A 132,013-nucleotide genomic window follows, 5' to 3' on the forward strand; every position below is an offset into this window, starting at 1 on the left:
AGAACAGTGAGACATGAGACACGCAGCTCAAAAAGCTCCCCTATGGATCTTGTTTAGGGACAATACAAAATGATCCTACAACAAACACCACAATGAATAATTGCATTGTTTTCAAGTAACCACAACATTCAACTTTTGATATTGAGATGCGCTGTCTGTCGTCATTGATGGAAACACAAATCCGATAGGAAAATGTACATATTGTTTTTATACAGATTTTAGTATATTCACATGGAAATCTGTCGCCAATTGGATGGAAACTTATTTATAGATACCCTAAAGACTCTGGCTAGTGCAATAGTTCAGTGTCACTTTTATTATGCCTTTATTATGCCTCATGGTTCATCATCAGTCCCAAACAGAATCCACATAACTCAGCCACTAGGTACCTATCCAACTATACTTCATTTGTTAGAGATGTACACCAGCATAATACCAGAGACTCGAATGAAAAAATGCTAGCTAATGAGCGAACAGTACCCCCAATTCCTCCATTCTGCTGGCAAACGTGCAATTTATAGACAAAAAAATAGATGACCTATGCGGAAGATTAAACTACCAATGAGACATTCAAAACTGTAATATCTTATGCTTCACGGAGTAGTGGCTGAACGACAACACTATCAACATACAGCTGGCTGGTTATACGCCTCACCGGCATGATAGAACAGCGGCGTCTAGTAAGACAAGGGTGGTGTTGGAGTCGTGCCTGGCCATGCAGTCATGAGTGAACAGGGAGTACAAGGGGGGACTATGTATTTTTGTAAATAACAGCTGGTGCACGATATCTAAGGAAGTCTCGAGCTATTGCTCGCCTGAAGTAGAGTATCTAATGATAAGCTGTAGACCGCACTATCTGCCTAGAAAGTTTTCATCTGTATTTTTCGTAGCTGTTTATATACCACCACTGTCAGAGGCTGGCACACAGACAGCATTGAATGAGCTCTATTCCAGCATAAGCAAACAAGAAAACGCTCAACCAGATGCGGCGCTCCTAGTGGCCGGGGACTTTAATGCAGGGAAATTTAAATCAGTTTTCCCAAATTTCTATCAGCATGTTTAATGTGAAACCAGAGGAAAACAACTCTGGACCACCTTTACTCCACACACAGAGACGCATACAAAGGTCTCCCTGGCCCCCCATTTGGCAAATCTGACCATAATTCTATCCTCCTGATTCATGCTTACAAGCTAAAATTAAAGGAGGAAGCAGCAGTGACTAGATCAATACAAAAGTGGTCAGATGAAGCAGATGCTAGGCTACAGGACTGTTTTGCTAGCACAGACTGGAATATGTTCCGGGATTCTTCCAATGGCATTGAGAGGTGCACCACATCAGTCACTGACTTCATCATTAAGTGCATCGATGACATTATCCCCACAGTGACCATACGTACATACCCCAACCAGAAGCCATGGACTACAGGCAACATTCACACTGAGCTAAAGGGTAGAGCTGCCGCTTTCAAGGAGCGGGACTCTAACCCGGAAGCTTATAAGAAATCCCGCTATGCCCTCCTACGAACCATCAAACAGGCAAAGCATCAATACAGGACAAAGATCAAATCGTATCGACACTCGTCAGATGTGGCAGGGCTTGCAAATCACTACAGACAACTAAGGGCAGCACAGCCGAGAGTTGCCCAATGACACAAGCCTACCAGACGGGCTAAACTACTTCCATGCTCGCTTCGAGGCAAATAACACTGAAACACGCATGAGAGCACCAGCTGTTCCAGAAGAGTGTGTGATCACGCTCTCCACAGACGATGTGAGTAAGACCTTTAAACAGGTCAACTTTGACAAGGCCGCAAAGCCAGACGGATTACCAGGATGTGTACTGCGAGCATGCGCTGACCAACTGAAAAGTACCTTCATTGACATTTTCAACCTCCCCTGTCCGAGTCTGCAATACCAACATGTTTAAAGGAGACCACCATAGTGCCTGTGCCCAGTAACACTAAGGTAACCTGCCGAAATGACTACTGACCCGTAGCACTCATGTCTGTAGCCATTAAATGCTTTTAAAGGCTGGTTATGGCTCAAATCAACACCATTATCCCAGAAACCCTATACCCACTCCAATTTGGGTACCGAATGGGATAGAGGTCCTGGATGGCAGGAAGCTTGGAACCAGTGATGTACTGGGCCGTACGCACTACCCTCTATAGTGCCTTGCAGTCGGGGGCCGAGCAGTTGCCATACCAGGCAGTTATGCAACCATGCTCTCGATGGTGCAGCTGTAGAACCTTTTGAGGATCTGAGGACCTATGCCAAATCTTTTCATTCTCCTGAGGGGGAATAGGTTTTGTTCTGCCCTCTTCGTGACTGTTTTGGTGTGCTTGGACCATGTTAATTTGTTGGTGATGTGGATGCCAAGGAACTTGAAGCTCTCAACCTGCTCCACTACATCCCCGTCAATGAGAATGGGGCTGTGTTTGTTGTCCTTGCACCACACGGTCAGGTCTCTGACCTCCTCCCTATAGGCTGTCTCATCATTGTCTGGGATCAGGCTTTCCACTGTTGTGTCATCAGCAAACTTAATGATGGTGTTGGAGTCGTGCCTGGCCATGCAGTCATGAGTGAACAGGGAGTACAAGGGGGGACTAAGAAAACACCCCTGATGGACCCCCGTGTTGAGGATCAGCGTGGTGGATGTGTTGTTGCCTACCCTTACCACCTGGGTGGGCGGCCCATCAGGAAGTCCAGGATCCAGTTGCAGAGGGAGGTGTTTAGTCCCAGGGTCCTTAGCTTAGTGATGAGCTTTGAGGGCACTATGTTGTTGAACACTGAGCTGTAGTCATTGAATAGCATTCTCACGTAGGTGTTCCTTTTGTCCAGGTGGGAAAGGGCAGTGTGGAGTGCAATAGAGATTGCATCATCTGTGGATCTGTTGGTGTGGTATGCAAATTGGAGTGGGTATAGGGTTTCTGGGATAATGGTGTTGATGTGAGCCATGACCAGCCTTTCAAAGCATATCATGGCTACAGACGTTATGGGTCGGTAGTCATTTTGGCAGGTTACGTTAGTGTTCTTGGGCACAGGGACTATGGTGGTCTGCTTGAAACATGTTGGTATTACAGACTCAGACATGGAGAGGTTGAAAATGTCAGTGAAGACACTTTCCAGTTGGTCAGCGCATGCTCGGATGACACGTCGTCCGGAACAGCTGATGCTCTCATGCATGTTTCAGTGTTACTTGCGTCGAAGCGAGCATAGAAGTTATTTAGCTTGTTTGGTAGGCTCGTGTCATTGGGCAACTCTCGGCTGTGCTTCCCTTTGTAGTCGGTAATAGTTTGCAAGCCCTGCCACATCCGACGAGCGTTGGAGCCTGTGTAGTACAATTCGATTTTAGTCCTGTATTGATGCTTTGCCTGTGTGATGGTTCATCGGAGGGCATAGCAGGATTTCTTATAAGCTTCCGGGTTACAGTCCCGCTCCTTGAAAGCGGCAGCTTTACCCTTTAACTAAGTGCGAATGTTGCCTGTACTCCATGGCTTCTGGTTGGGGTATGTACGTACGTTCACTGTGGGGATGACGTCCTTGATGCACCTATTGATAAAGCCAGTGACTGATGTGGTTAACTTCTCAATGCCATTGGAAGAATCCCGGAACATATACCAGTCTGTGCTAGCAAAACAGTCGTAGTAGTTTAGCATCTGCTTCATCTGACCACTTTTTTATAGACTGAGTCACTGGTGCTTCCTGCTTTAATTTTAGCTTGTAAACATGAATCAGGAGGATAGAATTATGCTCACATTTTCCAAATGGAGGGCGAGGGAGAGCTTTGTATGCGTGCGTCTCTGTGTGTGGAGTAAAGATGGTCTACAATTTTTTCCCCCTGTGGTCGCACATTAAACATGCTGATAGAAACTTGTTAAAACTGATTTAAGTTTCCCTGCATTGAAGTCCCTGGCCACTAGGACCGCCGCCTCTGGATGAACGTTTTCCTTTTTGCTTATGGCGGCATACAGCTCATTGAGTGCGGTTTTAGTGCCAGCATCGGTCTGTGGTGGTATGTAGACAGATGAAAACTCTCTTGGAAGATAGTGTGGTCTACAGCTTATCATGAGATACTCTACCTCAGGCGATCAAAACCTCGAGACTTCCTTAGATATCGTGCACCAGCTGTCTTACCGAAGGCTGCTGTTCTATCCTGCCGATAGAGTGTATAACCCGCCAGCTGTATGTTCTTAACATCGTCGTTCAGTGAAACATAAGATATTACCGTTTTTAACATTGGTAGGATATACGTGCTTTCAGTTCGTCCCATTTATTTTCCAACAATTGAACGTTAACTAGCAGGACCGAAGGCAAAGGCAGATTAGCCACTCGTCACCTGACCCTCACAAGGCACCCTGATCTCTTTCAGCGAAATCTCAGTTTCCTTCTCCAGCGAATGATGGGGATCTGGGCCTGGTCGGGTGTCTGTAGTATATCCCTCCCAACCGACTCATTGAAGACAAACTCTTCTGTTACTGCCGATGCTGGAAGAAGACCAAGGTGCAGCGTGGTGAGCGTACATTTTCCTTTTTATTTAAAATGTGGCCAACAAAACAACAAACGAAAGAACCAACCGTGAAGCTTACAGGGCATTAGTGCCACAAACAAAGTTAACTACCCACACTGAAAGGAGGGAAAAAGGGCTACCTAAGTATGGTTCCCAATCAGAGACAATGATAGACAGCTGTCCCTGATTGAGAACCATACCCGGCCAAAACATAGAAATAAAATAAACATAGAAAACAAAACATAGAATGCCCACCCCAAATCACAACCTGACCTAACCAAATAGAGAACTAAAACGTCTCTCTAAGGTCAGGGCGTGAGATCTTCATCTAATCTGAGGTGAATAATCACAGTTCTGATGTCCATAAGCTCTTTTTAGTCATAAGAGATGGTAGCAGAAACATTATGTACAAAACAAGTTACGAACAACTCGAAAAAACTAACAAAATGGCATAGTTGGTTAAGAGCCAATAAGACGGCAGCCAACCCCTCTGGCGCCATCATAGTAACAAGCAGGGAGAACGAGCTCAACCATCTGGCTCATATCCCTGCATACTGTAAACAGGGATGCTGTTACCCCCCCAGTAAATGTCTAACTCTCCCTAATGAAGTTTCACCTCCAACATCACCAAAACAACCTCTATGCAGATGTCAGCTAAAGCGGATCTGATTGAATAGAACCCTGTGTGTTTTTTTCGCACAGAAGTAGAAGCACGAATAGGTAAAATAATTTAGGCGAAAACTCTGCATTAGCATAATGCGTCTTTACTGTGTGTGATGAGACCACCGTTCCGCGGCTTTTCATTCCTCTGGGAAGTCACTGATACCCTTTTCACACTATTTTGCTGAACCGGACTGTGCTGACTCCTATCTAGCAGGACTGAACATTATCCTATCTAGCAGCTATAGTGGATTCTTTACCGGTACATCTCAGTGGTGTGAGAAGGGTACATAAAAGGTCTCTCTGTCATGTTGTGACAAAGAGCAGAAGTATCAGAGTGGATCCACTTCACACAACCTCTTCTTCAGAAGCACCGCACAGGGGCTTCTGTAATCACTCAAGGGCAAACCTAAGGCACGATCAGCATGTATTAAGCAGCCCTGGGAACTCCTCCTGTCAGAGACACAGAGCGCGGGAGGGCGACGTTATCCACCTGTCTGGTGAACAGGGAGGGAAACTGTTTTAGAGGGAGAAAGATGTGTGTCTGTGTGTATCAGGAGAGTGTGTCCGTGTATCCGGAATGTGTGTATCAGGAGTATGTGCGTGTGTGTGTGTGTGCATGTGTGTGTGTGTGCGTGTGTGTGTGCGTGCGTGTGTGTGTGTGTGCGTGCGTGCGTGTGTGCGTGCGTGTGTGTGTGTGCGTGTGTGCATTCGTGCGTGTGTGTGCGTGTGTGTGCGTCTGTGTGTGTGTGTGTGCGTGTGTTTGTGCGTGTGTGCGTGCGTGTGTGCGTGTGTGTGTGTGTGTGTGCACGCATCACTGTAAGTCGGTTAGGATAAAAGCGTCTGCTAAACTGCATATATTATTATTATGTAATTATTATATTATTGTGTCAGGAGTGTGAGTCAGGAGTGTGTGTGTCGGGAGTGTGTGTGTTGGGAGTGTGTGTGACTGTGTCAGGAATGTGTGTGTGTCTATAGCTTACCGTATGCTTCCCAGTTTTCAGCTGTTCATGCACTTGCATTTTTTCTAAGTCAGTGTTTGGTCAACAGTAGGGATTCTTCAATGAAGTGTTTGTTGTCATTCAAAGACAGAAGTATAGTTTTCATGCACATTTTTTCACTTGAGAAATACTGCACCAAACATATTATTTAGATGTAAAATTGTACTGCAAAAACATCCAAATGAATTACAGATTTCTTTATTATTTTGCGGAAGTGTACTTTTTCTATGGCATCTCAAGAAGGGACAAACCGTAATTTTGCCACAATTTTCTCGTTTTCCAAGCAAAGGTATTTTAAGGGCGAGCACAGATGCAAGCACAGACGTTCACTTCGTCCCTAGCCGAGTTCTGCTAGAAGCAAACTGAATCAATTATGTGGACGCCTTTATCCCCACCCCCCCCCCCACCCCAAAAAATACATTTTCTACCAGAACTGACTTTGCTGATAACTTCTTTATTGAGGTAAAATGTACTTTGACTGTGATATGTGGTTGTCTCACCTAGATATTGTAATATGAATCCACTAACTGTAAGTCACTCTGGATAAGAGCATCTGCTAAATGACTCAAATGTAAATGTGTGTGTCAGGAGTGTGTGATTGTGTCAAGGGTGTGTGGGATAGTGTGTTGTGTGTGTGTAAGCTAAGGGCTGAGAGATACCCTGGAGCTGAGGGATACCCTTGAAGTCACAGTCACACCCCACCAAGTAGAGAAGGCCAGTTGTATTGCGGCCAGGGGGCTATCTCATCCAAAATATGCATGTTTCAGCAGTAGTGGGACACCCTTCTGGTTACACATCAGTAAGCAAAGAAAATAGGCAGACAGTTCTGGGTTGTTCTATTCCAAAATTACAACGAGAGCTTGGATCATAGAACTGTGATGTTGCTGACAGGGCATAGCCGAATAGGAGAGCTCAGTCATGCATAGTTGTATGAAAGGAGAATAGTGAATGCATGTACAGTATAATCTTCTAGACTCTTGCCCTGGATCCACACGTTAACAACACTGTCAAATCTTAATGTGACAGGTCAAATGAGGGTTAGATGGACCTTATTTGAACAGACTTTTTAAGACATTTAAAATGACAAAGATTGATCACGGGCAGGTTTGTGTTTTAGTCTAAGTTTCTGGAAAGTTTTGACAGCAGAGCCTCACAATAATTTAAATTCACCCTCCCCCTTGCAAACTTCCAGGAAGAAAAACAACATTCGTCTTATTCCCAAGCCTCAAGCCCCTCTAGTCTCAAAGAGAGAGAGAGAGAGAGCAGAGAGAGAGAAAGGGGGAGAGAGAGAGAAAGGGGGCGAGAGAGGGAAAGAGAGAAGGGAGAGAAAGAGAGAGAGAACCCCACTAGGTCATCTGGCAGATGTCCACAATTACATGGCACCTTCATGGTATCCATATCACAATGCACAGGAGACATGGGAGGTTAAAGTTCAGCCTGCCTGCTGCCATTATTGTACCTTTCAAGTGTAGTGTTGCTAATGCTTTGTGTGAGGCGCAACTCCCAGTCGCTGCACGATAGCCCAATGTGATTATGCAGAGTCTGGGTAGGGGAAGGTTAAAAGAGCTGCTACATCGGAATATTCAAGATTTGGAAAGGAAATAGGCCTTCGGAGCCATGTGGGGGAGTTCAAAATGACTCAGGTGGGACGATGGTTTGGTGTGCCAGTGACTAACAGGAGACTATAATTCCCTTAGTGTGCAGTGAGCTAATGTGCCAACAAGCAAAGTGAATTTATACCCATTGTAACCGCCACATGACCAAAATCAAATGGAATTTGCTCTCCTGTTATATAAAATATGCTTGTGAAAGCATTCAGATGTTGTTCATTGGAAATTCAATCCCCTTAAAAAAAAACTTAACATGGAATATGCTGATCATACTGGGAAAAAAAACCTTACTGTAATTCCCCTTTGTCATACCTGATATCATGTGATGCTGTCACGCCCTGACCATAGTAAGCTGTTTATTCTCTCTGTTGGTTGGGGCGTGATAGTGACTTGGGTGGGTCATCTAGGTGAATTGTATTTCTATGGTGGCCTAATATGGTTCCCAATCAGAGGCAGCTGTTTATCGTTGTCTCTGATTGGGGATCATATTTAGGTAGCCATTTCTCCATTGTTATTTGTGGGATCTTGTCTACAGTTCGATGCTTTTGTGCGCAACAGTAGCGTCACGTTTCGTTTGTGCTTTTTTGTTTTTTGTTTGAGTTTCGATTTATTAAAAATATGTGGAACTCTACGCACGCTGCGCCTTGGTCTACTCATTACGACGAGCGTGACAGATGCCTTGGGGGTAATTCTGAGGCAGACAGATTCTCCTAGCTACCCTCTCATTCACCCATGGCAAGCGCTGCTCCTCTCTGGCAGCCTCTGTATCTTTGGCCCTAGTTATGATGCCATTCTGGCTCTTCTCCCAGTGTCTGGGAGGCACAGCCCTCGTAGACTCACCTTCCTCGGTGGAGTATTACTCCTGTCAATACCATTTCAATTCTTGTCAATTCAGGAAGCGTACTGAAGCATACGTTCAATTCTCTTTTATGCAATTCAAAGATGAACATTTGGAATTTGGTTTACTTTCTGAATTGACTGGAACTGAAATGGAATTGACCCCCAACCCTGACTTATCTGCCCCAACCCCGTAGAAACATAGTATTGTTATGGAAGTTGTTTAGGGCATAGGTAGACGTCCACTCTACACTTCCACTACACGCATCCCAACCCTAGAAGGTAGCAGCAACTGGGCCAGGTACTGAGAGTGATAAGCAAGTGATTGCTCACAGGTAATCATAGTGGAGAAGTGGATTAAGTAGCCTTCCCGAGGTTGTTTGCAATTTCTTTCCAATACTATGCATTTTTCATGTCTTTCCATTGTTAGTTTCTGTCATTAGCCTCAACATTAATGATCTGCTTGGGTTGGCTGACGACCGAGTCAAGACAGAGCTCGCCCTGGATCCTGGTAAGAATGCTGTCACCTCGTTCACGTGTATCTAACAGAATGAGTGACAGTGAGAGAGGAACACTGTGTGCTAATGTGTGTATTAATATAGAAACCAATAGATTTTTGTTTCGTTTAGTTCATTAGGTCCATTAGTCCATTAGCTATTGTACATGCAGCAGCTACTCTTTCTGGGGTCCTCATAAAACGTAGAAATACACGATAATGTACAGAACAATAATAGACTAGAACAACATAAGGTATTACATTCAATTCCAAATAAACACATTTTTACTCCAAGAGACAACAAAAATACTATTTATACACTATTCATATATACACATTCCTATTCCTATATAAAACACAGTAAAAGCAGTGATACGATGGGTATGCAAATAGATTATACAAGTGGTTAGGCATTTTCAACACAGAGCCAATTGTGCACCACTCTATGGGGCTCCCAATCATGGCCAGATGTGATGCAGTCTGGATTTGAACCGGGGCCTGCAGTGACCCTCCTCTTGCACTGAGATTTAGTGCCTCAGACCGCTGCGCCACTCAGGAGCCCAGATATCACAGACTATCTTGTTGTTGTTAGGTCTGTGTGTGTTAGTCATAATGCTCCATTGTTCTTGTCCTGATCCAATGCCACCCAGAGCCCAGGGTGGCACAGTTGGCATTCCAAGCACAAAGCCAAGACATATTTTGTCAATGGTTGGCAGTGACCAGTACCTCCAGAATGCTACAGCATTGTATGATCTGATCCCCAAAGTGCAAACACAAAGAATAACCCTGGTGATAAAATGTGTAATTCCAAATAGGCTGTGAGGCCCATGCTATTGTACCTACTATAAATCCCCTAGCATTGAAGTAAGAACTGCTGGAAAACAAAGCCACAGGAGCTGTTGCTGTTGTTTTGCTATTACCACCAGTCCCTATGCATTCTCCTGAAAGTAACCCCAATGTCACTCATTGTGTCATTGTGTCATGTGTGACTCTTCGTTGGATGACGTCATTCCAGAGTCATTTCTAGAATTCATCTCTTTTTATCACTCTTTCCGGTATTTCCTCATTCTGTCGCCAAAATGTAGCATGTAGGTCTGTTCCGTGGACTGAATGGAGGCATAGGTGGTTGACGTAGACCACAGGAGATTAGTGGCTCCTTAACTGGGGAGGACGTGCTCGTGGCTGATGCAGAATGGGTGGAACGGTAGAAAATACATCAAACACATGGTTTCCATGAGTTTTAACGTCATTCCATTTCCTCTGTTCCACCCGTTGTTATGAGCCGTCCTCCCCTCAGCAGCCTCCACTGACATGGATCTAAATGTTTGTGGACATCAAAGCACTTAGAGTAGGAATAACGGAGTAAAACCATTTGTCACATGGCATTTAGAATTAGTTTTCTGCATTCCTTGCTTAGCAACACGTCATACTGCACCACACGTTCACATTAAAGCCATACATGTAGGCCTGTCCACACAATGTGAGTTGTATTATCTCTTCAATATGAGTGATTGAATGAGCTTTCCATTTGTTCCCTTCAAATCAAACACATGTAAGTGCACACGTTCTCCCCAGTCCACATACTGTCTGTCATGTATGTCTACTTCTCTCTCTCCTCCACTCCTTGTTTTGTTACCAGTGTTTTTCCATATCAGTTGATCTCTGTTGTGTGGTACCAGGAACCCAGACATCCAGTTGTAGGCGTTGGGATTCATTTCCGTCCTGGCAGCCGCCCCGTGTTTCTGTTCTGTTACATGGAGATGTTAATAATCAAGCACAACAATGGGCTGAGTTCATTTCCAGCAAGTCAGTCAGTCAGCAAGTCAGTCAGTCAACCAGCCAGCCAGCCAGCCAGCCAGCCAGTCAACCAGCCAGCCAGCCAGCCAGTCAACCAGCCAGCCAGTCAGCCAGCCAGCCAGCCAGTCAGTCAACCTGCCAGCCAGCCAGTCAGTCAACCAGTCAGCCAGCCAGCCAGTCAACCAGCCAGCCAGCCAGCCAATCAGTCAGTCAGTCAGTCATTCAACCAGCCAGCCAGCCAGCCAGCCATTCAGCCAGTCAGCCTGTCAGTCAGTCAGTCAACCAGCCAGCCAGCATCAAAGGCAGGCAGCACTGAGAGTGTTTCCCCTTCCACTCACCTGAAGACACCCACCATAGTTGGGGTAATGGTGTGAGGAGGGACTCCTTGCCTTGAGTTTTACAGCCAACTTGACTCAGTAAAGTGAAGTAGACCAGGAACTCGGCCACCCAGTTGTAGCCGTTGGGATTCATTTTCATCCTGGCAGTGTTTCTGTTCTGTTACATGGAGATGTTAATAATCAAGCACAACAATGGGCCGAGTTCATTTCCAGCAAGTCAGTCAGTCAGTCAGTCAGTCAGTCAGTCAGTTCTTTAGCCAGTCAGTCAATCAACCATCCAGCCAGTCTTTCAGTCAGTCAACTAGCGAGCCAGCGTCAAATTCAGTCAGTCAATTAGCCAGCCAGCCAGCCAGCATCAAAGGCAGGCAGCACTGAGAGTGTTTTCCCTTCCACCCACCTGAAGACACTAATGGTGTGAGGAGGGTCTCCTTGCCTTGAGTTTTACAGCCAACTTTACTCAGTAAAGTGAAGTAGACCCCTTCCGTGTTATTAAACCGCCACAAGGGTCTACAGGAAATTAGGCCGGATGTATAAAGTGGTATGATGGGCTGGGGCTCACATTGTAAAGTCCTGATGGAGATATCAGGTTAAGTAGAGAGCAGTAGACCCACATGCCATCTTTGTATTAGCAAGGCTTATATTGCTGACCCTTTTCCTTAGTTAGTAGACTACCTGCACGAGGCCTCTGTCTGGAACCTGTGTGATGTTTATTAGCACAGAGGAACGTTTTAAAATCATTATTAAATCAGAATTTAATTTAGAAAAATTGAAATACACGGTTTTGCATTTCATAGCTTTTTCATGGATTGTGTTTTCTTCACCGCCAGTCCATTGGACAGACGGTGCCAAAAGAACAGTCTTCCGTGCCAGACTTCAGCTACATTCACAAACCTGGGCTACATTCCAAATTGCACCCTATTCCCTATATAATGCACTACGTTTGAACAGGTCTCAAAGGGCTTCTGGTCAAATGTAGGGAACTATGTAGGGAAAGGGGTTCCATTTGGGAGGGTTCTCTTGTCCAGTTTGAATCTCTTCCTCTTATTAAGGGCTTCTAAAAGCACTATAAATATCCAGTATCAAATGAATTTGCACCATTATGACTGTGATATTTACACAAATGATCAGATTATGACGTGAACATAACTGAAACCTCTATCTTTAAGTGTTTTTGACATAAAACAATATTTCTCAAACACAATCATATTTACTTTGTATTATATCTCATTCAGCTTTTGATGATTTTCTTGGCATTTCTGCTGTGGACACGGGTAACAAACCATAGTTTGTTTTGGATAGGCGGCCAATAGTTCTAGTTTTGAACTGATAGATTTGAGTTTGTGTTCCTCAGTCTACCAAATGTCACTCAGTACTTTATGGAGCTACAAGTAACTGAAACAACATAGAAACAAGTCAACATTTTCAAGCACATACATGGCAACTACTGGCTTCTGAATGCAAAGGCTTTGTGAGGGCTGTGAATTTATACCCCTCCACCCTTACACCCACCCTCTCCATTGTTGTTCGCTGAGTCAAGGACACACCCCGTTCCTATAATGGGAATCCACACCCCTACACCTCCACCCCTTCACAGAGGTCATAAGTCTTCCACAATTTCAATAGCAGGAAGAGCGCATCATAGTAAATAATGGGCACAATTATGTAATATACGGTGTGAACGCTTCGATTGTGCCACAAACGCTTATCTGACAATCAGTAAGACCAAGGCAATTGACATGGTTTCCTTCCCTTGGTGGAGGATATTGATCATCCTTTTAAGAACCTTTTACGGTGGTTAAGGCGTTTGTTATTGTGAAACCGTATCCAAGGGGACAACCCAGACAACAAACTATGTTCCAAAGACATCCTGTGAAGTTAGATGTGTTCATTGGTGTTAGGATGTGGGTTGGTTAGTTGTAATGGTGGTTATCTCACATTTGAAAAGTTTTGCTTTTTTTTATATATTATAATTTTAATTTGAGACTTGTGTATTTTTCTTCAGGACCTCTGTGTGACCTACAAGGTTCTTGCAAAATATTGAAGTTGAGAATTGAAATTTAAAGCAAAACATCTGGATTGGCCAAACTTAATATTCAGCCAATTATACAAGTCATCAAATGTATTATTTTTGTCGATGCAGCCTAATTTTGCAGCTCTTCTGTGGCAAAGGTCTACTGACAAACAACGAAACTAAGAATGTTGGTTTTTCAATTATGGACTGTAAGGTTCAATGCTGTACTGCCCATTCTCGTTTGAAATTCAATGATGCGCCAAAAGATTGAATAGCACTGAAAAACAAACTGCAGGCTTAATTAGTAACTAAGAGGACTTAGAGACATACAGTGGCTTGCGAAAGTATTCACCCCCTTGACATGTTTCCTATTTTGTTGCCTTACAACCTGGAATTAAGGTGGATTTGTGGGGGGGGGGGGGGGGGTTGTATCATTTGAATTACACAACATGCCTACCACTTTGAAGAGGTTAGGAAGTACAGATGTAAGATCTTAATTAGATCACCCTTTTACAGGAGAACTTTCAGGAAATGTAAAACGTGTAGTGTATTTGAGGTTTAAATAGGCTTTTACAAAAAAAAATATCAACCCCTACCAAACAATGTCCATGAATATTACTCCACATAAATAATTCACATTTCCTGTTGCTGCAGGATCATTTTCCTGCTGTAGCAAATTACGGTCCTACATCTGTATGGAAGCTTAGACCAAGGTGTGTGTTAGGATTTAGATTAGGAATGGAAATCCGACCTATGCCTGTGGCATACACAAAGTAGTCAAAGGTAACTCAGTTAGATAGTTGGAGGCAGTTAGCTGTGCCAAGCTTGTGCCAAGCTTCTTGTCTTCCTCTCTTGAGCTGGAAGTTCAAATTCTCACACAGCCCAGCAGTATTGTTTTGGGTGTTGCAGTTTGTGGTCGTGATGAATAGAAATGCGTTTGTGTCTCCCCGTGGCGATATTGGCACGCCGAGGCCTACTCAGGCTTTCATGGTTTGCAGAAGGAGTGTGAGAATGAGATTTTACACTCTGTAGCGAATCAGTCTTCAACATAGTGGACCTCTCCACAGTTCCCAACAAAAATACATTTATGCGTCCTGCCCGTAACTTAATAGGGTGCTCATAAACCTCTTATAAGAACCTAAAATCACTATTGCTTAAGCTTACCATGAACTGTAGAAGGGGAGACATAGTAAAACTCGTGTTTTGTTTAAAAAAGCAAGTTAAAGCATTTTTCCCTTTTCAAAAACCGCATATCAACAAGTGTCTGTGACAATTAAGCACTTCTAAAACGTGAGAAAAGCCATCTTTTGGCAGAGAAACAAGAGCCTTTCCTTTCTAAGTAGTGTTCCGTGTTGGCGGCTTAAATAGGACTTACTAGGAAATGAGGCGCATGCCATTGATTCTGTTTGAATTTCTTTCTCAAGTGTAAAAAAGATCATCCTGGATGGGGTGCAGAGAGGGCCAAAAAAGGAGCGTCGGTGTTGTGGACAGATGGAAGCTATCAGATTGATGTGGAAAACGCTGGGTCATAACTCAGCTAGAGAGGACTACGATGCACCCCAACGTCTACAAGCGCTTGAGTTATGGAACGAGGAGAAAACAGGTGCCAGTGAATTTTGTATGCATGTAGTTGAAATAAAATGATTGGAGGACATGTTTATTTTGGACTTTGGGTGTCAATTACTGATAAGATCACGTGCAACTGATACTCGGAGCTAAGCCTCAATCTCTAAACTCATGTTCATACCCTCTTGCTTTAGTGAGTGACGTTACTGATATAATGGAAGACACAATAGAACCTACTACTGTGTAGGCTTACTTTTTGGATAGGATTAGGATTCATGTATTCTAATTGGTGCCTATTCTTTGGATGAATTGTTGCTTGTATCAGAGTTTTTTTTTCGCAGTCTTGTAGTATTGGTTAAAGCTGGATCCTCACTAGTTCCTCACTGTTGTCTGGCAGGCACACTGCTGGAGTTGACCTAGAGGTCAGGGGTCAGGGATCCATTGCCGAGAAGGTCACCTCAGTTAGCGTCATCAGTGTGTGGCCTATGAGAACGTAGAGCTACAAACCACCCATAAACACAACGGAGTCTGTTGGGTATAACTCCGTCTGCATGATCTATGGACCACTTGAGAATATGGTCAGATGGCTTTACACCTTGAGAGGAAGTAAGACTGAATCATAGCTGAGTGGACAGAAGATTTTGGGATTTGATGAAAGATGTGTGTTTGGGAAGAAAACAGAATATTTGCGGTTATTGTCGAGCCATGCCACAAATACACTTTTTAGTAATCTGTTTTAAGTGCTCGGTGCTGTTTTTCTCCCCTATGAAAACATTGGTTGATTAAATTCATCCCTACAATTGTTTTACACGGACACAAATGGAAACATGTTCAGTTCCAACTTTGTCTGCTTAACTTGTGTTACTTACAGTACACCGAAATTGGGCTCCAGCGACTTTAGTGCCTGTTAGAAACAGTATGAGTAATAAGGTTGGAACAGAATAACGTCTCTGTCTCTAGTCTTCTTCCAGTTAGTCTAAACGATCAGTGGGTTTCCTCAGCTGTCTCATGGAGCCATTTACAGTGATGAGCAACATCACCGCATTGTTTAAATGGACAGAAACTCTGAGAAAACGGTTAACTTGTGTGCAACCGGGGTTTTGCCCGCCTCTCAGCGGACGTCTCGTTTAAAAAGCTATCCATGGTGTAAAATACTAAACAGATGTATTGTATTGTTTCTATAGTGGAAACATAACGGTACACACAGTGAATATTGGATCAGTAATGATGCATTGCAATACTCATCCTTTTCCCCACTACTAATTGCTAGACAACTTTTTGATTCCACTTATGATTTCCAATGAAAAAGGTCTGTTTTTCAGCTTACACAGCATAGCAAGATGTCATGTATTTAAGTGATAGGGCATTCTAAGAAGATAAAGAAAGACTCATTTGAAAAATGTCCAATTGTATTATATCGTTATCATTGAAAGCTCCATGTCTATAAAGGAAAAATGTACAAGATTAAAACAACCAATTACAGCCAAATCAAACAATCCAACAGTTGGGAACAAATATGTCAAGTCAGGGCAGAAGAACTACTGTTACACAAACTCTGTTTACTTTTCTTCTACTTGTTTCAACAGTGTTCTGTTGTACCTTGTGGTGGGGTTGAATTTGGTGCTGCCTCTCTTCGCCTTGAAGTGACGAGTGCTTTTTGTTTACTCTGTAACCCGACTATTGGCTCATGCTTGGTGTGGACCACCAACCATCTCTCTCTCTGTCCGTTCCTCACACGCTGGATCTTTCCTCCTCAGCATATCAACACATCCCTGTGGGTTTGAGAGAGACTAGCATGCCTAGTCCGTTACTCAGTCAACCAGTCACCGTAACAGTGTCCCTAATCAAGGTCCTTGAATACCCCTCTGTCGGTTTTACTAGCCATCTCTGATTTGGTTTCTCTGTCGAGACTCTCTACCTATTCAACTGTTTCTGAGAGACCCACATCTGACATCAGTCACTGTCATTGGTCTATATTACCACTAAATTAACAATAATGATCAATTTTACACAGCGTATTTTCGAGATATATGGAGCAAGAAACAGAGCGCCAACTGTTGGTCAAGGGTCTAAATTGTCAGGGCGATTTGTGCAGTTTCAGTTTCTGTTGGATGCTGTCTTTTCACAGTGAAACTGTGAGTCATAATTTACTGCAGGTTTTAAATGTCATAATCACAACATGACCGAGTTACCAAAGGAAACTGTGCCTCTTTGAGGTTTTAACAACCAAGCCGCGTCGACGTGAAGATAAGGAATACGTCAAGCTCACTGAGAATTCTGCATACGACACATACCACATACAAATTCACCAGGCACATGGTGTAGGAATGGACCCCGAGCAGTAGGCTTTCTGAGGTCCAGTAATCAGAGAATGTGTGCTGGTGGGAGGGAGTGTATTGCAATTATTGACTTTTCTTTACAGGTGGAGGCATGAATGTTTTCATTGCAGAGAGAAAAACACACCCAGTCTCCCACTTGGCAATTTCCACATCCTCCCTTTCTTGCCTTTAGATCAATTTTTCATTACTACTTAATGGTTTCCCTTTCCCACAGCCTAAACAAACACCAACCATTAGAAAAACCTTATGTTCACCCTGGCTGGCCTCAACACGCACGCACGCACACACACACAGACACACACACACACACACACACACACACACACACACACACACACACACACACACACACACACACACACACACACACACACACCCTCTGATAGGGCTCAAGGTGACTCTCAGGGCGTTGGAACTCTCCCACAAGGTTCTCTCTTCATTTGATTTGACTTTTACCCGTTAGCGTTCAACATATATCTTTCTTTCAATTGATTTCAATCCAAGTTATTTTATGACTCTGTCAGATATGTGGGATTGTAAAAAGGCAGGGGATGGGGAAATATATTGTTTTTGTTATGAGGTGTGTGTGAGAAAGAATGATGGTGGTTTTAGTTCTACAGTAGAATGTCATGCGGTCATAGCTTTCTTTCGCCTGGGAACCTCTTGGTAGGCGATTGTGGCTATTACAGACTGGTACATTTCTCTTGTTGATTGTTGCGTGGGTGTAGAAGAAAAGGACGGTGGTCAGAGTACTAAGGCAGGAAGAGGGTGAGGTCCAGAGGCAGGAGTAGTCAGACCGCTGGAGAGTGGAGGAAATTTGGCCTGATCTAGGATCAGTTTAGCCTTTTAGAGCATAATAAATAAGATTATATGGAAGGGGGGGACCTCATCCTGAATCAGCACTCCTACGCTATTAGAATACAGGCCCAGGACTATTCAACAGAGACAGAAAGAGGAGAAGTGAGGGCCGGGCATTGTTCCTCATAACGTACGATTCATTTGAATTCCAAACTCTTTCTATAAGACCCCTGTGGATATTGCTGACTAATTGTGGTAGGCCTAGTTCCACATGAAATGTACCGTTTCATACAATAATAACACAAAAGTCCCATTTTGATCCAAATTCCGACAGCTATCAGCTTGAGAGAGATCAATATTACAGCAACCTTATGACTCGTTTATGTCACTCATTTTCTAAAGGAAGAACGTGAACCATACAACTATAGCAGAACTACACAGCCCGGCCAGATCCATAAACCTACAGAGAGACAGAGGATGCGTCCCAAAGGGAATTCTATTCCCTAGGTAATGCACTAAAGCTCTACGCGCCCTGGTCAAAAGTAGTGCACTATATGGGAAATAGGGTGCCGTTTGGTATGCACACATAGAGAACAATGGTATTTTCCAACACGTCACATAACATCCAAACACTGACATGATTTATAGGTTCTGAGAAGACAGAAAGACACAGAGTCTGTTTCCCATACCTGTCACTCAGTCTTTATCTGATTCCAAGTATATGTTACTGGGATACACGTTCACATCAGCGCATTGTAGTGGACGATACCAAATGGCAGGATTGTTGTTGTAACTGGAATGCAGTCAATGTGGCTAATGTGTGTGTGTGTGTTTGTGTATGCCTTTGCTTTGCTTTGTGTGTGTGTGTGTGTGTGTGTATGTATCAAATCAAATCAAATGTATTTATAAAGCCCTTCGTACATCAGCTGATATCTCAAAGTGCTGTACTGAAACCCAGCCTAAAACCCCAAACGACAATCAATGCAGGTGTAGAAGCACGGTGGCTAGGAAAAACTCCATAGAAAGGCCAAAACCTAGGAAGAAACCTAGAGAGGAACCAGGCTATGTGGGGTGGCCAGTCCTCTTCTGGCTGTGCCGGGTGGAGATTATAACAGAACATGGCCAAGATTTTCAAATGTTCATAAATGACCAGCATGGTCAAATAATAATAAGGCAGAACAGTTGAAACTGGAGCAGCAGCATGGCCAGGTGGACTGGGGACAGCAAGGAGTCATCATGTCAGGTAGTCCTGAGGCATGGTCCTAGGGCTCAGGTCCTCCGAGAGAGAGAAAGAAAGAGAGAAAGAGAGAATTAGAGAGAGGACACTTAAATTCACACAGGACACCGAATAGGACAGGAGAAGAACTCCATATATAACAAACTGACCCTAGCCCCCCGACACATAAACTACTGCAGCATAAATACTGGAGGCTGAGGCATGTATCTGTGTGTGTGTGTGTGTATCTGTGTGTGTGTGTGTGTGTATCTGTGTGTGTATCTGTGCGTGTATCTGTGCGTGTGTGTGCGCACGTGTGCGCGCGTGTGTGTGTGTGTGTGTGTGTGTGTGTGTGTGTGTGTGTGTGTGTAAGTATGCATTGGCGTGTGTGTGTGCGTGTGTGTGTGTGTGTGTGTGTGTGTATCTGTGTGTGTATCTGTGCGTGTATCTGTGCGTGTGTGTGCGCATGTGTGCGCGTGTGTGCGTGTGCGTGTGTGTGTGTGTGTGTGTGTGTGTGTGTGTAAGTATGCATTGGCGTGTGTGTGTGCGTGTGTATGTGTGTGTGTGCGTGTGCATGTGTTGTAGACAGGATAATCCTCTAGAAAAATAAAATATAAGGATAGACCACAGAGTTAACCAGACCTCTCTGGTGAGCTGAGCCGGAGGTGTGTTCCCTAATCAACTCAACAGCTGTTTTAAAGGCAAACAGTAAAGACAACAGACCCCTTAGACGCCATAATAACTCCATAACCATAATCCAGTTTGTTTTACGGTAATCTGAGAATGTTACTTAAGAAGTAAATGGATATATGTGTGGACATCAACTCTCGTACAGTATGTTACTGGCTACGGGCCGTACAGCTTTGACAGTGTTCCATTTGGCCTCAGTAATGCACCAGAGGTTAGTTATCAGTGCGTTACAAAGATGAATAATCATTTTTAGGATCATTTCTAGTTGATTGTTGAATTAAAATGAATTTTGAGGAACACATACCCTTGCGACCTAAATACTTTTTGGTTGAACTATTTGCTGGCTTAACAATGTAGCCTGAAACTATTGGCGGGCTTAACATTACAGCCTGAAACTATTGGCGGGCTAACATTACAGCCTGAAACTATTGGCGGGCTGACATTACAGCCTGAAACTATTGGCGGGCTAACATTACAGCCTGAAACTATTGGCGGGCTGACATTACAGCCTGAAACATTAGCCAGGTGGAAGATCTGCCGGTGATTGATAGAAGTTTAGGGGAACAGAAGAAGTACAAGGTGGAAGACCCATAAGGTAGACCAGACCTTAACAGACCTTGGCTAAAGCTCAGCAGTTCCTTTGGAACCATTATTCCAGTAGCCCCTCTAGTTACAACCTTTTACAACGTTCTATTGCTATATAACATACTGGCAACTTGACAGACATGATGTATGTAATATTACACCACACCTGAAAGACATGTTAAACAGTATATAGTATTAAAAACTGGGTGGTTCGAGCCCTGAATGCTGATTAGCTGACAGCCGTGGTATATCAGACCCATATACCACGGGTATGACAAAACACTTATTTTTACTGCTCTAATTACGTTGGTAACCAGTTTATAATAGCAATAATGCACCTCAAGGGTTTGTGGTATATGGTCAATATACCACAGCTAAGGGCTGTGTCCAGGCCCTCTGTGTTGCGTCGTGCAAAAGAACAGCCCTTAGCCACGGTATATTGGCCATATATCACGAACCCCGAGGTGTCTTATTGCTATTTTAAACTGGTTACCAACATAATTACAGCAGTAAAAAAAAATGCATGTTTTGTCATACCTGTGGTGTACGGTGTGATATACTACGGCTGTCAACCAATCAGCATTCAGGACTGGAACCACACCGTTTATATATAGTGGTATACACCACAGTGCACCACACCTGACAGCCATTCACCATACATTACACTGGATTAGTGAGAGTGGCTAAATAGAGCAACAATAAATAACATGACTAACACAGGCCTTGTTCACCACAGGAGTCCTGGCCCTGGGACTAACAGCAGACAGACACAGAACACATAACTCAGCCCAGATGTAGCCAGGTCACTCAGGTGTGTTATAACTACTGCACAGCCAGACAATGAGACTGGAACGGTTTCATAATGATTTTAGGCCATGAGCACTGCACTTTCACACAGACCACCCAAGAGAGACCTCGATGTAGACGGTGTCACATATCACATGCATCTATAAATGCTGTTAGTTTTTTAAGACTACCCCAATATTTTTTTATTCTGAATGTAATCACATTTTTGAATATACATGTTTTATTTTTTTTTTATAATACAATTTTATAATTTTTTACCACAGTTTTAGTCATTTTTCTACCTAAACAAATCGTGTTCAATGTCTGGAACTGTAGAACAAACCGACGAAACAAGACACTGGTTTGTTTAGACTGTTGTCTGTTCCATCCTGCAAAGTGTTTTTGTTTCCCGCTCGGCGGATCACACCAATACCAAACAAAGGCCTGATCCCGTTCCCGTGGCGACCCACATTATTACAGTGGAACGTAAACTTTAATCGTTGACCGCAAAAGTCAAAGAAGGGTTAAATCAGTGAGACAATGTTTTTTCTCTGTCAGCTTTCTTTCTTTCCTCTGTTGATGCGATGGCTGTTTCTGGTTTTCTGTCTGTTTCACGGTCCACAGTCTCCCATGTTCTGTCCGACTCCTGAGGTGAACCAATGGGAAAACCATTTGGACGGAATTCAGAGACAGAGTGTGTTCTACCATGTCATTGGAAAGCCCTGTTTCTGGAAAGGAAGGAACTTACTTTGAGCATACAGATATACTTTGAACAGACAGTAGCAGTCAAAAGTTAGGACACACCTCATTCCATGGTTCTTCTTTATTTTGACCATTTTCTACATTGTAGAATAATAGTGAAGACATCAAACCTATGAAATAACACATATGGATTCATGTATTAAACAAAAAAAACAAATCAAAATATATTTTAAATTTTAGATTCTTCAAAGTAGCTACCCTTTGCCTTGATCACAGCTTTGCACACTCTTGGAATTCTCTCAACCAGCGTCTGGATTGAGATAACGAGTCTTGATCGAGTCTGGGTTAAGATAAAGAGTCTGGATTAAGATAAATAGTCTGGATTAAGATAAAGAGTCTGGATTAAGATAAAGAGTCTGGATAAAGATAAAGAGTTTGGGTGGAAGTTAAAGAGTCTGGAAGATAAAGGGTCTGGTTGGAAGATAAAGGGTCTGGTTGGAAGATAAAGGGTCTGGGTGGAAGATAAAGAGTCTGGGTGGAAGATAAAGAGTCTGGGTGGAAGATAAAGAGTGGCTGGAAGATAAAGAGTCTGGATTAAGATAAAGAGTCTAGATTAAGATAAAGAGTCTGGATAAAGATAAAGAGTTTGGGTGGAAGTTAAAGAGTCTGGGTGGAAGATAATGAGTCTGGATAAAGATAAAGAGTCTGAGATAAAGAGTGGATGGGTGGAAGATAAAGAGTCTGGGTGGAAGATAAAGGGTCTGGGTGGAAGATAAAGAGTCTGGATTAAGATAAAGAGTATGGATAAAGATAAAGAGTCTGGGTGGAAGATAAAGAGTCTGGGTGGAAGATAAAGAGTCTAAAGAGGGCTGGAAGATAAAGAGTCTGGATTAAGATAAAGAGTCTGGATAAAGATAAAGAGTTTGGGTGGAAGTTAAAGAGTCTGGGTGGAAGATAATGAGTCTGGATAAAGATAAAGAGTCTGGATAAAGAGTATGGGTGGAAGATAAAGAGTCTGGGTGGAAGATAAAGAGTCTGGATTAAGATAAAGAGTCTGGATAAAGATAAAGAGTCTGGGTGGAAGATAAAGAGTCTGGGTGGAAGATAAAGAGTCTGGGTGGAAGATAAAGGGTCTGGGTGGAAGATAAAGAGTCTGGATTAAGATAAAGAGTCTGGATAAAGATAAAGAGTCTGGGTGGAAGATAAAGAGTCTGGGTGGAAGATAAAGAGTCTGTGTGGAAGATAAAGAGTCTGGGTGGAAGATAAAGAGTCTGGGTGGAAGATAAAGGGTCTGGGTGGAAGATAAAGGGTCTGGGTGGAAGATAAAGGGTCTGGGTGGAAGATAAAGGGTCTGGGTGGAAGATAAAGAGTCTGGGTGGAAGATAAAGAGTCTGGATAAAGATAAAGGGTATGGGTGGAAGATAAAGGGTCTGGATAAAGATAAAGGGTCTGGGTGGAAGATAAAGGGTCTGCGTGGAAAATAAAGGGTCTGGATAAAGATAAAGGGTCTGGATAAAGATAAAGAGTCTGGGTGGAAGATAGAGTATGGATGGAAGATAAAGAGTCTGGCTGGAAGATTAAGAGTCTGGCTGGAAGATAAAGAGTCTGGGTGGAAAATAAAGAGTCTGGGTGGAAGATAAAGGGTCTGGATGGAAGATAAAGGGTCTGGATGGAAGATAACGTGTCTGGATGGAAGATAAAGAGTCTGGGTGGAAGATAAAGAGTCTGGATGGAAGATAAAGAGTCTGGGTGGAAGATAAAGAGTCTGGGTGGAAGATAAAGAGTATGGGTGGAAGATAGAGTCTGGGTGGAAGATAAAGAGTCTGGATGGAAGATAACGTGTCTGGATGGAAGATAACGTGTCTGGATGGAAGATAAAGGGTATGGGTGGACGATAAAGAGTCTGGGTGGAAGATAAAGAGTCTGGGTGGAAGATAAAGAGTCTGGATGGAAGATAAAGTGTCTGGATGGAAGATAAAGAGTCTGGGTGGAAGATAAAGAGTCTGGATGAAGTGTAACAGAGAGTGAATAGGTGGAGGTACTGGAGGTAATGTGCCTCAGATGCATTTCACTGGTGAAGTGAGCAATGGTTAAGGGGTGACGGTTGTGGGTTCAGGAGGACCAGGCCCACCTGGTGTGTAAATAAGAAAGAGGTGGAGCTCTGTTTAACTGGGGAGACCAGCAATAACCCCCTTTATACCTCTCACCCCTCCCCTCTCAATGGAACTATGAATTTCCAACATTATTGGGGGGCTATGCACTTTGAAATACTTTATACCGTAATGAGCGGTCTCTCTAGTATTAGAGGCAGGCCCAAAACGGGAATGTCCTGTCCAGGAATATGGCAGACACACACACACACACACACACACACACACACACACACACACACACACACACACACACACACACACACACACACACACACACACACACACTGATGCATTGGCGTGGGACAAGAGCATCAAATGATTTACTATATTTACAGTGCTCAGACGAAAAGTGTGTGTGAATATCAAGTGGACCCAGGCCAGTTCCAAAGCTCATAAATGCACATTTATTAAGTGCCATCTTGTGGTCTTTCACATACCAACCCGGTGGCTAGCTTGCATATCCATGTCAAGATTAAAGCGTTCCAACTCTCCAGTTGAAATAAGCCAAAACCCACAGTCCATCTATCTTGCATTCTTTCATTGCCCTTCCACCCAGACGCTTTTCTGCGTCCATTTCTAGTTTCTCTGCACACAAGACAAAAGACAGGGCAAGTTAAAAGGAACTATTTGCTTCCACATAATCTGTCAACAGTCAGTTACATCAGTCCAAACACTGAACTCAGAATAGCTGTGCGTCTTGCGAAATTGGTGATTTATTTTCCAGTAGAAAAACATAGGAACAATACAAATACAGTTGACGTAGAAAATGACCATGATATACTTCAACACTAGAACAAGAACTCGACCTGCTCTTGTTTAAACCCATACGGAGTGAGCACCTTAGAAACATCTTAGTAACCAATTGTCCTTAGACCGTTGTCTCTTTCATGGTAGACTTTGAAACATCCATTCACTTGTCCAATGAGTTTTGGTCAGAGGATTGGGAGCATTCTCATACTGGTCTTCATACTGCTGTACTGTAGATTGTCCATTTGTCCATTTGGCTGATTAGGGTTTTCTATAGTAGTAGTATTCATTCATTGACAAGGCAGGATTCATGTATTAGTTCACCGTATCCCTTAATTGGAGGTTTACTACTGGTGATTTAGATTCATAGGATATCCTCATCATGTCATAAAATGGTTCAAACCTGGAAAAACTTATGGCCCTGATCCTAGAACTGAGAGTCCAATGTTAGTATGGCTGGTGAGGTGGTTTGACCAAAGATAAAAGTGATATATAGTATATTTTCAAGTATCTAACATAAATGTGTATGCTGTGGATGGCAGTTCAGAAATGACATACTATTTTGTGTTAATTCATATGGAAATTTAAATGACATTTTTGTTGTGTAAATATAGCCTGCCTTAAGATCATAATTGTAAGATAAGTGTGTACATTAGTTATTTACAATCAGTAACTACAATTCAATATGATAAACTAGATTAGAAATACGTTAACAATATTCAACTTTTATTTTAAAGAGGCATCACATGATGCAAACATATCGATCACAGTGTATTTTCTTGGAAAGATTGAAATGGCAATAAACAAAGATGTTGCAAACATTTAGTGGCAATAAATTATATCATCAATATCTGACATACGAATAACAAACAAATACAAAATAACAAAAATAAGGCTTCGCCTTCAATTTCTCCCCATCCTTCAGTCTTTTCATTAGATCCTCTCATGATATTTGGGGTTCATATCAATATGTCCATAATATTTCCCAAGTGTCACTTTATAATTCCAAAGTAGCCCACAAACTATGTGTCCTTTCAATCATTTCCCGACCTAGGTCCAGGCTAGGTACTTCTCCACACGATTGCGGCTAGCATAATAGATTCTAATCATTATAACCGGGTAGAAGGTCAGCTGCATAATGTGAACTCAAAGTTAATCCTGTCCTCTCCAGTATGTTGGTACGCACCGGCAGACCTCTTCACTGAAGTAAAAACCTGATGCACAGCGTCGACTCCTCCGCACGTCACAAGGTGGTCTGTGGCAGCTAGGGGAAGACAAAAGACCATTCATGTTAAAGGTACATTTCAAAAATGTTTAACTTGATATTCATCATCTCCAGCACCACCCCAACATCAACATATGGGAAAATGGCGCGTTTCTATGACATCATCAACTAATTAGTTGTAAGGGGTGCGTAACTGGTGGCAGTAAAGTCAGACGCAGGAGAGCAGAACTAGGCAATAGCCGGAGGGGTTTAGTTTCAAAACCAACGGCATAAAGAAATAACCAACATGGGTACAAAACCCGACGCGCACCAGTAACCATGTGCACAAGCACTTACAACAAACAATTCCAAACAAAGACATGGGGGGAACAGAGGGTTAAATACACAACACTTAATGAGGGAAATGAGAACCAGGTGTGTAGGAAAACAAGACAAAACAAATGGAAAATGAAAAGTGGATCGACGATGGCTAGAAGACCGGTACCGCCGAACGCCACCCGAACAAGGAGAGGAACCGACTTCGGTGGAAGTTGTGACATTAGTAGACAAATAGTAGGCAAATAGTAGGCAATGCTCATAGTTGGTTAAAATCCTCTGTATTTTTTACTACAAAACACAGAAACGTGCCATTTTCACATATATTGATGTTGGGTTGGGCAGAAGGTGATGAATATGAAGTAGCATTTTTTGTAAATTTCTCTTTAAATCATTTAACGTGCAGGAGTTTTAACCATATACATAACCACAGGTTTAGTAGTCCATTCTGGTATACTCTTTCTTTTAATATTTGTCCTACGAGGTACAACCTCTTACTCAGTATATGTCAATTTTATGGCATCGATATAAGGAAGTCCCTCAGGCTTCTTCAGGAAATTAGCCTTTTCTAGTAAGTTTGGTATCAAATAAAAACAGGAAGAAACGAAAGCTGATTCTATTCTATCGGCCGTGTTCCCGACATTGGATTCTTACTGTAGATGGATAGTCATAAATCATATTAACGTGGGGCTACAAGGGGTCACCGTAGTGGGTTGTGGGTTGTTCCTTCAGGCAGGGGGGACTAGCAGTTAACTGACAGCAGTAAGGCAGTGAAACCTTTTATTTGCAAGTGAAATATGTTGTACTATGACCAATGAACACCAAGCCCTTAAAGAGGGCTCATATTGACTAACTGGGTATAGTTTATCACCCTGGCACTGGTTTAAGACCACAGGAGCAGAACTGGCAACATCACCCGAAGAGTGAGATCACTGGTAAATGGGCAGCCCTTATGTCAGTGTTTTTATCGCAGTGTAATGTGCAAGACTTGCAAGTTCATTTACAACTCTGGGCGGATTTGTATTCACAGGACTTCTCTCCATGCAGACTTCTAAAAAATAAAGGAGCTGTCAGCTTTGAAATGAAAATGATTTATGTCTAATTTGTGTGTGAGGGCATCTGGAAAGTGAACATGTATGGCCTACCAGTCATGCAATGTCATGTCACAGACATGTATACACTAAATGGCCAAAAGTATGTGGACACTTGCCCGAACATGTCATTCCAAAGTCATGGGCATTAATATGGAGTTGGTCCCCCCTTTGCTGATATAACAGCCTTCACTCTTCTGGTAAGGCTTTCAACTTGATGTTGGAACATTGCTGCGTGGACTTGCTTCCGTTCAGCCACAAGAGCACTAGTGAGGTCGGGTACTGATGTTGGGCCTGGTTTGCAGTCGGCTTTCCAATTAATCCAAAAGGTCTTCGATGGGGTTGAGGTTAGGGCTATGTGCAGGCCAGTCAAGTTATTCCACACCGATCTCGACAAACCATTTCTGTACGGACCTCGCTATCTGCACGGGGGCATTGTCATGCTGAAACAGGAAAGTGCCTTCCCCAAACTGTTGCCACGAAGTTGGAAGCACAGAATCATCTAGAAAGTCATTGTATGTTGAAGCGTTAAGATTTCCCTTCACTGGAACTAAAGGGCAAACCATGAAAAACAGCCCCAGACCTCCACCAAACTTTACAGCTGGCACTATCAATTCGTGCAGGTTGCATTTCCTGGCATCCGCCAAACCCAGATTTATCCGTCGGACTGCCAGATGGTTAAATGTGATTCATCACTCCAGAGAACGCTTTTCCACTCCTCCAGAGTCCAATGGCAGCGAGTTTAACAACTCCAGCCGACGCTTGTCATTGCACATGGTGATCTTAGGCTTGTGTGTGGCTGCTCGGCCATGGAAGCACATTTCATGAAGCTCCTGATGAACAGTTGTTCTGACATTGCTTCTAGAGGCAGTTTGGAACTCGGTAGTGAGGGTTGCAACCAGGGACAGACGATTTTTACTCGGTACGCGCTTTACCAATTGGCGGTCCTGTTCTGTGAGCTTATGTGGCCTACCACTTTTCTTCTAGATGTTTCCACTTCACAATAACAGCACTTACTGTTGACCAGGGCAGAAATTTGAGGAACTGACTTGTAGGAAAGGTGGCATCCTTTGACGGTGCCACGTTGAAAGTCACTGAGCTCTTAAGTACGGCCCATTCCACTGCCAATGTTTGTCTTTGGAGATTGCATGGCTGTGTGCTCATTTTTATACACCTGTTAGCAACAGGTGTGGCTGAAATAGCTGAACCCAGAAATTTGAAGGGGTGTCCACATACATTTGGCCATGTAGGGTATATGGTACAGCAGGTCATATGAGTTTCTCTGTGTGCCAATACACATGTTTTTGAGTCCTCAATTGTACTCATCAGTTAATATAATTCATATATTCCATTGGTTCGCTGACATAATAACTCTTCACTTTCTATTTGAGCCCGTCATTCTAGCTTTGTTGGCGTTCTCAATGATAGAACACGCCACAGCTCTGGATGTGCGGCCGTATACATTCTCTCCGTTACCCAGAATCTGGACGCTGGATGTCCTGAATCAAGTACATTTAGCATGGCTCTGATAGACACCAGCTGGAGAGGGTTAGTCTTACACAGGCCATGTCATTTTAGGGTTTGGCAAACACAGCTGTGGTACAGCCTTGGGGCTTAGCGGCGTGGATCTAACAGGACTTATACCTAGGCTGTGTCCCAAATGGCACCCTATTCCCTATTTAGTGCACTACTTTGACCAAGAGCCCTATGTCCTGGTCTCGTCTCCAGCAGAGTACTGGGATCAACTGGAACTGGAATGCCGTTAATAAGTCAGGAACGCTCCAAACCACACTCTCCTCTAAGTCACTTAGTCTCTTCTTTCCACATTGATCAATGGAGAGAGGTTCTCATCCCCCCCCTTCAGTCCTTCGTCTTGACTGGCTGCCTGAATTACCAATGACTACGCTAATGTATACGGTCTGCGATGGAAATATGCGTTTGAAAAGATCTGAAAAGGTTGTCACGCTAGCAATTTGGAATGTCATCATCAGACTTATCCCTATCCTCCACTCTTTCCCTTTCTCCATGTTGTCCTCCTCCTCCTTTTCAACAATCCTTCATCATCATCATCATCATCAAGCTGTATTTACCTGCAGGTGGCCTGGTGGAACCTTTTGCCTTTCAGGAAGCACCTGTTGGGTGACTCGTTGCACTCGCAGGCACACTTGGTGCGGTTGAGCGGCTGGTGCCTGGGGCACGTCCTGGCGCAGGAGCACTGGCACGTGTCTTCATTGAAAAGCTGGTGCGGCCCACAGGACGAGGGGAGCGTCTTACACACACACTGGCACGTGTTCTTATCCAGGTAGCGGTGGGGTCCGCATGCGCCCGAGGCCCGGAGCTGTCGCCTGCAAACACACTGGCACGTCTCCTCGTCCAACTCCTTATCTGACCCGCAGACATCCGCTTCAAACGAGTCTAGAGAGATACAGGGGAGGAGATTAGATTGGAATTATACTGAACAAAAATATAAACGCAACATGCAACCATTTCAAAGATTTTACTGAGTTACTGTCCATAGGAAATTAGTCAATTGAAATAAATTCATTAGGTCCTAATCTATGGATTTCACATGACTGGGGATACAGATATGCATCTGTTGGTCACAGACGTAAAAAAAAAAGGGTAGGGGCGTGGATCAGAAAACCAGTCAGTAACTGGTGTGACCACCATTTGCCTCATGCAGCGCGACACATCTCCTTCACATAGAGTTGATCAGTCTGTTGATTGTGGCCTGTGGAATGTTGTCCCACTCCTCTTCAATGGCTGTGAGAAGTTGCTGGATATTGGCGGGAACTGGAACGCGCTCTCGTACACGTCAATCCACAGCACCCCAAACATGCTCAATGGGTGACATGTCTGGTGAGTAGGCAGGCCATGGAAGAACTGGGACACTTTCAGCTTCCAGGAATTGTGTACAGATCATGCTGAAACACGAGGTGATGGCGGTGGATGAATGGCATGACAGGATCTCATCACGGCATCTCTGTGCATTCAAATTGCGTTCATCGTCCGTAGCTTATGCCTGTCCATACCATAACCCCACTGCCACCATGGGACACTCTGTTGAGCAAACCGCTCGCCCACACGACACCATACACGTGGTCTGCGGTTGTGAGGCCCGGTTGAACGTACTGCCAAATTCTCTAAAACGACATTGGAGGTGGATAATGGTAGAGAGATTAACATTAAATTCTCTGGCAACAGCTCTGGTGGACAGAGCTGAAAAATGTAGCAACCTCTATATTTGCGATTGCTGCAGGATTATTTTCCTGCTGTGAGAAACTGATCAAATTAAGATCCTACATCTGTACATAAGAAGAATATACCAATATCCTGCAGACTCAAAAGTTAGCTAGAGTTGTTGTTTGACATCACAGCAGCAAACTATTTGAGATAGATTGAATAGATTCCTGCCCTAACAGGATGGAATGTGGAGCAAAGAGAGACAAGAGGGCGAAGAGAGAGAGAGAGAGAGAGAGAGAGAGAGAGAGAGAGAGAGAGAGAGAGAGAGAGAGAGAGAGAGAGAGTGTGAGTGAGTGAGTGAGTGAGTGAGTGAGTGAGTGAGTGAGTGAGTGAGTGAGTGAGTGAGTGAGTGAGTGAGTGAGTGAGTGAGTGAGTGAGTGAGTGAGTGAGCGAGAGAGAGAGAGAGAGAGAGAGAGAGAGAGAGAGAGAGAGAGAGAGAGAGAGAGAGAGAGAGAGAGAGAGAGAGAGAGAGAGAGAGAGAGACAGAGACAGAGACAGAGACAGAGACAGAGACAGAGACAGGGACAGGGACAGGGACAGGGACAGGGACAGAGACAGAGACAGAGACAGAGACAGAGACAGAGACAGAGACAGAGACAGAGACAGAGAGAGAGAGAGAGAGAGAGAGAGAGAGATTTGGCTGCAGTCAGGATCTAAATTCCTGTCGTTACTGTGTTTATGTGTTTGCTGATGAACAGACCCAGATTGCGATGGCAACGCATGGAGATGTTTACCACAGCGAGGTTTTCTAACCCTAACACATTAATGCACTGTTTGCTTGTATATGGGGCTGTTGTGGTGCTTCAGACAAAGAGAAAATAAATTTCCACTTTGAACAAACTATCAATTCATAATTCATGGTATGCTTGAATATGCATAATGTTGGTTTATCATGAATCAATGTCAGTTGTCAGTTATTGAGTTGAATTTACAGTAAATCATAAATCAAGTTTGGCTTGATTTGGAACGGTCCAACAACTTTGCAATCTGAAAACAATCACCGCATTTTCAGTGGCATCCAAATCAACTTTTTTTATTTTTTTTACAGTTTTACACAGAAGATTGACACTGTGCCCGCTGACGTGACCATAATTAACGATGTGTCGACGGTGTCTCTGTGATTTTGGTCATCGTCAGGGAGGTAGTGTACTGTAGTTAATGGAGCTAGAAAGATCTCTCACGGATCTCCAGCTCCTCTGTCTTGTGTAGAGATCATTATAAGCCAATGTTCTGCTTATCTGAAGAGAGAGAGAGACAGGAGAGAGTAAGGATCTAGCTGCAGAGGGAGTCACCCATAACTAACATTACTTATGTGACTTATGAGATCCCCACAAACCTTGAGACGTGGTAGAAAAAAATGCTACGTTAATTACCTCGAACACACACGCTCGCTCTCTCTTCTCTTCTCGTCTCTTTCTTTCTTTCTCTCTCGCTCACTCTCGCGCTAATGTCTCTCTCTCTCTCCCCCTCTCGCTCTTTCTCTCCCTCTCTCACGCTCTCTCTCTCTCACTTTATGCAAGAGGATGTGATCGCAGAGAAATAGGAGCGAGAGCCCTCTATTAGTCATTAGTGGCAACCCTGATGCAGTCGAACCAATGAAAAACAAAACCCAGCTCTAGATGATGGTTAAACCCAGACGGACCATAACCACGGCACAATGACGTATCGGTCTCCCTAAATCAAAGTCCTAATTCCCTAGAGGAGTAATGACCCCAACTGTATATTACACAGGCGCTATAACTGTCCAGCTCTAGGGTTTTGGTGTCTGTTCCTCTGAAGACTTCAATTGGTGTTTCATACTGACCTGGGGAGCCTCTGACTGCATAGTGGAGACATTCTATTCCATGGTTGCATCCCAAATGGCACCCTATATTCCCTTTAGTGTGCTTATTTTCAACAGGGCCCATAGGGCTCTGGTCAAAAGTAGTGCACAATCTAGGGAATAGGGTGGCCATTTGGGATACACTGTCCCTGTGAGCAGAGCACGCGTCTCTAAGCTTCTAGATCTACCTTCTGATTGGGCCTGTCAAAGCTGGTTAGTGTGATGAGGAAACCCAAATCAGCTCTGCTGCTCTCATATGGCTATTGCTATCGAGTCCTCTCGTTGAATTATTAGTCTGTAATGTGGAAGACATAGGCCTAGCTAAATGTTTCTTTGGGTTCCATCAAATTGTAGAACATGGCAATGGGGTTGAATGATAATCAATGAGAAATTCAATGAATTGTCAGCCAGTAAATGTCATTGGATGACTGGACAATAAACCTACAGATGACCAACACCTTCTTCAATCTGGTAACTGCATGAGAAAGCTATGCTTCGATCATGAAGTCAATATCAGCTGATGAAAAGGGGTGATCCCCATTAAACCAAATGTTGATGGCTCGATGTCCCCAATTCACCCAGATGCTTTTCAACATGAGTGAGTCAACTTTGAAGCCAAGTCTGTTAAGAGAGATTAACTTTCATGAGACAACAGAGTGATTGGCTTCCTGCTTTCAGTGCTTCATAAACATTGCGTGGCTGGGGTAGAGTGGAGTGAGGCATGGGCTTCGTTCCAAAGGGCACCCTATTCCCTACATAGTCCACTATGGGTCCTGGTCAAAAGTAGTGCACTATAAAGGGAATAGGGTTGCATTTGGGACGAAGGCATGGAATCCAGAGCTCTGGGATTCTTTCTGAATTTGTCTGTCTCTCGTTTGTTCACTCAGAGTTCTCTCTACTGCGTAGCCACATCTGCTGAAAAACAATTGCCATGTTGTGTTTTCATAGTGACAACTCACCGAGACATGCCCTGGAAGATTTCAACATCTGTCTTAGAAAAAAAGTGGACTCGGGTTGTAAATAGTGTATGGGGATCACGGGTACGTTCTCGCGTGGAGTGGAATGAGTTGTTCTCTTGTTGGTGAGCTGTTGAAGAGACTCAAGTGCTGGTCTGTGTTTCTGTGAGGATTTTGAGGGCTGTTGTAAAAAACCAAGAGCACATTGTCCTTCTCTGTGTCTGTTTTTAAAAATGTATTATACTCTAGCATGTTGCTTCACTCTGTCACAGTCTTGCCATCAAAATGCCATTAATCGTGCTCAACACATTCTCTTGACTCCACATTTCAATCCACACCACAACTAGGACAGCCTCAGAACAGCATAAGCCTATCTTACTAATATTGAACTCAAAGAGAAACATAATTCACCACATTAAGTGGTAATTCAGACTAATAAGCGGTAATTCAGTCTAATAAACTGTAATTCAGTCTAATCAGTGTTAATTCAGTCTAATAAGTGGTAATTCAGTCTAATAGACTGTAATTCAGTCTAATAAGGGGTAATTCAGTCTAATAAGTGGTAATTCAGTCTAATAAGATGTAATTCAGTCTAATAAACTGTAATTCAGTATAATAAGCTGTAATTCAGTCTAATAAGCGGCAATTCAGTCTAATAAGCGGCAATTCAGTCTAATAAGCGGCAATTCAGTCTAATAAGCGGTAATTCAGTCTAATAAGCGACAGCTAATTCAGTCTAATAAGCGGTAATTCAGTCTAATAAGTGGTAATTCAGTATAATAAGCGAAAGCTCATTCAGTCTAATAAACGGTAATTCAGTCTAATAAGTGGTAATTCAGTCTAATAAGATGTAATTCAGTCTAATAAGCGAAAGCTAATTCAGTCTAATAAGCGGTAATTCAGTCTAATAAGTGGTAATTCAGTCTAATAAGCTGTAATTCAGTCTAATAAGCGGTAATTCAGTCTAATAAGATGTAATTCAGTCTAATAAGCGAAAGCTAATTCAGTCTAATAAGTGGTAATTCAGTCTAATAGACTGTAATTCAGTCTAATAAGGGGTAATTCAGTCTAATAAGTGGTAATTCAGTCTAATAAGATGTAATTCAGTCTAATAAACTGTAATTCAGTATAATAAGCGGTAATTCAGTCTAATAAACTGTAATTCAGTCTAATAAGCTGTAATTCAGTATAATAAGCTGTAATTCAGTCTAATAAGCGGCAATTCAGTCTAATAAGCGGCAATTCAGTCTAATAAGCGGCAATTCAGTCTAATAAGCGGTAATTCAGTCTAATAAGCGACAGCTAATTCAGTCTAATAAGCGGTAATTCAGTCTAATAAGTGGTAATTCAGTATAATAAGCGAAAGCTCATTCAGTCTAATAAACGGTAATTCAGTCTAATAAGTGGTAATTCAGTCTAATAAGATGTAATTCAGTCTAATAAGCGAAAGCTAATTCAGTCTAATAAGCGGTAATTCAGTCTAATAAGTGGTAATTCAGTCTAATAAGCTGTAATTCAGTCTAATAAGTGGTAATTCAGTCTAATAAGATGTAATTCAGTCTAATAAGCGAAAGCTAATTCAGTCTAATAAGTGTTAATTCAGTCTAATAAGTGATAGCTAATTCAGTCTAATAAGCGGTAATTCAATCTAATAAGCGGTAATTCAGTCTAATAAGCGGTAATTCAGTCTAATAAGTTGTGCAACAGGTGCAGTATCAGCATCAGTACGAGGGCCTACTCACCCGAGTGTTGTGTCTGGGGCGGGGGAGGGGTGTCGCGTTGCACCGCCATACATTTGCACAAACGGTTGCTCCAGCTGTGGTTCTTTGGGCAGGTTTTATTGGCTACCAGACATCTGTAAGGGGAAAACAGTTATTAGCATTAGAAGAGGAGAAAACGGACAGACAGAGGCTGCTGACCAGAGCCATATGGGCCCTGGTCAAAAGTAGCGCACTGTATAGGGAATAGGGTGCCATTTGGGTGGCAGTAGCTGGAGAGGAAATTCCTCACTTCATCGACATTCATTAACCACAAAGCTATGTAGCATTTGATGTTGTTTTGGTTGTTGGATGAAATGTGACAGGGCTGGACTGGCTATTTTAAGGGATATTTTGACAACTCCCACCCAGCACATCAAAGTTGGGTTAGCAGCCCATCTAATCGCAGAGTGAGAATGAATAAGCCAACTGGCTCTGATGACATGAAACATTTCTGTCCTCTTAAAGATAAGAGGGATGCTGATTGAGTTTAGACAAACAACCATCAAAGAGAGAGGACTCTTGGGAAGACATCAATGGAGAGCAATGGAAAAAAAGTCAGAAGAATATATTTGGTAGCCTAGTAAATATTGGTTAACATTGGTAAGACCCTTCACTTTAGCTTAGAGCTGTATTCATCTCTTGCGCTTCCTTTCCGTTCCACATCACACGTCCTAGAATAGAACACTTTGATTGTGAATCACTGCATAGTTCCCAGACAGAAGTCATACTTCAGAACGTGGCACTTCTTTCGCCACTGGATCTGTCAACGGGGATGATCATTTAGGGGGAGGAAAGTGAAAAGGATAAAAACCGGAGACACTGTTTGTCGCTCTAACTCGAGGCACATGGTGAGGCTAGCACACACGTCACATGATTCTGACCCTCTTCAGCTCTCTCTCTCTCTCTCTCTCTCTCTCTCTCTCTCAAGCTCTCTCTCTCTCTCTCTCTCTCCAGCTCTCTCTCTCTCCAGCTCTCTCTCTCTCCAACTCTCTCTCTCTCCAGCCCTCTCTCTCGCTCTCCAGCCCTCCCTCTCTCTCTCTCTCTCTCTCTCTCTCTCTCTCTCCAGCTCTCTCTCTCCAGCTCTCTCTCTCTCTCCAGCTCTCTCTCTCTCTCCAGCTCTCTCTCTCTCTCTCCAGCTCTCTCTCTCTCCAGCTCTCTCTCTCTCTCTCTTCAGCTCTCTCTCTCTCTCTTCAGCTCTCTCTCTCTCTCTCTCAGAGTTCAGCGATCATCATCGTCTCTGTCTTCACAACCTCCACAATAATATCCTACTCACACACTTTCCATTGGCTTTCCATTGACAAAACACATTGGACAAATGACTGACTGTCGTGACACTTGCCAGACCAATATGGGTCTATTTAGTTTTTGACATTTCTGATATCATCCATTTCGGAGCCCAGTGCTCTGCTTTTTCTCATACTGTTACACATTAGGCTAGACCACTGCTGAGAATCCAGTTGAAATCACATGCTGCCAACCAACCCACACGGACTTTATCAGAGCCAGTGTCATGCTCCATCCATCTGTCTTTTTGCTCCGAGACAAACACGCGGCTCGTGCTACAGTGCAACCGCTAGCCAGTGAAAGCACGGCCGCATCCCGAGCTGAACTTGATTCTGGCTGCTTTAACTGCTGTGAAAGAAAAGGGATAGCTCTCAGCAGGGTGGAGTTGAAATGTGTTTAATATCAAAGATGTAGTGGAGTGCATTTAAAACACGTCAACTCTACATAAACTTCACATCGAGAAGGACTGTTGTTAAGCAACATCTGATCCACGTGAATGTAACAGCGGTAGAATTGCAAGAGATTTGACACAAAAGTAAAATGGCAATAAATCCAATTAAAATGTATTGAAGTGAATTGGTATTTACACTGAACATACTGAGGAGTATTTCTGTCTGTTTTTACAGCCCTTTTGTGGGGAAAAACTCATTCTGATTGGCTGGGCCTGGCTCCCCAGTGGGTTGGCCTATGCCCTGCCAGGCCCACCAATGGCTGCACCCCTGCCCAGTCATGTGAAATCCATAGATTAGGCCTAATGCATTCATTTCAATTGATTGATTTCCTTTTAGGAAGTGTAACTCAGTAAAATATTTCAGTATAGTCCAACTTCCAAGGTTCTTTGTAAACACACAGCAGTTTCTTCTTTCAATGAACCCCCTGAAAAAAGCAACCCTACCTCCTAAGACAATAAACTGCATTTCAGCAGAACCAGATATATTACATAACCTGTATACTCTAGTCAGTAGTTCCTGCCAGGCTGAGTTTATCACCACTAAGGAAAATGCACTGAAAAGAGAACCTCACTAGCTCCATTCTGCCTCTGAAGAGAGAGCCAACAAATAGCACTTAGCGCCTCTATGGAGGTTCGCTGTTGTCATCCTTTCAAGAGGGGGGAGAATATGAATGGAGCAGGTGGGAAGTTTATGGTAAAGAAAACAAGTGTATGAAATGAATTACTGCGTTGACATTCCGTTGTGCTACACACCAGAGTAGGTGCTGTGCTAGAGCTAAGGCTTCCGCTGTAGCTCCTGGAACTCACACTCGAAGCTTCATGTGTTTAGGTGCAAAAATGCTAACAAACTCTACTACCCCCAGCACTGAACATTCCTAAAAAGTTTGATACGGCTGTGTTCAACGCACACTTGTGTAACTAGCCACCGTACTGTGAGTGCATGCAGGTCTAAGGCTTCATTCGACATGCAGTACAACTGTGTAACTAAAGTGTCACAGTGCATTCAGCTGGTCAGTGCAGTTGAAAAGGCATCCGTAAGGGCAAACCCAGTGTTAAAAAAACGGCCTCTGGTTTAGTAATGAGGAAATGCCAACCATACACGAGCTCTGCGAGAGGCAAACTAACGGATTGACAGGGGAGCCTAAACATTTTTTCTCCATGAAAATGTAGACCATTTGTTTCCTCATGGAAGTGAAAAAGCAGGTCTTACCCTTCTCTGGTAGTGATTTATGACTCTCCACCTCCATCTCAACCTCCGTCTCCCCCCCAGTCTCTACATCCGTTTCCCCCTCTGCTCTGGTAGTGATTTATGACTCTCCCCCTCCATCTTAACCTCCGTCTCCCCCTCAGTCTCTACATCCGTTTCCCCCTCCGTCTCCCCCTCTGCACTGGTAGTGATTTATGACTCTCCACCTCCATCTCAACCTCCGTCTCCCCCTCTGCTCTGGTAGTGATTTATGACTCTCCCCCTCCATCTTAACCTCCGTCTCCCCCTCAGTCTCTACATCCGTTTCCCCCTCCGTCTCCCCCTCTGCTCTGGTAGTGATTTATGACTCTCCACCTCCATCTCAACCTCCGTCTCCCCCTCAGTCTCTACATCCGTTTCCCCCTCCGTCTCCCCGTCTGCTCTGGTAGTGATTTATGACTCTCCACCTCCATCTTAACCTCCGTCTCCCCCCCAGTCTCTACATTCGTTTCCCCCTCCGTCTCCCCCTCTGCTCTGGTAGTGATTTATGACTCTCCACCTCCATCTCAACCTCCGTCTCCCCCTCAGTCTCTACATCCGTTTCCCCCTCTGCTCTGGTAGTGATTTATGACTCTCCACCTCCATCTCAACCTCCGTCTCCCCCTCAGTCTCTACATCCGTTTCCCCCTCCGTCTCCCCGTCTGCTCTGGTAGTGATTTATGACTCTCCCCCTCCATCTCAACCTCCGTCTCCCCCTCAGTCTCTACATCCGTTTCCCCCTCCGTCTCCCCCTCTGCTCTGGTAGTGATTTATGACTCTCCACCTCCATCTCAACCTCCGTCTCCCCCTCAGTCTCTACATCCGTTTCCCCCTCCGTCTCCCCCTCTGCTCTGGTAGTGATTTATGACTCTCCACCTCCATCTCAACCTCCGTCTCCCCCCCAGTCTCTACATCCGTTTCCCCCTCCGTTTCCCCCTCTGCTCTGGTAGTGATTTATGACTCTCCACCTCCATCTCAACCTCCGTCTCCCCCTCAGTCTCTACATCCGTTTCCCCCTCCGTCTCCCCGTCTGCTCTGGTAGTGATTTATGACTCTCCCCCTCCATCTCAACCTCCGTCTCCCCCTCAGTCTCTACATCCGTTTCCCCCTCCGTCTCCCCCTCAGTCTCTACATCCGTTTCCCCCTCTGCTCTGGTAGTGATTTATGACTCTCCACCTCCATCTCAACCTCCGTCTCCCCCTCAGTCTCTACATCCGTTTCCCCCTCTGCTCTGGTAGTGATTTATGACTCTCCACCTCCATCTTAACCTCCGTCTCCCCCTCAGTCTCTACATCCGTTTCCCCCTCCGTCTCCCCCTCTGCTCTGGTAGTGATTTATGACTCTCCACCTCCATCTCTACCTCCGTCTCCCCCTCAGTCTCTACATCCGTTTCCCCTTCTGCTCTGGTAGTGATTTATGACTCTCCACCTCCATCTCAACCTCCGTCTCCCCCTCAGTCTCTACATCCGTTTCCCCCTCCGTCTCCCCGTCTGCTCTGGTAGTGATTTATGACTCTCCACCTCCATCTCAACCTCCGTCTCCCCCTCAGTCTCTACATCCGTTTCCCCCTCTGCTCTGGTAGTGATTTATGACTCTCCACCTCCATCTTAACCTCCGTCTCCCCCTCTGCTCTGGTAGTGATTTATGACTCTCCCCCTCCATCTTAACCTCCGTCTCCCCCTCAGTCTCTACATCCGTTTCCCCCTCCGTCTCCCCGTCTGCTCTGGTAGTGATTTATGACTCTCCACCTCCATCTCAACCTCCGTCTCCCCCTCAGTCTCTACATCCGTTTCCCCCTCTGCTCTGGTAGTGATTTATGACTCTCCACCTCCATCTTAACCTCCGTCTCCCCCTCTGCTCTGGTAGTGATTTATGACTCTCCCCCTCCATCTTAACCTCCGTCTCCCCCTCAGTCTCTACATCCGTTTCCCCCTCCGTCTCCCCGTCTGCTCTGGTAGTGATTTATGACTCTCCCCCTCCATCTTAACCTCCATCTCCCCCTCAGTCTCTACATCCGTTTCCCCCTCCGTCTCCCCCTCTGCTCTGGTAGTGATTTATGACTCTCCACCTCCATCTTAACCTCCGTCTCCCCCTCAGTCTCTACATCCGTTTCCCCCTCCGTCTCCCCCTCTGCTCTGGTAGTGATTTATGACTCTCCACCTCCATCTTAACCTCCGTCTCCCCCCGAGTCTCTACATCCGTTTCCCCCTCCGTCTCCCCCTCTGCTCTGGTAGTGATTTATGACTCTCCCCCTCCATCTCAACCTCCGTCTCCCCCTCAGTCTCTACATCCGTTTCCCCCTCCGTCTCCCCGTCTGCTCTGGTAGTGATTTATGACTCTCCACCTCCATCTCAACCTCCGTCTCCCCCTCAGTCTCTACATCCGTCTCCCCGTCTGCTCTGGTAGTGATTTATGACTCTCCACCTCCATCTTAACCTCCGTCTCCCCCTCAGTCTCTACATCCGTTTCCCCCTCCGTCTCCCCCTCTGCTCTGGTAGTGATTTATGACTCTCCACCTCCATCTTAACCTCCGTCTCCCCCCCAGTCTCTACATCCGTTTCCCCCTCTGTCTCCCCGTCTGCTCTGGTAGTGATTTATGACTCTCCACCTCCATCTCAACCTCCGTCTCCCCCTCAGTCTCTACATACGTTTCCCCTTCTGCTCTGGTAGTGATTTATGACTATCGACCTCCATCTCAACCTCCGTCTCCCCGTCTGCTCTGGTAGTGATTTATGACTCTCCACCTCCATCTCAACCTCCGTCTCCCCCTCAGTCTCTACATCCGTTTCCCCCTCCGTCTCCCCCTCTGTTCTGGTAGTGATTTATGACTCTCCACCTCCATCTTAACCTCCGTCTCCCCGTCTGCTCTGGTAGTGATTTATGACTCTCCACCTCCATCTCAACCTCCGTCTCCCCGTCTGCTCTGGTAGTGATTTATGACTCTCCACCTCCATCTCAACCTCCGTCTCCCCCTCAGTCTCTACATCCGTTTCCCCCTCTGCTCTGGTAGTGATTTATGACTCTCCACCTCCATCTTAACCTCCGTCTCCCCCTCAGTCTCTACATCCGTTTCCCCCTCCGTCTCCCCGTCTGCTCTGGTAGTGATTTATGACTCTCCACCTCCAACTCAACCTCCGTCTCCCCCTCAGTCTCTACATCCGTTTCCCCTTCTGCTCTGGTAGTGATTTATGACTCTCCCCCTCCATCTCAACCTCCGTCTCCCACTCAGTCTCTACATCCGTTTCCCCTTCTGCTCTGGTAGTGATTTATGACTCTCCACCTCCATCTTAACCTCCGTCTCCCCCTCAGTCTCTACATCCGTTTCCCCCTCCGTCTCCCCTTCTGCTCTGGTAGTGATTTATGACTCTCCACCTCCATCTTAACCTCCGTCTCCCCCCCAGTCTCTACATCCATTTCCCCCTCCGTCTCCCCCTCTGCTCTGGTAGTGATTTATGACTCTCCACCTCCATCTCAACCTCCGTCTCCCCGTCTGCCCTGGTAGTGATTTATGACTCTCCCCCTCCATCTCAACCTCCGTCTCCCCCTCAGTCTCTACATCCGTTTCCCCCTCCGTCTCCCCCTCTGCTCTGGTAGTGATTTATGACTCTCCCCCTCCATCTTAACCTCCGTCTCCCCCTCCATCTCAACCTCCGTCTCCCCGTCTGCTCTGGTAGTGATTTATGACTCTCCCCCTCCATCTTAACCTCCGTCTCCCCCTCAGTCTCTACATCCGTTTCCCCCTCTGTCTCCCCGTCTGCTCTGGTAGTGATTTATGACTCTCCCCCTCCATCTCAACCTCCGTCTCCCCCTCAGTCTCTACATCCGTTTCCCCCTCTGCTCTGGTAGTGATTTATGACTCTCCACCTCCATCTTAACCTCCGTCTCCCCCTCAGTCTCTACATCCGTTTCCCCCTCCGTCTCCCCCTCTGCTCTGGTAGTGATTTATGACTCTCCCCCTCCATCTTAACCTCCGTCTCCCCCCCAGTCTCTACATCCGTTTCCCCCTCTGCTCTGGTAGTGATTTATGACTCTCCCCCTCCATCTTAACCTCCGTCTCCCCCTCAGTCTCTACATCCGTTTCCCCCTCTGTCTCCCCCTCTGCTCTGGTAGTGATTTATGACTCTCCCCCTCCATCTCAACCTCCGTCTCCCCCTCAGTCTCTACATCCGTTTCCCCCTCTGTCTCCCCGTCTGCTCTGGTAGTGATTTATGACTCTCCACCTCCATCTCAACCTCCGTCTCCCCCTCAGTCTCTACATCCATTTCCCCCTATGCTCTGGTAGTGATTTATGACTCTCCACCTCCATCTTAACCTCCGTCTCCCCCTCAGTCTCTACATCCGTTTCCCCCTCCGTCTCCCCCTCTGCTCTGGTAGTTATTTATGACTCTCCACCTCCATCTCAACCTCCGTCTCCCCGTCTGCTCTGGTAGTGATTTATGACTCTCCCCCTCCATCTCAACCTCCGTCTCCCCCCCAGTCTCTACATCCGTTTCCCCCTCCGTCTCCCCCTCTGCTCTGGTAGTGATTTATGACTCTCCACCTCCATCTCAACCTCCGTCTCCCCGTCTGCTCTGGTAGTAATTTATGACTCTCCCCCTCCATCTCAACCTCCGTCTCCCCCTCAGTCTCTACATCCGTTTCCCCCTCTGCTCTGGTAGTGATTTATGACTCTCCACCTCCATCTTAACCTCCGTCTCCCCCTCAGTCTCTACATCCGTTTCCCCTTCTGCTCTGGTAGTGATTTATGACTCTCCACCTCCATCTCAACCTCCGTCTCCCCCTCAGTCTCTACATCCGTTTCCCCTTCTGCTCTGGTAGTGATTTATGACTCTCCCCCTCTCCCCGTCTCTGCGTCTGGTAGTGATTTATGACTCTCCCCCTCCATCTCAACCTCCGTCTCTCTGCCTTCTTCTCCCCAGGTCTAAGATCATCCTGTCTTCAAATGGAGGTCCTGTCTGATATATGACCCGGGTACAACATTCTGTCATTGGAGGGCGTTGGGGTGAGTAAGGGGGATGGGCAGGCACTTTTATTATGGAAATCCCGGCAACAACAAAATTAGTCAGGCCTCTTTGAGGTCAGAACCTCTGAGCCTCCGAAAACATATCTGAGACATTCCACAATTGGTGTGCTAATCACAGTAAGCATCCATATGCTTGAAAGCAGGGGTGCTACTTTTGTTTAAGAAGTGGAGGGGACATAATTAATTTAAAAAATGTATCCAGTCGGATAAACACTCCAAACAGCCTACCCGACCGCTCGGAGGTGTCCACATGGTCCTAAAGCACAGTGTTGCCTCATTTTGTATCACATTCCAATCACATTCCAATCACATCCCCACAAAACTGTGGGGGACAAAAATGCCATTTCAGAACATGTCCCCCCCCCGTCCCCAGTGAAAGTTGTGCCCCTGATTGAAAGTGAAGAGTGAGCTTAGTCGACCTGATAACAAATTACAGTTAGTGGTTAGAGCACTTCAGAAAAAAATGGACTGTTTTGAATTCACAAAGCATTCGTTTCAAAGGCTACAATGCAAACAGATGTTGGCTGAATTAACATTTTGGGTTGATTATCTATGGAAAACAAAAACATATCCTTTCGACTATTTATTTGAAATAAAAGTTGCCATGAAACGGCTCAGTGGCAGCTCTACACGTTTGAGGGACTGTCAATGTGCTTTCAATTACCATACACACAGTGGCTTAAGCAGACAACACATTCCAAAGGGCTGAAGAAAGTCACGAAAATCACCCTCCTGGCATGTTTGTGGCTTCGTAGGAAGCCACGTAATCTGATTAACAACACGTGCACTGTGCACCTTTCGTAACACACAACAGACGTGTCCGTTTAGACAGCCAAGGTGTCACCCCCCTTGATAATACATAGGCTGGGGTAATCCCAGGAACATGTTAGTTCTCCTTCAGCCGGGAAACTTTGCTGCATGTGATTTGATTAACATAGTACAACTACTGTCTATAATTCACATCGGGATGGGATTTGCATGTGGTATGTGAAGGCCTCTCTTGGTATGTGTTGTTTTGATTCATATAGCAAATCAACTACTGTCTATATTTCCTATGATGAATGGATTGGTATGTACAGGGCCTCCTCTGGAATGTGATGGATTGAAATGAATAATAACTGTGTGCATACAATAGAAGGTAGACTATGCATTAGGGGGTCATCCACCTGATTTAGTAGCTTTTCTTATGTTAAATTGATCTGGTGATATAGAGCATCACTGTACATAATGTTATATTTTATAGCTCTGCAGTCTTGGCGGTACCTGCTGTAATGTCATTTCCTGCTCCAATTTATGGCACAGGTCTACGGAGTACGCACGTCAGCATTCCATATGCCAAACGTCCTCTTCTTGAATAGGTCCCCCATTAAATGTCCATCTGTAAAACTAGCTACGTATCTGTTGCAACAAAAAAAGGTCATCTTTCGGAGTAGGAAGACTAGCCTCACTCAACATTTTACCCGCACATACTCTACAAGCTCAAGCAAAGATATGTATATTTTAAAATGGGAGAAACAAAGCTTCAGCAGCACATCTGTGTTGCGTCTCTTGACATCAAGCGTTTTACTGGCACTGAGGTTTTTTCCCCCCTGACTGACTGACTGACTGACTGGCAGCCGCACGCCAGGATCAACGTCATCTTAGGTAACGGCTGGGGTGCCCTTTGAGCTCCTCCTCGCTCCTCTCGCTCGGCTAACGGCTAACTGTTTGCCCTGCGGTATCCCAGAGAGAGATTTGATTTTCATTACGCCTGTGAGTAACTCACAAAACCTCCACCCCAAAGAACAAGCGAGCGAGCGTGAAACTCTTAGCCAACTTGTCATAGTTATTACCTGTCCTTCCACCTCACCGCGGTAGCTGCCCGAGAACAGATCAGGACAACACACTCTAATATTTGACATTTGAGGAATTACACTCTCAAGTTGAAAGCCTTTCTCTTCACTCTGAAGAGTAGCTCATCTCTCTAATGGTTTATTGTGTCCAGTATGTTTGAGGGCAGAGAGCTCCTTCTTTGGCACTTCTTAGCCCTGGGTCTTGATAAGTAACATTAGACCACATTGTGTTAACGCTGGCAGCCTACAGACTATATGATCAGGAGATGTTGCCATTTAGACAACAGCATTCTCCGTACGTGTCTATTTATATGACGACAGAACTGGCCAACATGTATTAGACGACCATTCCGTAGCATCTCCTCATGATTTTTCTACTGATATCAATAGGTGAGATCCTTACACATGTTGAGAGACCTGTGCACGTAATGGTCTGTGTGTCCTGAGCATTCACAACAGTTAAGAGTAAAGATCCATGGAAAAGAACCGCAGAGAAACAGACCAGAGAAAGATCAGAGCTCTACTACTGGACCCACGGGTCTGTATCAGTCTTTAGCAGCTAGCTGAATCCGCAGCCCAAACTGATCAATTATTATTAGCCCTCACAGCTTAATTTGGTCCTATTTCTGTAATCCGGAATCATTCTGGGGATGGATTGGTCTAGACTAGACTCCATTAGGTCACTTTTAGATGTTGTATACAGTTTTAATGCCTCTGTGTCCGCAATCAGAACATAAACTGTTGCTGCTATGTAACCATACCCCCACTGGAGCTACAGGCAGAAAGGAATGGTGGAAAGAGACACCCCTTAGTGTCAAGGCAAAGAAGAAAAACACAAGGGAGGCGTCCCAAATGGCACCCTATTCCCTATATAGTGCACTACTTTTGTTTGGAGCCAAATGGGCCCTGGTCGAAAGTAGTGCACTATTAAGGGAAAAAGGGTGCAATTTGGGATGCATGCTAGCAGAACAAAGTTCTGCTCGCCGTAGGAACACATCTGCTTTTTCTTACGCGAGGAGCTGAGCGAAGCCTGGCGATGTATGAGAGAGAGAGCAGCTCACTCGCCGAGGGATGATGCGTTTTCCTGCTATTGAAAATCACTCTGACCGAGGAGCAGGCAGAAAAAATGCTGTTGTAAAATATCACATAATAATAAACAGGTCTGCTGACTCTCTCTGGAAGGTTCTGACAACTCCAGGACCAACTCGGGGTCTTAGGGGACGAACGCTGATCATTTGTCAACTTTACTCCCTCTGAAATAAGACCTTTATTCCATCATTTGATATGTGGTGATGTCACAGCCAGATAAGTCATAACTTCATAGACATCCTGAACATGGACTCTCAGCCTCTAACATATTTATTCAATTTGACTTAATCTTTATTTTACCAGGTAAATTGACTGACAACACATTCTCATTTACGGCAACGCAATAAAGAGGACCAGGCATTTCAATCACGTCAGGTAAGATTCTATCCATTAACCACACATCGTTAAACGTTACTACTGAACTCAAGCATTATCCCATGAATAAACTTTTCCGTACCAAAAACACTCAGTCACCTACATTGTAATTCATCGTGCTTCAACCTATCCTATTGATTGGCCCCTATGACACGGCTTGTGCAAAACAGCCTTGTAGCATGGCTCATATCCTGCCATAGATCTTTGAGCCAGGTAGTCATGACCTGGACCTCTGGTCTCCATCCCAAATTGCGCCCTATTCCCTATGGGCCCTGGTCAAAAATAGAGCACTATAAAAGGAACAGGGTATCATTTGGAACGCAACCCTGGATCTGACTGTAGCAGGCCTCTCATCTGGGATCGATCTGCAGCTCTCTCTTGGCAATACTGTCCTCCCTGGTCGGTCACAACAACACCACAGCTTTAGGACATGGAGAACATTAGGGCTTACAGATCAATGGAGTTCCAATTGCCATTGCATTGCTAGGGGAGAGTTTTTCACCTTGGGGAATGAGTCATTTCTCGGCTTGCCGGCACATGTCAAGAACGGGCGAAAGGCTAATCCTTCAGTCTGTGGGGTTGACACAAGGGCAATAAACATTTACACTAGTCGCACTGAAAGAGAGCAATGCTAGGCAGAAATAGAGAGCAAGATCCCTTGTTAGTATACTAAGAGCATGTATGAGACTTACAGAGACTCATACATGCAGAGACTTACTATTGATCTAAACATTGTGTCACATTGTGTGTGTGTGTGTGTGTGTGTGTGTGTATCTAGGTAAGTAAAGAAATAAAGAAATAAGAGTAGCGAGGCTATATACAGACACCGGTTAGTCAGGCTTATTGAGGTAGTATGTACATGTAGGTATGGTTAAAGTGACTGTGCATATATGATGAGCAGAGAGTAGCAGTAGCGTAAAAGAGGGGTTGGCGGGTGGTGGGACACAATGCAGATAGCCTGGTTAGCCAATGTGCGGGAGCACTGGTTGGTCGGGCCAATTGAGGTATTATGTATATGAACGTATAGTTAAAGTGACTATGGATATATGATAAACAGAGAGTAGCAGCAGCATTAAAGAGGGGTTGGGGGACAATACAAATAGTCCAGGTAACCATTTTGTTACCTGTTCAGGAGTCTTATGGCTTGGGGGTAAAAACAGTTGAGAAGCCTTTTTGTCCTAGACTTGGCACTCCGGTACCGCTTGCCTTGCGGTAGTAGAGAGAACAGTCTATGACCGGGGTGGGTGGGGTCTTTGACAATTTTTAGGGCCTTCCTCTGGCACCGCCTAGTGTAGAGGTCCTGGATGGCAGGCAGCTTTGCTCGAGTGATGTACTGGGCCATACGCACTACACTCTGAAGTGCCTTGCGGTCGGAGGCCGAGCAATTGCCATACCAGGCAGTGATGCAACCGGTCAGGATGCTCTCGATGTTGCAGCTGTAGAACCTTTTGAGGATCTCAGGACCCATGCCAAATCTTTTTACTTTCCTGAGGGGCTATAGGCTTCATGTCTTGGTGTGTTTGGACTGTTCTAGTTTGTTGATGTGGACACCAAGCAACTTGAAGCTCTCAACCTGCTCCACTACAGCCCTGTCGATGAGAATGTGGGCGTGCTCGGTGCTCCTTTTCCTGTAGTCCACAATCATCTCCTTAGTTTTGTTTACGTTGAGGGATAGGTTGTTATTCTGGCACCACACGGCCAGGTCTCTGACCTCCTCCTTATAGGCTGTCTCGTTGTTGTCGGTGATCAGGCCTACCACCGTTGTATCATCTGCAAATGTAATGAAGGTGTTGGAGTCGTGCCTGGCCATGCAGTTGTGGGTGAACAGGGAGTACAGGAGGGGACTGAGCACGCACCCCTGGGGAGCTCCAGTGTTGAGGATCAGCGTGGCAGATGTGTTGCTACCTACCTTCACCACCTGGGGGCGGCCCGTCAGGAAGTCCAGGATCCAGTTGCAATGTTGCCTGTAATCCATGGTGTCTGGTTGGGGTATGTACATACAGTCACAGTGGGGATGACATCCTCAATGCACTTATTGATAAAGCCAGTGACTGATGTGGTGTATTCCTCAATGTCATCGGAAGAATCCCAGAACATGTGATAGCAAAACAGTCCTGAAGTTTAGCATCTGCTTCATCTGACCACTTTTTTATAGACTGAGTCACTGGTGCTTCCTGCTTTAATTTTCGCTTGTAAGCAGGAATCAGGAGGATAGAGTTGTGGTCAGATTTACCAAATGGAGGGCGAGGGACAGCTTTGTACACATCTCTGTGTGTGGAGTACAGGTGATCTAGATTTTTTCCCCCCTCTGGTTGCACATTTAACATGTTGGTAGAGATTTGGTAGAACTGATTTAAGTTTCCCTGCATTAAAGTCTCCGGCCACTAGGAGCGCCGCCTCTGGGTGAGCGGTTTCATGTTTGCTTATTTCCTTATACAGCTGACTGAGTGCGGTGTTAGTGCCCGTATCTCTTTGTGGTGGTAAATAAACAGGCACAAAAAGTATAGCTGAGAACTCTCTAGGCAAGTAGTGTGGCCTGCAATTCATCACAAAATACTCTACTTCATGCGAGCAAAATGTAGAGACTTCCTTAGATTTTGTGCACCAGCTGTTGTTTACAAATATGCACAGACCGCCCCCCCTCGTCTTACCGGAGTGTGCTGTTCTATCTTGCCGGTGGAGCGTGTATCCTGCTAGCTGAATATCCATGTCGTCATTCAGCCACAATTCAGTGAAACATAGGATATTACAGTTTTTGATGTCCCGTTGGTAGGATATTCGTGATCGTACCTCGTCTAGTTTATTGTCCAATGATTGCACGTTGGCAAGTAATATTGACGGTAACGGCAGCTTTCCTACTCGCCTTCTGCGGGTCCGGACGAGGCATCCGGCTCTTCGTCCTCTGCGTCGCTTCCTTTTGCGAATAATTGGGATGTCTGCCCTGTGGGGTGTTTGGAGAATATCGTGTAAGTCCTTCTTGTTGTTGAAAAAATCTTTGTCTAATCTGAGGTGAGTGATCGCTGTCCTGATATCCAGAAGCTCTTTTCTGCCGTAAGATACTGTGGCAGAAACATTATGTACAAAATAATTAACAAATATCGCGAAAAAAAACACATAATAGCACAAATAGTTAGGAGACCGTAAAACGGCAGCCATCTCCTCCGGCGCCATCTTAGAGACTATGAATTGACAGTACATGACATGACAAGGCCAGTGAACACGTCAGTTGGCGTAGCGTTTCTTATTTCGGTTTGAAATGAGCCATTCAATTTTGGGGCGAGGACTTTTTCCTGAACACGTGAACTGAAGCAGGTCAAACTCTGGGCCCTTGTTGATTAATCCTTAGGCTCCAGAGTTATAAATAGGGCTTGAGGTTTTAGCTATGAGCTCATTGTCTATAGTAAATTCTAAGTGTTTATGGAGTGTTGCTCCTAAGCCTGTTTGCTTGCCTTGTTCCCTGGTCTTGCTCTCCTCTCCTTGGGGTGTTGACAGGCCGTCCCCACCTTGCTGCTCCTTATATCACCACTGCTACTGCTACTGTTAGTGTTACTGCTACTACTAGTACTACTGCTACTACTACTGCTACTTCTACTACTAGTGCTACTGCTAGTGTTACTGCTACTACTACTGCTACTGCTATTACTACTGCTACTACTACAACTACTGCTACTGCTATTACTACTGATACTACTAGTGCTACTGCTAGTACTATTGCTACTACTAATGCTACTACTACAACTGCTGCTACTTCTACTGCTACTGCTTCTACTACTGCTACTGCTTCTACTACTACTACTGCTACTACTACTGCTACTGCTATTACTACTGATACTACTAGTACTACTGCTACTGTCCACTGCTACTGCTTCTACTACTGCTACTGCTAGTGCTACTACTATTGCTACTGCTACTACTGCTGCTACTGCTACTAATACTACTACTGCAATTGCTACTGCTTGGTGGTAAACCTCTAGATACATGTACCCTACTGTAGAAGAACAACTGCTCTAAGTCTGGTGGAGGCTCTGAAACAATATTGTCCCCCGACATGTTCTGGTTAGGCTAAACAGTTAACACCCCAGCTAACTCTCCTACCTCTCCCAGAAAACTACTGTATGTAAACACAGCTTAATGTACAGTACATGTGGGGGCGTGAGACTGGGGGCCGGGCTAGGTGTTCGGGTCCGGGGCCAAGTCTACACTCCTCTGCTCCTCTGACGTAAACACAGCAGACAGACAAGACGAGAGGCTGTCTGTAGATACATCTCCCGTGTAACCTCTTGCTCACGATATACTGCAGTTTTCATAAGTTGAGGCAGGTTAAGTTATGCTTCTGGACGTTTACTGCAGGAGTAGCAACAACTCATCTTTACATCACCCAAGTGGGTGCTGCACAGGTGTGTATGATGGAGGAAATGACACTAACTCTAATTATGTCAAATTGATTTCAGGTCTGGTGACAGAAACGCCATCCGTTTAACTGTCCTCACTACACGTAGTGACTATGGACTCAGTCCATAATGCTCCACAGTGCACTGCCCTGCCTAGATGGAAAGTTAATCAAGGTTCACTGCTGGGATTTCCTGTAGTAGCACCTCTTATATCAACACACTGACAGGAAGCCTTCACAGCACAGGAACAATAGGTGTCCACATTAAATTGGCCAATATGAACCTCTATATCCGTTCAAGGGAAAATACTGTTGCTGCACAACATAAGGCAACCTCCCACTGTATTCAAAACACACACAACCCTTTCACCACATATACTCCCAATAAAGAGAACCAGAATCCAGGAACTGACTGGAAAAACTGAGCGAGTTTGTTGGAACTGGGGACTTTTGGTTAGCATGCTGACAGCAGAGACTCTATCCTAAGTTTCTTGGTGCGAGAACGAGCTCTTTGCAGGCTTAAATACATCCGCAACATCTTGCAAACTGTTCTTGAAGTGTATTTCCTGTCCTGTGGTGGACAATGCTTCCTTCTCACTTTCTGGGCATTTGGAAAAGTCCCTGTGACAGATATCTGTTAGAATGCTTTTAGCAGTTAATTCAACGGATCCAATGTACTGGATCTGAAAACACAATGGGTAGACTGGATTAAGAATCCAGAAAAAGGCACTAGAATAGACCTATATAATGCAGAGAAGATACTTTACAGAACTACTCCTACTATTACTATTACCCCTAACTCCTACAGGGGTAGGAGCAGATCAACATAGCTAACTTAACTATTACTATTACCCCTAACTCCTACAGGGGTAGGAGCAGATCAACATAGCTAACTTAACTATTACTATTACCCCTAACTCCTACAGGGGTAGGAGCAGATCAACATAGCTAACTTAACTATTACTATTACCCCTAACTCCTACAGGGGTAGGAGCAGATCAACATAGCTAACTTAACTATTACTATTACCCCTAACTCCTACAGGGGTAGGAGCAGATCAACATAGCTAACTTAACTATTACTATTACCCCTAACTCCTACAGGGGTAGGAGCAGATCAACATAGCTAACTTAACTATTACTATTACCCCTAACTCCTACAGGGGTAGGAGCAGATCAACATAGCTAACTTAACTATTAATATTACCCCTAACTCCTACAGGGGTAGGAGCAGATCAACATAGCTAACTTAACTATTACTATTACCCCTAACTCCTACAGGGGTAGGAGCAGATCAACATAGCTAACTTAACTATTACTATTACCCCTAACTCCTACAGGGGTAGAAGCAGATCAACATAGCTAACTTAACTATTACTACTACCCCTAACTCCTACAGGGGTAGGAGCAGATCAACATAGCTAAGTTAGAGGACTGGATTAAGAAAAGGAACACTTACTCTGGTAGAGATCGTCGTATGATGGAGTGTACTTGTCTGTAGGCATCCAGTTTGGACAGACAATTGCACACAGTGTGGTTGGCAAAGCTGATCGTCACTAGGTTGTTATTTGTACTGCTGGAAACTGTGATTTCAAACAGCTAGGAGAAACAGAGAAAGAAAATGAGTCAAGTAACAGACAGTAGGACTTTCAGACAGTTTTATTTAGTCACCATAATGGTGAAAACTACAATGAATAGTGGTTTTCAGACAGTTATGAGAGAAAAACAACTTTTATCAAGCAACTGTCAGAGATAATAGTACTTGTAGGATCTGTATTTGTCTAGTTGATGTCACGGCACAACCAAACTTGATAATCAAGCTTTTTGCCACAGTTTCTTTGCAGCTTTCTAGTCAGGACCATTTGAGGGTAGAAGATTAAATCTAAAAACAACCAGATAAGTGGGGCTAAGAATGGGGCATGTTGTGCAACTCTAAATTCACAGACCACTGACACACAACCACACTGTGTATAAACTCTCTAACCAACTACAGACAACATTGAAGTGGACGGGATAGCAGCCATGAAAGAGGGAATGAGGCAGGAGCTTTCTGTATCACGCCTTGATCAATTACAAACTATTCATTGAGGTTACTCTGTTCTAGGGCCGCATAGGGAGGAATGGAGTAGACTCAAGCAGTGATTGAGAGTGAGTCTGTGAATGGCCATTGGCCCCCAAAGCATGAATAGCAAACAAAAGTCTCTGTGACTTGAATCCAGACTTTTCTTCCCTTCAATGAAACAGGTCAGTCCACATTCACTCAAAAAAAATAACAGACCACTCAATGAGGACTATAGTCATTTAGGATGATTAAAACTGACCTAAGCAATCACCCCGATCCTCCACCTGGCAGACATGTTACCAAGGCAGCCCAGTCTGATTAGTCTCAGCACCTTGGCATGGGCTTTGGCGGAGGCCATTCCAGCTTCCTTTTAAGAAAGCAGTAAAACCTGACAAATGCCCCGGCAATAAATACTGCAACCCTTATCCGAATACATTGATGAGATTGGGAATGGTTTATAAGTGAGGGGAATACCGGGGAATACCAAAAATACTGTAATGACGGGATGATCTGAGGAAAGGAAGTGAGCACTACCAAAGAGCTGTCTTAAAGAACACTCCCACTGTACCCACATAATAGTTAATTGAGGGCAGAGGAAAGAAATGCTTAAAAGATCCGTAAAATCAACTAGCCATGCTCAAATAAAATGTTATTGGTCACATACACATGGTTAGCAGATGTTAAAGTAATCTAACACATTTTACAGCGACTAACTTACACACACAAATGGAAAGGGATGAATAAGAATATGCACAGTTGAAGTCGGAAGTTTACACACACCTTAGCCAAATACAGTTAAACTCAGTTTCTCACATTTCCAGACATTCAATCTTCGTAAAAATTCACAGTCTTACTTAGGTCAGTTAGGATCACCACTTTATTTTAAGAATGTGAAATGTCAGAATAATAGTAGAGGGAATAATTTATTTCAGCTTTTATTTCTTTCATCACATTCTCTGTGGGTCAGAAGTTTACATACACTCAATTAGTATTTGGTAGCATTGCCTTTAAGTGGTTTAACTTTGGTCAAACGTTTCGGGTAGCTTTCCACAAGCTTCCCACAATAAGTTGCGTGAATGTTGGCCCATTCCGACAGAGCTGGTGTAACTGACTCAGGTTTGTAGGCCTCCTTGTTCGCACACGCTTTTTAAGTTTTGCCCACAAATTTTCTATAGGCTTGAGGTAAGGTTTTGTGATGGCCACTCCAATACCTTGACTTTGTTGTCCTTAAGCCATTTTGCCACAACTTTGGAAGTATGCTTGGGGTTATTGTCCATTTGGAAGACCCATTTGCGACCAAGCTTTAACTTCCTGAATGATGTCTTGAGATGTTGCTTCAACATATCCACGTAATTTTCCTCCCTCATGATGCCATCTATTTTGTGAAGTGCATATGTCCCTCATGCAGCAAAGCACCCCCAGAGCATGATGCTGCCACCCCCTTGCTTCACAGTTGTGATTGTGTTCTTCGGCTTGCAAGTCTCCCCCTTTTTCCTCCAAACATAACGATGGCCAAACAGTCATATTTTTGTTTCATTAGACCAGAGGGCATTTCTCCAAAAAGTATGATCTTTGTCTCCATGTGCAGTTGCAAACCATAGTCTGGATTTTTTCTGGCAGTTTTGGAGCAGTAGCTTCTTCTTTGCTGAGAAGCCTTTCATGTTATGTCAATATATAACTCATTTTACTGTGGATATAGATACTTCTGTACCTGTTTCCTCCAGCATCTTCACAAGGTCCATTGCTGTTGTTCTGGGATTGATTTGCACTTTTCGCACCAAAGTATGTTCATCTCTAGGAGATCTCTAGCGTCTCCTTCCTGAGCGGTATGACGGCTGCGTGGTCCCATGGTGTTTATATTTGTGTACTGTTGTTTGTACAGATGAATGTGGTACCTTCAGGCGTTTGGAAAAGGTAAAGGTAAAAAGGTCTTGGCTGATTTCTTTTAATTTACCCATGATGTCAAGCAAAGAGGCACTGAGTTTGAAGGTAGGCCTTGAATAACATCCACAGGTACACACCTCCAATTGACTCAAATTATGTCAATTAGCCTATCGGAAGCTGCTAAAGCCATGACATCATATTCTGGAATTTTCCAAGCTGTTTAAAGGCACAGTCAACTTAGTGTATGTAAACTTCGGACCCACTGGAATTGTGATACAGTGAATTATAAGTGAAATAATCTGTCTGTGAACAATTGTTGGAAAAAGGACTTGTGTCATGCACAAAGTAGATGTCCTAACCGACTTGCCAAAACTATAGTTTGTTTACAAGAAATTTATGGAGTGGCTGAAAAACTAGTTTTAATGACTCCAACCTAAGCGTATGTAACCTTCCAACTTCAACCTTACATATAAATAAATGGATGAGCGATGGCCGTACGGGATAGGCAAGATGCAGTAGATGGTATTGAATACAGAATATACATATGAGATGAGTAATGTAGGATATGTAGTGACTAGTGATACCTTTATTAAATCCATTTATTACATTGATTTAAGTGGCAAGATATTTGAGTATGTATGTTGGTAGCAGCCACTCTATGTTAGTGATGGCTGTTTAACAGTCTGATGGCCTTGAGATAGAAGCTGTTTTTCAGTCTCTTGGTCCCAGCTTTGATGCACCTGTACTGACCTCGCCTTCTGGATGATAGCGGGGTGAACAGGCAGTGGCTCAGGTGGTTGTTATCCTTGATGATCTTTTTGGCCTTCCTGTGACATCGGGTGGTGTAGGTGTCCTGGAGGGCAGGTAGTTTGCCCCCGGTGATGCGTTGTGCAAACCGCCCTGCGGTTTGAGCCCTGCGGTTGTGGGCGGAGCAGTTGCCATACCAGGTGGCGATACAGCCCGACAGGATGCTCTCGATTGAGCATTTGTAAAAGTTTGTGTTGTGTTTTCGGTGACAAACCAAATTTCTTCAGCCTCCTGAGGTTCAAAAGGCGCTGCTGCGCCTTCTTCACCACGCTGTCTGTGTGGGTGGACCATTTCAATTTGTCTGTGATGTGTACACCGAGGAACTTGAAACTTTCCACCTTCTCCACTACTGTCCTGTCGATGTGGATGGGAGGGTGCTTCCTTTGCTGTTTCCTGAAGTCCACAATCATCTCCTTTGTTTTTTTGAAGTTGAGTTAGAGGTTATTTTCCTGACACCACACTGACAGGGCCCTCACCTCCTCCCTGTAGGCCGTCTCGCCATTGTTGGTAATCAAGCCTACCACTGTAGTGTCGTCTGCAAACTTGATGATTGAGTTGGAGGCATGCATGGCCACGCAGTCATGGGTGAACAGCGAGTACAGGAGAGGGCTGAGAACACACTGTTGTGGGGCCCCAGTGTTGAGGATCAGCGGGCTGGAGATGTTGTTTCCTACCCTCACCATCTGGGGGTGGCCCGTCAGAAAGTCCAGGACCCAGTTGCACAGGGCGGGGTCGAGACCCAGGGTCTCGAGCTTAATGATGAGTTTGGAGGGTACTATGGTGTTAAATGCTGAGCTGTAGTCAATGAACAGCATTCTTACATAGGTATTCCTCTTGTCCAGATGGAATAGGGCAATGTGCAGTGTGGTGGCGATTACGTCGTCTGTGGACCTATTGAGGCGGTAAGCAAATTGGAGTGGATCTAGGGTATCAGGTAGGGTGGAGGTGATATGATCCATGACTAGTCTCTCAAAGCACTTCATGATGACAGAAGTGAGTGTTACAGGGCGATAGTCATTCAGCTCAGTTACCTTTGCTTTCTTGGGAACAGGAACAATTCTGGCCATCTTGAAGCATGTGGGCACAGCAGACTGGGATAGGGATTGATTGAATATGTCTGTAAACACACCAGCCAGCTGGTCTGCGCATGCTCTGAGGACGCGGCTAGGGATGCCATCTGGGCCGGCACCTTTGCGAGGGTTAACACATTTAAATGTTTTACTCACGTTGGCCACGGTGAAGGAGAGCCCACAGGCTTTGGTAGCAGGCTGTGTCAGTGGCACTGTATTGTCCTCAAAGCTAGCAAAGAAGTTGTTTAATTTGTCTGGGAGCAAGACGTCAATGTCCACGACGAGGCTGGTTTTCTTTTGTAGTCTGTGATTGACTGTAGACTCGGCCACATACGTCTAGTGTCTGAGCCGTTGAATTGCGACTCTACTTTGTCTCTATACTGACGCTTTGTTTGTTTGATTGCCTTGCAGAGGGAATAGCTACACTGTTTGTATTCGGTCATGTTTCCAGTTGCCTTGCCATGATTAAATTGGGTGGTTCGTGCTTTCAGCTTTGCGCGAATGATGCCATCAATTCATGGTTTCTGGTTAGGGAACGTTTTAATAGTCACAGTGGGTACAACATCACCGATGCATTTGCTAATTAACTCGCTCACTGAGTCAGCATATACATCAATTTTATTGTCTGAGGCTACCCGGAACATATCCCAGGACACGTGATCGAAGCAATCTTGAAGCATGGAATACGATATGTCAGACGAGCATTGGATAGACCTGAGCATGGGTGTTTCCTGTTTTAGTTTCTGTCTACAGGCTGGGATCAACAAAATGTAGTCATGGTCCGAATTGCCGAAGGGAGGGCGGGGAAGAGCGGGGGAGGGCTCTGTATGCATTGCGGAAGATAGAGTAGCAATGGTCGAGAATGCTACCAGCCCGTGTTGCACATTTAATATGCTGATAGAATTTAGGAAGCCTTGTTCTCATATTAGCTTTGTTAAAATCCCCAGCTACAATAAATGCAGCCTCAGGATGTATATTTTCCAGTTTACATAGAGTCCAGGGAAGTTCTTTCAGGGCCGTCGGGGTATCTGCTTGGGGGGGATATACACAGCTGTGACTATAATCGAAGATAATTCTTTAGGTAGATAATGAGGTCGGCATTTGATTGTAAGGAATTCTAGGTCAAGTGAACAAAATCACTTAAGGACCTGTATGTTGTTATGATTGCACCGTGAGTCATAAGGCATACACCCCACCCTTCTTCTTACTAGAGAGTTGTTTGTTTCTGTTACAATCTCTGATGTCTTTCTGGAAGGCAACTCGTGCCCTAATTTCGTCCACCTTGTTGTCCAGAGATTGGACATTGGCGAGTAATATGCTCGGAAGCGGTGTATGGTGTGCTCGCCTTCTAAGTCTGACCAGTAGGCCACTCTGTCTGCCTCTCCTGCAGCGACCGTGTTGTTTTGGGTCGGCCTCTGGGATAAGATCCCACGTCCAGGGTGGAGGTCTGAACAAAGGATCCGCTTCGGGAAAGTCGTATTCCTGGTCGTAATGTTGGTAAGTTGACGTCGCTTTTATATGAAATAGTTCTTCCCAGCTGTATGTAATAATGCTTGAGATTTTCTGGGCTAACAATGTAAGAAATAATACAGAAATAAAGCAAAAGTCGGGTAAACTGTTTACTAATTAAGTACATCCTAACTATTCAGCGAGTCAATCTGTCTGACTGGCAGCCCTGTCAAACACATGAGTTCGTTGAGTCATTTACAATCCACTGAGCCTGCACATTGTCTGGGATCAGGTGGGCATAAAGCCAGATAAGAGGTAACTGGAGAGACTTTTGATTGGCCATTAGTTCTGTTAGTGTAAACCAAACAGTAGGCCTACAGACCAACCTGTCTGACCACAGACCAACCTGCCTGGCCACAGACCAGCCTGCCTGGCTACAGACTGACAAGTAATCCAAAGGTTGTGGGTGAAGACATATCCAAGATGGCGTAGCAGTCAGACGTCTTTGTCCTGTCGTGTCCCTTGTATATATCGTTTTACATATCCGTCGCATATCCTTTAAAATATTTTGCTAAACCCCATCATCTAAATACTCTCCTGCAACCCGCCTCACCCAATGTGGCGTGGATCTGCTTTTTTTTCCAAAAGTATTTATATTTACTTTAAGGATCAGGAATCCCTCAACTGAAGCTAGCCAGCTACCTACCAGCTATCAGCAAACCATTGCCAGCGGTCATCAGCTAACTTTCAGCTCGGAAAGCTCTCGCCAGTTCGAACAACTGGTCTGCTAACTGCTAGCCCTTGCTAACTGCTTGCTTGCTAACCCGGTCTGCTAACTGCTAGCTTGCCCTGGTCTACTAACTGCTAGCCCATGCTAACTGCTTGCTTGCTAACCCGGCCTGCTAACTGCTAGCTTGCCCTGGTCTACTAGCTGCTAGCTTGTTTAGCCTGCTAACTGTCTGAATCGCAGTGTCCCCAGCCAGCCCAACCACTCACTGGACCCATATGTTCACTTGGCTACACATGCCTCTCTCTAATATCAATATGCCTTGTCCATTGCTGTCCTGGTTAGTGATTACTATCTTATTTCACTGTAGAGCCTCTAGCCCTGCTCAATATGCCTTAATAACCAACCATGTTGTTCCACCTCCTACATATGCGATGACATCACCTGGTTTAAACATCTCTAGAGACTATATCTCTCTCTTCATTACTCAATGCCTAGGTTTACCTCCAATGTACTCACATCCTACCTTTGTACAGTGCCTTGCGAAAGTATTCGGTCCCCTTGAACTTTGCGAACTTTTGCCACATTTCAGGCTTCAAACATAAAGATATAAAACTGTATTTTTTTGTGAAGAATCAACAACAAGTGGGACACAATCATAAAGTGGAACGACATTTATTGGATATTTCAAACTTTTTTAACAAATCAAAAACTGAAAAATTGGGCGTGCAAAATTATTCAGCCCCTTTACTTTCAGTGCAGCAAACTCTCTCCAGAAGTTCAGTGAGGATCTCTGAATGATCCAATATTGACCTAAATGACTAATGATGATAAATACAATCCACCTGTGTGTAATCAAGTCTCCGTATAAATGCACCTGCACTGTGATAGTCTCAGAGGTCCGTTAAAAGCGCAGAGAGCATCATGAAGAACAAGGAACACACCAGGCAGGTCCGAGATACTGTTGTGAAGAAGTTTAAAGCCGGATTTGGATACAAAAAGATTTCCCAAGCTTTAAACATCCCAAGGAGCACTGTGCAAGCGATAATATTGAAATTGAAGGAGTATCAGACCACTGCAACTCTACCAAGACCTGGCCATCCCTCTAAACTTTCAGCTCATACAAAAGAGAAGACTGATCAGAGATGCAGCCAAGAGGCCCATGATCACTCTGGATGAACTGCAGAGATCTACAGCTGAGGTGTGAGACTCTGTCCATAGGACAACAATCAGTCGTATATTGCACAAATCTGGCCTTTATGGAAGAGTGGCAAGAAGAAAGCCATTTCTTAAAGATATCCATAAAAAGTGTCGTTTAAAGTTTGCCACAAGCCACCTGGGAGACACACCAAACATGTGGAAGAAGGTGCTCTGGTCAGATGAAAACAAAATTGAACTTTTTGGCAACAATGCAAAACGTTATGTTTGGCGTAAAAGCAACACAGCTCATCACCCTGAACACACCATCCCCACTGTCAAACATGGTGGTGGCAGCATCATGGTTTGGGCCTGCTTTTCTTCAGCAGGGACAGGGAAGATGGTTAAAATTGATGGGAAGATGGATGGAGCCAAATACAGGACCATTCTGGAAGAAAACCTGATGGAGTCTGCAAAAGACCTGAGACTGGGACGGAGATTTGTCTTCCAACAAGACAATGATCCAAAACATAAAGCAAAATCTACAATGGAATGGTTAAAAAATAAACATATCCAGGTGTTAGAATGGCCAAGTCAAAGTCCAGACCTGAATCCAATCGAGAATCTGTGGAAAGAACTGAAAACTGCTGTTCACAAATGCTCTCCATCCAACCTCACTGAGCTCGAGCTGTTTTGCAAGGAGGAATGGGAAAAAATTTCAGTCTCTCGATGTGCAAAACTGATAGAGACATACCCCAAGCGACTTACAGCTGTAATCGCAGCAAAAGGTGGCGCTACAAAGTATTAACTTAAGGGGGCTGAATAATTTTGCACGCCCAATTTTTCAATTTTTAATTTGTTAAAAAAGTTTGAAATATCCAATAAATGTCGTTCCACTTCATGATTGTGTCCCACTTGTTGTTGATTCTTCACAAAAAATATACAGTTTTATATCTTTATGTTTGAAGCCTGAAATGTGGCAAAAGGTCGCAAAGTTCAAGGGGGCCGAATACTTTCGCAAGGCACTGTATGTACACTATGCCTTGAATCTATGCTATCGTGCCCAGAAACCTGCTCCTTTTACTCTATGTTCTGAACGTGCTAGACGGCCAGTTCGTATAGTCTTTACCCTTATCCTACTTCTCCTCTGTTCCTCTGGTGATGTGGAGGTTAATCCAGGTCCTGCAGTGCCTAGCTCCACTCCCACCCCCCAGGTGCTCTCATTTGTTGACTTCTGTAAACATAAAAGCCTTGGTTTCATGCATGTTAACATTAGAAGCCTACTCCCTAAGTTTGTTTTACTCACTGCTTTAGCACACTCTGCCAACCCAGATGTCTTAGCCGTGTCTGAATCCTGGCTTAGGAAAACCACCAAAAACCCTGAAATCTCCATTGCTAACTATAACGTTTGCCGCCAAGATAGAACTGCCAAAGGGGGCGGTGTTGCAATCTACTGCAAAGATAGAAAGTAATACAGAACTCTGCAGGCTAAGTCTGTACCCAAACAATTTGAGTTTCTACTTCTAAAAATTCACCTTTGCAGAAACAAGTTTCTCACTGTTGCCGCTTGCTATAGATCTCCCTCTGCCCCCAGCTGTGCCCTCGATACTATATGTGAACTGATTGCCCCCCATCTATCTTCTGAGCTCGTGCTACTAGGTGACCTGAACTGGGACATGCTTAACACCCCGGCCATCCTACAAACTAAGCGTGATGCCCTCAATCTCACACAAATTATATTATGAACCTACCAGGTACAACCCCAAATCAGTAAACACGGGCACTCTCATAGATGTCATCCTAACTAATTCACCCTCCAAATACACCTCTGCTGTTTTCAATCAACATCTCAGCGATCATTGCCTCATTGCCTGCATCCGTAATGGGTCTGCGACCAAACGACTACAACTCATCACTGTCAAACGCTCCCTGAAACACTTCTGCGAGCAGGCCTTTCTAATCGACCTGGCCGGGGTATCCTGGAATGGCATTGACCTCATCCCGTCAGTAGATGATGCCTGGCTATTCTTTAAAAGTGCCTTCCTCACCATCTTAAATAAGCACGCCCCTCTCAAAAAATGTAGAACTATGAATAGATATAGTCCTTAGTTCACGCCAGACCTGTCTGCCCTTGACCAGCACAAAAACATCCTTTGGCGTTCTGCATTAGCATCGAATAGCCCCCGTGATATTAAACTTTTCAGGGAAGTTAGGAACAAATATGCACAGACAGTTAGAAAAGCTAAGGCAAGCTTTTTCAAACAGAAATTTGCATCCTGTAGTACTAACTCAAGAACGTTCTGGGACACTGTAAAGTCCATGGAGAATAAGAGCACCTCCTCCCAGCTGCCCACTGCACTGAAGATAGGAAACACTGTCACCACAGATAAATCCACTATAATTGAGAATTTCAATAAGCATTTCTCTACGACTGGCCATGCTTTCCACATGTCTACCCCTACCCCGGTCAACTGCCCGGCACCCTCCACAGCAACCCGCCAAAGCCCCCACCATTTCTCCTTTACCCAAATCCAGATAGCTGATGTTCTGAAAGAGCTCTAAAATCTGGACCCCTACAAATCAGCCGGGCTAGACAATCTGTACCCTCTCTTTCTAAAATGATCTGCCGAAATTGTTGCAACCCCTATTACTAGCCTGTTCAACCTCTCTTTCGTATCGTCTGAGATTCCCAAAGATTGGAAAGCTGCCGCGGTCATCCCCCTCTTCAAAGGGGGTGACACTCTAGACCCAAACTGCTACAGACCTATATCTATCCTACCCTGTCTTTCTAAGGTTTTCGAAAGCCAAGTTATCAAACAGATTACTGACCATTTTGAATCCCACCATACCTTCTCCGCTATGCAATCTGGTTTCAGAGCTGGTCATGGGTGCACCTCAGCCACGCTCAAGGTTCTAAACGACATCATAACCGCCATCGATAAGAGACATTACTGTGCAGCCGTATTCATCGACCTGGCCAAGGCTTTCGACTCTGTCAATCACAACATTCTTATTGGCAGACTCAACAGCCTTGGTTTCTCAAATGATTGCCTCGCCTGGTTTACCAAATACTTCTCTGATAGAGTTCAGTGTGTCAAATCGGAGGGCCTGTTGTCTGGACCTCTGACAGTCTCTATGGGTGTGCCACAGGGTTCAATTCTCGGGCCGACTCTCTTTTCTGTATACATCAATGATGTTGCTCTTGCTGCTGGTGATTCTCTGATCCACCTCTACGCAGACGACACCATTCTGTATACTTCTGGCCCCTCCTTGGACACTGTGTTAACTAACCTCCAGACGAGCTTCAATGCCATACAACTCTCCTTCCGTGGCCTCCAACTGCTCTTAAACGCAAGTAAAACTAAATGCATGCTTTTCAATCGATCGCTGCCCGCATCTGCTCGCCCGTCCACCATCACTACTCTGGACGGCTCTGACTTAGAATACGTGGACAACTACAAATACCTGGGTGTCTGGTTAGACTGTAAACTCTCCTTCCAGACTCACATTAAGCATCTCCAATCCAAAATTAAATCTAGAATCGGCTTCCTATATCGCAACAAAGCATCCTTCACTCATGCTGCCAAACATACCCTCGTAAAACTGACCATCCTAACGATCCTCGACTTCGGTGATGTCATCTATAAAATAGCCTCCAACACTCTACTCAACAAACTGGATGCAGTCTATCACAGTGCCATCCGTTTTGTCACCAAAGCCCCATACACTACCCACCATTGCGACCTGTACGCTCTCGTTGGTTGGCCCTCGCTTCATACGCGTTGCAAAACCCACTGGCTACAGGTCATCTACAAGTCTCTGCTAGGTAAAGCCCCGCCGTATCTCAGCTCACTGGTCACCATAGCAGCACCCACTCGTAGCACGCGCTCCAGCAGGTATATCTCACTGGTCACCCCCAAAGCCAATTCCTCCTTTGGTCGTCTTTCCTTCCAGTTCTCTGCTGCCCATGACTGGAACAAATTGTAAAAATCTCTGAAGCTGGAGACTCACATCTCCCTCACCAGCTTTAAGCACCAGCTGTCAGAGCAGTTTACAGATCACTGCACCTGTACATAGCCTATCTGTAAACAGCCCATCTATCTACCTACCTCATTCCCATACTGGTATTTATTTATTTATTATGCTCCTTTGCACCCCAGTATCTCTACCTGCACATTCATCTTCTGCCGATCTACCATTCCAGTGTTTAATTGCTATATTGTAATTACTTCGCCACCATGGCCTATTTATTTCCTTAACTTACCTCGTTTGCACTCACTGTATATAGACTTTTTGTTTTCTTTTGTTCTACTGTATTATTGACTGTATGTTTTGTTTATTCCATGTGTAACTCTGTGTTGTTGTATGTGTCGAATTGCTACGCTTTATCTTGGCCAAGTCGCAGTTAAAAATGAGAACTTGTTCTCAACTAGCCTACCTGGTTAAATAAAGGTGAAAAAAATGTCAGGGGGAGTAGACACAACAATCTAGTCTTTCTCTGGGGATACCCAGTAGTACCATGAGTCAGTGGTTTAGCTATGAGTCTCCAAGTAAGCCTATCAAAGAGTCATGGGAGCTGTAGTTGGGCTTGAAATCAATTAAATCTGTATTCGCAAAATAGCATGGAAAATGCATGCTTCAATTTTCAATCTGAATCCAATCACGCTTGGTATGTATCCAACCGGCAATGTTGAACAAGTAGTTACGTTACCAAAAACATGTAGGCTACATTACTTAGCTGTGTTATTGAACTGCAGGTTTCAATTTCATTATTGGTGCCCTGTGTCTTGCTAATGAGAGCTATATAGAAATATAGAACCCTTTGCTTAAATCTGACCACTTTGGATGGAAAACATACATGTATGTTTTATCTGCATAGATCAGGGCACGCCAGCGCCCAACTGAATTGTACAGACGAGTCCTAATCTAACATCTATGCTCCCCCAGTGTCTCTTTGAATGTTGACGCATGCTTATTCTCTGATGCAAACACATTTACTGTACCACACAGACCCCCCCCCCCCACACAACATATCACATCCTAAGCCCTATGAGTCTAGTTCACTCGTCATGAAAAACATTGCACTGTTGAATTGCACGAAAACAATTGTACAACTATTACGTATTTTTTTCTGATCCCTTAAAATAGAGAATCTAATTTCTTAATGGTCCAAAAAAATGTGTTAGGGCAGTAAAGATTATAGGAAAAGCCCTTAGGTGACCAGGGGTGACCAGGATTAAGTCAATTAGGTCATTGAGCTACACCTACAGAGGCTGTGGTAAGTCTCCATAGAAACATTAGCAGTCTAACAACAGTTGCAATGCTAAGGCCTTGACCAGAAGGACTCTAACCCCTGACTGTGAGCGTGTCATGCTTTAAATCACACAGACTCAGAACAGCCAGGCTGGGATCAGCCCACCCAAAATAAGTGGACAATTAAAAGAGGCCTAGCCGCTAATAACTCCAACACACACACACAACCTCGCAGAAGACTGCCGTTTACCCCCTGATTCAAGGTGGGACACTGAGAATGAACCCCTCACTCCCCTCAGTCTAGTAGAAACTATGCGTAGGCTTTAAAGAAGCTATAAGCACATCAGAGTACCTTCAATAAGTCATTTGGATTTCTACAGATCATACTCTGTAAAAACAATGCATTGTTTTGGCATTTTCATGCAAATCAACTAAACCGTTTCTAAATCATATGAAGCAAGGCTTTAATCCAACTCCAGTCCTCAGGGGCCTGTGTGTCTAACGGTTTTCAAGTCTTGCCATTCAACTAGTAAAATGATGATCTGTGAGTGATCTGTGGTCAATCAAGATACTGCGGCCTGTGAGGACTGAAGTTGAGTACCGGTTCTGTTTAAGAACCCCACTCCAACATAGCCAACACACACACGCACACTCGCGCACACACTCGCACACACACACACACACCACAGCCCCCCCTCTCCCTTGCGGTCCCCAGTGTGTAACTCACCGTCTTGCTGATGTAGGAGGTGCTGATGTTCATACACTGCAGCGCCTCGCTGTTGCAGCAGCCCCCACATCTGTAGACAGACACGCAGGGTGGTTTATAGAAGGTGTTTGTAGCCGCCCCAAACTCTTTCCCCACATCTAAACAAACTTCTCGTGGCATGCACTGGGTCTTTTTCCACTCTGACACAATACCTGTTGGATGCACGTTGAGAGAATCAGACAGGAAGACCAGAGCATTAAAATTACATCATCATTCGACAAACCATGTATTGTATTGCACTTCCTGTATTGACGTCAGTCAAGGTAAGTGGCCAATCAAATGTATTTTCTTTTTTAGGTGATATTAATTTGTTTGCTAAACTAAGCACTGATCTAATTGTTTGTTATAGTCAAATGTTACTAGGCTACAAGGTCAGTTGGTCAACAACAAACAAACCTAGACAGGCCAAACAGTGACAGAAAAAGCATCTCCTGAAAACAGACACTTACTTTTCAGTGTGTCAGGGTTCAAGGAAGCGAACGCCGGCAGTTCGCCGCTCGACCGCGTTTCCGTGGCTGTGTGTTCCCCTCTCAGGGGGAAGCGTGCGCCCCGCTTCGACCGGCAACTGAGCACGCTGTAGTAGTTAGGGTACACTATCCTCATCAGTTCCTCAACACTGGCCACGGAGCGCAGCTGCTGCTCAAGGTCTGGCTCCGACGGCTCCTGGATGGGAAGAACAGAGAGACCCTATAAGGACTGATGTACTGGTACCGTTATCACACATTAAGGACTGGGGAGAAGACATGAAGGTTGTTTGGTTTGAGGAGACCTCCCACAATAGTGTGGTGAACGATACAGACAGGGTTCACGAGGAACTGTGTTTACCAGAGTCAACTCAGTCAGAGACAATACCATGATCTGATGAATTGACTTAGATCTTATTGTTATTTGTTAGGAGGAGGAAGAGTGTTTAGAAAGGAATCTCAATGTTGTTATTTGTTAGGAGGAGGAAGAGTGTTTAGAAAGGAATCTCAATGTGATGGTTTTGGCTCACGGACATAGACATGCCACTAACTCCCTAGTAAGTGTAATAAATGCTTGTTTAGCCACATTGAGTCTTTTTCATTGGTTCGAAGCCATTTCAATTGCATTGGTAAAGCATTTCCTGTCTTGACAGGGATATGCATTTTAACATAGTCTTATCCAGAGTGACTTACAGAAGCAATTAGGGTTAAGTACCTTGTTGGCAGATATTTACCTAATTGGCTTAGGGATTTGAACCAGCGAAGTTTCAGTTACTGGTCCAACGCTCTTAACTGCTAGGCTACGGTCTTTGAGCAATCAGTCACTCATTGATTCACAGACTGCAAACCAGCCCTTAGTAGGCTCATGTACTTGTTGGTCTCCAATGACCTGCCATGAATCAGCTCAACCTACTGACTGTGTTAGTTTTACGATTCATTCCAAAACATAATTCTCATTTAATGTTGAGAATCCCTTTGTATTGCGCCTACCTGTAGCAGTTTTATCAACCACAGACCAGTATTGAAATGAGATTTTTTTTTAAATAATTATAACTACAAATAAGTGCGGAGTGAACGATAAAAAGCCTTTAACGTACGGGCTAAGACTTTATTAAAATACACCAACACGTATTGGTTACGCCTTCAGGGTGTCTACACAGTGGAGAGGCAGGCCAATATTGTCTGAACGGGTAGGGAGGCGCTACTATAGCTAATGACCTGTTCTCCTTCAACAGTACAACCAACCCCTGGAAGACATCTGTATCAGAATCGTCTAGGACACCTTCAGCACCCGGTCGCCCCTCACCGACCAAACAATTGACGGGCTGCTTCCCTCCCTACACACCGCCACTCCTTGGGGGATACGGGTTTGCAAAGTGTGAAAACACGAGCACCGTCTAACAGAGTGTACAGGAGTCGCCGATGAAAAGGGATACTGCTGTCTGGAACGTTCCAGGAAACATGCCCAGTTAACCCCATGAGTCATGACTGATCACCCCCGATGACAACCAAAAAAGAGAGAGAAAGAAAGAGAGAACCTCCCTCCCTCACATTCGTCTCCCTTCAAGGTGTCAAAAAGCGAAAGTAAGAAAAAAAGGTCCGATAAATGTTTTTTGTTGTTGTTTTTTTAATCGGACAGACTCTATCTGGGTAATTCAGAAAAGTTTATTATCCGAGACCGGGCTGGGATTATTAAATAGACATGACATCTTATTCTGTGCTGACCACCATGTTTACAGATGGATATGTAAGGTTCTTGACTCTAATTTACAGAGGACACATCCCTTAACTGCTTGTCTTGGAGAACATGATAATAAATACATGACTCATATGTTTGCCTTAAAGTTTGTGGTATGTTTAGTGTTTTAAAACACGTTTGACAGGATTGGCAAATTCAACAAAGACATGAACCATTATGTTTTCCCTAGTTGAGTTGTTTCCAGAGAAGGTTATTTAATAATATGTTGATATGTCTAGTTCATCTGGTCTTCAAAGATGAGCCACGAGCTGTTTGCAAACATTTCGCCCAAACGATGAGGAAGATGATTGAACTGAAAGGGGAAGTGCTTTGCAGTTTGCATGACAATTGACAGATTGGAAACATACTGATTGTATTATTCAGTTCAGGGAACGCTTGTTGCTTGTTTGACAAGCCTTTTGCTTGAACATCAGATGTCATGACTTAATAAACAAGGCATAGAAAATAACTGGATGGAACAGCGGTTCTATCTTTTACTCCTGTGTCGCCAATAGTTCATTGACAATACGACCTCAGCTCCACTCTGGTTGACATAATCCAGAAACAGAGAGAAAAAAGAGCTTGACCTTTCTGTCAGGTTACAGAGGAACCTTGGAGTCGTTTATATATTGGAATCTACAGTGTACTGCCTGTACAGCGGTGGTATTCAACTCTGGTCCTCTGGACATGCAACCTCTCTCTCCCGAGCACTGCTTTCTTGCAAAGTATCAGGTGAAGAGGTAGAATTCAATTCCTTGTAGTAAGCGGGCATTTTCCCCTTTATTTATTCAGGAAACTCAAACACCAGAGAAACCCTGAACAAGACAATTGTATTAGACTCCTTTCATGTGTTAGTTGTCAATGATTCTAGAGATAACACGCAGTGGTCTGTTTCCTACCAGAAACAATAGACACTGTGTGTGTGTGTGTGTGTGTGTGTGTGTGTGTGTGTGTGTGTGTGTGTGTGTGTGTGTGTGTGTGTGTGTGTGTGTGTGTGTGTGTGTGTGTGTGTGTGTGTGTGTGTGTGCATGTGTGTGTGTAAGCTTATTCACACCTTGGTCCACCCTCACGTTCTTTCACTAGGGAACAGAAATGTCTGACGTCTTAAATCAAATTTAAGAGACAAAGGCAAACAACGAACAAACGTATCTCCAACTAAACATTCCGTTTAACTAGAAATAGAACCCATTGTTGTTTTACTATTGACATGGGAGCACAGAGTACAGAAGACCAATATGGAAACACACAATAAGGATCCACAGTGGAATGCATCCATCAGGCAGTAGACACTTGACAGTATAGTACAGTAGGCAAGCAGAACATTTGATAGGTAGCCCTTTCCTGCAGTCAAATGATATTGGGATGTAATGTAATGTCATATCGGGATGCAAACTAAAAATGTTGTACATTTCAACTCTATTTCCGACATGGTACAGGTGTCTTATTTTTTTTGAAGTCCATAACCACGTGTGTGAGGTGTATCCCTTTGTTTCAAAATCGAGTTGTTTCAAGAAACACTCTGTGTGACCCCGATTTAGCCAACTGCAGTAAAAAGGTTCAAATGAATCACGTCCACCACAAAACACACCACTTTCATTTGTTCCATGCAGTTCAGAACTCTGCCAAGCAATCCCACTGATGACACGTACGTTGACCACTTTTGACTAGGGTTCATGCGGTGAAAGTTTGAAGTCACAGGATATGAATGACCGCGCGGACAGACATACAGTCCGGATAAAAGAATGTTCAAAATGTAACACATAAAACCTCAGCCAAAGTTCACTTTTTGTCAGTCCTGGTCTTCATCCAAAATGGCACAGTATACCCTTCATAGTGCAGTAAAGTAGTGCACTATATAGGGAATAGGGTGCCATTTTGAACGAATCTCTGCTGTTAGTGGAATGCACTGCCACAGGCACAGGAAGGCGAATGTATGACTGAGTGATATGGTCATGGAACATTATTGCCACACTACAAGCAGGCACAGGAAATCCTCCTGACCACTATGACAATAATAACATGCCAGTGTGGTTTAATCATCAGCGTGTGTGGTTCCCATTACCAAGCAAACATGCTCACCCTTGCCTAAAAACAATATTGTAAATTGAGCTGACTTTCAACTGTTCACTTGACACCATTAGGAGGGAGTGGCTAGGGCCAGGAGGTTTCCCTGACCATGTGATCTGACCAGGAACAAATCCAGTCCCTGGTTGTATAGATTACAACCAGGGCTGTGAGATTCCCCTAGTCAGGGAAAACGGACAATAAACGATGTCAAGATGGAATCATATGCATGGGAGTTACTTTCTGTAACGAACAGGAAAAACTTGTGGCCGAAGTGATGGGCTCAGTACTGAGTTACTGGAAGGCTGCTACATCCTATCCTGTACAGTACGGCTCTAGGTATTTCCTATGATGACAGGTATAAACCACAGCCTGAGCTGGACTGGACTGTCCAGAGCCTGGGCTGGACCCCCCCCCCCCCCCCCCCCCCATCCTCTGGTTCACCGGAATCCCGGATGCTCTAGGATCCACCAGCCCAAAACGATCTTCCCAATCTGAGCCTGGAATTCCTCTCTTCCGTTCTCCTGCAGGGCCAGGGATTTAATCCGTGTTGCCAGGATTCAACTAGAATCTACCTCTTCAAATATATTACCATGCATGTATTGCCATGGGGAGTATATGATACTGTATCGTCCATTTGTATCTGTTTGACACTGCCTAAAGACGGAGCCTGATGTCATGTTCTGCGTTAGAGTGACATTTAGTGCCTGACAAGAATTTTCCATTCCCAAAAGTGATGTCATAATCAATAAAAACAGTCAAAATCCTGCCAAAGTCAGACATTTACTCATCGATATTGCATAAATAGTGAATTAAAGATGTCCTAATATGTACAAACCGCATAATCTAATCATATGAGTCATATTGAAAACAAAATAACCGATTGAAACTGGTTCCCTTAAGAACAAACAAGCATCATGGTTTGGAAAAACGCTGTAACAGTGGCCAATAGGTAATAGGTCTGAGAGTTACTCAACAAATTATGTATTTGATGTCAACGGAATGACAGGAAAACCTCAAACTATTCCTGTCCTTAACTTGTGATAGTAACATATTCTGTTTATGTCATTCAACACTTCCCAAATCTGCTTCAATTGATTTGAAATCAAACACAGAATTGTATTCGCTGTTGTACATCAGGACAGAACTCACTAAACAGATCCTTTAAAACCAAGGCATATCCTCTTTTGGTCAAGTCAGATCCAACATTCAGTCATCTGAAGTTTGATCTGACGACATTATGTTATAGCCACAGATGTGAAACCACTAAATATTCAAACCAAAACAGATCCATGACGAACCGTAATATCTCTGATGTCTGCATATCATCCACGGTCTGTACATGAGAAGGAACCATAACTTTGAAATGGGGATAAGAGTTTATGGAATGGCATGTAGCCAAAGGCAAGGTGGAACAGAAGGCTGCTAAAGTAGGATTTTCTCCATAGTCTGATCCCACTACTAGCTACATGCACAAACACAGGAATTACACGTGTAGCATCTGTTGCAGCCATTACTTTCATCCATATTTATTAGACCCTCAGGACCAGGCTTAGAGACAGCGAACAGGAAGTAATGGAACTAGAACAGGCCTAGCTAGGACAGGCTTAGAGAACACTGTACTGGAGAAACAGACCTTGCCAGGAGCATATTCATATATCTACATTTAGACGACTCCGGATGCAGCTAGAGTAAGACAGGACAGGTTTGGAGAGCACTGCACTGGGGAGCTGACTTAGCTACAGTACGACAGGACAGGTTCAGAGAGTACTGCACTGGGGGAGCTAATCTAGCTACAGTAAAACAGAACAGGTTTAGAGAGCACTGCACTGGGGGAGCTAATCTAGCTACAGAAAGACAGGACAAACACCAGACTCCACTGACCTAGCTAAAGTAAGACAGGACAGGTTAAGAGAGCACTGCACTGGGGGAGCTAACCTAGCTACAGTAAGACAGGACAAACACCAGACTCCACTGACCTAGCTACAGTAAGACATGACAAACACCAGACTACACTGACCTAGCTACAGTAACACAGGACAAACACCAGACTCCACTGACCTAGCTACAGTAAGACAGGACAAACACCAGACTCCACTAACCTAGCTACAGTAAGACAGGACAAACACCAGACTACACTGACCTAGCTACAGTAAGACAGGACAAACACCAGACTCCACTGACCTAGCTACAGTAAGACAGGACAAACACCAGACTCCACTGACCTAGCTACAGTAAGACAGGACAAACACCAGACTCCACTGACCTAGCTACAGTAAGACAGGACAAACACCAGACTACACTGACCTAGCTACAGTAAGACAGGACAAACACCAGACTCCACTGACCTAGCTACAGTAAGACAGGACAAACATCAGACTCCACTGACCTAGCTAAAGTAAGACAGGACAAACACCAGACTACACTGACCTAGCTACAGTAAGACAGGACAAACACCAGACTCCACTGACCTAGCTACAGTAAGACAGGACCAACACCAGACTACACTGACCTAGCTACAGTAAGACAGGACAAACACCAGACTACACTGACCTAGCTACAGTAAGACAGGACAAACACCAGACTCCACTGACCTAGCTACAGTAAGACAGGACCAACACCAGACTACACTGACCTAGCTACAGTAAGACAGGACAAACACCAGACTCCACTGACCTAGCTACAGTAACACAGGACAAACACCAGACTCCACTGACCTAGCTACAGTAAGACAGGACCAACACCAGACTACACTGACCTAGCTACAGTAAGACAGGACAAACACCAGACTCCACTGACCTAGCTACAGTAAGACAGGACAAACACCAGACTCCACAGACTTAGCTACAGTAACACAGGACAAACACCAGACTCCACTGACCTAGCTACACAGCACAAACACCAGCTCTGGATGTCTGAGCAGACTCCCACCACAATATAGATAGAAGGAGTTGTAAGGGAAGAGAGGGCTCATGCACCGCCATGCCGCCATCCATCTGGTGTGCAGGGTAAGCCAATATCAGGGATATCTGTCCTATTCTACTGATATGGACCCGAAATGAACTGAGATACAAATCATCATGTAGGGACCGCTCAGCAGACCAGAACCCAGACAGACCGCAGGTTTCATTTGAATAATGCTATTCATCACTAATCATTTCCTGGTCTGCTTCTCAAATGGCACCCTACTCCCTTTTTAGTGCACTACTTTTGACCAGAAATCCTCACTACATAGGTGACAGGGTGCCATTTGGGACGCAGCCTGGTGTGATTGGGATGTTTCCCAGTAGGTAGGAAGACTCCAACAATTCCTCATGTACATCACGCAACAGCTCATCCAAAGGCCAGCATCATTCCACCCTCCTTCTTCCACACTCTCTCCCCCACTTGCCTTCTTCCTTGGGGGAATGGCTTATTCCTTCTTGGGCTAGAGCTGCTATAGCCATTAGATGTAAAACTGGCACTGTGCAAAGTCTGAGCAAATAAAATATCATAGTCAGTGTTAATGTACATAGTATAGGATTATCTTTGAAAACCCCAATAAACTTTTATTGAATAATTGCCAAGATACAATCAGCTTTGCAGAAGAACTTGGAGGAAAAGGGATTTCGAACACTGATCTTGTAATCCTCAACTGCCTTCCATTTTGTCACCCTTCCACTTTGACTTTGCAGATTCGTTTCGCAGATATCTGACAGCTTGAAGGACATGTGGGATGTGTTTTAGTGGGATTAGACATGTTTATCTGTGAATGGCTGCTTGCTTTAGGGTTTCTGTGGTGCAGTGAAGCAATCAGCTCAGCCTATTTATCTGGCTCTATAGGACCACCGGGAACTAGAGCCTGATGTAGCATAGCCCACCTTCTGAGCTCCCCTTCCAGGGTGTTATGCCTGGTTGACTTTACATCCCCACACATCAGCCTCCAGCCTCCACTGGGTTAGCTAGCCTCCACTGGGTTAGCTAGCCTCCACTGGGTTAGCTAGCCTCCACTGGGTTAGCTAGCCTCCACTGGGTTAGCTAAAATGCACATAAAACAACTTTTGATGTACATTTGACAAAAGCTTCAAGCCATGACCCCTCCCACTGGTCTACCAATGCATGCTGATTCTTTCCAACATAATGGATGAGGGAAAACCTCAAAGCATAGGACAGGAGAAAACGTCTATCTTACATGCTGTCCTATGCTAATTGTCCTTGTAGGAGCCTGATAGTTAACTTGTTGGTTTCTCTTGACAGGGCAGGCTCTGTATGTGCAAATCCTTGAGATACACTTGAATAACTTGAATTTCATGTATTGTCAAGAGAGAAGTGTGTGAAAATTTGAACTGCACTCACAGATCTCTAATTGCAATTGTTTTCACAGAGCAGTTGGAAGTGCTAAACTGATACAGTGCAGAGGGAGCCAGAGCTCATTGCTTTTTGCGGTTTTTGGCATCGAGCATTACGTCGTGACTTGTTGTTTTAGCGCTGGAGTGCTGCGGTTGCACGCTGGCAGTCGTGGTGTAAGCTGACTTAGGAGCGCAGAGCCGTGTGTGTGTGTGGGTGTGTGCGGGCATCTGTGAGTATGTGTGTGTGTGTCACTGTGGCGTGTCTTCAGACCAGTCATGCAGCTCACACTCCTCTTCTAAACAAACGTCTTGCCTCAGTGAGTTCTCAGTTAATCAAAGACCGCTAAGCTAACCCGTTGTCTCCAAACCAGTTTCCAGACAGTCTACATGCACACTCTGCTACTCCCGATGAGGAGACCACCTAGCTAGCCCTCTTGTTTAGTCATGGTGTCAGTACATTCAGAGTTACTGGGGCCCCTAAACATGTACCCATGACAAACAGGGAAGCTTGTGAGGACCCTTTGCTTTCTGAGGGGTATGACAAACAGAACAATAGAGATTAGTCAAACAGAACAGTCAATTGTGAAACTTGTAACGAAAGTCAATCAAATCGGCGTACCCACTAAAACTATCACTATGGAGGACTTTGTATGTCGCATGTACCATGACAGGCTTAGGTTATAAGGCAGTAGACAGAGAAATTATTGGTTGAATTCCATTCTGAAAGTAATATTGCCACAATCAAGAAATGCTATCTAATATGACCCTGGGTCTTCTCCAGTCGACCAGTAAAGCTTTTCCCTCTGTCTGCTCCGTGCCTCTGTCTGAGGTCCAGAACATTTTAAATGACCCCTTTCTTTAAACCTGTCAGAGCTTAAAGGAAACCAGGCTAAGAATGAATGGGGGATTTTTCCTCTCTCTGCACCTCTACCACCTTTGTGCACTTCCAAATGGCAAGTCCTTATGTTGGCGGTATGAATAAAACCGCCAATCACCTCGTTTCCGTAGGGCTGCATTTAAAGGCGCGTGCACAAAGTCAACGCAGAGAGGCCAAGAGTTTAGGAGGAGAGGCTGGGAGGTTAAAGTCCACATCTCCTCCACATCTCATTCTTCTTCCCTCTCTAGGCTCTCTCTTTTCTAATTAAACTTAAGCTGATTGATGCTCTTCTACGCTACTGTTTTAGAAGTGGTTAAACAAAACACATGTAGTGGATTAGATGTACTTCCATATGTGAACAGAACAGGCTGAACAGGGAAGAGAAGAAAAGAGACGGACTGAAAACTGGTGCAGTTATGAAAGGCAGATTTCTATTCACCTGCTGTTGTTGTCTTTCAGGACTGTTGTGGTCTTTGTAGACTAGCGTGGTCTCTGTAGACTAGCGTGGTCTCTGTAGACTATTGCGGTCTCTGTAGACTAGCTGGGTCTCTGTAGGCTAGTGTGGTCTCTGTAGACTAGCGTGGTCTCTGTAGACTATCGCGGTCTCTGTAGACTAGCATGGTCTCTGTAGGCTAGTGTGGTCTCTGTAGACTAGGTGGGTCTCTGTAGACTATCGCAGTCTCTGTAGACTAGCATGATTTCTGTAGACTAGTGTGGTCCCTGTAGACTATGGGGGTCTCTGTAGACTATCGCGATCTCTGTAGACTAGCATGGTCTCTGTAGGCTAGTGTGGTCTCTGTAGACTAGGTGGGTCTCTGTAGACTATCGCGGTCTCTGTAGACTAGCATGGTTTCTGTAGACTAGTGTGGTCCCTGTAGACTATGGGGTCTCTGTAGACTATCGCGGTCTCTGTAGACTAGCATGGTCTCTGTAGGCTAGTGTGGTCTCTGTAGACTAGTGAGGTCTCTGTAGTCTATCGCGGTCTCTGTAGACTAGCATGGTCTCTGTAGGCCAGTGTGGTCTCTGTAGACTAGGTGGGTCTCTGTAGACTATGCGGTCTCTGTAGACTAGCATGGATTCTGTAGACTAGTGTGGTCCCTGTAGACTACGGGGTCTCTGTAGACTATCACGGTCTCTGTAGACTAGCATGGTCTCTGTAGGCTAGTGTGGTCTCTGTAGACTAGTGAGATCTCTGTAGACTATCGCGGTCTCTGTAGACTAGCATGGTCTCTGTAGGTTAGTGTTGTCTCTGTAGACTAGGTGGGTCTCTGTAGACTAGCATGGTCTCTTTAGGCTAGTGTGGTCTCTGTAGACTAGGTGGGTCTCTGTAGACTAGCATGGTCTCTTTAGGCTAGTGTGGTCTCTGTAGACTAGGTGGGTCTCTGTAGACTATCGCAGTCTCTGTAGACTAGCATGGTCTCTGTAGGCTAGTGTGGTCTCTGTAGACTAGTTTGGTCTCTGTAGACTATCGCGGTCTCTGTAGACTAGCATGGTCTCTGTAGGTTAGTGTGGTCTCTGTAGACTAGGTGGGTCTCTGTAGACTAGCATGGTCTCTGTAGACTAGCATGGTCTCTTTAGGCTAGTGTGGTCTCTGTAGACTAGGTGGGTTACTGTAGACTAGCATGGTCTCTGTAGACTAGCATGGTCTCTTTAGGCTAGTGTGGTCTCTGTAGACTAGGTGGGTCTCTGTAGACTAGCATGGTCTCTTTAGGCTAGTGTGGTCTCTGTAGACTAGGTGGGTCTCTGTAGACTAGCATGGTCTCTTTAGGCTAGTGTCTTCTCTGTAGACTCGGTGGGTCTCTGTAGACTAGGTGGGTCTCTGTAGACTAGAATGGTCTCTTTAGGCTAGTGTGGTCTCTGTAGACTAGGTGGGTCTCTGTAGACTAGCATGTTCTCTTTAGGCTAGTGTGGTCTCTGTAGACTAGGTGGGTCTCTGTAGACTAGGTTGGTCTCTGTAGACTAGATATGGTCTCTTTAGGCTAGTGTGGTCTCTGTAGACTAGGTGGGTCTCTGTAGACTAGCGTGGTCTCTGTACACTAGCGTGGTCTCTGTAGACTAGCATGGTCTCTTTAGGCTAGTGTGGTCTCTGTAGACTAGCATGGTCTCTTTAGGCTAGTGTGGTCTCTGTAGACTAGGTGGGTCTCTGTAGACTAGCGTGGTCTCTGTACACTAGCGTGGTCTCTGTACACTAGCGTGGTCTCTGTAGACTAGCGTGGTCTCTGTAGACTAGTGTGGTCTCTGTACACTAGCGTGGTCTCTCATCTTAGCTGTTGTGATTCTGTTAGAATTCGTCTCCCATATGAAATTGGTCCCATTTGTCCAGCTTTGAAGTGCTGAATTATATGTAATATTGAGTCCCTGAAGATATTCTCAAACACGAACTTGTTATCATAGTAAAATGTCTTAAATTCAAGGACCATGACAATGTCTAGTACACATTTCTGACTACAGAGAGTTGGATCTGATTATCTAATCACCACAGAAAAACTAACTGGGCATCTTTCACTTTCCATTTAATCTGCTTTCATTTTCCTAGTCAGAAAAGACCGGTTGTTGAGAGGCAGGATCAGCATAACAATGAGAAACAGGTTAAATGTTAACACCTGAAGAGCTCAGGAGTACCGCTTTATACAATGTCTGCTACCAACAAGTAGCCTGAGCTGAGCCTGTTCACGATGCATTCTAACCTCATTGACCCCCATTCAAACTCCCCACTGCACAAAATGGGAGTTGAGAGTTTTGTATATCCTTTGTGAGTTTAATCCAACTCTTTACTCTTCAGTCTGAAGATGTTAGGTATTTAAAAAAAAATAGATATATATTTCACGTTTATTTAACCAGGTAGGCTAGTTGAGAACAAGTTCTCATTTACAACTGTGACCTGGCCAAGATAAAGCAAACACAGTTACACATAGCATAAACAAACATACAGTCAATAATACATTAGAAAAAAGTATATACTGTGAGTGCAAACGAGGTAAGATAATGGAGTTAAGGCAATAAAATAGGCCATAGTGGCGAGGTAATTACGATATAGCAATTAAACACTGGAATGGTAGATGTGCAGATGATGAATGTACAAGTAGAGATACTGGGGTGCAAAGGAGCAAAATCAATAAATAAATACAGTATGGGGATGAGGTAGTTGGATGGGCTATTTACAGATGGGCTATGTACAGGTGCAATGATCTGATCTGTGAGCTGCTCTGACAGCTGGTGCTTGAAGTTAGTAAGGAAGGTAAGAGTCTCCAGCTTCAGCAATTTTTGCAGTTCGTTCCAGTCATTGGCAGCAGAGAACAGTAAGGAAAGGTGGCCGAAGGAGGAATTGGCTTTGGGGGTGACCAGTGAAATATACCTGCTGGAGCGCGTGCTGCGGGTGGGTGTTGCTATGGTGACCAGTGAACTGAGATAAGGTGGGGCTTTACCTAGCAAAGACTTGTAGATGACCTGGAGCCAGTGGGTTTGGAGCCGAGTATGAAGCGAGGGCCAGCCAACGAGAGCGTGCAGGTTGCAGTGCTGGGTAGTATATGGGGCTTTGGTGACAAAACGGATGGCACTGTGATAGACTGCATCCAATTTGTTGAGTAGAGTGATGGAGGCTATTTTGTAAATGACATCGCTGAAGTCGAGGATCGGTAGGTATGTTAGGACCGTCAAGAGTTCAGCCTGCTGCACTGACCCAGTCTAAAGCGCTTGGTTAAATTGTGTTTAGGAGCATTTTTAAAAATCTCTAAATGGTTAAGCTAGTGATAAATATATGTGATTATTGTAAAAATCTGTGTTTGCTTAATTTACTATGATTCATTTTCCTATTTTGCCATGTCTAAGTAATAATAAAGAGTCTATTGACACACCCCTCAATCTAAGTAACATAATACAGAAATCCCCATCAAAATCTGTCAGTTTCAGCTACAGGCTCAATTCACTGAGCGTATAAAAATTAAGAACGCCTGCTGTTTCCATGACATGACCAGGTGAATCCCTTATTGATGTCACTTGTTAAATCCACTTCAATCAGTGTAGATGTGGGGGAGGACACAGGTTAAAGACAATTGAGACATGGATTGTGTATGTGCGCCATTCAGAGGGTGAATGGGCAAGACGAAAGATTGAAGTGCCTTTGAACGGGATACGGTAGTAGGTGCCAGGCGCACCGGTTTGTGTCAAGAACTGCAACGCTGCTGGGTTTTTCATGCTTAACAGTTTCCTGTGTGTACCAAGAATGGTCCACCACCCAAAGGACATCCAGCCAACTCGACACAACTGTGGCAAGCATTGGAGTCAACATAGGCCAGCATCCATGTGGAATGCTTTCGACACCTTGTAGAGTCCATGCAACTCAATATTAGGAAGGTGTTCTTAATGTTTTGTACACTCAGTGTGTAAATATTTGATGTTTTATTTGATTTGACCTTTATTTAACTAGGCAAGTATAGCTTCTATTGCTGTGTTACTTTCTCTGTATTTCTCACGTGTTTTCTTACTTTTTCATTCTGACTTGTATCGTTTCCTTAACATTATTTTCTCTCACCTTGATGTTGAATTGTTGTGGCTTGCAAGTAGCTTGCAAGTAAGCATTTCACTGTACCGTTTACCACCTGCTGTCTCCTGTGCACGTGACAAATAAATACTGGAACTTTGAAATGACAGGCGGTGCAGTATCATAGCAGGTGATAACATGCTAAAAGGTCAATATTTATACTGGTACTCTCTAGCCCGGGTTTGTTGTTTTTGTGTTCGGAGAGATTTTGCGTTTATTAGTTAAAGCATTCATCCAAATAGATTGTGAAAAGAATGGAACGATCCTTGACGGTTCGGTACCTCGGTTATTATGGGATGTTCTGGTCTTTGTCAAACATGGTACAGGAAACATGGCGGAAGAGACAGAATAGTGAATTACTGTTTGCACTGCAAATTATTAAACCTGTAAGCAGTGATAGACCTTGTCAGTAACCCCATGAAAGCATGGCAGATGTTCGATGTTAGGAAGAAATTAGACTTGTATAACATCACTGCTAGCTGGTGCTAACATCAAACATCAAACACAAAGCAATTTGCTGTTTTTTTGTTGCACCAATTAGGCACAATATTTTTAGGGGGCTTTGGCACTTCAAGAGAAAATGCATTCAGCCTTTATTAAATCATGAAATACTTGTTGCATCATCTTAACAATGGGAATTAAGCATTGTTTGGTCACACTACACCCTAAGCACCTGGCACTGCGGCTACCGTTCATTTCCAGCCCACGTGAGCTGAACTAAAGGGTCTCCACTGCAGATAAAGGTTTTTTGAAAACATCCAAAACTTCTTCTGAGGACCGTGAACTCATTTGGCCTCTTCTTGACTGCACTGTTTCCAGGAAGTTGGTGAGGCGAGGGCAAGAGAGTGTCAGAGAGGCACCATTAGTTGTCCTGAAGGACCATGGGAATACATTCTTCTCTCTGTTCTCAGCTTTACATTAACCAGACAGAGTTAGCACACAGCCATACTTCTGACAGTGATGTTGATCCTAGCTTACGGTATGTCAGCTCTAGTTTTGTAGTGAGCTACCACCTGCTGGCTGCTGTGTGAGGGAGCTGGAGGGTTCAGTAGCAGACAGACAAACAGTACTGGTAGTCAAAGGCTTCCCACTGTGCTACTGTCACAGACATATTGACACACTGAGGATTAAACTGAGGATCATTGACTGCTTGTTGTTCATAAGGTTCACTATACGGCCTGGGTTTATGAGGGGGTCGTTAGTAGCACTTTAGTAGCACAGACTGAATGAGGCAGAAATAGAGAGAGAAGAGAGAGAGGCAGACAGATGGAATGAGGAGCAACAGAGAGAGAGAGAGAGAGAGAGAGAGAGAGAGAGAGAGAGAGAGAGAGAGAGAGAGGAGACAGAGACAGATGGAATGAGGAGAGAGAGAGAGAGAGAGAGAGAGAGAGAGAGAGAGAGAGAGAGAGAGAGAGAGAGAGAGAGAGAGAGAGAGAATAGCGTGTTTGTGTGGGAGAGAGTGAGAGCATTGTACTCCTGGGTGGGTACAGGCATGTATACATTAAGGCGTCTAAGCATTAACTCAATTGTCTGAAGCAGCATCAACATCATGTAATGAAAAGTGTCTTGTATATATTTGTTAATATTTTTGTCCTCTTATTGTAATCCAGTGCTTGGGACTCCCATATACTCCACTGAATCTCTGACAAGTTTTTTTTCTCTCCATTTTGGCAGGCATTCAAATACTTGCCATTGTAGACATTTCATAAGCACATTGAGATGGCTAGTTTGGCCATGAAAGTGACAGCTCTCTTGTAATACTGACTGTAATTGCAACAGTGTCCTAACTCAAAGGACAGCTGAACTTTGACCTCTCTCCCTTCGGCCTATGCCACATCCAAACCCTACAACCTTATGTCACCAACTCATCTAGCTCATGTTTGATACTCTGTCTCTGTGTTCTTTCTTGGTGAAAAGGGATGAAGTGTTGAAAAGAGGTGTGATACACACTCCTCATAAGACGAGGAGTTGGGACAGGTGGGTTGTGTAACAGAGATAACCTAGAGATAAAGTCGAGCTGAGGAAAGCAGCTGTGAGGTAATCGCTTCCACCTGGGATCTAACAGTTGGGCTTACGAGAACAACAGAGTACTTCACGTACTACACTGACTGTCATGGAGAAGACAGGAAACAGCCTTTAACCCCTAATCCCTACCTAGTCTCTTCACATAGTATACTGACTGTCATGGAGAAGACAGGAAACAGCCTCTTCACATAGTATACTGACTGTCATGGAGAAGACAGGAAACAGCCTTTAACCCCTACTCCCTAACTAGTCTCTTCAAATACTACACTGACTGTCATGGAGAAGACAGGAAACAGCCTTTAACCCCTACTCCCTACCTAGTCTCTTCACATACTACACTGACTGTCATGGAGAAGACAGGAAACACTCCTTAACTCCCCTCCCTACCTAGTCTCTTGAGTATATCTGGGAGGACTGGCTAGGGGTCCCTTTGTAGCTCAGTTGGTAGAGCATGGTGTTGTAACGCGAGGGTAGTGGGTTCGACACCCGGACCACCCAAACATGACATGTATGCCCACATGACTGTAAGTTGCTTTGGATAAAATTGTCTGCATTCTTCACCAACTGTAACACAAACACCCAGGCCTCCTGTACTTACACTACCAAGAGCCCCCCTTACAGAGGTGTGTGTGTGTAATAAAGCAAACAGTCACAAAGCAAGAAATGTTTCAACATGAAATAGCTACATAACAATTATCCAGACTAGACTATTGGGACAGACCCACCGGCATGCACAAAGGTCTACGCTACGGTTGGGTTGAGGTCTGATCCAAACCTCAAGGTGACCACAAATTACAGCCGCCCCTCTTATCCCTAACAGCACCCCCTACTCTCATTCAGACCTCATGGACGTACAGTGCCTTGCGAAAGTATTCGGCCCCCTTGAACTTTGCGACCTTTTGCCACATTTCAGGCTTCAAACATAAAGATGTAAAACTGTATTTTTTTGTGAAGAATCAACAACAAGTGGGACACAATCATGAAGTGGAACGACATTTATTGGATTTTTCAAACTTTTTTAACAAATCAAAAACTGAAAAATTGGGCGTGCAAAATTATTCAGCCCCTTTACTTTCAGTGCAGCAAACTCTCTCCAGAAGTTCAGTGAGGATCTCTGAATGATCCAATGTTGACCTAAATGACTAATGATGATAAATACAATCCACCTGTGTGTAATCAAGTCATCACACTGAACACACCATCCCCACTGTCAAACATGGTGGTGGCAGCATCATGGTTTGGGCCTGCTTTTCTTCAGCAGGGACAGGGAAGATGGTTAAAATTGATGGGAAGATGGATGGAGCCAAATACAGGACCATTCTGGAAGAAAACCTGATGGAGTCTGCAAAAGACCTGAGACTGGGACGGAGATTTGTCTTCCAACAAGACAATGATCCAAAACATAAAGCAAAATCTACAATGGAATGGTTAAAAAATAAACATATCCAGGTGTTAGAATGGCCAAGTCAAAGTCCAGACCTGAATCCAATCGAGAATCTGTGGAAAGAACTGAAAACTGCTGTTCACAAATGCTCTCCATCCAACCTCACTGAGCTCGAGCTGTTTTGCAAGGAGGAATGGGAAAAAAATTCAGTCTCTCGATGTGCAAAACTGATAGAGACATACCCCAAGCGACTTACAGCTGTAATCGCAGCAAAAGGTGGCGCTACAAAGTATTAACTTAAGGGGGCTGAATAATTTTGCACGCCCAATTTGTCAGTTTTTGATTTGTTAAAAAAGTTTGAAATATCCAATAAATGTCGTTCCACTTCATGATTGTGTCCCACTTGTTGTTGATTCTTCACAAAATAATACAGTTTTATATCTTTATGTTTGAAGCCTGAAATGTGGCAAAAGGTCGCAAAGTTCAAGGGGGCCGAATACTTTCGCAAGGCACTGTACCCCTTCTCAACCCAGCCTCGTTCTACTCTCTAGCCCCACAAGAACAGCCATTCATCCTTATTACTCTTTCAAAGTGGATGTCTCACTTTGACGTGTGTGTGTGTGTGTGTGTGTGTGTGTGTGTGTGTGTGTGTGTGTGTGTGTGTGTGTGTGTGTGTGTGTGTGTGTGTGTGTGTGTGTGTGTGTGTGTGTGTGTGTGTGTGTGTGTGTGTGTGTGACACTGAGTGATGCAGCCAGATGACTTCTAGTTCTAGGTGAGTTACAGGCTGACTACACCACTCGCATTGCAAAATAAATGTAGACTTACATGTTATTCAATTATTGCACCCACACTGCTCGCGCGCGCCAACGAGCGTCTGCCTTGCCAAGGGCTTAAATAGAAGTCATTCCTATTTCTGACGCAGATCGCGCTGCAAATCCTGCCTCTCCCATCTCCTCATTGGTTTATAGAAGCAGGTACCCACCCACGTGCCATCTCCTCATTGGATATACCCACGTGGGTGACTGAAAGACGCGTGTGTGTTATAGTGTAGTTATAGTCCTCAGTGTGTCCGTTTCTAGTCATCACTGCTCCTTCCAGCTTTTTCTTCTCTTGACTTTATGCTGCGATTGGCAACTTTCATAAATTAGGTGCATTACCGCCACTGACATCGTTCATCTTTCAGTCACCCACGTGGGTATAACCAATGAGGAGATGGCACGTGGGTGGGTACCTGCTTCTATAAACCAATGAGGAGATGGGAGAGGCAGGACTTGCAGCGCAATCTGCGTCACAAATAGAACTGACTTCTATTTTAGCCCTTGGCAACACCGACACTCGTTGACGTGCATGAGCAGTGTGGGTGCAATAACTGAATAATATAGATTTCTACATTTATTTTGCAACGCTCGCGTCGCGTGCGTGTTATAGTGTAGTCACAGTACTGAAGAAGTAGACACACTGAACCTGCACAGGATGTGTTTCTTACTATAAAATCACACGTGGTCTGGGTTCCAGTTCAGCTATGGGTCAAATATTCATCGCTGTATCGTAACCATAGTCATCGTAGGATAAATACCTCCCGCTTGGATAAAACAATATGTATATGGTTGAACATGTAGTCTTTGAATTCTGATGAAATGTGTCTTAATTACTTTTAATTTGATAACGACTCCAGGGAGTTAACATGACTGTGATTACACACACACACACACACACACACACACACACACACACACACACACACACACACACACACTTAGACCAATCACTGCAGTCCCTATGGGAGGTGTTTAATGTTTCCATTAGATTTTATAAATGTATGGCATATGAGGTAGTTTACTTACACAGTGAATTTCATAAACCAGAATGATACTACTTTGATATCAGAGGTAGGTACTGGAAGTGAAACTATCCAGACAGGACATTTTGTTTTGGCAGGTCATAAAGACGTATGACTGTAAATATCCTTTATGAGCCAATGGGAGTACATAACAAGATCATTACTGAACACACACACACACACACACAGAGAAAGGAGAAGAGAGTGTAAGAATGAGAACCTGTGTTTTCAGTGCATCATTACAGCTGCAGGCTTATTTGAGACACTAAAAGTAAACTAGTAGCAGTGTTAATCCCACCAACTAAGTGTCATATTATAGGATCAAATAGCCACGTGTTTAAGATTATCCCTGTCTCCTTATCTCTTACTGCTACTGAGGAACACACACACACACATTCACACACACACACACACACAATCACACACACACACACACACACACACACACACACACACACACACACACACACACACACACACACACACACACACACACACACACTGAGGCACACACACGCACTGAGGAACACACACACACACACACACACACACTGAGGAAAACACACACACACTGAGGAACACGCACTGAGGAACACACACACACACACACACACACACTGAAGCCCCCACAGGTCTTGACACAGTGACACCTGCCTCCACCCCCCTTTCTTCTGCTAATTTGAACGTGCTCTCCTCTAATCTCCTCTGCATCCTTTCAATGTGAGGAATTCTCACTGCTCTCTCGTCATCTCATCCATGATAGCCCCACCCCCCTGTATTATCCCCTGTAATAAAATGCCATTTATTCCGAGGCTTTTTCCCATTAAAAGTTCAGATTAAGTGACCTCCTGTTGATGTGCCCCTTGTTTCAGTGATGTCTATATTCACTACATACTGTACGGTAGCGAATGTTCAGTAATTTACATCATCACCAAATTTGTGGAAAGTCAAATATTATGACTTGTACCCTCTGCTCCATCCCACATTCCCCAATATCATGTTAGAATGTGTTTGAATATCAATTTAATAATTTACAATGCATAAAGTAATTATAAATTGCATGCGTTAAATAGAAAACATGTATCCAAATACATACCCGTGCATCCCCTTGATCCTGATCATAATCATAATAATCGTGATTGAATTCATGACTCGATTCACTGGCTAGATTTGCGTAGAGAATCGCTGAATTGGCAAGGAGAACAGATATTCCAAATAAGTGCATTTTAGAAGTCTTTATCCGGAGCCAAAAAACGTACTCCTTATTTGTTGACCTCTTTTGGTCAAACTCTGTTTCTCAAGTTCTTTTTCCTCAAAAGAAAATTAATAGCGCATCAGATATCCGAATTTTCGTGAGACCGCTGTCATAAAAATGATGGTGCGATGACGACAGGTCAAAATAAGGCCGTTATTTTCTCCGTGAAACGAAAGCTGCTGGAGACAACTCTTTTCACTTGTGAGCTTTCTGCGTCAAACTTCTGTGTCGGCGGCGGCATCCACCCAGCGAGCAGATGAGAATTTGGAGAGCATGAACGTCCTCGGAGCAGAGAATGGCATGTTCAATGCAATTTCACGGTGTCACTAGATATTCCTCCTCCCCCTGCATGCTTTTTTTCTTTCCAGCAGCTCAGTCTGTTTCTCCACGGAATAGCTGCAATTTACTGCTAAAAATATGAGTTGGGACACGCGCACCTTCTCTTGGAGACGTTGGAGACGAATCCCTTGTGGACTCAACATGTGGAGTGAAATGTCATTGCTGTATTTCAATGGTTGTACACGGACTACTACATATTTATGTTGCAGAACTATGCTTAATATCGTCATGAGCCAACACTTTTACCAATTATCAAACCCTGTATTGCCATCATTACGAACGTTTGCAAGGTGCCTTCTGTGGCCGCTACTAATGATTTACAGATGTTATTTAACCCATAACAATCCATATCCTAATGCAAGTGGGGATTTATAATCTCAAACCTGACATGTTAAATATATAATATATTTACGAGTTATTTATGTAATCCACGCCACGGGACACTGCCATATGTCTTAAGCTTTATACTTCATTTAACCAGATTTGTGTGGGTTCGGTGTGGGAATTTAGAATGAAATACTTTACAGAAACGCTGCCCAACATGAGTATAGCGTCATCAGAGTGAGAACCTGGGTGTGTAATATTTACTGTTCACTTTTTATTGTTTATTTCACTTTTGTTTATCAATTTCACTTGCTTTGGAAATTTAAACATATGTTTACCATGCCAGTAAAGCCACTTGAATTGAAATTTTATTGAGAGAGAGAGAGAGAGAGAGAGCGAGAGATCAGGGCAGTTTGGAGTGCTCTGCTCTGTAGGGGGTCTCTCTACATGCTAAACCTCAAATTCATTGAGGGCTCTTATAATAGTTTGGAATGCAAGCCACACTGAATGATTTCCAAACCCCTTTACAGTCTTGTAAGTGGCCCCTCTTCACTTAGCTAGAGAACCACAAATAGTTTTAATGGATTCGTTAAACACACACTGTTATACTGTATTGTATTATGCTAGCCACTTAGTTAGAATTTGTTCCAGCTACATCAATTTAGGATGATATGTTATAAGGTTTATGGGATGTCAACCTATATAATACAAGTGAATCACACTTGTTGCAGTTGCATCTTTTTATGTGCGCTGTGTTTTCATGTTCACTGTGTTTTATGTTGCTGTTTTGGTGCGTGATCACCAAGGATAAGGATTTGCTAAACGTCTGATTTGTTTTGGCTAACGTTAGCTAGGTGGCTAGGAGGCTAATGCTAACGTTAGCTATGCTAGGGGTTAGGGTTAGAGGTTAAGGTTAGGCTTAGGGGAAGAGCTAGCTGACATGTTAAGTAGTTGCAAAGTAGCTACTTAGCTAAAATGCTTAAGTTTATGGTTAGGTTAGGGTTAATATAAAAGGTTAAGGTTCGAGTCGGGAGAAGGGTTAGCTAACATGCTATGTAGTTGCAAAGTAGCTAATAAGCTAAAATGCTAAAGTTGTCTGTGATGATATTCGAACACGCAACCCTTTGGTTGCTAGACGTTGGGTGAGTTGAGTGAAGTTCATTCCAAAGTAGAAATTGAGTCATTATTGTATAATAGAAATCAGACATTGAATCAGTTGGCAATGAAATACTGACACCTCAGCGTGCTTTAGCTGCTGGTAGATATGCCACATGCCCCACACTAGGATGAGGAGTATATATATATATATATATACAGTGGGGCAAAAAAGTATTTAGTCAGCCACCAATTGTGCAAGTTCTCCCACTTAAAAAGATGAGAGAGGCCTGTAATTTTCATCATAGGTACACTTCAACTATGACAGACAAAATGAGAAAAAAAAATCCTGAAAATGTATTTGCAAATGATGGTGGAAAATAAGTATTTGGTCAATAACAAAAGTTTATCTCAATACTTTGTTATATACCCTTTGTTGGCACTGACAGAGGTCAAACGTTTTCTGTAAGTCTTCACAAGGTTTTCACACACTGTTGCTGGTATTTTGGCCCATTCCTCCTTTCAGATCTCCTTTAGAGCAGTGATGTTTCGGGGCTGTAGCTGGGCAACATGGACTTTCAACTCCCTCCAAAGATTTTCTATGGGGTTGAGATCTGGAGACTGGCTAGGCCACTCCAGGACCTTGAAATGCTTCTTACGAAGCCACTCCTTCGTTGCCCGGGGCGGTGTGTTTGGGATCATTGTCATGCTGAAAGACCCAGCCACGTTTCATCTTCAATGCCCTTGCTGATGGAAGGAGGTTTTCACTCAAAATCTCATGATACATGGCCCCATTCATTCTTTCCTTTACACTGATCAGTTGTCCTGGTCCCTTTGCAGAAAAACAGCCCCAAAGCATGATGTTTCCACCCCCATGCTTCACAGTAAGTATGGTGTTCTTTGGATGCAACTCAGCATTCTTTGTCCTCCAAACACGACGAGTTGAGTTTTTATCAAAAAGTTATATTTTGGTTTCATCTGACAATATGACATTCTCCCAATCTTCTTCTGGATCATCCAAATGCCCTCTAGCAAACTTCAGACGGGCCTGGACATGTACTGGCTTAAGCAGGGGGACAAGTCTTGCACTGCAGGATTTGAGGCCCTGGCGGCGTAGTGTGTTACTGATGGTAGGCTTTGTTGCTTTGGTCCCAGCACTCTGCAGGTCATTCACTAGGTCTCCCCGTGTGGTTCTGGGATTTTTGCTCACCGTTCTTGTGATCATTTTGACCTCACGGGGTGAGATCTTGCGTGGAGCCCCAGATCGAGGGAGATTGTCAGTGGTCTTGTATGTCTTCCATTTCCTAAAAGTTGCTCCCACAGTTGATTTCTTCAAACCAAGCTGCTTACCTATTGCAGATTCAGTCTTCCCAGCCTGGTGCAGGGCTACAATTTTGTTTCTGGTGTCCTTTGACAGCTCTTTGGTCTTGGCCATAGTGGAGTTTGGAGTGTGACTGTTTGAGGTTGTGGACAGGTGTCTTTTATACTGATAGCAAGTTCAAACAGGTGCCATTAATACAGGTAACGAGTGGAGGACAGAGGAGCCTCTTAAAGAAGAAGTTACAGGTCTGTGAGAGCCAGAAATCTTGCTTGTTTGTAGGTGACCAAATACTTATTTTCCACCATAATTTGCAAATAAATTCATAAAAAATCCTACAATGTGATTTTCTGGATTTTTTTTCTCATTTTGTCTGTCATAGTTGAAGTGTACCTATGATGAAAATGACAGTAATTTTTTTTTGCCCCACTGTATATATCAGGTCGCGGGTAACCTCAATTGTATTGCTACCACAAGCGGCAAGATTATAAATAAAAGATTTTGCCATGAGCTGGAGTGGAATCAAAACTTTGAGTCGGCCACTAATTGTTAATCTGATATAGGATCTTGCCTCGTTTTCGTGTGTATCAATAACTTGTAGCACGTAATGTAAAGTAAACCCGCGTCTATTTGCAAATGGAATTTCACATGTTGATTTTCCCTTTGGGATAGTTGTCAATATGGAGTCTATTCGCAGACATATCCAATGCCAGACTATTTCACAATCACTGTTTGGTTGAATGTAGCACTGCTGCTGTGTATGTTAATACACGTTACCAGGCAACCATGCAGCTATACTGTTCTTATATCAGTAAGTGCCATAAATGATCAGTAAGTGCCATAAATACGGTGTCCATACTAGGACAGCCTCAGAGTTAGAAGAAGTTGGTGTCAGATACAAGCGAATGTTCCTACCAATTCACGGTTGTCTGTATGACTCACAAAGTCAAAGTACTTGCGCTATTTGTCCCTCTGTAACCTTCCTGCATACTAAAGGACCAGAAGTCGCTTGGTACCAGAAGTCTGTTTTGAGCTGTCACCCAAAGGAAGTCATTAGCACTTATCGTGTTTTTGTGACTTCCTTATTGTTTGACGTATCCCTTGTGGAAAATTGCAACATGATAACATTCTTGGATTTTGATAAACTGGAGGCATTTTCTTACATTTTTTTGGCATCTCCTTTCTGTTTTGGGCCTGTGTGTTTATTTTCTTTGAAATAGCCTATCACATCCACCACGTCAACCACGGCAGTGGCCATCGTAGCGCCCATCGCTGTCACAGAGTTCTGAGGTTAAATGTCTAGAAGGCATGGAGAGCTGGGAAATTTTCACCCACCTATAATGGCGGACCTCTAAGCTCAGCGCCATTTAAAGAGGTGGCACCGGATCAACTTCCTGTCAGAATATCTGAACAGCAACACAAAAAGATGTCAACATGGATTAAACTGAGCAGCAACCTCAATTTAAAGCCGAAAGGGGTTTAAAGTATTTAAAGTCAAATCCGTCCTCTCCAGCAATGTTTTCGCTCTGTCTGGCTTTGTCGTCTAGTTTTGCAATAATTGCCTGCTTCTGACAATGTAGGCCGCTACTCTTTCCACTCATTACTTAGACAACCTGCTGTGAACCACTCTTTTAGTGTGTGTTGGTTGAGCGTCATATTTACCACTTTGACAAGTCAATGCATGTAGATGTGGAACTCTCAGTGTGTAGATTTGTCCGCCATGACCCATTTAAAACCCTTTGTTGACATTGTTAATTGTCCATCTTGATTTTCTCACACGTGGTACAAAACTCCGCTCTTAGCTAACCAATAGAATGGGCACATCTCTCATCCGTGAAGTCTTCATTTTCTTCACCCTCTCCTCTGATTGGTCTCTACTGACAGGGAGCGTCGCAGTCGCACCTCTGCAAACAGCCGACACACAAAACCACCGTGAGGGATGGCACTTTGACTTTTCACGTGTCGTTAAACGTAAGCACTTCATAAGATCCCCCCCCCCCCCCCCTAATAGGAAGTAGTGGCGATGAGGAAGCTACTTCTCTACTAGCAGCATCCCATGGCCAAGCGAAGCCTGACCGCCCGTCTGTTCAGCCTGCTGGTCTGCCCATGTGTGCACAGCTAGTTCCCACAGTGGGAATGACTGCTGGGCGGAACTGGGGAACAATGGAAGGGGACCATATGACTGTAGACTCTGCTTTGGGAACTGGTGGCCCCTGTTAAAAGTGGAATTTTCAGTGTGTGTGTGTGTGTGTGTGTGTGTGTGTGTGTGTGTGTGTGTCCACACAGCCCTCCAATCCGCCCCCCCCTTGGCTAAGAAAACCTCCCCAGGTTCAGCCGTGTCTGGGTGGTCGATTTGGATGACAAGATGGGAGGAGATGGGTGGTGGGGTGGTAGAAAAAAAGGGCTAATCTTTTTCAGTCCCACAATCCTCTGCTTCCTTTCCGTCCTTCATTTTCTTAACTTTTTCACGGGAGAGAGGCCCTCTTAAAGCTGTGACTTAATTATTTCAATATGGAGAAATGAAATGCTTGAAGAGAGTTTAAAACTCTCTAGAAGTAATCATATTCAGTTTCAAGACTAATTGTCTACGCCATACTGTACAATGCACCCATACATGTGGGTAAGGCAGCATACTCTATATGAGGGTGTCACGCCCTGACCTTAGAGAGACGTTTTAGTTCTCTATTTGGTTAGGTCAGGGTGTGATGTGGGGTGGGCATTCTATGTTTTGTTTTCTATGTTTCTTTATTTCTATGTTTTGGCCGGGTATGGTTCTCAATCAGGGACAGCTGTCTATTGTTGTCTCTGATAGGGAATCATACTTAGGTTGCCCCTTTTCCCTCCTTTCAGTGTGGGTAGTGAACTTTGTTAGAGGCATTCATAGCCCTGTTAAAGCGTCACGGTCGGTTTGTATTGTTTATTGCTGGCGACATTCTAATAAAGAGGAATATGTACGCTCACCACGCTGCACCTTGGTCCGCTTCTTACGACGCCCGTGACAGGGGGAGGAAATTGAGCCGGGATTATATTGTCATTTTGCCTTCGTTGGCGAGCTCAGAACTACCAGCTTAATCAGCTTGAGACTACTAGGGGCCAGTAGGGGCCACAGCACATGGTAATCTATGGAGGGAAAACATGTAGGGAGCAAGATAAGAGTTCTTTGTTGGGAATGTTGACGCCGAACACAATTAATTACCCTGAAAGAAGAAGGGAAACGTGGAAATACCCGGTGTGTGCGGGCTGGCTGGGTTTCTGTGTTGGAGGGAAATGTTTCATGTTCTTTCCGATGAGTTTCTAAGACTGAAATACCTCCCTTTGCAAGGAACGTGGGTAATATTTCATGAGAAGAAGTTGGATATGTGTTGAGCGATTCTTATCTACTTTTTAACTCATTACAGCAAGTTTCTTTCAGTGCCTAATCCATTTTAGACTGAAACCTTGCAAAATATTCAATGTTGAAATTGTGTTATCTTGGGGTTTCAGCTTAATCTACCTAGAGCTCTGACTGATTGTGCTATGATCTCATAAACATGCATTGTGTGAGACTCAGCCATGACACTTGTTAAAGAGCTCTGGTGTTTCCAATGTTGTATCCCAAATGGCACTGTATTCCCTAAATAGTGCACTTCTTTTGACCAGGGCTTATACTACGCTATATAGGGAATAGGCTGCCATTTGGGATGATATACTCCAAATCTCACAGTTCAGCACCATCCATTCACAGCCAGGGCTCCCTCTCACCTTCCTCGTCCTCCTACCCTCTTCTCCCCTTCCTCTTCCCCTTACCCTCCTCTCCCCTCCTCTTCCCCTTACCCGCCTCTCCCCTTCCTCTTCCCCTTCCCCTCCTCTCCCCTTCCTCTTCATCTCCCCTTCCTCTTCCCCTTACCCTCATCTCCCCTTCCTCTTCCCCCTAACCTCCTCTCCCCTTACTCTCCCCTTCATCTTCCCCTTACCCTTCTCTCCCCTTCCCCTTCCTTCTACCCTATCCCTCCTCTCCCCTTCCTCTTCCCCCACCTTACCCTACTCTCCCCTTCCTCTTCCCCATACCCTAACCTCCTCTCCCATTTCACTTCCCACTACCTTTCTCTCCCCTGCCTCTTTCCCATCCCTTTCCTCTTCCCCTACCTTGCTCTTCCCCCTACCCTCCTCTCCCCTTCCTCTTCCCCCTACCCTACCCTCCTCTCCCCTTCCTCTTCCCCTTACCCTCCTCTCCTCTCCCCTCCTCTTCCCCCTACCCTACCCTCCTCTCCCCTTCCTCTTCCCCCTACCCTATCCCTCCTCTCCCCTTCCTCTTCCCCCTACCCTATCCCTCCTCTCCCCTTCCTCTTCCCCCTACCCTACCCTCCTCTCCCCTTCCTCTTCCTCTTCCCCCTACCCTACCCTCCTCTCACCTTCTTCTTCCCCCTACCCTACCCTCCTCTCCCCTTCCTCTTTCCCCACCACTCCTCTCCCCTTCCTCTTCCCCTTACCCTCCTCTCCTCTTCCTCTTCCCCTACCCTCCTCTCCCCTTCCTCTTTCCCCACCCCTCCTCTCCCCTTTCTCTTCCCCTTACCCTCCTCTTCCCACTACCTTCCTCTCCGCTTCCTCTTTCCCCTCCCCTCTTCTCCCTTTCCTCTTCCCCCTACCTTCCTCTCCCCTTCCTCTTCCCCCTACCTTCCTCTCCCCTTCCTCTTCCCCCTACCTTCCTCTCCCCTTCCTCTTCCCCCTACCTTCCTCTCCCCTTCCTCTCCCCCTCTCCTCTCCCCTTCCCATACCCCATACCCTCCTCTCCCCTTCCTCTTCCCCCACCCCTCCTCTCCCCTACCCTCCTCTCCCCTTCCCATACCCCATACCCTCTTCTCCCCTTCCTCTTCCCCTACCTTCCTCTCCCCTTCCTCTTGCTCCTACCCTCCTCTCCCCTTCCTCTTCCCCCTACCTTCCTCTCCCCTTCCTCTTCCTCTCCCCTTCCTCTTCCCCACCCCTCCTCTCCTCTTCCCATGCTCCATACCCTCCTCTCCCATTCCTCTTCTCCCTACCCTCCTCCCCCCTTCTTCTTTCCCCTACCCTCCTCTCCCCTTTCCTCTTTCCCCTCCTCTCCCCTTCCTCTTTCTACTGCCCTCCTCCCCACTTTCCCAAAGGGCTTTGGGAAGCATACATGCATCTGTGAAGAAGCCTTTTATCATTTGACGTTCTAGTGCCCCACTTCATCAAAAACAGCAAAATAGAAATTTACCAGGTCGCCATTTGACCTTGCACGGCCATTGACGTATTTCCCCAGCAAATTATTCACAGGCCAGTAAGCAACCCACCTCCAAATGCAGACTGGGCAGCTTTGACGTGACCCGCGGAGGGCCGGGCTGCAACACCACAACAGAAGGCCCCACAGATCCCCTTCTATCCCAACCTCTGGCCCTGCTGGCATTCATATGGAAATCAGTCATCCTGTGAAGTTTATGTTTAAGACCTCTGAATGGGGATTAGCCTGGCTCCCAGTTCACTAAACACTGCATTTAATGAGCATACTTCTCCCTCACGCCGGCCGACTGGCCCTGATTAAATATTGCCCACACGTGTGTTAGCGATAAAACCACCACGCTCCAAATATACATTTACTTCACACAGATTTGTAGGATTATTCTGTGTGTTATTATTACATGTAGCTGTTTCCTCGTATGACAAAGTCTAAACACGTGTGGGGTTCTGCTTTCCGCAAGTGGTTGTTATAGCAACATGTTTGATGTCCAAATGCTGAGGGAAACATTCAATGACCAAGTAAAGGCAGAATTAATAATTTATATTATCCCCTCATACAGATGCCACAAATAGCACAGCTCTCCATACATAGAACGATTAAAGTATTTCCTTAAACAGCCTGCCTGGGAGTTTATGCACTAAAGTCTTAGGATTTTCAGGTCAGTCTTGAAAACGTCTGAATGTCTCAGGCTTAAGGACCTTGACCAGGCAGCCTGCTTCCCCCAGAGGGTTGTGGGTAACTACCAGACCTTAAAGAGGCCATTACCCAGTAGAACAGGCCAGAGGATTTGTTACTGTTGTTTGTGTAGCATGGGTCACCCCATCACGACCAGGCAGGCTCAGAGAGAGACGTGCACGCACACACTGACCAGGATACACTCACACTCAGAAATTGAATTACTGCAACTGAATTGGCTACAATGGGAAATCATAGTAGTCCACAGTTGGGTCACCTGCTACTGTCCTCCCTTAAACTGGCATACTGTTATGTTCATAGCTGTTTTATTTAGCTTTCTGTAGTCTGGGGGTCAAACCAGTGTTAAAACAGAGTCTGGTCAACTTCTCTCTCTCTCTCTCTCTCTCTCTCTCTCTCTCTCTCTCTCTCTCTCTCTCTCTCTCTCTCTCTCTCACCTCCCCCCTCCCCCAACAGGAGAGTTAATGCGAGTTGTTTGACAAAAAAGTAGGTCTACCTACATCCAGTAATCAAAATAGCAGGGGTCGTGTGGGTAGTAATATTACTCTTACAAACGTTGCTGTGACGATAATAACCGTAATGTGTGACTCAGCTATTTGGATGTGATTCATGTGATTTTTCTTTTCTTTTCCCACCTTTATTTATCCAGGTCGGCTAGTTGAGAACAAGTACTCATTTACAACTGAGACCTGGCCAAAGATGAAGCAAAGCAGTGCATCACAAACAACAACCCAGAGTTACACATGGAATAAACAAACATACAGTCAATAATACAATAGAAAAAGTCTATGTACAGTGTGTGCAACTGAGGTAAGATAAGGGAGGTAAGGCAATAAATAGGCCATAGTGGCGAAAATAATTACATTATAGCAATTAAACACTGGAGTGATAGATGCGCAGAAGATGAGTGTACATGTAGAGATACTGGGGTGAAAAGGAGCAAAATAAATAAAATAGATACTGTAACAGTATGGGGATGAGGTAGTTGGATGGGCTAATTACAGGTGGGCTATGTACAGGTGCAGTGATCTGTGAGCTGGTGCTTAAAGCTAGTGAGGGAGATATGAGTCTCCAAATAAAAAAGGTTCTGATTCTGAAATAGTGCAAAACAGACTACAAAGTCCTGGAACGAGTCTGGTTTGGCAGGTCTAATGGCTTATTGCTCATGTAGCAGTTCCCTCCCTGGCTGTGTTGAGTACTGCTTTCTGCAATGAGCTGTGGGTGAAAAGTTCAAATGATGCACTAATCCAGATATTGTGACTACTAGAGCGCTATGGGCCCAGGTCAAAAGTAGTGCAGTCTATAGGGAACAGAGAGCCATTTGGGACGCAGACTGTCCACTCATTAAATGACTGTCAGACTATTTGACGGAAGGAGCAAATTACCTTAAATTCAATTAGATTAGAATGAATATGTTTCCCAAATAGAGCCCTATTTCCTATGAAGGGCACTGCTTTTGACCAGAGCCCTATAGGCTTACACATGGGCACTACATAGGGAATAGGATGCCATTGGGACACCGACTTATTCACTCTGTTCTCCATTTTGCTTTGTCTCTATAATAGCGTGACAGTGTACAACCGCGTGTGTGATTTTGATGTGTCAGTGTGACACAGCTTAATTAATGCTATTATCTCTGCTCCACTCTTCAAATGAAGCTCAATCAATCGCTCTTTGGCATTTCTCGACCTTTGACCTACAGTATGTAGTTGTGTGTGGCTCCCCAAACGTCCTATCGTAACCTCGCAATGGAGGACGAAGCACTTAAGGTTGTGGAAAAACAAATTAGACCGTGGCGCATTCCTTTCATTAGGCACGAACCGGCAAGGCAGGACCTGGAATTTATGGCTCTTTTGGTCAAAAGCTGTTGAAAGTATGTGTCTCCATAACACAGGAAATCAAGCAGCACAAGGCCTTGGCTTCTTCCCAAATGGCACCCTATTCCCTATTTAATGCACTGCTTTTGACCAGGGACCTATAGGGAATAGGGTGGTGTTTGGGACACAGTTCATATGTGAAGGGTAGATGCCGATTACGAAAGACAGAGAGCGCGTTGTAGCGATGGCTTAGTTGACTTAGCTGATAGCCTCTCGCACACGACCAATCTTGAAGTGTCACTGGCTTCCCTCATCAGCGGTTCCCTCCGGAACAGTCACTTGGAATGTGAATTTGGGGAATTTTTCAGAGTTGGAAGACAGACAGAGTGAGGCTTTCTGAATATTCCCATGACTGACTGAAACCTGGCGACATACTACAACATCCCCTTAAGCTTTTATGGGTAAAAGAAACAAGCATTTTATAGTCTAGAAAACTGTGTAAATCAACACGGTGGGATGAAGGCCCGTGAACGGATTGGGAGAGAGGTGTGTGTGAAGACATAGAACAGTACATGTGTGTGTGTGTGTGCACGTTCACCGCGAGTGTACGAGTGTGTGTGTTTGCGTGTATCTGTATATCCGTGTCTCTGTGACTGCACAGGGGTTGGCCGGTGGACAAACGTTGGACTAGGGGAGCCATGCTTAAAGAAAGATGTCCTCCGCACCCCACGCAAACGTTGAGCAACTGGAATGTAGAAATATACGAAATGAGCATCGCAATGCAAAATTACCAAAGGTCCGCTGCCAAAGAAAATGTTCTAATGTTAGAAAAGAGAAAAGGCACTGCTGGATACCGATGAAACCCCAGACTTGACACTTTTGGCCTCTTGGTTCTCGTCTGTTGATACTCTTGATATTATTCTACTACACTATAGTATGTGGTTATACCCCCCCACCCCCCACCCTTTTACAATACAACAGACTTGAAAGATGGGAGCTAAAACCACAGCTGTGTCAGCCCCTCTGTTCGCTGGGTGGCTGAGTGACGGCTCCCTGTGGCGTCAGCCGTGATGGACACCTTCATCACCCTTCATCGCCTTCCCCTGCCCGAAGCCATCAGAGAGGCCCCTATAATAGTAAGGAACATCACCTTTCTGAGAAGTGGAGGGAAAATACCTGTACTGAGACCCAAATGGCACCCTGGGCTCTGGTCTAAAGTAATGTTCAAACACTTGGATCTGAGGAAATGTCTCGGTTTATTATTTTATATTGCAACCTCGTGGAGAAGTACTCAACATATATGACCAGGATATTGTTTTGAACATTGAAACGTGCACATTTTTCACACCTCCTCCGGGAACTTCATATAGTGTGTACTGAGAGTGAGGCAATGCCTCATTAGCTGTAACGCCGTTTTAATAGGCAAAATTATCATAACAGGCCAACCCTGAAAGGTGCGTCACATCCCACAGGCATGTCTTCCCAACGAGGGCAACAGAACACTTTGTTTTCCCTCTATAGCATCAAAACCTGGTCCTGCGGCACCGCCACCCCTCCTCGAATGGGTAACTGGAGGGAAGCTGGGAAAAAATGAGAACGTGCTGAGAAGCGGATTGGAGCGACTTGACCGGGGAGGGGAGGAGGGAGCTATTCAGGCCATTTCCCAGAAACGTTTGCCAGTTTCTGTCAAGGATAATCCCGTAGGAGAAACAAGCCGACTGTTTCAGGGCCCTTCTGCTTAGGTAACGAGAACATTCCTCCCGGTTGCCTTTCTCCAGTCTTTAATGGGACCAAATGAGGCTTTTGTTTTTTCTTTTGAGACAAGAGGAGACAGATACTGCTGTCCTGCGTCTCGTTTACTCCTTAGCTCATCTACTTGACCTCTTTTAAAGTCAGCAAGGTGGGCCAATCATCGTATGATTGTTTCAGAGCAAGCAGTTGACACGAGTGTCAGATGAGTGCATAAAAAAGGAATTCAAACCAATGAGGCAAAGTATGTTGTTGGATGCAAACCAAGCAAGGACTTAGCCCATAGTCTTACTGTCTTTCTGGCCTGCGTCAATGTCGTTAGGTCATTTCTTGTAAGTGCATTCGCTCTGACACTTTTGTTAGCTAATGAGTGTGTTTTCTGATGGTACTGTCTTGAGACTTTTCCCTAGGGCACTACCTTTGAATTCGATACCATTTGGGATGCACATTGGGAGAGCGACGAGGATGTTTTTTTCTTGTTATTCAATCCTTGCTTTGGTCGATATATATTTTGACTTAGCTAAAATTCCTTTGGCAGAATGTTGTTTAAGGTTGGTTTCAGGGGAGAATTTAAGGGGATTTGCTCTGTTATCTGTGTGTGTACATCACAGAGCCATGGAGTTAGGGGCTACGTTCCAAATGGCACCATATTCCCTACATTGGGCACTGCTTTTGACCAGGGCCCATAGGGCTCTGGTTAAAAGTAGTGCACTAAATGGGTGCCATTTGGGAATGCAGAAGGCTATCTTAGACAATACTGGGAAACTTAACTAACGACAGACTGGAGACAGCAGACATGTCTTATCTTAGTCCTTAGCTCAACGTATTGATGTACCTGTCATCTTAAATTTACTGACAGATTTTTCCGAATGACCAAATAAGCGTCCTTGTCCTTGGAATGTCAATTCTTCCCGAAATTCTTTCCTGAAAAATTCTAAAAACACGTTTTCACTTTGTCATTATGGCGTATTGTGTGTACTGTAGATGGGTGAGGCATTTTTTCTCTCCATTTAATCCATTTTGAATTCAGGCTGAATCACAACAAAATGTTGAATAAGTCAAGGGATATTAATTATTTCTGAAGGCACTCTAGATGTTTTTGTCTGCGAAAACATGGAGGGTACGTTTGAAAGGCGACGGGGTGGGAAATCAATTCAAAGACGGTTTGTTTTCCGAACCAACCTAGTTATAGAACAAAGGAGAGGGGAGGCCACAGCAGGTCAACTAGGCTTGAGCTGAGATCCATAGCGTCTCATAAGGGCCAACTAGTTGAGTTCATGTAGTAGCCTAAGTGAACACTTGAACCCCTGTTGATCCTTTAATTGACCTATTGAATCGTCACGATGCTAAGCTCTGGGAAATGCATGCATGACGTATGGAAGCCTAACAAGATTACGCAGTGAGACAAAACAGTCGTGACAATTGATGTTGCTGATATTTTCCTGACGGATCTATCTGATCATGTTACATTGAGTCATTGGGGAATTAGAGACTGAAGCTGTGGACGAATAACTGACAAGATGTAGATTCTACATCCACATTGCCCCCCGGGGACTATACAAGGTCAGTCATGTGTTAGTGTGACGACCCTCCCACTCTGTCTGCCGTATTTTGTCTTTGTTCTTGTTTCCTTATTAGGATGCCGGTGGGCGGAGTTGAGAGGGTCGTGTGGGAAACACCTGGGCCCAGGTGTTTCCCAGGATAAATACACCCCTTCCCCATTCATGGAGGAGACTCTCTCCATGCAGACATTTGTAGATTGTGTTGTGGTTCTTGTTGGCTTTTTGTTTGTTTGCTTTGGCACCTTTCAACACCCTGCATTATCACATTCATGCATGCAAAACACTCACTTACGCTACTGATTACTGATTACACACATCATTGTATATTTTCCTTAGTTGCTTTAGTTAATAAATATCTTTTGTTACTCCTTATCTCCACGTTGTCTCCCTTTGTTACGGGCTTTGAGCCGGTTCGTGACATTAGACAAAATGTACGTAAAATACCTTAGTGACACAAATCATGAATATTATTTTGACTAGAAGGCTAGGGGTGTTTAACAACTGATAACAACGATAGTGGCGGCCTGGCTTCATTCTGTGTGAAATAACTTATCACCGAGTTTACATCCAAAACATCTCTGACACCCTCAACTCATTTATCATGTTTTATCAGGCTATATATTTTCAGTGACGACACGCCGTTCTTTGCCAAGGAGGACATACTGCCGGGACGTATTTCCGGAATGTGTGCACACCTAACAGGGATTGCCTGCAGTTTATGCACCCCCCGACCCCCGACCCCCGACCCCTCCCCGAGCAAACAACGTTACGTGTTTTAATTTCTAACCCCACCGCCGTATGCCGTATCCTCACAGTGGAGCCGAGTGATTTATCACCTACTGTAACAGTAACATGACCGCGTTGTGCAAGCGTCCCTTCCTGACCGCCTGTGTAGAAAAACAGTCAAAAATACATTCGCATTTTAATGCTCATAAATCAATTTATTGCCATAAATCAGTGTTTGTACTGTATTACTGTATATCACCACTCTGCATGGAGATGCTGTTAGTAGGACTTTATAGAGAGATGGAGAGAGAAACTCCCGACCACCTAGAGACTGTATTACTGTATATGGAGATGCCGTCAGTGGGACTTTATAGAGTGATGGAGAGAGGAAGGAAACTCCCGACCACCTAGAGACTGTATTACTGTATATGGAGATGCCGTCAGTGGGACTTTATAGAGTGATGGAGAGAGGAAGGAAACTCCCGACCACCTAGAGACTGTATTACTGTATATGGAGATGCTGTCAGTAGGACTTTATAGAGTGATGGAGAGAGGAAGGAAACTCCCGACCACCTAGAGACCAGCAAAGATGGACCCAGTCTAGATCTGGGTCAATATGGCCTTCACTCTGGCCAACCCCCGGTCCCCGGTCCACTCACCTGTCAACGTGGTTTTGTGGATTTTTATCAGGTCGCAGCTGTAGAACACATTGGAGCTCGTGACTGTGAATACACAGGTGGCTCCATAGATTGACTGTACTGTGGTCTTTTGAGGATGATAGTGAAATGTTAAACTGTGGTTAGGCCAACAAGTACTTGTTTTGCAAGGCTAGCTGGATGGCTGGAGAGCGTGGACCCTGGTTGGGGCATTCTGCGGGTGTAGAGGAGTTAGATCTAGCACAGGTCAAGGAGTAGAATACAATATGATTTTTTAAAAATTAAATAGACCTGTCAACATTTATAAAACAACAGCTAAATCTAAATTACATCAAAACAAAAATGCCAATATGATGAATATCTGCTGTACATTGGTGATTTACTGTCTTGGGCCTACTGTATATTACTTCAGTGTCTCTCAACATACATACTTCCACTCTGACCAGCTGTACTTTACTTTAATATCTCAAAATACAGAGTGTCACTCAGAACGCTAGTAATAAACAGTCAAAAAACGGTATGTCTTCTGCCAACTGCAGTAGAAGTATTTTGATTGTAATCAAAATGTACATTTATAGATGGAATTAAGATTCTGTTCTCAAATGAAAGACATTTGTTTAAAAGTTACTACATACTTCACTTCGTTGATCTACGTGTGTGCCGATGGGTGGAGTGGGATTTTTGGAGTAGTGGACACTGTTTGGTAACATGATATCCTTGCAGGTCCCACTCCCATTCACAAGGGGCAATAGCAAATTATTTTATTTTTGTCTTTTCATTTTGTGAAAACAAGAAAGAGTCGCCTTTCCTTTCTAGTAGTTGCTAGCTGGCTTAAACCTAGCTAAAAACAGCCTTTTCAGCTTCCCACATCTCCATGTGAAATAATCAAATTTATAATAAAACAATATGACCTGTCAAATATTCTTATACTTGCCAGAGTAACCTAAAACATGATCCCTGTTTGATATGATGCTTGTGTATTCATTCCCATATCAGCTTCAAAATAGAACGTTATCATGTTTTGGAGAAAAAAAGCACATGGCTAGCTTGTTGGCTACAGCAGGTTCTACCATTTCACAACAGCCTGGAATCACTAGTTCTAAATTCTAAACAAAATACCCTTTGGGGTGGATTCTTGCTGTTTCGTTTACTGTTTGAACAGTCGCTGAGATTAAGTTTGCTTATCAATGCAAAATAGCCACTTTGATGAACAGCCTGTATAGCCTACAGATCAGATCAAGGTACCAAGCGACAAACCCACACACCTGATAGTGTGGGTTTCAATTTTCAGGTCATCAAAAAGCATGTAGACTGCAGGGGCGTATTATTTTGTGACGACATTGCAACACTCCGAATCTTGCGCCTGTTTAGAGCTTGTAGGAAGCCCAGGAGTTAGGAACAGATCTAATAGGGTGCCAGGTAGCCTAGCAGTTAGAGCGTTGGGCCAGTAACCGAAAGGTCGCTGGTTCGGTGAACCGAGACGACAAGGTAAAAAAAAATCTGTTGATGTGCCCTTGAGCTAGGCACTTAACCCTAATTTGCTCCGGGGGCTCCGTACAACCGTGGCTGACCCTGTAAAACATCACATTTCACTGCACCTCTCTGGTGTACGTGACGATAAAATGTATTATGAAGCCTGTTATATTAATGTCCCATAAAAACGGTTTGATAAGCCTACTGCGGTGTGTTATTTGAGGAGATAACAGTGTGTGAATGGAATCCTTATGGCGGAGCATTTGCATTGGGTAAACACAATTGTGTTGTTGCAGGCCATTAACGGGGCCTGTAATGAACTAAGCAATGGTACATTTGCTTTGGGTTTTGCACAACAGCCTGAATACTGCATAGCCCGTGAGTACAGCAGTCTGAGTACATATGGAAAAGGTACGTTCATGACGCCGGTTGCAGCGCTACTTTGCTTTGGTTCCGACGAGACATAAAAAGCCTTTGATTTGTGCGCTGCACCTCAGCGCCCTACAGTCCTATTGTGTCTCTTTACGGCCCCCTATTGAAGAGCTGCGCTGTAACTACTATCACAGAAGGAGTGCAGGAAATAGTCGAGTGTACATTGTTGTCTGATGGGAGATGTCTTGCAGTCGCACATCGTTTGTGAGACCGATACGAACCATAAAGCCAGCGTCCTCCTATGTGTTTTTACTTACTGTCGGCTTCCCTGTTTCTAACTTCAAATCATTGCGTGCCTTTGCATGATGGTTTAATTTCACTTTGTTTGTCTCGTCATTGCTATAATCCGTCTGAAGGTTGTCCCTGGAGCAGGTTCGCTTTCAGATACACTCAAATAGTGAGTGGACTTTGCTTTATTTCTCTGGCTTGTCCTTTATTGTCTAGATCCTGCAGGTAACCTAGCGGTTAAGAGCGATGGGCCAGTAACTGATAGGTCGCTGGTTTGAATGCCTGAGCCTACTAGGTGAAAAATGTGTCGATGTGCCCTTGAGCAAGGCACGTAACCCGAATTGCTCCTGTAAGTCGCTCTGGAGAAGAGTGTCTGCTAGATGACTGAAATGTTAATGTAATTCAATTCCAAGTTTGGATGTGTGTAAACGCTCTCGTTTCATTAGAAGAGACTCTGAGTGTTGGCTTTACAGAAGTACTATAGAATACTACTGTTGTTTTGTCCTGGCCCTGGCTGTATGAGTCTGTTTAACTTTATCGGATTTGTTCATGCTTATATTGCACTTCACAAAATCCCCCTATTGATTACATATCAGTAGGGGGAAAGTTTGCTTCTCCTTACTAAGCCTAAGGAGGCTGGTAGGGTAGGATAGCTTGTGTGCTGTGCCACTAGATAAGATCATTACTCTCTCTCCTGGCAGTCTGTGCGTGCCTCCTCCTCATATCAAAGGGTGAGCTCAGCACCGCAGTGAGCAATTAGCCACATGCTAGCTAGCTTAGTGAAAGTTAGCTCATTTGCATCCTCCTTATATGGCACCTAGTGGGAATGGCTGAATTCAATAGACTCAGAAGGAAGCAGACTGAGTCCAGAGTCCTTTCATTACTTTGTCACACATTTTGTTTTGGGATGCCTGAGTGTATGTCCCCTGCTCACCCTCGAACCAGACAAGTGTCCCTGTCTTGTTTGTTGAGCCATTCTGGGTTTTCGCGGCCTCTCGGTTTTCGAGGTGTTTGTGTTTTTTCGACTGGGGGACTTAAATAGACCTTGCAGTGTGTTTGTTGGTTTTCCTGGACGCACACACAGGTCTAAACCCCCCTCTCACAGCAGAGGCGTCGGAGGCCCTTGAAACCCGAGCCAGAGGATTCGGACCACCTCAGAAGAGGACGACCAAATATAACCCCCCCCCCCCCCCCCTTTATACACCCACCGCTTGTTAGCCCCATAGAGACCTCATCCCCCTCTCTTTTGTCCTCTGAGAAAACAAGCATTTTGTTCAGTTCTCTCTCTCTCTCTCTTATCTTTCCCTCTATCTATCTCCTCTGCTCTCTCTCCTCACTAGCCCTCCTCTCCTCCATTCACTTTCCCCTCATCCTTTTTATGTCCCTCTCCTCTCCCCCTCACATTCACATCTGGCGACTTGACCTTCAGTGTGTTGCCACGGTACGGCTTTATCTATCACCGCTTTTCCTGGCAACCCCCGACGTCGACTTCAAGAATTCATGGACTTTCGTGCCTTCAAATGGTTGATAAATACGTGATTTCAAGCTCCCTCGTAGCCTGCCAAGAAGCCAGACAGGGTACTTCAGTTCACTGTCCCAGTGGGGTATGTTGAAATACAGGCCGTCTGTGGCCGCATCCCAAATAGCACCCTATTCCCTATATAGTGCACTCCTTCTGACCAGGGCTCACAAGGTTCCGGTCAAAAGTAAAGCACTATGTAGGGAATAGGGTGGTATTTGAAATGCCGCCTGTGATCCTAGCCCAAGGAATGCTGCCTCTCTAGGTTATACCAACGTATACTGTATATGCACGCTGTGGCATTATGTACCCTACATCTCTGAGGGCACAATCTCCCCCCATCAGGTCAATAGAAGGCTCTGGCATCATCACTAGCTGTTAGAAGTTTTCTCATTGATGATGGACATAGAGAATCTTGAAATGTTGTTGTTGCGTTTGGTAATATGGGCACCTAGATGATCTCATGGAGTGAGAATAATATAATATGGGAAATGTAGTTTCTTTCTTAAAATGGTGTTGGAGAGTTGTAGTGTTCTTTTCGATGAGCTGTCATTTTGACCAAACTGATTAAGGAAGATCAGCTTTGGGGGAACCAAAGCAATAAAAACAACAATCAGTTGTATCATCAAAATCCAGCGTTTCTGACAATATCTTCTATCAACTATGTGCAAACAAAAATAGTTTGGAGGGACACAGGCTGTCTGTACTCACACACTGTGTATACATTGCACATGGACAGTATTCAAGACCAACAGCTGTCTTGGACAATGCTTTTAAGTTAATATTGATAGAACCAACTATTCCAGCAAGGACTGAATGTTTTATTTCACTAACGAACTGCGCATGTATGCTGTTGTCTGATGGGAAAAAAACATTTGTTTTTATACCTTTGATGAAGCAGTATTATAGTGCAGGGGTCATGTATCAGTATATCAGTATCTTGCCACAACTTTACATTACTACTCACTGTCCTTTTGCCCGTTTGCTCTGGTTGCCTACTGGGTAATGGAGTTTTTGAATAGATTCATGGACGTACTGCTCTTAAACTATCATTCCCTGTTCTGTTCTGGGCTTTTCAGGGCAAAAAGAAAGAAAAAAACTCCCACACTGTCACATTTACTCCCGCTCTCCAATACGCACACCCGCCAAAATCATTACGTGCACCTGCGCCTCATGACACTCACCTGGACTCCCATCACCTTCCTGATTACCTCCCTTATATCTGTTACTCCCCTTGGTTCTTTCCTCAGGAGTTATTGACTCTGTTTCTGTTTCCTGTCTCTACGCTTTTCCTGTTTCTTGTTTTGTTCCTTGTTTTATTTATTATTGAGTGTCACTCCCTGTACTTGTTTCCCGACTCCCAGCGCACATGTTACACACACAAAGTTTTACCAGTCTGCCCATTTATTGTTGTCAATGTTTTGGTTCAAGACCTTTTTAACTTGCTCTGCCTCCTCGAGAGGAGCAGTGAGCCTGCTAAGCTAGTGAGGTAGCCAAACACTTAAAACAAATGTCCCGCTGTTGACAATGGTGTTAGCCATGGGCCAAAGGTGAGTTTCGGGCCACAAATCAACGTTGTGTGTGTGTGTCCATATTATTCCGCGTTGATTTCCCAACATATAACAGTACACCCCACTTATGAATAATGTTGCTGCTGTCACCGCAGCTCCATGTTTTAACGGATGTTTGGGGCAGGGGAATCTCTGCTGTACATTTGTCAACCTCGCAACACATTTGGGATTTATTGTGCGGAACCTCCTGGAATCTCCAGTTATCCAAGTTGCCTTCACACAACCACACAGGAACTATCCATCACTGAAATGTCCAGACATATCAATCAAACTTAATGATTTCATGCCTTACGTTCATTGATTGTGATGGTGCAACAGCAATAAACAATTAGATAGCCTAAGTGTGTAGGAAACAGCGTATTTTGTTTTCAAGACATTTTGAAGGACTTTGTCGCTGAAAATACTGTGACATTTTATACATATATTGAAATAGTAAAGTGAGATACTGTTCTGCCCCTAATGATGCTTAACGTGTGTTTCTTTTGCCTTTCCTTTTAAGATGTTTAATATCTGCAAAGACATACAGTTGAAGTTGGAAGTTTACATACACTTTAGCCAAATACATTTAAACTCTGTTTTTCACAATTCCTGACAATTAATCCTAGTAAAAATGCCCTGTTTTAGGTCAGTTAGGATCACCACTTTATTTTAAGAATGTGAAATGTCAGAATAATAGTAGAGAGAATGATTTATTTCAGCTTTAATGTATTTCAGCATATTCCCAGTGGGTCAGACGATTACATACACTCAATTAGAATTTGGTAGCATTGCCTTAAAGTTGTTTAACTTGGGTCAAACATTTCGGGTAGCCTTCCACAACCTTCCCACAATAAGTTGGGTGAATTTTGGCCCATTCCTCCTGTCAGAGCTGGTGTAACTAAGTCAGGTTTGTAGGCCTCCTTGCTCGCACACAATTTTTCAGTTCTGCCCACAAATGTTCTATGGGATTGAGGTCAGGGCTTTGTGATGGCCACTCCAATACCTTGACTTTGTTGTCCTTAACCATTTTGCCACAACTTTGGAAGTATGCTTGGGGCCATTGTCCATTTGGAAGACCCATTTGCAACCAAGCTTTATCTTCCTGACTGATGTCTTGAGATGTTGCCTCAATATATCCACATAATTGTCCTACCTCATGATGCAAAATATTTTTTGAAGTGCACCAGTCCCTCCTGCAGCAAAGCACCCCCACAACCTGATGCTGCCACCCCCGTGCTTCACGGCCGGGATGGTGTTCTTCGACCTGCAAGCCTCCCCCTTTTTACTCCAAACATAACAATGGTCATTATGGCCAAACAGTTCTATTTTTGTTTCATCAGACCAGAGGACATGATCTTTGTCCTTATGCGCAGTTGCAAACCGTAGTCTGGCTTTTTTTGTGGCGGTTTTGGAGCAGTCGCTTCTTCTTAGCTAAGCGGCCTTTCGGGTTATGTCGATATAGGACTCGTTTTACTATGGATATAGATACTTTTGTACCCGTTTCCTCCAGCATCTTCACAAGGTCCTTTGCTGTTGTTCTGGGATTGATTTGCACTTTTCACATCAAAGAACATTCATCTCTAGGAGACAGAACGCGTCTCGTTCCTGAGCAGCATGACGGCTGCGTGGTCCCATGGTGTTTATACTTGCGTACTATTATCTGTACAGATGAACGTGGTACTTTCAGGCATTTGGAAATTGCTCCCAAGGATGAACCCAAGGATGAACCAGACTTGTGGAGGTCTACAATTATTTTTCTGAGGTCTTGCCTGATTTCTTTTGATTTTCTTTTGATTTTCCCATGATGTCAAGCAAAGAGGCACGGAGTTTGAAGGTAGGCCTTGAAAAACATCCACAGGTACACCTCCAATTGACTCATATTATGTCAATCAGCAGCTTATCAGAAGCTTCTAAAACCATGACATAATTTTCTGGAATTTTCCAAGCTTTTTAAAGGCACAGTCAACTTAGTGTATGTAAACTTCTGACCCACTGGAATTGTGATACAGTGAAATAATCTGTCTGTAAACAATTGTTGAAAAATTAATTGTGTCATGCACAAATTAGATGTACTAACCGACTTGCCAAAACTATAGTTTGTTAACCATACATTTGTGGAGTGGTTGAAATACTAGTTTTAATCTTTTAACTTCAACTGAACTTCTTGGCTGAATGTCTTGGCTGTCCCTTTGTTTTCTTACACCAGAAGGGTCCTGGCATGGGAACACTATTATTCTGTGCCCTAAATTACATCATATTCCCTATATAGTGCACTAGGGTCCATTGGGTTTGATCAAAAGTAGTGCACTGTACAGGGAATAGGTTGGCATTTGAGAGGCACACCTAGGCTGAAACACAATCATTCAGAAGTAGCTGTTGTGCTGAGGTTGTATGTAAAATGGATTTTATTCAGTTTGACATAGAAAAATACATGAATCTGAGGAGATAAGTGGTTCCATTAATGATTGGAATGGCTGCAATGGCAATGCAACTTAATGTTCCGAAACCTTAGATAGATTTCCATACAACATTACAGCATAACCCCCAGTGGAGATAGGGGAGAGAGGGGAGAGAGAGAGAGAGAGAGAGAGAGAGGGGATCCCAATAGGTTCAACCCTTTATTTTGTTAGAACTCAGAACTCTAAATTCCAACCAGGTTCAGTATAGAACAGCAACAGGGTCTCTGTTCTAAATTCATTATCTACAGTATGATTTGATTGGAATCGCGCAACTTTGACAATTTCAGTTGCTACATTTCACAGTAATAGAGTGATTATGAGTGTTGATATGAATGATATCCAGGACAGAATTATTTAAAAAAGTCAGCAACATTAAAAAATAAAGAAAACATTGGACAAGGTGTTCATCTGCATATACGGAATAACAATAATCTTGGAATACACAACTGACCAATGAAATTGATCCATGCTCAGGAGACTGCATGTCCAGGTGTTTTCAATTTTGCACAGCCTTCATTCACAATTATTACCAGCATCACGGCGTATGAATACCAAGTGACCCCGATCAAAAGGAAACAAAAAGACCAATTGAGCACCGTTTCACACAGGTTATAGTGCAGAACCGAGCCTCAGCTACGCCAAACAAGTCATTTTATTTTAGGAATTGAATTCATTGGAGATGGAATCATACGTGTGGAATTCCGGTGGAATTATGACTACCAGTCTGCAGGACTTACATGCACACGCACATACGCACACACACACACATACGCACGCACAGAATTGAGGGATGAGGTCATCTCACAACCTGTCACAGCTTCCAGATTGTACACTTCCTGTCTCCCTGAAACATGAGGAAAGACTTCCATGAAACTACTATGAGTCATGATCGGTTTGCCTACGGACTGAAATATGCTAAACAGGAAATGACGCTGTGATTGATGGAAACTCATGGAGGGAGCAGGTCTGCCGGGCAGCCACTTATAACCTTTAACTTTTTAACATGACCCTTTGTGGACAGATTGTGGAAAACCATATGTCTGGAATGCTTTGTAGTGAAAATACCATGGCCAACTTTGACCATTTAAAATATCAATATAATAAAATGTTGATGAAAAGTGGGGGTACAGTACAGTTGATCTAGTAGTCATCATATGGTGTAAGATCATTGTAAGTGTAGGTCATGTTTATATATAAAACTATGCATCACTGCCAAAATGGTCATAACAATGCTTTGTTCTCTCACTAGCCTCATGATCCACTGAGCCACCTGTCACACTGATAAAACGACCTTAAGATCCACTGAGCCACAAGTCACAGTCCTAAGACGACCTTAAGATCCACTGAGCCACAAGTCACAGTATTAAAATGACCTTAAGATCCACTGAACCACAAGTCACAGTACTAAAACGACCTTAATTAACCTCTTGAAGCTAGGGGGCACTATTTTTATGTTTGGAAAAATAACGTTCCCAAAGTAAACTGACTATTTCTCAGGACCAGATGCTAGAATATGCATATAAGGTTAGGATAGAAAACACTCTAAAGTTTCCAAAACTGTCAAAATATTGTCTGTGAGTATAACAGAACTGATATTGCAGGCAAAACCCGGAGGAAAATCAAACCAGGAAGTGGCCTCTATTTTGAAAACTCCATGTTCCATAGCCTGCCTTTGCTCCATTTAAAGGGATATCAACAGGATTCCTTTTCCTATCGCTTCCTCAAGGTGTCAACAGTCTTTAGACATAGTTTCAGGCTTTTATTTTGAAAAATGAGCGAGAAAGATAACATTGCGTCATTGTATGGCCAGGTGCCAGCAGCGTTTTGCTTGGCGCAACAAAGTTTGGGCAGCCATTGCCTTTCCCTCTCCAACTGAAAAAGACAGTTGCGGTTGATATATTATCGATAATATATTTTAAAAACAAGCTGAGGATTGATTATAAAAAACGTTTGACATTTTTCTGTGGACATTACGGATACTATTTGGAATTTGTCTGCATTGTCGTGACCGCTCTTTCCTGTGGATTTCTGAACATAACGCACCAAACAAACGGAGGTATTTTGGATATAAAAATCATCTTTATGGAACAAAATGATTTTTTTTGTGTAACTGGGAGTCTCGTGAGTGAAAATATCTGAAGATCATCAAAGGTAAACGATTAATTTGATTGCTTTTCTGATTTTCGTGACCAAGCCCTTGATGCTAGGTGTTCATAATGTTTTGTTGGGTGATCAATAAATTTACACAAACGCTTGGATTGCTTTCACTGTAAAGCATATTTTCAAAATCTGACACGACAGGTGGATTAACAAAAGGCTAAGCTGTGTTTTGCTATATTGCACTTGTAATTTCATGAATATAAATATTTTTAGTAATATTATTTGAATGTGGCGCTGTGCAATTCAGCGGTTGTTGATGACAATTATCTCGCTAAAGGGATGGATAGCGTCAAGAAGTCAAGATCCACTGAGCCACAAATCACAGTGCTAAAACGACCTTAAGATCCACTGAGCCACAAGTCACAGTGCTAAAACGACCTTAAGATCCACTGAGCCACAAGTCGCAGTACTAAAACAACATTAAGATCCACTGAGCCACAAGTCACAGTATTAAAACGACCGTAAGATCCACTGAGCCACAAGTCAAAATGATCCATAGGGCTAGGCCCCTTTTTTCTCCACTTCCTGTCTGAATGACGTGCCCAAAGTAAACTGCCTGTTACTCAGGCCCTCAAGCCAGGATATGCATATAATTGGTACCATTGGAAAGAAAACACTTTGAAGTTTGTTGAAATGTTAAAATAACGTAGGAGAGTATAACACAATAGATATGGTAGGAGAAAATCCAAAGAAAAACTAACTGGAATTTTTTTGAGAGAGAGACCATGCTCTTTCAATGGCCAGTATAAGGGCACACTCAATTCTACCTCCCAGGATTGTACCCGCAAAACACCAGTCTCAACGCCAACAGTGAAGAGGCGACTCCGGGATGCTGGCCTTTTAGGCAGAGTTCCTCTGTCCAGTGTCTGTGTTCTTTTGCCCATGTTAATCTTTTATTTTTATTGGCCTGTCTGAGATATGGCTTTTTCTTTGGAACTCTGCCTAGAAGGCCAGCATCTTCAATGTTGACCAGACTGGTGTTTTGAAGGTACGATTTAATGAAGCTGCCAGTTGAGGACTTGTGAGGCGTCTGTTTCTCAAACTAGACACTCTAATGTACTTGTCCTCTTGTTCAGTTGTGCACCGGGGCCTCCCACTCCTCTTTCTATTCTGGTTAGAGCCAGTTTGCGCTGTTCTGTGAAGGAAGTAGTACACAGCGTTGTACGAGAACTTCAGTTTCTTTGCAATTTCTTGCATGGGATAGCCTTCATTTCTCAGAACAAGAATAGACTGATGAGTTTCAGAAGAAAGTTAATTGTTTCTTGCCATTTTGAGCCTGTAATCGAACCCACAAATGCTGACGTTCCAGATACTCAACTAGTCTAACAGCCAGTTTTATTGCTTCTTTAATCAGGACAACAGTTTTCAGCTGTGCTAACACAATTGCAAAAGGGTTTTCTAATGATCATTTAGACTTTTAAAATGATACACTTGGATTAGCTAACACACCGTGCCATTGAAACACAGGAATGATGGTTGCTGATAATGGGCCTCTGTACGCCTATGTTGATATTCCATTAAAAAATCAGCTGTTTCCAGCTACAATAGTCATTTACAACATTCACAATGTCTACACTGTATTTCTGATCAATTTGGTGTTAATTTAACGGACAAAAAATGTGCTTTTCTTTCAAAAACAAGGAAATGTCTAAGTGACCCTAAACTTTTGACCGGTAGTGTAAGTATTTCATGCAAATACTGTACACATGTGATTGTGTGAATTGCTGCATTGATAATGGGGTAAGAGTCACTCGTATTTATGACTATGCCTACGGAGCGTTATGCCTATGTCACTGTGGAATGCCACTGGATTCCGGAATCTGGTTGTTTTTGTTTCAGGATGAATTCCTCCGGTGGTGCCAAGAGAGGTGCGAATGCCATTCTGCTCCAGTCATTCTAAAGAGGTATCCGCCTGGATCCATTGGGAAGCTGTGCCAAGCGGAATAACGTCCGGAAATATCGCCTGGTTCCCAAGGTAGTTTATGGGCTTTTTTTCTTCTCTTTTCCTGTGTGAAAACACACCAATTATGATCTGTTTCTATATGATAGATGGTTTTCTGGTGATTTCTTTGAAGCACGTTACAGACCTCTCTGCACTTGACTTCGTACCCAGGGCTTGAAATCACTTGGCCTAGAAATAGGCCTATAGATTACAATGTTATGTACACTGTCATTACCTTTTCATTAACTTGAAAGATCAAAACCCTTAAACGACAGGCACAGATACGACAAAACTAATTGCAGAATCATTGTTGGAATATCAAGAATTGAGACTTCAGAGCCCAAACTAACAATTCAGTCCCTAGCCTCTCTGAAGAAACCAGTCAAAATCTATAACCCTATGACTTATAACGACCATAACCCCACTGACCCAATGACACATTCATCCAGGCACTACCCCCACTGCCAACACGTAGGGGGCGTCATGTGTCACTAGCACCCATCAGTTTACTAAACACCTAGCACCAAGGGTCAGACATAATGGCTGTCCTAATGCTCCAGAGTGTGACAGACAATGATTCTTAACTACCTTTTAGGGAGCAATTATCCATGAGAAATGCTCGTTGTCGGAGAGTCAAACGACATCACATTCTATGCACCAGCAACACATCATCTATCCGGATGAAACCATTACATCGCGTTCTATGCACCAGCAGCACATCATCTATGCGGATGATACCATTACTAAATAGGCCCAGTACATGTCTGGAATGAGTTGAATGAACGCCCTCTCCATTCCTATCATCCTCTCTCTCTCTCCTTCTCTCTCAGGCCCTAACTACATACTAGAACAAATAACAATTGGCTCACAACTGACTTCCGATAAAGACGTCCTTTGCTCCCACTTCCTACCAGAGCTAAATAAAGAGCCCAGCCACTTGACAAGTCTCAAAGACAGGGTCACCATTGGAAGGCAGAGAGAGGTCAGAGGTCAGGGACGACGATGATGAGGTCGCCATGCTGGCAGCTTCTCATGGGACCATGGGACATATTACCCCACAACAACCCTCTGAGAACCAGCCTTGGACATGTACCACTCGTTATCTGCGACTCGTTTGGGGCCAATACTGTCTAAATGGTTTGCAGGATGTGCGCTTTACTGTAATAGACTGTGTGTATTTTGGCTCCGTTAGTAGCCTACAGTACATTATTCAGTTTGCTATGCTAAGTAATATATCTCTTTTGAAGGAACCTGACTACGTGAACGTTGTCTGCTTTCTCTCTGGGGTAATGCCACAATTCAGGCAACTCCTTTGACAGTTTCCCATGGACGGTCCTGGTTTGACTCTCGGAACGTCTCTGCTTCATCATCATCTTCTTCATCTTCATCATCATCGCACTGATCACTTCAAGGTTTCAGTCTTGGTCCAGACCTCGTCTGCAGGCGGTGCAGTGTGTCGCCCAGCCTGTGGGAGAGAGGACTCAATGGTTGGACAGTACCCTGCGGGTTAGACAGAGACGTTTAGCACCAGCGATGTTCGCCGCATCAGTCACTGCCCTGACAGACCCACAGACCCATCCACTCCACTCTTATTTTCTCTGGGAAATCTCCAGCAGCAATTTCTCAAGTCACCCCAAATGATTTCCTGGCCAATGTCAAGAGTGGACAACTTAAAAGTACTTCATGGTTTTGATGAGGGCCAGCGTTTAACTCCGAGCCCCCTCTGTCTAATCTCGAGTGTGTGGGTAGGCCTCGTCAAGAGGACTTGGAATGCCATTTGTCATGGGTATAACTCTTTTAATTGTGACAGGAGGTCGACATGATGTGGAGTGTCATAGGAGTGATGCTAGTCAAAACATCGTAACTGGCGATTATTAGGAACACTCACAGACGACACTCACAAGGTGAACCTGTCACACCTAGAGTATGTGGGGTTTACTGTCGAAGACCGAAAAGGTCTGAGCTGAGCTTGAGGCGGGAGTTTGTGACCTCTTATGAACCTGTGTTGCCATGGTGACCAACCCCAACGGTTTTTCACAGTCCCGGCCCTTCTTCAGAGTGGAGAGAGAGACCTCTAACAGATTCACGTCTCACTCCTTATTTGCTCCTTGATTTACGATGGCGCTTGGAGGTCTGAAAAAAATGACAAGGGGTTCATTAGGTTACCATGGACACCATCATAAATCTAGGCCTACTTCAGAATCAAGAAAAAGTGCTGTTTTAAGTGGACTGGAGTCAATGAGTCAATGACTATGCAGAAAAGGTCTAAACACACAATTGAACAGTATCTTGGTGTTACACAAACACAATTTGGCAGCATCTTATGTAATGAATTGCCTGTTTGATCTGCAGTTTAAAGGGAACACATCAAACACATTTTACTCAATCATTTGGTGTTGATTCTTGACATTTTTGTGCTTTGCTCTCTGCCAAGAGGAAATATCAACAGATAAGAGAAAAGCAGCAGGTCAGGGATGTCACAACATGGAAGTAGATATCCTCTTTAATGATAAAGCAGTACATTAAAGCTCTGCATTTGTAGTAAACACCAGAAACATTTCCATGCCTGTGTTTTTCCTCTCTGTATCTTTCGAAAACGACCCAACGCTGCCACCTTCTGGTTGTTACCCTCAACTGCCAGAATCCACCCATCTGTGATGGAGAGACGTTCCACACAGGCACGTGTTCAAGATTCATGCCTCTAATGTTAATACATTTAGAATAGTGTATATTAAAGGTTATATAACAGAGGTGGGGGAAGGACATTTTCCTCCTCTTGTAGCCTACCTGTTTACCCAAGGAGGAAGGCACAAAGTGTAGGTTTTTATGTCTTGGCCTACAATAAATCAAACAAAATGGTGCCGATCTATCTGAATGGTAATTCAGGAGTAGTGAGATGTGCTGTGTGAATTACACAGTATATAGTGCCGGTGAACTCACACATAAACATAAACACACACACACACACACACACACACACACACACACACACACACACACACACACACACACACACACACACACACACACACACACACCAGACATTGTTAATAGGCTACAAACGTAGACAGCTAAATGATTTTACATACACTTTCCCATTTTATTTCCCTCCATCATCATGGTTCTATGACTACTGTATCAGCCCCCTGCTGTAATTATTAATACTGGGTACATACAGTACTTTAGAGGAGAGGAGAGACTGTCCTCCATCTCTCTGTCTTTCTCTGTCTGTCTCTATCTCTCTCACGCTCTCTCTCTCGCTCTCTCTCGCTCTCTCTCTGTCCACCTCCTTTCTCTCTCTCCCTCTTTCTCTCTCTCCCGCTCTCTCTCTCTCGCTCTCTCTCGCTCTCTCTTTTGTTCTCTCACTGTCTGTCCACCTCCTTTCTCTCTCCCCCTTTCCCTCTCTCCCTCTCTCCCACCCTCCCTCCCTCCCGCCCTCCCTCTCTCTCTCTCTCTCTCTCACTCACTCACTTCCCTCCTTAATTTCAAACACTCTGAAAAGAACAGAGAGTGCTTATTCTTATTCATCTCTAACTAAATGTCTCCCCTCTAATGGCTTGACGAGCACCTCTCCCTATTGTTGTCTCCTACTGAAAGAGACTGCAATTGATTTTAATTAAAGTGAAGTGAAAACCTTTTGAATTGACTTAACAGCCGTTTGGCAGGTGGAAAGACTAATAAATGCCCCGGTCGTAAGCTTATTGATGCGTTTGCTCGTCAGGCTAATGTGATCTCCCTACTGTCATTAGGGCAATCATTGGAAGACCAAATTGTTTCCATTCTTAATTTCTAAATTACAGTCAGAGGCTGCCGTTATACAACTGAACTGTCATTAAGGCCACATAAATCCAGCCCACAGTCTGTTTTCTCTCTGTGCCCTGCCTACAGTCTATTACTAACACAGGAATCCTAGATGAAAAAATACTAGTGTATAGACTAGTATATACCACAGTAATTACTGTAGTGTTTTTACAGACTGTAGTATACTGTAGTATTTACTGTGGTGTTTTTGGGGACATTGATGTAGTATTTTGTTTTATTATCCTTTACATAGAAGTGGGTGGCTTTTCTCCTTGAGGAAACCTAGCAGAGAAATACTAAAAGAGACAATGTTCCATAACCTGTAGGAGGGACTGGGTTCCACAGGAGGTTGGTGGCACCTTAATTGGGGAGAACGGGTTCATGTTAATGACTGGTGCGGAATCAGTGCAACGGGCTCAAACACATCAAACACATGGCTTCTATGTCAATCAGATGCAGCTGTAATTCCATCCACAGATTAGCCATCATCCTGGGCCGGCCAGATGAGGCATGTCACTGCCCGGGAATCGTGACAATGAGTGTTCCGTCACGCCAACCTGACAGGCTGTGCTCAGTGTCTCCCTCCTGTCTCCCCCTTCCTCCTGTCTCCCCCTGCCTCCCTCCATCCTCCCTCCTGTCTCCCCCTGTCTCCCCCTGCCTCCCTCCATCCTCCCTCCTGTCTCCCCCTGTCTCCCACTGCCTCCCTCCATCCTCCCTCCTGTCTCCCCCTGTCTCCCCCTGCCTCCCTCCATCCTCCCTCCTGTCTCCTCCTGTCTCCCTCCTGTCTCCCCCTGCCTCCCTCCATCCTCCCTCCTGTCTCCTCCTGTCTCCTTCCTGTTCTGTGTTGGGAGAGGGCTTTGCAGGGGGATGAAGAGTACAGCCCCACACGGCAGTCAGCTCTCACACGGCTGTTTTACCATACTTTGGCATTTGTTCACTTCGTGGGTTTGAAGGAAAGAGAGAGAAAGGGGGATGTGTTGTGTTGTGTGGGGCTGTATGCTACCAAGAGGTTGCTACAGGGGAAATGTGTGTTGTACACAAACCTCTTGGTAAATGGTGTAGGACACTTGGGAGTGGTCTCTGTAGATCTACAGTGAATGTTTATCTCAAAGAATCATCAAACGCGTCCATTGCTAAGACTACAATTTATGAGAAAGTTATGTTCACCCAAGGTATGTTCAATCGAGGGTCAGTATTATTTTAGCCTCTGAAGCAATTTGAGTATGTTAAACCACGCACACACATGACATGTTTTTCCTAAATTATTTTTCATTCGTTTCCAGAAGTGATTGATCCCGTTGGTTGTGGAGCCGTGTTGGAGCGCTGTGGTTGTTAGACCGAGGTGGAGCAGGTCATGGCCTGTCAGTCAGTGGCTTACATCAAGATCATACAACTTCTCACTGGAAGGGAATCAACTGAATATTTAGTTAAAATCGAAAAAAAACGACAGAGTTCTCGTCTCTCTCTCTCTCTCTCTCTCTCTCTCTCTCTCTCTCTCTCTCTCTCGTTGTCGGGGAATATACCTTTGTGAATCTCTGTTGTCTGACAAGAACATACGTTTTGCGTTCTACTGTTTGAGCATCTGTGTCCTGTCCGTCAGTCAAGCTGAAAGAGGGAAACGGTCTAGTTGGCCCCTTTTTTTTCCCCTCAAGTCGTGAGGATGTGTAGCCTAGCATAGCATATCATAGCATCCCCTGGGTGTGTCAGAGCTATGGTTCTGGACTGCTGGAGCAGATCATGGTGGACCACTGTGTGAGGAAGCTGTCTAAGTTTCTCCTCGTAACTACTTGATTCAAATTCCATGCTGTTTATTTCCCTCTTTCATTACATCATTTCACATTCATTTAAATGTTTTTCTAATGTATCTAAAACATATGATTGTTAAAAACCTGGAAATAAAGAAAGTCACGAAACAGAAACAAAGGAAGGAACATGGGCACAGGAAATGTTGCAGTCCAGGTGGCAGACTTCTTTAAAAACCCTAAATGGTTCTTTATGATTATTGGATGACAAAGGACCACTAAACGTCACCACCATAATTTTTTGTACATCCAGGAACTTCACCATGCCTCTGGACTGCATCACTTCCTGTGGGAAGATTCTGATGAAGGCATTCCGTAGTTTATTATGCCCTCCCAGACCACAGAGAAACAACAAGCACTCCGTCAATAGGAAGCACCTGCTCTGTTAAATCACTCTGCACTCAAACACACCTGTGGCTCTCATTTTCCCATGCTCTCAGCAGTGGGCTATTCACAGTATATGAATGCAGCATGATATGAACACATAGATCACTCTATGATCCACACAAACAACTTGAATTATTCAACCTTTATTGATATTGTCACGAGTCCGACCGAGGGTGGTTTCCCTTCCCGGGCGGGTGGCGCTCGGCGGTCGTCGTCACCGGCCTATTAGCTGCCACTGATTGTTTTTCCTTCCCCTCCTTGTATGTTTATTGGTAGCACCTGTTTGTGATGATTAGTTTGTCTTTATTAGACAGCCGGCCCGCCTGGTTGTTGTGCGGGATTAATGATTGTAACCTTCGGCTCTAATGTAGAGGAACGTGTTTGTTCCTGGTCGTGAAATTTCAGTTGTACTTTTCTCATTCCCCGTGTTTGGGGCCGTTATTATTGTGAGCACCCTGTGGTGCGTTGGTGCATTAAAAGAGCACAGCCTTGCACTCTCTGTCTCCTGCGTCTGACTCCACACCCACGACACCCGGAGCATTACAGATATATGTATTATTTACAGAATTGTTTTATGATGAATTATGTATTTATAATAAAAAGTAATTTTGCAAGTGAGACCTGCTGCAGAAAGAACACTGAGTATGTAAATCATTATATATACATATTTCTACCTTTATTTAACTAGTCAACACAGTTAAGAACACATTCTTATTTACACTGACAGCCTACAGGAGAAGAATGTGTTGACTGCCTTGTTCAGGAGCAGAACGACAGAGTTTTACTTTGTCAGCTCAGAGTTTTGATCCAGCAACCTTTTGATTACTGGCCCAACACTCTAAGCACTAGGCAACTGCCACCACAAAATATATATATTTTTTTCTACATTTCTACCTCAAAACTATGAAATAACACATATGGAATCATGTAGTAACCAAAAAAGTGTAAAACCAATCAAAATATATTTTATTTTTTACATTCTTCAAGTAGCCACCCTTTGCCTTGATGACAGCTTTGCACACTCTTGGCATTCTCTCAACCAGCTTCATGAGGAATGCTTTTCCCACATATGCTGAGCACTTGTTGGCTGCTTTTCCTTCACTCTGTGGTCCAACTCATCCCAAACCATCTCAATTGGGTTGAGGTCAGGTGATTGTGGAGGCCAGGTCATCTGATGCTGCACTCCATCACTCTCCTGCTTGGTCAAATAGCCCTTACACAGCCTGGAGGTGTGTTTTGGGTCATTGTCTTGTTGAAAACAAATCATAGTCCCACTAAGCGCAAACCAGATGGTAGAATGCTGTGGTAGCCATGCTGGTTAAGTGTGCCTTGAATTCTAAATAAATCACTGACAGTGTCACCAGCAAAGCACCACCACACCATCCCACCTCCTCCTCCATGCTTCCCGGTGGGAACCATACATGCAGAGAGGATCTGTTCACCTAGTCTGTGTCTCACAAAGACACAGCGGTTGGAACCAAAAATCTCCAATTTGGACTCATCAGACCAAAGGACAGATTTCCACCGGTCTAATGTCCATTGCTCGTGTTTCTTGGCCCAGGCAAGGCTCTTCTTATTATTGGTATCCTTTAGTAGTGGTTTCTTTGCAGCAATTTGACCATAAAGGCCTGATTCACGCAGCCTCCTCTGAACAGTTGATTTTGAGATGTGTCTGTTACTTGAACTCTGTGAAGCATTTATTTGGGTTGCAATCTGAGGTCCAGTTAACTCCAATGAACTTGTCCTCTGCAGCAGAGGTAACTCTGGGTCTTCCTTTCCTGTGGCGGCCCTCATGAGAGCACTTGATGATTTTTGCGACTGCACTTGAAGAAACTTTCAAAGTTCTTGACATTTTATCCATTGTCCTACCATGTTTTCAAGTAATCATGAACTGTTGTTTCTCTTGGCTTATTTGACCTGTTCTTGCCATAATATGGATGTGGTCTTTTACCAAATAGGGCTATCTTCTGTATACCAACCCTACCTTGTCACAACACAACTGAATGGCTCAAACACATTAAGAAGGAAATAAATTCCACAAACAAACTTTTAACAAGGCACACCTGTTAATTGAAATGCATTCCAGGTGACTACCTCATTAATCTGGTTGAGAGAATGCCAAGAGTGCGCAAAGCTTTCATCAAGGCAAATGGTGGCCTCTTTAAAGAATCTCAAATGTAAAATATATATTTATTTTTTTAACACTTTTTTGGTTACTGTCACGCCCTGACCTTAGAGATCCCTGTTTATTCTCTATATCTTGGTTAGGTCAGGGTGTGACTAGGGTGGGTACTCTAGTCTTTGTAAATCTATGTTTTCTTTTTCTTTGCTGGCCTAGTATGGTTCCCAATCAGAGGCAGCTATCTATCGTTGTCTCTGATTAGGGATTATACTTAGGCAGCCCTTTTTCCCACCTTCAGTTGTGGGATCTTGTCTTTGTTTGGTTGCATGTATTTTTGCACGGTGAAGCTTTTCGTCCGTTGTATTGTTTATTTTTATTTTTTTGCTGGTTCACATTTCAATCAAATATGATGAACTCAAATCACGCTGCGCCTTGGTCTACCCTTCACGACGGACGTTACAGTTACTACAGGATTCCATATTGTTTTGATGCCTTCACTACTATTCTACAATGTAGAAAATAGTCAAAATAAAGAAAAACCCTCGAATTAATAGATGTGTCCAAACTTGGCTGGTACTATGTACAGATTTGTAATATTTATATAATAGAATGGAAGAAATGCATGGGCAATGGATGACATGGCTAAAGACAAAGTTCAACTGATGGAGCAGTGGACTGTTACTGAGGTGGAACCTGGCCCGTACCGTGCTGGCTGACTGGGCAGAGAATGTGTCATTGGATGGCTTTTGACACTGGGTGGTCTCTGTCATGGTCCCCTCCTGCTCTCCTCTCCTGACCTCCAGACACAGGTACCCCTATGGTTTCTCCATTTCCCTCTGTGACACCAATGATTGAGAGCACATCTGGCTCCTAAAAAACAAAAGAGTCAAAATAGATGCTGATAGTTTTCTCATAGAAAAACTCGTAGTTATAACTCAACTCTCCATGAGAGCCTTCACTGTTAAAATAGAAAGGCACAACACGCCATCCTCGTGTAGTAAAACCATGTAAAGTAGTGCACCTTAGCTGAGATCTGGTGTTTTGAGGGTGTTTGAATGCAAACCCAATGGAAGTGTCATACACTGGATGTATTTCCAAACAGAATGGAGGCAATGGAGGCACCAATCTGAATATTTGGCTTTTTAAGAGCGTGTTGGGTGTTTTAATGCATGTGAAAGGTAGTCAATATTTTAACTAACATTTTTAAAAAGACACTGGGAATAGAATGCTTTTCCCAGGGTAGACTTTGGCACTAATTATAGGCTGCAGTTGCCAGGCAACTTTGTGATATAAATAATGTTACAACCAAAATGGTTAGGGCTATGTAAGTTATTGCAGAGTTAAAATGTATGAAGTGAGCCTTTAACACTGGTAATCATGTGAAAAGGTGGATGTGAACCCAGGCATCTTGCTTGTCAAAACACTGCTTTAGTCCACTCAGCCAGTCTTCAGGAGTAAGCTGTTGTGCTGAACCACCCTGGTTACTCTGATCACAGGGCCCGATTTAAACATGGATTGAGGATGAAAATGACTACAGTCATCAGTCCACGTTAAATCAGCTTATCTGAAGTCCGAATAGGGCCTAGTGATAATGGGTTTTTTTTTGTGTGAAATTCCACCTTTATTTTTTCATACCTTCATATCTGTCACGAATCCCGCCGAAGATGGTGCCTCTTCCTGTTCGGGTGGCGCTCGGCGGCCTATTCGCTGCCATCGATTCCCTTTCCGTTTGTTTCCTGTCTTTGTGTTTTATGCACCAGTTAGGACTGTTACGGTTTTCACGTTTATTGTTTTGTAGTTTGTTCATGTTTGAGTTTTCTTATTAAAGAACCATGAACTATAACCACGCTGCGTTTTGGTCCGCCTCTCCTTCCCAGGAAGAAAGACGTGACAATGTCAGAAGACAAATGTTGAAATGGAAGATTAAATTTGAACTTCAAACATTGTGCTTTTGTACTGTTCATAATTCCCCAAGGCTGAGGCATAGAGGTGGAGGGCGGGCATTCTCGAAAGTTTTGTATGAATGCTGCTTCTAACATTATCAGTCATTGTCTGTATTTTTTTTCCATGAACGTGAAAATGACACATTTCTGTTGATTTGGAAGAATATGATAAATACCTTACAGATCTTTGAACTGTCTTTATCAATATGAACATGTTTAAGGCCTATTAATGTTTTGTCATTTGATAATAAGGCTCCAATCACTTGAAAAAAATATTTTTGTACTTGTGAATTATTATCCGGGACAAACCAATTAATTTGTCTTTTCCAATCAAAACAAAAAATACTTGTGTCCTTTGTTTGAGCTAATACTATCCATTTGACCTTTTGGAATTACTGATGAAGAGTTTATAAACACCATATACAATCATGGAATACACAATAAGAGGACGGACCATTTACAGTATTTAGAAACTCCAGAAGAAGGGATCTAATTCTGCACTAGACAGGATTCATAATACCATAATCGTGTTTACAAACTTTTCTGGGTTATGGCTCCCAGTCTCTGGCAAGGTGTTGCACAATTCTTGACGATGTGGTGTTACAACACACCATGTCATGTTTCAGATCACCTCAGGATGAATGTTTCAGGACACAGGATGAATGTTTCAGGACCCCTTTGGATGAATGTTTCAGGACCCCTTAGGATGAATGTTTCAGGACCCCTTAGGATGAATGTTTCAGGACACCTCAGGATGAATGTTTCAGGACACCTCAGGATGAATGTTTCAGGACACCTCAGGATGAATGTTTCAGGACACCTCAGGATGAATGTTTCAGGACCCCTTAGGATGAATGTTTCAGGACACCTCAGGATGAATGTTTCAGGACAGCTCAGGATGAATGTTTCAGGACAGCTCAGGATGAATGTTTCAGGACAGCTCAGGATGAATGTTTCAGGACACCTCAGGATGAATGTTTCAGGACACCTCAGGATGAATGTTTCAGGACACCTCAGGATGAATGTTTCAGGACACCTCAGGATGAATGTTTCAGGACAGCTCAGGATGAATGTTTCAGGACAGCTCAGGATGAATGTTTCAGGACACCTCAGGATGAATGTTTCAGTACACCTCAGGATGAATGTTTCAGGACACCTCAGGATGAATGTTTCAGGACAGCTCAGGATGAATGTTTCAGGACAGCTCAGGATGAATGTTTCAGGACACCTCAGGATGAATGTTTCAGGACACCTCAGGATGAATGTTTCAGGACACCTCAGGATGAATGTTTCAGGACAGCTCAGGATGAATGTTTCAGGACACCTCAGGATGAATGTTTCAGGACCTCTTGGGATGAATGTTTTTGAACACCTCAGGATGAATGTTTCTGTACACCTTGAATCTGTCCCAATGCCTTCACAACCATGTTTCAATACTCCAGCAAAGTTAAGGTTTCGTCTCCTGGTGGTGGCAGCACAGTTGCCACTAGTTTTAACATTTTTACAGTGTTCTTTCTCATGTTACTTAAGACTTGTGACAGCTTTTGAAACCAAACCCCCAAATGGTTTAGTCTCTCACCTATCCATGCAGGTAATTGTCCACTTCAAATTTGTGATTGAATCAAGTGTCCCCTTTAGGACAGACCAATGTTTGTTAGTAACCTCCAAGTGAGCAGAATGGGGGACGTTAAGTGTCAACAGCTCTCTGTGTGTGTGTTTGTGTGTGTGTTTACACACACACGTGTGTGTCAACAGCTCAGACCACCACGATCCCCAGCTTTACAGAACCGTACCACATGCCCACTCCTGTCAGCAGGGATCCTGGGTGTGCGGATGTGTGTGGGGCTTGTGTGACATGCATTATGCATCGCTTGTGCATTAAACAATGCTAATGATGGCTCAGTGTGCAAAATAAGCAATGATCCCCCTCTGTGCTGTATGAAGCTGGTAGGAACCAGACAGACATGCAGGTTGCTGTCAAGTCAAATGTTTTATTTAGCTAGGAAAGTCAGTTAAGAACAAATTCTTATTTACAATGACGGCCTCCACCGGCCCACGCTGGGCCAATTGTGCACCCTGCCCTATGGGACTCCCAATCACAGCCGGTTGTAATACAGCCTGGAATTGAACCAGGATGTCTATAGTGACACCTCTAGCTCTGAGATGCAGAGCCTTAGACCGCTGTGCCACTCTCCCGAGTGATAAGGACTGAAAACAAGGAAATTAAGTTGTATGACATCATGAATAAACCATACATACGTTTAAATAAATGCTCTGTCCCAATTTGGCATGTGCGCTCTAACATGGCATTTTTCTCATAATATTTTATTTTACAAATTATTCTTAGAAGTAATTCATTTGTTAATGTGGTGAATATATTTGCCCTCATTTAGGTCTACTTCAAGGACTCGAACATGCGAGCAAGAAAAACCAATCAGTCGCCATTGTTTGTTCATCTCACCAGTATCATCCTTTCCCTATAACCAACTCCCGACTCCTAGTGCAGCAGGGTTCTAATGTGCTGAGTATGTGTAATTACTGTAAGTCAAACTGCCTCCCTGCCAGTCTCCCCAAGATGGCTTAGTCTGGTAGCTTTTCACACCATCATCGCAAACCCATCCTATAGCAAACAAGAACAAGTAGACCTTATTAAATAACAGCAGGTGTCTAATGTAAAGCACATATCATTCATGTACAGTTAACCAAGCTGCTCATTGCTCCCTGCCTGTCTTTCTCTCTTCCCTCCTCCTCGTGATGCCGGTAGAAGTCAGTACAGCCATCAGCATCCAGCTGAACCCACTTCCTCCCCACAGCCCCATAGTCCATGTCCTCATCTCTGTCTTGTTATGTCTGCCTTTAAATCTCTGGGATGCTGGCTTGGCAGGCCAGGAGATGTGTATTCCCCAACACACGCTCTAACTACCTCTCTACCTCCCTTACTGGTTAACCGCCCTTGCAGAGTATCACACTGGAGCTCCAGTCTGCATACTCTCCTGGATTGCAGCCCCGGAGCCTCAGACACCGCCGGCTATATTTAGTAGGACTAATTGGGAGAGGTAGAATAACTGTCGGAAAGCAAAGTGACACCTCTGAAGAGAACAGAAACCCCCCAGTGTATTCTTTTAACATTCTCTTTTCGTGTTGTTGCTTTGGTTGGTGCCAAGGTAACAAAAACAAGGGGTTTGAGTTAATAGGCTTTCGGTGGAAGAAGGGGAAGATGTGACAGCTCATTTAAAAGGAGAAGAAAAGTAAAGATGAACAGAAGATGAGGGGATTGTTGGTACAAATCAGGGCTTTGTCCTGTCGCAAAACGAGATCCCTTGTGTGTCGTGTCCTGTGGCTTCAGTCTCATAACTAGACAACAGAAATAAGGAGAGAGAGAGAGAGGGAGAGAGAGAGAGAGAGAGAGAGAGAGAGAGAGAGAGAGAGAGAGAGAGAGAGAGAGAGAGAGAGAGAGAGAGAGAGAGAGAGAGAGAGAGAGAGAGAGAGAGAGAACTGTGAGGTTGGGATGCTACCTGGGGATAAGTGGTGTTCCTCTTGTGCCCAGCAACACATATAGTTCTTAAAAAAGGAAAGAACACATCTGAAAGCAAGGATCTACAGTCAACATCCTGATTGTCAAAATGTGAAACTATGAATTTGTGCTGTGATTACTTGAGAGAATTGTGTGGGTTTTTAGAAGCTCTTAAAATATTTAGATGGATCAAAATAGACCTCAGAAAAACATGCATAATTCAGAGTTGTAATTACAAAGCATTATTCACATACGCAATAAGGCAATAACGCAGTCACACATCACCTACCGGACACAGACGTCCATGCAATGCCTATTCCACGTTGTTTCAACGTAGCTTCATTCAAATGACGTGGAAACAACGTTGATTCAACCAGCCTGTGCCCAGTGGGTAAGCATCTCTGTCTGATACAGCTACAGGAGAGAGTGGAATGAAAAGAAAAGAGCCACATTAACTTGTTAGTCAAATTGTAATGTCAAAACTAGCTAATTAATGCATTAAATAATACAGACCGTTATTGATGCAAATGGCAAGAGGAGCCTTTCAAATGGAAACCTACTTTGCTCTGTGGTCCAAGAGATCTAAGTCAGCTAGCGCTTGCCTAATCACATTTCAGACATCAATTGGAGAGGAAAATGGAGAGGGTTCTCAGTGTGTATTTGACAGGTGGCGAGGGAGGTGGGAGAGAGAGGGAGGGAGGGAGAGAGAGAGAGACAGAGAGGGAGGTAAAGAGAGACAGATACAGAGAGGAGAAAGAGCGTGAGAGAGCGAGAGAGAGAGAGGGGTGGGACAGAGAGGGGGAGACAGAGCGAGAGGGAGAGGGGGAGGGAAAGAGAGAGAGTGACAGAGAGAGAAGGAGGGAAAGAAAGACAGAGAGAAAGACAGAGCGGGGAGAAAGAGAGACAGAGAGAGGGAGAGAGAGGAAGGGAAAGAGAGACAGATAGACAGAGAGGGAAGGAAAGAGAAACAGGGAGAAACAGAGAGAGACGGAGAGAGAGAAAGACAGAGAGGGAGATAAAGAGAGACAGAGATATAGAGAGGAGAGAGAGCGTGAAAGAAAGAGCGAGAGAGAGAGGGGTGGGACAGAAAGGGGGGAGACAGAGCGAGACGGAGAGAGGGAGGGAAAGAGAGAAAGAGAGACAGAGAGAGGGAGAGAGAGGAAGGGAAAGAGAGACAGAGAGAGAGAGACAGAGAGGGAGGGAAAGAGAGACAGGGAGAGGGAGATAGGAAGGGAAAGAGAGACAGAGAGAGACAGAGAGAAGGAGGGAAAGAGAGACAGGGAGAGACAGAGAAGGAGAGAGGAGAACGTTTATATTTCTGTGTGTCAGAGAGTATGCTTTGTGAACAGTTTGTTTTCTCTACGTGCCTGTGTTAATTATAATCATATTAATGTATGTGTGTGTCACGCCCTGACCTTAGAGAGCTTTTTATGTCTCTATTTTGGTTTGGTCAGGGTGTGATTTGGGTGGGCATTCTATGTTCCTTTTTCTATGTTTTGTATTTCTTTGTGTTGGCCGGGTATGGTTCTCAATCAGGGACTATCGTTGTCTCTGATTGGGAACCATACTTAGGTAGCTTTTTCCCACCTATGTTTTGAGGGTAGTTATTTTCTGTTTAGTGTTTTCTGCACCTGGCAGGACTGTTTCGGTTTCGTTTATTCTCTTTGTTGTTTTGTTCCAGTGTTCAGTTCAATAAAAGTCATGAACACTTACCACGCTGAGCTTTGGTCCGATTCTTTCTCTTCAGACGACAACACCCATTACTGTGCGTGTGTGTGTGTGTGTGTGTGCGTGTCTCTCATCCCTACCTTTGTGTTTCGCTCCTCTCTCTACCTGATATAGTGTACACTACACTGAGCTCCGTACGGTAATTCCCCAGCCCCTGTGGGATACATTTATGCAGTAACGTTGCGTGCAGGTTTTTAAACGCTGAGGTCGCAGTTCGCTGTGCCCAAGTTCTTCCACGTCATCCATTGTCTGTTAATAAGTGCTGTGAGAGAGCACTGCTTCTCTACAGATAATTGACATGAACAAACCCTCAGGGGACTAACTCTACTGGTCTTATTTACTGACATTATCCTCCCTTCTCTCACTGACCTTTACCTATCCGAAAAACATGTCAGGCCTGGTTGGAAATGACAGAGTGATTATTAGTTTTAAAGGTAGGCTGGGTGTAGTTCTCGAAGTGGCCGGAAGGTGACGTTGGAGGACATTTGAAACACGCGCGGTAGGCGTGTTGGATGAAATGACATATGGGTTCAAGTTCAGTACATTTCCTAATAACAATAATTATTGCTGACTATGGTCATTTGAGGGGTAACATTGTCGACGTTTGCAACTTCCTTGAATTAGGGTGAGGATTGGTCAAGTGGTACATTTAAGCTTTGCAATGGCGGTATTGAAATGTGTACAATAACATAACCAACAATCAATGCCTGTGTGTTAGTAAGTACGTGACGATAAACAACGTGTCATCATTGCGGATGTGGCATGCCGTGTGATGTCACGCACCTCCAGAGGCTTTTGCTGCGTCGCGCTCGTCCGAACCAGGAAACCGGCATTTCTGACTTGCTAACTGGTTGTAGCTATACACGTTCCGCATACAACGAATCAGCAAGTCGGAAGTGTTCGAGTTTCCTAGTACCAACCATGTGAATGCGGCAGTAATGGTAAGTATATTGGCATAGTCTTCTGAGGTAAGCAATGTTAAGGTTATAAAAAAACATGTAGGAAGGATATTCAGTGTCACATTACAACATATTTTGCAATGGGATGTAATTGTGAATTAAAATGATTGTAAATGGTTTTCATGTGTACACTCACCTTTTTAGAATATTGACGCTTTGACAGTGTCCCAGAATGCCAATTGCTTACTGTCAAACTGGGACGCCCTGTTACTGTCAGTCTGGAACATTCTTCTAGGTCATTTTCATGGAGAAAATATGTTCTGGAGGATTATGAAATACATGTTTTCTTAACAGAAATAAATTTTCTAATTAGGCTCAAATTTTCTATTTAATTTCCCTCAATTCTTCTATGAGTTGGCTTTGCTAGCGAAAGATAGCTAGCTGAATTTTACTTAGAAAAATATTACCTCACCAACATGAAAAACCCTAGCAGGATACTGTATATTCTTAGCCATACAGGTATATAACAATGAAACTTTGAAATTGAACATTGAAATTGTTGAGGGGTCTGTCTGGTTGCATTCTACTAAAATGTCCACTAGTGTAGCGTCAAGAATGTTGAGCTGATAAGTCTAGATGCAGTTCATTTTATTTAATCTATTGACTATACAATTGCACATACATCATATAATTATAAACAAGTATGATGATGTTGATGTTAATAATAATACCATTGATAATGCATTAAAATGATTCATGTTCCACAGAATTAAATTATGTTTGAGTAAGGTCCCTTGTGGCTCATTTGGTAGAGTGTGGTGCTTCAATGCCAGGGTTGTGGGTTCAAATCCTGTGGGGGACCAGTAAGAAAATGTAAACTCTTTACTGTAAGTTGCTCTGGATAAGAGTGACTGCTAAAATGTACACTTCATTACAGTGGTGATTTATGTGTCCTAGTTCTGCAGTATCAACTGATTTTTTTTGCCTTACAACAATTTGAGGAAGAGTCATCAATCTTATGTTTAAAATTCCTTCATTTATTTGATATAATGTAGTAGAGTATTTAGAATGGTATCTAGATTAGTTTCATATTAGGGTCTAAGACAATGGGGTGATTCTGTGACATGTTCCCGGAAAGCTAACTTTCAGAAAGTCTCCCACTTTACCAATAAACACCCTAAGTTATGGTTAGATTACTTATTGTAGATGTGTGTCATGCGTACAGAGTCACCTCTGCCACTGGCAGTCTAGCATAGTTGGTACTCATATAAAGTTAAGTAAGGTTTAGTTAGTCATGACTATGGATGCAGTAGTCAGTCATGACTATGGATGGAGAAGTCAGTCATGACTATGGATGGAGTAGTCAGTCATGACTATGGATGGAGTAGTCAGTCATGACTATAGATGGAGTAGTCAGTCATGACTATGGATGGAGTAGTCAGTCATGACTATGGATGGAGTAATCAGTCATGACTATGGATGCAGTAGTCAGTCATGACTATGGATGGAGTAGTCAGTCATGACTATGGATGCATTAGTCAGTCATGACTATGGATGCAGTAGTCAGTCATGACTATGGATGGAGTAGTCAGTCATGACTATGGATGCAGTAGTCAGTCATGACTATGGACGCAGTAGATCTTGTTATTTCAACACTCTTTGTTAGGGATCTGTATGAATCATCCTACTGTATATAAATAATATGAATGATATATAAAACATCAATATCAATCCCATGTTCTCTTTCTGGCACTCTGACAGTGGCCATTATACTCCAGGTATTTTTATCGCCATCGTGGGTGTCTCTCTGTCTCTCGTCACCGTAGAGAGTCCTCAAACTCTGTGACACATGCCCGAGTGGAACGTGTGTGTCTGTCAGTAATACCTTAGATAAATGACAGGCCGCTGTTCATCTGGCGCTCGTAAATGAGCTTCGCCGTGGTAACTCAT

The 132,013-nt window shown here is 44.1% G+C and overlaps 1 protein-coding gene across 1 annotated transcript; it reads right to left on the reverse strand.

Annotated features, from left to right (window-relative positions):
* Positions 1 to 24,788: 24,788 nt before the first annotated feature.
* LOC139374130 (vascular endothelial growth factor C-like) lies at positions 24,789 to 86,956 on the reverse strand. The gene is made up of 7 exons (XM_071115130.1): positions 86,434 to 86,956; positions 66,527 to 66,740; positions 66,039 to 66,229; positions 52,382 to 52,521; positions 35,237 to 35,349; positions 29,564 to 29,888; positions 24,789 to 26,106 (listed from the first exon to the last, which is right to left on the reverse strand). Exons 1-7 carry the CDS (start codon positions 86,560 to 86,562, stop codon positions 25,995 to 25,997), a joined length of 1,224 nt encoding a protein of 407 aa, XP_070971231.1. The 5' UTR covers positions 86,563 to 86,956; the 3' UTR covers positions 24,789 to 25,994.
* Between the last annotated feature and the right edge of the window lie 45,057 nt (positions 86,957 to 132,013).

This window comes from Oncorhynchus clarkii, chromosome 19 (assembly GCF_045791955.1).
Source record: "Oncorhynchus clarkii lewisi isolate Uvic-CL-2024 chromosome 19, UVic_Ocla_1.0, whole genome shotgun sequence".
NCBI classification, from domain to species: Eukaryota; Metazoa; Chordata; class Actinopteri; order Salmoniformes; family Salmonidae; genus Oncorhynchus; species Oncorhynchus clarkii.

Coding starts and splice junctions, on each gene's coding strand:
- LOC139374130 (XM_071115130.1), bottom strand. CDS start 86,562: ATGCACTTATTTGGAATATCTGTTCTCCTTGCCAATTCAGCGATTCTC. Junction 52,522..66,038: donor CCTCCTACATCAGCAAGACG/GTGAGTTACACA, acceptor TGTTTCTCCTAG/CTGTTTGAAATCACAGTTTC. Junction 26,107..29,563: donor TTCCACCAGGCCACCTGCAG/GTAAATACAGCT, acceptor GTCTTCCCCTAG/CTGCCACAGACCACCTTGTG.